This window comes from Dasypus novemcinctus, chromosome 13 (genome assembly GCF_030445035.2).
Source record: "Dasypus novemcinctus isolate mDasNov1 chromosome 13, mDasNov1.1.hap2, whole genome shotgun sequence".
Lineage (NCBI taxonomy): Eukaryota > Metazoa > Chordata > Mammalia > Cingulata > Dasypodidae > Dasypus > Dasypus novemcinctus.
Window position 1 is genome coordinate 20,563,031 of NC_080685.1, and position 144,179 is coordinate 20,707,209.

General features: G+C 43.4%; 2 long non-coding RNA genes and 6 other non-coding genes across 9 annotated transcripts; 3 read left to right on the forward strand and 5 right to left on the reverse strand.

Annotated features, from left to right (window-relative positions):
- The first annotated feature begins 33,134 nt into the window (after window positions 1-33,134).
- Window positions 33,135-39,806, forward strand: LOC131280866 (uncharacterized). Its single transcript, XR_009188516.1, has 2 exons — window positions 33,135-35,073; window positions 37,584-39,806. It is a non-coding gene; the product is annotated as an uncharacterized lncRNA (long non-coding RNA).
- Window positions 39,807-47,636: 7,830 nt separating this feature from the next.
- TRNAN-GUU (transfer RNA asparagine (anticodon GUU)) lies at window positions 47,637-47,710 on the reverse strand. Its single transcript has one exon. It is a non-coding gene; the product is annotated as a tRNA-Asn (tRNA).
- Window positions 47,711-49,814: 2,104 nt separating this feature from the next.
- LOC101436496 (uncharacterized) lies at window positions 49,815-67,849 on the reverse strand. Of its 2 annotated transcripts, XR_011645361.1 has the most exons (4): window positions 67,207-67,849; window positions 64,447-64,564; window positions 53,885-54,839; window positions 49,815-53,712 (listed from the first exon to the last, which is right to left on the reverse strand). It is a non-coding gene; the product is annotated as an uncharacterized lncRNA (long non-coding RNA). The 2 variants fall into 2 exon arrangements; XR_009188518.2 differs by lacking the exon at window positions 64,447-64,564.
- A 3,960-nt stretch (window positions 67,850-71,809) lies between these two features.
- On the forward strand, window positions 71,810-71,880 carry TRNAG-CCC (transfer RNA glycine (anticodon CCC)). Its single transcript has one exon. It is a non-coding gene; the product is annotated as a tRNA-Gly (tRNA).
- Window positions 71,881-74,000: 2,120 nt separating this feature from the next.
- Window positions 74,001-74,161, reverse strand: LOC111759208 (U1 spliceosomal RNA). Its single transcript, XR_002793284.2, has one exon. It is a non-coding gene; the product is annotated as a U1 spliceosomal RNA (small nuclear RNA).
- A 1,156-nt stretch (window positions 74,162-75,317) lies between these two features.
- TRNAE-UUC (transfer RNA glutamic acid (anticodon UUC)) lies at window positions 75,318-75,389 on the reverse strand. The gene has a single exon. It is a non-coding gene; the product is annotated as a tRNA-Glu (tRNA).
- A 12,653-nt stretch (window positions 75,390-88,042) lies between these two features.
- TRNAG-CCC (transfer RNA glycine (anticodon CCC)) lies at window positions 88,043-88,113 on the forward strand. Its single transcript has one exon. It is a non-coding gene; the product is annotated as a tRNA-Gly (tRNA).
- A 3,398-nt stretch (window positions 88,114-91,511) lies between these two features.
- On the reverse strand, window positions 91,512-91,674 carry LOC111758764 (U1 spliceosomal RNA). The gene has a single exon (XR_002792930.2). It is a non-coding gene; the product is annotated as a U1 spliceosomal RNA (small nuclear RNA).
- Window positions 91,675-144,179: the final 52,505 nt, after the last annotated feature.

A 144,179-nucleotide genomic window follows, 5' to 3' on the forward strand; every position in this document is an offset into this window, starting at 1 on the left:
GGTTTAAAAGGTTTTAATTTTGAGGAGGTCCCAATTATCTATTTTTTCTTTTGTTGCTCATGCTTTGGGTGTGATGTTCATGAAGGCATTTCCTATTACAAGGTCCTGTAGATGCTTCCCTACATTGTCTTCCAAGGTCTTTATGGTCTTGGCTCTTATATTGAGATCTTTGATCCATCTTGCATTTATTTTCATGTAAGGTTTAAGATGTTGTTCCTCTCTCATTCTTTTGGATATGGATATCCAGTTCTCCGAGCACCATTTGTTGAAGAGACCATTCTCACCCAGTTGAGTGGGCTTGGTGGCCTTGTTGAATATCAGGTGACTGTAGATAAGAGTGTCTATACTGGAACTCTTAATTTGTTTCCATTGGCCAGATTGCCTATACTTGTGTCAGTACCATGCAGTTTTGACTACTGTAGTTTTGTAGTATGTTTTAAAGTCAGGTAGTGTGATTCCTCCTATTGCATTTTTCTTTTTCAATAGGTCTTTGACTATTCAGGGCCTCTTGCCCCTCCAAATAAATTTTATACTTAGTGTATTAGTCAGCCAAAGGGGTGCTGATGCAAAATACCAGAAATTGGTTGTTTTTTATAAATTCTATTTGTTTGGGGTAGGAGCTTACAGATACCAGGCCATAAAGCATAAGCTACTTCCCTCACCAAAGTCTGTTTTCACATGTTAGAGCAAGATGGCTGCCAATATCTGTGAGAGTTCAGGCTTCCTGGATTACTGCCTTCTAGGGTCTTACTTCTCTCTGTGTTCAGAGTTCCTCTCTTTCTGGAGTTCTAGCTTAAGCCTTCATCATCAAACTCCAACATCAAAACTCCAACATCAAAAACCCTCAAAGCTGTTCTTTATCATGTCTTCTATCTGTGAGTCCCCACCCCTATGCCCTAAACATAACTCAGTCATAGCCGGGTACAGATTAGATTACAAATATAATGTAATACCTATTTTTGGATTTCATAACCATATCAAACTGCTACAGTAAGTTTTTCCAATTCAGTAAAAAATCCTGTGTTGATTTTTATTGGAGTTGGAAAAATCTTTCGATTAGTTTGGGAAGATAGACATCTTAATGATATTATTTCTTCCCATCCTTGAACAAGGAATATTCTTCCATTTATTTATGTCTTCTTTGATTTCCTTTAAAGTGTTATATAGTTATCTTTGTATAAGTCATTTACATCTTTCATTAAATTTATTTCTAGGTATTTCATTTTCTTAGTTACTTTAGTAAAAGGTATTTTTTATTGATTTCCTCATCAGATTGCATATTATTGATGTATAGAAATGCTTTTGATTTTTGCACCCTGATCTTATAACCTGCAACTTTACTGAACTCATACATAAGCTCTAGAAGCTTTGTTGTAGATTTCTCAGGGCTTTCTATGTATAGGATCACGTTGTCTTCAAATATTGAGATTTTTAGTTCTTCCTTTCCAATTTGGATGACTTTTATATCTTGTTCTTTTTGCAATGCTCAAGAAAGGACTTCTAACACAAGTTTAAACAGGAGCAGTGATAGTGGGCATCCTTGTGTTATATCCAATCTTAGAGCGAAAGCTTTTAGGATTTCACCATTGTATATGATGTTAGCTGTGTGTTTTTTGTATATACCATTTATCATGGTCAGAAAGTTTGCTAGTATTCCTATCTTCTGCAGTGTTTTCAATCAGGAAAGGGTGCTGTACAAATACAGCTTTCTGTATCTATAGAGATGATCATGTGATTCTTTTATTTTGATCAATTTATGTGCAGTATTATATTGATTGATTTTCTTATATTGAATCATTCTTGCATACCCAGAATGAAACCCACTTGGTCATGGTGTATAATTTGTTTGATGTGTTGTTGAATAAAATTTGCAAGTATTTTGCCGAGAATATTAGCATCTAGTTTCATTAGAGAGATTTTTCTGCTATTTTCCTTTATTGTGGCATTTTTGTTTGGCTTTGGTGTTTGTTTGGCAACATAGCATGAGTTTGCAATATTCCATCTACTTCTATTTTTTGGAAGAGTTTAAGCAGGACTGGTGTTAGTTCTTTCCAGAATATTTTGTAGAATTCAGATGTGAAGCCATCCCGTCCTGGGCTCCTCTTAGTTGGGAGGTTTTAGATGACTGATTCCATCTCTTTACTTGCTATTTGTTTGTTGAATTTATCAATTTCTTCTCTCCTCAATGTAGGCTGTTTGAGTGTTTGTAGGAATTTGACTATTTCCTGAAAATTATCCTTCTTGGCTTATGATTTTTCAGAGTAACCTCTTATGTACTTTTTTTTGGCTTTTCTTTGTCTTTATTTATTTTATTAATGTTCCATTAAAAAATATGAGGTCCCGATATACCCCCAGACACCTCACCCCACTCCTCCCCTCAAAACAACAACCTCCTCCATCATCATGAGACATTCACTGCACTTGGTGAATACATCTCTGAGCATCACTGCACCTCATGGTCAATGGTCCACGCCATAGCCCACACTCTCCCACAGTCCACCCAGTGGGCCATGGGAGGACATACAATGTCAAGTAACTGTTCCCACACCACCACCCGGGACAATCCCAAGTCCCAAAAATGCCCCCACATCACATCTCTTCCTCCCACTCCCTACCCCCAGCAGCCACCATGGCCACTTTCTCCACACCAATGCCACATTTTCTTCAATTACTAATCACAGTAGCTCATGAATAGAATATTAGTAAGTCCACTCTAATCCATTCTCTATTCCTCCATCCTGTGGACACTAGAATGGCCATGTCCACTCCACATCTCTATCAAGAGGGGGCTTATATTCCACATGGATTCTGGATGCAATTCTCCTGCTTTCAGTTGTAGGCACTCTTGGCTCCCTGGTGTGGTGGTTGACCTTCTTCAACTCCATGTTAGTTGAGTGGGGTAAGTCCAATAAACCAGAATGTAGGAGTTGCAAATCTGCTGAGACTCAGAGCCTGGCTATCACATGGTCAGTCCAGAGATTCAGGTCCCCTGGGTATACACTAAACCCCAGCACCAACCACAGGTCCAGTAAAAGTAACAGGAGAGGCTTGTGAACAGAGATCCCATCTGAGTCCAACTCCATCACACAGAAACACAAACTCCAAAGTAGGGCCAAATGACATGGCACTGAACTCTATCTGCCATGACCATAGAACTGTGGGTCTCTGTAACCCTCAGAAGAACCAATACCTGGGCTTGTATCTACTTTATCTATCTCTGGGACTCTGCTGAGGTGTGCATAAGGACGACCCCTCTAATAACCTCTCGGATCTTTTTGGAGACTCATAGCCATATAAACTCATTTGTCCTTTCCATTTCCCCCTTTTATTCAGGTCAAAAACATTTTTTTACTCCTGGTATTATATGTGGACTGAGATATTCTGAAGGTCTGAGTTTACCCTTTTATTCAAGGTCATTTTCTAGTTACATCACCAGCTGTTACTTGTTACTAATCCCTCAGCACCAGGGAGGCTCATCCCTGGGAGTCATGTCCCACACTGAGGGGAAGGCAGTGCATTTACATACTGAGTTTGGCTTCAAGACTGGCAACATTTGAGCAACACAGAGGCTCTCAGGAGGTAACACTTAGGACCCTGCAGCTCTAGGTTTTGTTCTTATTTCAGTTGCACAGCCCCACAAGCATAGTCATTTGTATCAAGGGCTCATTGTTGGACCTTCATTCTTTATTGGTCCTTGCCATTGCATTTGGGGGATTGTTGCTATTCCTTTCAGGACAGTGATAGAGCTCCCATACCTAGGAAATCAGCACTCCCTCAGTTGTTTTTATTTGTTTCCACTATGAAAATATCCAAACATTTTTATGTAACCTGGATATATGCCCGAGAGAACTCTCTGCCAACCATGTGTCCCCTGTCAATAACATCCCACACCAGTATTCCTCCCCTGCCATTGTTGAACCTCTCTGTGATCCAAAACTTCTTCAAAAATGAAGCCCAATATATTGCCAGGTTCCATTAATAGTAAAATGGAAAATAGTGATGAGTTTAAAGGTTAGATATAGAATACATACTAATTTAGAAAAATTAAGGTAAAAATAAATTGGGTATCAAAAAATTTAAAAATGCAAAAGCTTTGTTTTTTGATGTTTTGCCTCCAACACTGCAATAAGTGTTGCCCTGTATGCAAATTGGCAAATCATCTTCTTCCATCTTTTCCTCAGTGTCTACGTCCTTTCTTTTTTTTCCCCTAATTATTAAGCTTGTCTTCACAAAAGTTTTAGATCACAGTAATTCATATATACAATATTCAGTACTCCCAGATATCCAACATAAAACCCTTTGCCTTTCCACAGCAATAATCTTTTTACATATTCATACTATATTTATTGAAACTGATGACAGATATTGAGACAATAGCTTTCAAACAAGGTAACATTTGGGTTTACATTGCAGTTTATATTTTAGACTATACAATGTTCTAAATTTTTAGTTATCTTGTGTTTTACATTATGATTTACATTTTAGCCTATAGGTCCCTATATATTTTTGTGTAATTTAACATGTCTTATATGCATCCTGGCATAATCTTGTGGGACACTTCTATTGACCACACAGTTACATTGATTCCATCTATTTAATAGCTCTTTCCCCCTCCCCTCAGGGCCCACAGGTGACAGTCAATCTTCATTGCTTGAAGGGCCATGTTCATACATACTTGCAACAATGTTGAGGGCTTGACATGCTCCACTGCCCTAATGCATTGGAAGCCACATTTATCTTGAGAGATACAATTCCCTCTATTTGAGAACATTAGTCCTCCCCAGGATGTGGGTATACCTTCACTCTCATAATATGGGTCTCTATCCAATGATATAACCCACTATGACAAAATGAGCACTCATACACTCCCTAGAAGATGTCCTGCATCACATTATCTCTTAAAGCATCTTAAACAGGTAACTTTCCTTATTATATTTTTGAAAAGGTTTTCTCAGCATTATACTCTCAACCAAATATCTGACAATCTCCTATGTTCGTATGTAGCTCCACCCTCCTCCCTATTTTTTGGGCAATATTACCCATCCTCCCATCCCTAGCCCTCCTCAAGCCCACAAAGCCCCACCCAATGGTATCCCTATGCCCCCATTTTTGCCCTTCCTTGTACAAATACTTATCTCCAGCTTATCATATATTTCACCCATGTAGGTGTCAGCTTGCATCCTTCCTCTACCCCACAAATTCCTTTAAGCCTATCATCCAGTCTCTAGCTCTCTGAGGCAGCTTGGTACTTATTTCATATCATTGAGGTCATGTAGTATTTGTCCTCCAATGCCTGGGTTGCTTCACTCAACATAAGGTTCTCAAGATTCATCCATGTTATCACGTGTGTTTGTAGTGGATTTGTTCTTAAAGCCAAGTAGTATTCCATTGTATGTATATACCACATTTTATTTATCCATTCATGTGTTGATGGGCATTTGGGTTGATTGCAACTTTTGGCAATAGTGAACAATGCTGCTATGAACACTGGTGTGCATATATCTGTTTGTGTCCTTGTTTTCAGTTCTACTGGGTATATACCCAGCAGTGGAATTGCTGGGTCATATGGCAAATCTATGGCTAGTTTTTTGAGAAACTGCCAAACTGTCCTCCAGAATGGCTGGATCCTTCTGCATTCCCACCAGCAGTGGATGAGTGTTCCCATTCCTGCACATACAGGATTTGTAGTCTTCTGTTTTTTTCATAGCTGCCAATCTTATGGGAATAAGATAGTATCTCATTGTAGTTTTGATTTGCATTTCCTTAATAGCTAGAGATTTGGAGCATTTTTTCATGTGCTTTTTGGCAATTTGTATTTCTTCTTTGGAGAAGTGTCTGTTTAAATCTTTTTCCCATTTTTTAAATGGGTTGTTTGTATTTTTATTTTCAAGATATAAGTGTTCTTTATATATGCAGGTTATAAATGTCCTATCAGATATATGATTACTAAATATTTTCTCCCATTGTGTAGGCTCTCTTTTCACTTTCTTGACAAACTCCTTTGAGGTGCAGAAGGCTTTAATTTTGAAGAAGTCCCATTTATCTATTTGTTCTTTTGCTGCTCGTGCTTTTGGTGTGAAATTCATGAAGCCATTTCCTATTACAAGGTCCTGTAGATGCTTCCCTAAATTGCTTTCCAAAGTCTTTATGATCTTGGCTCTTTTATTTAGGTCTTTGATCCATATTGAGTTGATTTTCATATAAGGTGTGAATTAGTAAACCTCTTTCATTCTTTTACATATGGATATCCAGTTCTCCAGGCACCATTTGTTGAAGAGGCCATTCTCTCCCAGTTGAGAGGGTTTGGTGGCTTTATCAAATATTATATGACTGTATATATGAGGATCAATGTCAGAACTCTCAATTTGTGTCTCTCCTTGTGCCAATACCATGCTGTTTTCACTACTGTAGTTTGTACTATGTTTTGAAGTCAGGTAGTGTGATTCCTCCAATTTCATTTTTCTTTTTCAACATGTCTTAAGTTATTCAGTGCCTTTTCCTTTCCAAATAAATTTCATAGCTAGTTTTTCTAATTCCTTAAAGAATGCTATATTGATTTTTATTGGGATTGCATTGAATGTGTAGATCAGTTTTGGTAGGATAGACATCTTAATAATATTTAGTCTTCCTATCCATGAATAGGGAATATTCTTCCATTTATTTAGGTCTTCTTTGGTTTCCTTGAACAGTGTTGTATAGTTCTCTGTGTATAAGTTTTTTACATCTTTAGTTAAATTTATTCCTAGGTATTTGTTTTTTTTATTGACTATTGTAAATAGTATTTGTTTCTTGATTTCCTCCTGAGCTTGCTCATTATTGGTGTACAGAAATGCTACTGATTTTTGTGCATTGATCTTATAACCTGCAATTTTACTAAACTCATTTATGAGTTCTAGAACTCTAGAAGATTTGTTGTAGACCTCTCAGGATTTTCTATTTATAGGACCATGTCACCTGCAAATAATGAAATTTTGACTTCTTCCTTTCCAATTTGAATGCCTTTTATATCTGGTTCTTGCCTCAGTGCTTGAGCAAGTACTTCTAAGAAAATGTTAAATAGAAGAGGTGATAGTGGGCATCCTTGTCTTGTTCCTGATCTTAGAGGGAAGGATTGTAGGATTTCACCATTGTCAACGATGTTGGCTGTGGTTTTTTCATATATACTCTTTATCATGTTCAGAAAATTTCCTTGTATTCTGATCCTTTGCAGTGTTTTTATCAAGAACGGGTGCTGTATTTTGTCAAATGCTTTTTCTGTATCTCTAGGTATAATCGTGTGATTTCTTTCCTTCAATCTATTTATATGGTGTATTACATTGATTGATTTTCTTATGGTGAACCAACCTTGCATACCCAGAATGAACCCCACTTGGTCGTGGTGTATAATTCATTTAATGTGTTGTTGAATATGGTTAGCCAGTATTTTTTTGAGGATTTTTGTGTCTAGGTTCATTAGAGAAATTAGTCTGTAATTTACTTTCTTGTGGTGTCTTTGTTTGGTTTTGTTAACAGCGTAATTTTGGCATCATAGAATGAGTTAAGCAATGTTCCCTCTGTTTAGATTTTTTGGAAGAGTTTCAGCAAGATTGGTGTTAGTTCTTTCCAGAATGTTTTGTAGAATTCACCTGTGAAGCTGTCTGGCCCAAGGCTCTTCTTAATTGGGAGGTTTTTAATGACTGATTCTATCTCTTTACTTGTGATTGGTTTGTTGAGATCATCAATTTCTTTTTTTATCAATATGGGCTGCTTATATGTTTCTGGGAATTTGTCCATTTCCTCTGAACTGTCATTTTTGTTTGAATATAGTTTTTCAGAGTATCCTCTTATGATTGTCTTTATTTCTGTGGGGTCAGTGATGATATTGTCTTTCTCATTTCTTATTTTGTGTATTTGCATCTTCTATCTTTTTCTTTGTTAGTCTATCTAAGGGTTTGTCAATTTTATTGATCTTCTCAAAGAACCAGCTCTTGGTTTTGTATATCTTTTCAAGGACTTTGTTATTTTCTATTTCATTTAGTTCTGCTCTTATCTTTGTTCTTTTTTTCTTTCTTCCTCCTGTGGGGTTACTGTCTTGTTTTTTTACTAATTCCTTCAAATGTGCAGTTAGTTCTTCAATTTTTGCTCTTTATTCTATTTTGATGTATGAATTTATGGCTATAAATTTCCCTCTCAGTACTGCTTTTGCTGTGTCCCATAAGTTTTGGTATGTTGTGTTATCATTTTCATTAGTTTCAAGGTAGTTAGTAATTTCTTCTGAGATTTCCTCTTTTACTCACTGTTTTTCTAAGAGTGTGCTTGTTTAATTTCCATTTCTTGGTGTGGAATCTGGGCCTCTGGCCCTTGCAGATTTGCAACTTCACTCCACTGTGGTCAGAGATATTGTTTTGTAGGATTTTGATCTTTCTGAATTCATTGAGCCTTTCTTTGTGGCCTAGCATGTGGTCTGACTTGGAGAATGATCCATGTGCACTTGAGAAAAATGTATATCCTGCTGTATTCAGGTGTAATGATCTGTATATGTCTATTAGGCCCAGCTCCTCTAATATACTGTTCAAAGTTTTTGTTTCTTTATTGATTCTCTTTTGAGATGTTCTGTCCAAAGTTGATAGTGGTGTATTAAAGTCCCCCACTACAATTGTAGAGACATCTATTCTTTCACTTAGTTTTTCCTGTGTTTGCCTCACATATTTGGAGGCGCCCATGTTAGGGGCATAATTATTTATGATTGTTCATTCTTCTTGAAAGATTATCTCTTTTACTAATGTGTAGTATCCATCTTTGTCTCTCACAATTGTTTTGCACTTAAAGCCTATTTTGTCTGATATTAATATAGCTACTCCTGCCTTTTTTTGTTTATTGTTTACTTGTAAGATTGTTTTCCAGCCATTCACTGTCAACCTCCTTGAATCCCTGGGTCTAAGATGTGTTTCTTGTAGACAGCATATAGATGGGTCATATTTTCTTATCCAATCTTCCAGTCTGAATCTTTTGGCAGGTGAGCTTAATCCATTGACATTCAGTGTTATTACTTTCAAGGAATTATTTATGTTAGCCATATTTTCTTTGGACTTATTTTTGTCATATTATGTTTGTTTGCTTTTTCTTCTCTTTTTGTCTTTTTGTTGCTCTTACACTCTCCTCCAACTCTGCCTCTCCTGTTTTTTTCTTTCTTCCTGCAGAAGTCCCTTTAGTATTTCTTGAAGGGCAGGGTTCTTGTAGGCATACTCTTTTAGTTTCTGTTTATCTGTCAATATTTTGAACTCTCCATCATTTTTGAATGCTAGCTTAGCTGGGTAGAGCATTCTTTATGGAAATTTTTTTCTTTTAGTACCTTGACTATATCATACCAATGCCTTCTTGCCTCCATGGTTTCAGATGAGAAAGCAGCACTTAATCTCATGGAGTCTCCCTTGTATGTGATGGTTCTCTTTTCTCTTGATGCTTTTACAATTTTCTCTTTGTCTTGAGCATTGGATAATTTGACAAGTATATGTCTTGGTGTGGGACTGTTGGGATTTATGGTGTTTGGGGTGTGTTGTGCTTCCTGGACATGTAAATCCACCTCCCTCAGTAGATTTGGGATATTTTCAGCCATTATTTCCTGAAACACCCCATCTGTACCCTTTCCCTTCTCTTCTCCTCCTGGGATGTCTATAATGCATATGTTTGTGCATTTTGCTTTGTCATTCAGATCCCTAAGTCCCAGCTGGATTTTTTCCTGTCTTTTTACTGATCAGTTGTACTATCTGTTTGATTTCAGATGTAATGTCTTCCACATCACTAATTCTCTCCTCTGCCTCTTCTAATCTGCTGCTATTTGCTGAGAATGTATCTCTGATTTCTTGAATTGTGGTGTTCATCAGCATATCTGTTATCTTTTTGTGTATGACAGCAATTTCTCCTGCATTCTCTCCAAGTTTTTCTTCATATTGTTAATCTCTTCCTTTATTTGTTACATTGGTCTCTAATATATGTTTTGAGAACTTTAATTACTTGTCCAATGTTCTGCTCCTCTTCCTGGTTTTTAGTTTGTTCATTGGATTCAGCCATGTTTTCCTGATTATTGGTTTGGTTTGTAGTTTTTTGTTGCTGTCTTTTCCTCATTTATCTTGACAGGTTTAATTAGTTCCTTAGTTTCTTTGTCTAGTCTTGATGATTAATTAGTTGTTGTTCATGCACAAGAGTTATGTCTTTGTCACTTTGTTCTTCTTACTCTATTTTCTTGTTGCTGGCTAAGTTCACTTTGAAGGAAAATATTAGGGCCATGGAAAGCAAAATGAGTAAGAAAGATAATGTATAAAGTAGTATTGGTAATAAATGTTAACAGTAACAATGTGAGATCTAGGAGGATGAATATTAGACTCATGTAAGTTGTGAAGAGTTATAGCAGTAAGTAGAGTACCTATAATGAGACAGTCAACTGAATATGGGGAGGAATATAGTATGAATTAAAAAGCCAGTGTTTTCATAAGAGAGGGAAAGAGAAAAGAAAGACAATAATATAAAGAGTGAATAAAAGACAGAAAACAGAACAAAGGTATTAGAGATAAAAATTCAGGCAATTTGAGGGCCAAACAAAGGGAGGTGGAATGTAAGAGAAACAGTAGATGATGGAGGATAGAAAGATGTAGAGGAAAGGGGATAGTGTAGGTGGCCAAGATCAATACATACAGAAAAGAGGAAATGGAGGATGAAGAACCACAGCATGTGTGAAGCACTCCCTGCAGCACCTATTATATATAGAAAATAAAATAAAGAAGAAAAAGAGAGAAAAAAAAGAGAAGAGAAAAAGGGAGGCAAAAAAAAGGGGGGGGGGGAACAAGCAAGAAAAACAAAACTAAAGATAAGAAAAAGAACCTTGGAGGATAAAATGGGAGAAAAGATCAGGAGACAACAAAACAGTAGCAACCACGACCAAAAAAAAAAAAAAAAAGAAAAAAAAGAAAAAAAAAGAACCAAATTTTCAAGCTAGGAATCCTCTTTGTCGTTAAATAAAATGCTTAGGGATCTGACATTCCCCCTTTCTCCCATCCTCAATTCTCTCTCTCCCAGAGCAGGAGGAAAGCTGCATAAGGGGTCCAGTAGGAGATTTAAGTAGGTCCTTGTTGAACCAACTCAACACAGAAGACTATGACTCTTTATTTCCAGTGTGAGAGCACCTACACCTCACCAGCACCCCCAAATATGCTATTGAAAGCTTGGAAAGCACGTCCTACAGTCCCTCTCCCTTAGGTGTGCTAGGGGAGGTCTAGTTGATTTTCTGACTCCACCTTCTCCCAGACCAAGTTTCCTTTCCCAGGATGTTCAGGCAAATTGGGCCTTCTCAGCAGATTTGCCTCCCCTTTCTTCCCAGACTCTCCCCAAGTCAGCTGGTACATTCCTCCAAGCTCAAGGAGAAGAAAAAAACACACAAAAACAAAAAACACAGAGGGCTAGGGTAATCAAGTACCTCAGACAGACCTCAGGGCTAGGTGTATTTGGGAATGAGAAGTCTGTGATATTGCAGACTCAAGGTATGTGAGTCTCTGGATCATGGGATACCAGGGTTTAGGGGATACAGACCTTGGAAACATGCATCCAGTAAACACAGGGTTTGGGAACACTGCAACACAACAAAGTTTTCAGGGATCACCACGACCAGTCCACCAGCCCTAGGGGAGTGGTCCCACCCACAACTTCTGACTTCCATGTCAGAAATCCAAAATTCTACCTCTTGCAAGAATCTCTTCTCTTACGGTCTCACCAAATCAACGTCCAGACACTTCCTGCCCTGCAAGTCCCCAAAACAGCCTGCTCCAGCAGGACTCCAACCCTACTCAGCCACTTTTTTGCAGGAGAGATTATGAAGTGCACACACTCAGATGCCATCTTGCCCCACCTCCCTCTTATGTACTCTTTATTTCATGTGGTAGTTGTGAAATACCCTTCCTTCATTTTTTAGTCTGTGTATTTGCATCTTCTCTTTTCTTGGTTACTTCAGCTAAGGGATTTTTCTATTTTGTTGATTTTCTCCAAGAACCAGCTTTTGGTTTCATTTATTTTTTCTAGTGCTTTCTTATTTTCTATTTTATTTAGTTCTGCTCTAATCTTTGTTATTTCTTTCTTTCTACTTCCTTTAGAGTTAGTTTGTTGTATTTTTCTAATTCCTCAAGGTATGCAGTTCATTTGATTTTTTTTCTTTCTACTTTTTTTATATATGCATTTATGGCTATGAATTTTTACAGCTTTTGCTACATCCTGTAGGTTTTGATATGTTGTGATGTCAATTTCATTTGTTTGAAGGTAGTTACTGATTTCTTTTGAAATTTCCTCTTTGACCCACTCTTTGTCTAAGAGTGTGTTGTTTAACTTCCATATCTTTGTGCCTAATATAGTTCTTTGGCCCTTACTGAATTCCAGCTTCATCCCTTGTGGTCAGAGAAATTACATTGTATGATTTTAATCTTTCTGAGTTCACTGAGAATTCTTCTGTGACCTAGCATACATTCTATCTTGGAGAATGATCCATGTGCACTTGAGAAGAATGTATATCCCACTGTATTTAGGTGTAGATTCTGATATATCTATCAGGTTGAGATCCTCAAATGTATTATCCAAAGTCTTTGTTTCTTTATTGATTCTCTGTGAAGATATTCTGTCTAACGGTGATAATGGTGTATTAAAGTCCCCCACTATAACTGTAGTGGCATCTATTTCTCCACTTAAGTTTTCCAGTGTTTGCCTTATGTATGTTGAGGTGCCATGGTTAGGTGCATAAATGATTATGATTGTTATTTCATCTTGAAATATTACCCCTTTTACTAATATATGGTGTCTGTCTTTGCCTCTTACAATAGCTTTTCATTTAAAATCTATTTTGTCCAATATTAGTATAGCTACTTCCACCTTTTTTTGGTTATTATTTGCTGATAAGATTGTTTACCAGCCATTCACCTGCAGTTTATTGAATCCCTGGGTGTAAGTTGGGTTTCTTGTAGACAGCATATAGATGGGTCACATTTCCTTATCCATTATGCCAATCTGTGTCTCTTGACTGGTGAGTTTTATCCATTATCATTGAGTCTAATTACTTGCAAGGAATTACTTATATTAGCCATATTTTCTATGGGTTTATGTATGTCATATGTTGCTTTTATTTCTCTTTTTGTCTTTTAGTTTTTCTTACATTCTCCTACAGCTCTCTCTTCTGTTTTTTTCTTTCAAACTGCAGAACTCTCTTTAATATTTCTTGAAGAGCAGATTTCTTGTTGGCATACTCTCTTCATTTCTGTTTATCTGTAAATATATTGAACTCTTCATCTTTTCTGAATGCCAGATTTGCTGTATAGAGAATTCTTGGCCAGAAGTTTTTTTTTGTTTTTTGTTTTTTGTTTTTTAGTGCCTTAACTATGTCATACCACTGCCTTCTTTCCTCCAAGGTTTTAGATGAGAAATCAGCACTTCATCTTATTGAACTTCCCTTTTATGTGATGGTTTTCTTTTCTCTTGCTGCCTTCAAGTATATGTGTTAGAGTAGGCCTGTTGGGATTTGTACTGTTTGGGGTGGTTGAGCTTCCTGGACATGTATATTCATCTCCCTCCATAGGACTGGGATGTTTTCATCCATTATTTCTTCCAAGACTCCTCTGTCCCCTTTCCCTACTCTTCTCCCTCTGGGATGCCTATATTGCCTATGTTTGTGCATTTTGTGTTGTAGTTCAAATCCTCAGGACCCTCCTGGATTTTTTCTCTTTTTATGTGTCTGTTCTACTATCAGTTTGATTTCAGATGTCCTGTCTTCCACATGACTAATTCCTTCCTCTGCTGATTCAGATCTGCTGTTGTGTGCTTTCAGTGTATTTTTTATTTCTTTGATTGTGCCTGTCTTCACCATTGTATTCATCATCTTTTTATCTATGCTTACAATTTCTTAAGTATATTCTCCCAGTATCTTCTTAACATCCTTCCTCTCTTCCTTCACTTCATTAAGTTGGCCCATGATATTTGTTTGGATAGCTTTGATTAGTTGTTTGATGTTCTGCATCTCTTCCCAGTTTGTAGTTTGTTCTTTGTACTGGGCGATGTCTTCCTCTTTCTTGGTATGCCTCATAATTTTTGCTGCTGCCTGGTCATCTTTTTATCTTGATGGATTTATTCCATTGATTAGCTTATCTCTCTGCTCTGGGACTTTATTTAGTTGCTGTTTTTTTGTATATGTTAATTTTTCTCATTGACACTTCCTTCTTCTTCTGTTTTCTTGCTGATTTCTATGTTCCCTGAAATAGGGAGCTGAGATGGTGCAAGAGAATGATCACCTCTCTCCCACTCTGGAAGTCCCCAGGTTTGGGTCCCAAAGCCACTTAATGAGAATGCAAGCAGACACAGAAGAACACACAGCACATGGACACAGAGCAGATAATGGAGGGAGGATGAGAAATAAATTTAAAAAACTAATAAATTCTATGTTACCCTGAAAGAAAATGTTTAGGTGCAGAGAAAGTGAATGAGGTAAGAAAAGTAAAAGGATAATACTACTAATAATAGTAAGAGTTAGAAGAGGACCTGTATAAGACCTAGGAAAATATTTAACTCATGTAAGCAGTGTCGTGTAATAGGAATAATAAAGTGGAGTACCTACAATGAAATGGGAAACCAAACAGTGAAATATATATAGAATGAATTAAAAGGCTAGAATGATAAGGAGAGAGGGAAAGAAAAATGAATGGACAAAGGGAAAAAGTTAATAAATGAAAACAGAATAGATGAGATAGAAATAAAAACCAGAAAAATTGAGGACTAAACACAGGTGGAATGTAAAAACAATGACTAAAAGCAGGTGATAGAAAGATGAAGGAAGGAAAAAAGATAGCATTGGTAAGCAAAATTGATATACACAAAAAAGGGGAAATCTAGGAAGAGGAAACAAAACAAACAAGAAAGAAGGCAACTGCAATTAATTTTACAGAAGGGGGATCAGGAAGAGAGGAAAAAGAAACAAGAAAACAAAAACAAATTAGCAAATACACAAGCAATCAGTCAAGCAAAAGCTAAGGAAGAACAACTTTCCCTCTTAGGTCCCTGTGGAGCTTCAAAGGCTGAAGGTGTTCATCAATCATGAACCCTGCAGCCTTCCCTGTGCAGGTTTTTGAACTGTGTTTTAGAGAGTAAACTAAGTTAAATTTTTTTAAAAGTAAACTTTTTTTTTTTCAGGAAAAATAAGAGACCCAAGGGCAGTTAATACAAAACAAATAATTATGTGTTCCCTGTCCTGAAGAATCAGCTGGATGTTTGATATCCCAGTGGATCACTGCTCTAAGAGGAGCTGGAATTGACCTAGGGATCTCATGTATTCAAGGCAGACACTCCTCCATTGAGCTAGATTTGCTCTTGGGCCAGTTAGGTCTTCAGAAAGCTCTCCAGTCACTTTTCCTCTTGAGTAGGTTTGACTCTATACTTGTATGGATTCCTGCTGATTAGGAGTCTGTCCCTGCCCTGTTTCTATTCTTATTCCTCTCTCTTCTAGAGCAGCAGGATGCAATAACCTGTGTGAGGAAATCACCCCTCACCTCTGTCAGGTTGAGTTCCCATTGGATATAAAAATGGGACCCTGGTGACTGAACTCACCATTTAAAAATGGCTCATCAGTGTTCCAGACCACCACTCCTTCCAGGGGATCCCAAATAGGCTCTTTGAAGCTTATTAAGCCCTTCCTACTGCACACCTCCTTAAGGGAGTTGAAATTTTGATAGTTTTCACCACAGGACTAGACAATTGCCTTACTCTGCCCTCTTCCTGGCTAAGTTCCTCAACCCAGGTCAGCTAGGAAATCCTAATTAGCTCCAAGGGTGAAGCAGCCTAGGAATGGGGAACAGGTTATTTCAGCCTGAGAGACTGCAGGAGCCAGGTGGGAGGGGAGCAGTTGGGAAGACAGAGCATCTGGCTTTGACTCAAAATACTCAGGGTCTTGACTCAAAGTCTCTGGCACCAAATGTGTGCTCAACAGAGCACCAAAGGGGTGGGGGGAAAGTTCTCAACCATGCCATGAATAGTCAAGGTGTGTCTCTTCAGGCCATTGGCTTTGACCTCAGCTATTAACTGACAGGTTCGTGGTTGAGCCACCCAGGGCACCGGGCATGCGAGCTCTTCATAATTTATCAAAGTCTTTCATCCCTACCTAATTTACAGATAATAAAACTCACCCATTTGAAATCTACAATTCAATGATTTCTAGTACATTTATACAATTGTACAGCCATAAACATAATCCAGTTCTAGAACATGTTCTTGGGTCTTCCAAATTCCCTCTAGCCCCTTTGCAGTCAGTCTCTGCACTATCTCTCAGCCCCAAGCAACCACTAATTTGCTTTCTGATCCTATAAATGGTCTTTTCTGGACAGTTAATGCAGATGGAATCAGACCATATGTGCTCTTTTTGACTGGCTTCTTTCATCAGCATAACGCTTTTGATGTTCATCTATAGTGTGGCATTTATCAGATTCCTTTGGTTTTTTTTATTGCTTAATAGAATTCCACTCTGATGATGCCCCACATTTTGTATATCCATTCCCCAGTTGATGGGAAATTGAATTGTTTCCATCTTTTGACTATTATAACTAACAAAGTGTATCTTTTTAGACATACTTTTAAAAAGATGTGTATCTTTTTAGACATACTTTTACAATTCACTTGATCTCTAGAAGTGGACTCACTAGGTCATGTAGAAAGGTTTAGTTTAACTTTCTAAGCAATGGTCACACTAATTGCCAATCTGGCTGCACCATTTTATATTCCCACCAGCAGTACAGGAGGCTTCCAGTTTCTCCACATCTTCAGCAGCTCTCTGTATTTATCTTTTTGCACATCCCAAAGGAGTGGTGTGAAGTGGCATCTCACTATGGATTTAATATGTAATTCCCTAATAGCTAATGATACTGAGAACCTTTTCAAATGCTTAGGAATCATTTATATGTATTCTATGATAACTGTCTATTCAAGCCTATTTCTGGTTTTAAAGATTGGGGTTTTTCTTTTTAAATTAAGAGTTCTTTTTATAGTGTGAATGCAAGTCCTTTATCAGAAACATGATTTGAAAATATTATCTTCTAATTTCTGGCTTGTCTTTTCTTTTTTTTTTTTTAAAGATTTATTTATTTATTTAATATCCCCCCCTCCCCTGGTTGTCTGTTCTTGGTGTCTATTTGCTGTGTCTTGTTTCTTTGTCCGCTTCTGTTGTCGTCAGCGGCATGGGAAGTGTGGGCGGCGCCATTCCTGGGCAGGCTGCTCTTTCTTTTCACGCTGGGCGGCTTTCCTCACGGGCGCACTCCTTGCGCGTGGGGCTCCCCCACGCGGGGGACACCCTTGCGTGACACGGCACTCCTTGCGCGCATCAGCACTGCGCATGGCCAGCTCCACACGGGTCAAGGAGGTCCAGGGTTTGAACCGTGGACCTCCCATATGGTAGACGGATGCCCTAACCACTGGGCCAAAGTCCGTTTCCCCTGGCTTGTCTTTTCATTTTCATAATGGTGCCTTTTGAAACTCAAAACATTTAATTTTAATGAAGTACAATTTATTAGTTTTTTTATAGCTCATGCTTTGCGTGTGTTGTCTTAGAACTCTTGTGTAATCCAAAGTCAAAAAGATTTTATCCTATCTATGCTTCTTTAAGTTTGAAATGTTAACTCTTACATTTAGGTCTCAAGCCATTTTGAATTATTTGCTGGGTATGGTGTGGTATCAAGCAAAGTCCCTCAGGGGAGGTTCATCCTTCAGGAGAACATGGAGTATAAGTTAAGTCTAAGAGTCTTTCTGCTCCAGTCCAGGAAAAGGTGATTTCCTATGTTTGTCCCAGTTAGTGATTGTTGGGGAGTGGGGTAAATGGGGTTTAGTGGTCACACACTCCCTGGTTATTCTGGATGAGGTAGAGCAAAGGGGCTCCAGTACCCTAAAGGTAGAGCCCTCAGAAGCAAAACCCCAAACAGGGGAAGATGAGCAGAGGTTAAAAGGGCTCCCTGTTGATCTGGCTGAGCTGCTAGAGGGTCTTCTTCTGGGAGGATGGAAAGGAAGGCTTGCACACAGCCAGAACTAGGAAACCCATGACTGGGCATAGGAGCAGAGTCAGGCTATTATGTAGGTTAGTACTTATTTTTGCCAATGGAAAAACAGTGTTGTTTTGTGTTTTTACTTTGGCTATCATAAACTGTATCAGTAATCTAGAGTTACAACTACAAAGGAAATAGGGGTATTTAACTATCAAGGATCCTGCCAGATCATGAGCCAATCTGAGCTCTGAGAGGATTTCAATGATGGTTGAATGTTCCCAACCCAGAGACCCTATATTGTTAAGGTTGTTGGGTTTCCTGTGTGTGCTACAGGTAGACATGCACACTAATGATGATACTCTTAGTACACAAATAGACCAGGAAACCTACTATTACACAGATATATCACATTACTTATCACCCTCCTTGTGCAGCATCCAAAAGGGGATGGGGAAAATGTGTAATTCTGGTTTATTAGTTTAAATTATTTTGCATCCTCAGATTGAATTGAAGGCAAGTAACATAGGGACTCTACTGGAATATTCTCTAGGTTTGGGAAGTGAAAATGTGGGCAAAAAGGACAATTCAATTGTATAACCCAATATAACATAATTTCTTAGCTTTCCCACTTCACAAAAGTTTTCTTTCATTTTTTCCAATCCCATGGTCCCTGACCCAGGGCTAAACATACTTACACCAAAGAATTGGACATAATAGAAAAGGCACGATATCTATATCTATATGTTTGGCAGTGCATATTCCTCCTGGGACTTTAGTGTGGGTTATGATCTCACATCATGTAGCTAAATTAAGGGTAACATTTGACCTACCTCTTGCAGACTTCCTTAGGCTTCTCCTTAACCTCCTCTCTAGGTAAAAGGTACATCTGAGCTGGCTCAACTATTGGGGCATGATATGGGTCAATGGGGGAGAGAGAGCAGACATAAGGTGAGCTCCTTTAAAGTATACCATCCATGAGATCTGGTAGAAGCGCAGTGGAAAGCAGAGAGTGGCTGTGTTTCCAGGCCCTCCAGCAAAGACTGCAAAGGCCTTGATGGGCCTGGAGGGTGAGTAATTTTTTAAAATTCTCTCTTCTTCCTTTATGTTCTGAGGTGCCTGATTTGTTAAAAGTAGAATTAGTAAAAGAGCACATTTTCTAAATAGCTTTTTGTTAAAATTCATATGAACTACTGTGGGGTTTTTTGGATTGACTAAATCTCCTCTCTGGGTAGTACACATTTTGTGCACTGGTTTGAGGAGGAGGGGGAAGGACCTGCCAAGGGCTCTATGCTAGTGTGATTATAAGAGACAAGGTTAACCACTGTCCCTACATTCATGCATTTGGTTTTTCACTGTGCTGTGTATATAGTGCATATAATGGACAAACACATCCTAATTTACCATATCTAGTCCTCTAGATGTTAAAGAGGTGGCCAGTGTATGAAAAGTTGAGTTAGTAAAATTAGCATGTCTTTTATACTTTGTGTTGAAATTCATTGCAAAGCTTTTCTTCTGGACATGACTTTTGGGTTTGACTTTGTTCACCCACCTCTAGTCATTACACTTGCCTGCACTTGTCCCCTGAATTGGTGGTGGAGAAAAGGGAGTGAGGAGAGGATGGTTTGAGGCCAAGATGGTAATGCTTAGACAGATTATAGATTCATAATCTATGGTAGACTGATGGTCAGAGTACAACCATTGTTATGTGTGTGCGTTTTATTTAGCAATACTATTTGTGTAAAGGACAAGTAAGGTCTTTTTTGAATAACTAGTCTTTAAATATTTTAGAAGTGTTTGATTTGCATGAAAATAGAGGCAGTAGAGCACTAAATAGCCTTTAAAAGTAGGTCAGAAAAGGATGTGGATGTGGCTCAAATGTTTGGGCCCCATCTGCCATATGGGAAGTCCAGGGTTCAATTCGTGGGGCCTCCTGGTGAAGGCAAGCTGGCCTTCATGGAGAAGTGGCCCACACAGAGTGCTGACCTACATGGAATTCTGACCCGCACAGAAGTTGTGGCCAGTGTGGAGAGTTGGAGCAGGAGGATGATGCAACAAAAAGAGACACAGAGGAAAAAAATGGGAGACTTAGCAGACCAGATAGCTGATGAGGCAAAAGAGATTGAGAGCCTCTCTCTCACTCCAGAAGGTTCCAGGATCAGTTCCCAGTGCTGCCTAAGGAGAGGGCAGGTAGACATGGAAGAATGCACAGCAGGTGGACACAGAGGGAAGACAATGAGCACATAAACAAAGGGGGGGGGGGGGTGGTGGGAGAAGTAAATAAACCCTTAAAAAATTGGTAGAAAATATTGTCTTCAGAATTGGAACTGTACTCTTTTTTAGTGGTCTGAGGAAGTTGTAGGGAAGAAGGTGCAAAAGTTATTTACTAGTGTGTACTAGAGTATATCTGATCATCCATTGGTTGATGGATAATCCATTGATCATCCATTGCCCTGGTGTTATGTGCATGCAATTAAACTTTGCGGTACTGCACATATTGTGTATATACTGGGCAAATTTGTCCCAATTTTATAATATCTAGTGCCTAGATATTAGAAAGTTTGCCAATGTATGGGAAAAAGTAGGGTTATTAAAATAAGACATTTTGTACTCTTTGTGTTAAAATTCATAGAAAGGCTGTCTTCTGAAAATGGTTTTCATAAATGAGATTGTAAACCCACTTCTAGTGGCACATGTGCCTGTCACTCATCCACTGGGTTTGTGGTGGAGAGAAGGGACTGGGAGAAATGAACAACTCTAGACCAGATATTTTCTATTTAGAAGCCACTTTTAGATGTAACCATTGTTACAAATGTACAGTTTATCAATACTGCTGTGTATACAGTGGGCAAATTTAAGTCCTTATTTCAAACATATACTATTTCTAGATATTTGGAAGGGCACAAAGTATTTTAAAAGTATAGGGAGTGGGGAAGCAGATGTGGCTCAAGTGATAGGGCCTCCACCTACCATATAGGAGAACCTGGGTTTCTTTCCTGGGGCCTCCTGGTGAAGAGGAGGAAGAGAGGGACATTTGGGAGCTTCTAACAGATACACTGTAGGTGTTGATCTAGGAGGGGTTACATGTTCATTTGAAACTCTTCATATAAGCTCTACATTTGTATGCCTTTTCTACATGTTTTATTATATAGCTAAGACAAAATATCATGTCTTAAGGACCCATCTCCTAAGATCTGATATTAACTGAGTTTTCTTCATCTGCAAATTGCTTTAAATGTGTAGTTGATTAATCCCAATCTGCACATTTTCTGAGGTGTGGGTCCTACTATGTCCACAGTGAAACACTGGAAAAGGAGAGGAGGTGGCCCCTGGCCCATCCTGTCAATTGGTGGTGCCAGGTTGGGCACCAGCCTTGAGCAGCAGAATCAGAACTGACAGCCACAGACCTGAGTGAATGTCCCTACCAACAGCAGGGTCTGTGAGGGTCCTGGAACCTAGTGTTTGGTGGAAGACTTGGCCTGAGGAGTCAAGCATTGTCGGGGAGAGAGAATTATCCTAACTTGTGGGGCTTGCATGGTAAGAAATATAGTAACCATGGCAGAGAAGAATAGACTTCCCAGGACCTTGAGGTATATTTTACTCATAGCAGAAGTCATCTGGCATAAGAGTGGCAGATGCTTAAACAGCAGCCTCTGCAGGTGGCTCACCCACATAATATGTCCCATTTTGTGATCTCATTTGACTTGACCTTCCCTCCAACACATGCTCCACCTCTTCCCTGATCCTTTCTCCTCCCACTCTGCCAACTGGCCAATGGCAGGCCAGCACAGGGAGGGAGAGGTGACTTAATGAATCCCACACACACATTTTCACTGATTCCATGGCCTTGTTGCCCCTTGATGCTTCTTCATTCAGAATACAACTTAACAATATTGCTTTTGGAAATTAAAATGATAATAGCAAGAATATAAAAAACACTATGCAAGATTTGCAATATAATATTAAGGATGTCCTCTGGAAATCAGAACAAGAATTGTAAGGAAATAGAAAAGAAAGATAAGACCAGAGGGCCTGCCCACAGGTGCAGATATGTGTCTCAGGATTTCCAGGTAGAAAAGAGCTGTTTGGACATTAGGGACTCACTCTCATCAGGGAGAAGGAGTTGAGAGCAACATCCTGTAGTTACATGGGAAAAGACAGGACAGAGGGGCCAGGTGCCTCCTAGAGGAGACTGGACTGCACCTTGCACTAAGCAGTGGAATAATCTTTCTACAGGATCCAGTAAAGCATTTTAGAACATCATACATTAAAGATAGGTGGGGAAAACCTACCAATCTATATTAAGTGTCTCCTAAAGAAATGTAGCCTTTCCTTGGATACTAGGTATATAAAAATTGTGTAAATTTATAGCCAACAGAACTTCCTGATCCTTTACATATTGCTTGAATATCTAAAGGAACTCAGTGTTTAAATTGGACCACCAGAAGATTGGAGAGCACTTCAGCTTGATGGCAGAGAGAGTACGCATATGGTGCTCAGTGTGTGTCTCTGTCCAAGAAGTTGGTGGTTGGAGTTCATCTAGGCAAACTAGGTTTTGCCTAATCCAGGCCCTTGAAAGCTGTGTTTGTGTTGCACTTTCTCATTTAACCAGCCTTTCAACATTATCCTCCATCTCTCTACTTTAAATCATACTGGGAACACCCTGCCAGAACCCCAAAGGTTCATATTACTAAAATGGTTTAGCAGAAAGAATTATTTCTCACAAATAATTTGAATCAGTAGATGTGTAAAGATATAGCTCTGGCTTGCCAGATGCTAAAGCTTGTTTGCACATTGTTCTGGATTTGTGAGTGATGAGCTGACTCACAGGAGAGTCTTGAGATTGGCTTCATCTGACTTGCCTTGACTGTGATCCCAGGCTGCAGTGCATCGGTGACTCTTCCAGTCTGAGAAAAAGAACTCCTTGATGGGGATTGAGAAAAATAAAAATTTTGAAAACAGAGATGATTTTTTTCTTTGTTTTTTAAATTTATTCCCCCCACCCCTTGAGGCTTGCTTGCTGTCTGCTCTCTGTGTCCACTTGCTGCGTGTTCTTCTGTTTTTGCTTGACTCTCTTTTTTGCATCATCTTGCTGTGTCAGCTCTCCATAGTGTGCAGGCTGTCAGCTCTCTGTGGTGCACAAGCCAGCTTGCCTCCACAAGGAGGCCCTGGGATGTGAACCCACGGCTTCCAATATGGTAGACGGGAGCCCAACCAATCGAGCCACAGGTGCTTCCTGAGATGATTTGTTTCTCATTTCCATTCAGTTGGGACTTTAGATTATGGATCTTTCCTTTATTTCTAGTTATGAAAAGAGGGAAGATTGCAGATGTCAAAGTTGATCTGGAAGAAAATAATGGTCATTGTTTTATCACTCTTCTTGGATTTGTTTCATCGATGCTGGTAAGTGATACTTAGTAAAAACCCCCAAATGTGAGCTCAGGTAAACAGAGGCTAATACCAACTTGCCATAGGAAATAATGCTAGATCATGAACTCCCAGATACTGTTAAACTGACATCGAGTATTTTACCTTCTTCATTATTTCAGAATTTTGGTTCAGAACATTAAGGAGACATTCCTCAAGTAAGTGAAATGTCCCTCAGAGTATCCTTCCTACAGGAAGTAAGGACTTTGTAAGAGTTCCATGAAAGGGGGTGCAAGGTTTTCATTTGTGGTTCTCTGATTTTTTTACTCATGTTAGTTTTAGCAGACATTTATATGAAAATAAGAAATCAGAATAGCAGAATGAGGCATCAGGGTATAGGTTTCTATTTTTGTAAAACAAATTACACAGAGCTATTGAATTAGTGGTCCAGAATAACGCACACTTAATAGTTCACAGTTCACCTCATACCAGCCAAAGCAATCTCTAGAGGAGACTGGACTCCTCTAGAGATTTAAGAAGTCATGTGATTAGTCAGGCCCACCCCTATAATATTCTACTTGAAGTCAACTGTGCCATAGAAATAACATAATCACAGAATTGATGTCTCATTATACACAAAGATTCTGGGGGTCTGAGTAGGACATATTCAGGGGGCCAATTTAGAAGGTCTGCCACCAACATTGTCACCCTGGGCCTCAGAGTTTCACATTCCTCCCTCATGCAAAACATGTTCACGCCTTCCTAAGATTCCTTATGTCTCATCCTGATGCAGCATCATTTCAAATTCAATAAAATCTCATATAAAACCATTGGGTTCAAAAATCAAAAATCTCTTCTCCATCATTTACATCAGGTGTCAATGAGGTTGCTAAGGCAATTCATTTAATAAAGATCCTGATTCCATTTCTTCTCCATGAGTGGTCCTGTGAAAATAAAGAAACAATTTATCTGCTCCCAACATATACTTGCAGGACAAGTATATGATAACATTTTTTGACATTCTAGTTCAAAATGGGGATATTAACACCAAAAGATGAGGGTCCCAGCCAGAGAGGCAACTGGGCTGACTGAAAATCACAGTGACAGTAGCAATCAGTTTCTTTTCACCCAGAGTGACCTGCAATTCTAGCCTAGGCTTCAGCCCCACCTCTGGCAGTGGGGAGGCTTGTGGGCCCTGTACCAGTCTATCTGGGTAACTACAGGTACCTTTGGCTGGCACAGACAGAAAATCTGAAGTCTATCAGGGCAATTGCAGTCATTTTGGACCCACACTGCACAGATTGCTGCCCACACCTGCAGCTCCATCCCTGCCCCAGGCATGGTAGAAAGGGGCATGAAGCTTCATCAGTCTCTCTGGGCAACTGCAATCTAGACCTGCATGACTTGGATTATTCCACACAGCTGTGTCTCTGTCCCTACCTCTGGCAAAGGAGAAAGTTGGGAGATGCTTCATTGGTCCCTGAGGTAATGAGGGCAGCTTGAGCCTCCACAGCTTATAGTACCAACTACAACCTTGGCCCCTACTACACAACCTGCAAAGGCAGGGAGGGCAGGAAGCACTAAACTAAAGAGAAAAATACTGCACCCAGAATAAATACTCTACTAAGCCAGATGTCAAGACAACAACAAAAAATTACAATCCACACCAAGAAACAGGAAGCTATGACCCAGTTAAGGAATAAGATAAGCCTGCAGATGACATAAAGGAGTTCAAACAAATCTCCTTAATAAATACAATGAAATGCTAAAGAGATTAAGGGTATTAAGGAGACACTGGATGAGCATAAAGAAGAATTTGAAAGCATACATAGAAAAATAGCAGATCTTATGTGAATGAAAGGTGCAGTAAAGGAAATTTAAAAACATTGGAACCATGGGGGAAGTGACTGTGGCTCAATCATATGAACTCCCATCTACAATATGGAAGGCCCTGGGTTTGTGTCCTGGAGCCTGCTTATAAAGGCAGGCTCACCCACACACTGCAGAGGGCCACCCGGACCAAACTGCTGTGGAGCAATGCCCAGTCCACAGATGTGATGAAGCGCCACTTGGCCCACAAGCACTGTGGAGTGCCACCTGACTCACAATCGCCATGGAGAGCCAACTCAGCAAGATGACACAACAAAAAAGGAAGACTAGCAAGTACATAGAAGTACACTCAGTGAATGGACACAGAGAGCAGACAGCAAGCAAGCCACAAGGGGTGAGTGGGAATTAAAAAAAAAAACATTGGAATCATGTAATAGCAGAGTTGAGGAGGCAGAAGAAAGGACTGGTAAGCTTGAAGAAGTGGGCTCTAAAAGTGAACATACAAAAGAAGAGATGAAGAAAAAAATGGAAAAAATTGAACAAATTCTCAGGGAACTAAATGACAGCAAAATGTGTGCAAACATGCATGTCATGTGTGTCCCAGAAGAAGAGAAGGGAAAAGGGTCAGAAGGAGTATTTGAAGAAATAATGGTATAAAATTTCCCAACCCTATTGAGGGAAATGGATATCCATGTCCAAGGAGCACAACATACTCCCAACTGAAAAAATCTGAATAGACCAACTCCAAGACACATACTCATCAGGATGTCAAATGCTAAAGACAAAGATAATTGTGAGAACAACAAGAGAAAAACAAATGCATAACATATAAGGGATACCCAAAAAGATTAAGTGTTGATTTCTCACCAGTACCATGGAGGCAATAAGACAGGGGTAGGATGTATTTAAGATACTACAAGAGAAAAATTTCCAGCCAAGAATCTTATATCCAGCAAGACTGTCTTTCAAAAATGAGGGCAAGATTAGAATATTCACAGATAAACAGAAACTGAGAGAATTTCTAAGAAAGAGACCAGATTTTCAGGAAATACTAAAGGGTGTGCTAGAACCTGAAAAGAAAATCAGGAGAGAGGGCCTGGAAGAGAGTCTAGAAATGAAGATTATATCAATAAAAGTAACTAGAGAGTCGGGGCAAGATGGTGCCTGAGTGAGTGCACCTTGTAATCTCTTCTGCAAAGCAACAGCTGAGGAGGGTTGGAGTCCTGCTGGATCAGGCTGTTTTGGGTGTTCGCAGGACAGGAGGTGACTGGACATCAATTTGGTGGGACGGTGACTGAGGAGATTCCTGCAAGAGGTAGAATTTTGGGTCTCTTGCACGGAGGTCGGAGGTTGTGGGTGGGACCTTTCCCCCTGGGGCTGGTGGCTCAGCTGCAGAGATTCCTGAAGGCTTTGTTGTGCTAGGGTGTTCCCAAGACCTGAGTGGGCTGTTTCAGAGGCTTGAAGGGTGGGAGGTGTCTGGATGTCGATTTGGTGAGACAGTGACAGAGGAGATTCCTGTAAGAGGTAGATTTTTCGGTCTCTTGCACGGAGGTCAGAAGTTGTAGGCAGAACCCCTCCCCCTAGGGCTGGCAGCCCAGCCACAGTGATCCCTGAAATCTTTGTTGTGCTGTGGTGTTCCCAAACCCTGAGCTGGTTGTTTCGGGGGCTTGCAGGGCAGGAGGTGTCTGGATGTTGATTTGGTGAGACAGTGACAGAAGAGATTCTTGTGAGAGGTGGAATTCTGGGTTTCTGACACGGTGTCAGAATTGTGGGTGGGACGCCCCCCCCCCCCCCTGCCCAGGGCTGGCAGCCTGGCTGAAGCAATCCATGAAGGATTTGTTGTGCTGCGGTGTTCCCAAACCCTTTGTTAACCAGATACATGGTTCCCAGGTCTGTGTCCCCTAAATCCTGGTGGCCCACACTCCAGAGACTCACACACCTTGAGTCTGCAATATCACGGACTTCCCATCCTTGAATCCACCATGCCCTGAAGTCCATCTGAGGTCCTTGATTACCCTAGCCCTCCGTGTTTTGTCTTGTTGTTTTTCTCTCTCTCTCCTAGAACAAGCTGACTTGAGGAGAGTCTGGGAAGAAAGGAGAGGTGAATCTGCTGAGAAATCCCAATTTACCTAAATGTCCTGGGATAGGAAACTTGGCCTGGGAGAAGGTGGAGTCAGAAAATCAAGTAGACCTCTCCGAGCACACCTAAGGGGGAGGGACTGTAGGAGGTGCTACCCAAGCTTCCAATAGCATATTTGGGGTTTCTGGTGAGGTATTGGTGCTCTCACACTGGAAATAAAGAGTCATGCTCTTCTGTGTTGAGTTGGTTCAACAAGGACCTACTTGAATCTCCTACCGGACATCTCAGGCAGCTTTCGTGCTGCCCAGGGAGAGAGAGAAGAGAGGAAGGGAGAAAGGGGGAAGAAGAAATAACAAGGGAAATTAAGAAATAGGTTGAGGTAAATGAAAATGAAAACACAACATACCAAAACTTATGGAATGCAACAGAGCCCAGGCTGAGAAAGCAATCTATAATTCTATTTACATGAAAAAAGAAAGATCTCAGATCAGATAACTAATCTTGTGAATGAAGGATGTAGAAAAAGAACAAACTAAAGCCAAGATAAACAGAATGGAGGCAACAACAAATTTAGAGAGGAGATAAATGAAATAGAAAATTTACAATATAGAGAAAATTAATGGAAAAAAAGCCAGTTCTTTGAAAAGATCAATAAAATGGACAAATGTTTTGTCATTCAGACAAGGAAAAAGAGAAAGAAGATGTATATGAACTAAAATTAGAAATGACAGGTAGGCATTACTATCTACCCCACAGAAATAGAGTATTTAAAAAAACAAAAGGACAGATATTGTATGTCCTCTCTGATATGAAATAATTAAAATAAGCAACATCTCTATTGTGAGAAAAAAAGAATACAAGTGACCAGGGGCCAGGGCAAATGTAAGGAATGAGCAGTTAATGCTTAATTGGTATATAGCTTCTGTCTGGGGTCCTGGAAACTTCATAATGGATATTGGTGTTTGTAGCACAACATTACAAATGTTATTAATTTCACCAAATTATATATTTTAATGTGGTTCAAAGAGGAAATTCTAGGTTGTATATATATTACTAGAATAAAAAATTTATTAGACTGCATTAGAAACATTCAACTCTAATGTATATTCTAATGTATACTATGGATTATAATTAATAGTACAATCATAATAATATTCTTTATTTGAATAAAGACACCATATTAGTACAAAGTGTTAATAATAGCAAAAACTGTATATGTCAGCAAGGGTGTATATGGGAAAGTAGATTACTTGTTACAAAAGGACAGACGGAGGGAGAAGGAAGATTTGATGCTTGTGATATAGAGTGTTTACAAATTTTGGAATTTTTTAAAAAAATTAATGAAACAAAATAAAATTAAATAAAAAGCAATAATATTAAAATACATTAATGCAAGTGACTTATGCACCCTGGAAAGGGGATTGTCTTCCCAGATATAAAGAATATCACAGAGTTACTCAAATTTTCAACAGTGAAGTTCCTCCAAGGACTTAATGGTGCTTAATTATTTCCCTTTGCTTTCCTCTCTTCAAAGGATTGTTATTAGACACCATTGCTTCTGTTTCCATCTTAAATACATTACATAGCACAATTAGTTCATTGTGAATGTCCAGTAATTTGATGGTGTTTTTCTGTCTTATGAACGTATGCATTTTCTCAGGAAACCGATTGATATACTTTGTCTTCCTTTATAAGAAATAATCAAAATAGGTCCCTGCACCAGTTTGATATGGTTATAAATTCCAAAAATAGATATTGGATTATGTTTGTAATCTGAACTGTACCTGAGCATGATTGAGTTATGATTAGGGCATTGAGTTACCACCCCTTGGTGGGCAGGGACTCACAGATAAAAGGCATGGCAAAGAACAGAGTTGAGGGTTTCTGATGTTGGAGTCTTGATGTTGCAGTTTGATGCTGAAGACTTAAGCAGGAGCCCCAGGAAGTAACCCCACAGAGGAGAGAGAAGCCAGCCCCATGAGGAAAGGAACCTTGAACCCAGAGAAAAGCAAACCCCGGGAACGTAGGAACCCAGGAAGCCTGAACCCTTGCAGACCTCGGCAGCCATCTTGCTCCAACACGTGAAAATAGACTTTGGTGAGGGAAGTAACTTATGCTTATGGCCTGGTATCTGTAAACTCCTACCCCCAAAAAATACCCTTTATAAAAACCAACCAATTTCTGGCATTTTGCATGAGCACCCCTTTGGCTGACTAATATAGTCTCTAAAACTTTTTAAAAATTTAAGGAATTACTGCCCCAATTAGTTTATGATCAGTAATAATCATTTGTATTAATTTTAAATAAAACATTACAAATTCCTAGAGACATTTAGCTACTTGTGCTTTAAATACAATGTTTCTTTAAGGAAAATTTTTCTTGCTGAATCTGTAAGACAAAAAAGTAAAAGATTTAGCTATCGTTTAAGTTAATGGTGTTGAAAACTATGAATAAGAAAAGGAAAATATCAAGTTGATAAAAGGGAGGGAACTTTAATACTTCTAAACAATTTAAAGAATTTAATATTTGATACATAATGTCATAAAAATGCTTATGTCATGTCATATTTCTTATTGGGATGACTTCTTGGACAAGTTAGACTAGTTTAATAATTTTGTTCTAAAAGCAAGTATAGGTTTTCTGTAAGATTTTCTCATACTGTAGAAAATAATGATAGCATTATATTCTAGTTTATGCAAGTCTTGGGCTTATGTCTCTTGAAAATCCTTCTTAAATTTCCTATACTGTTTGTTTTTTTTTTTTAAATATTTTCTTTTTATTCATTTCCTTCCACCCCCATTGTCTGTTCTCTTGTGTCCATTCTTCTGTGTTTGCTTGCATCTCATCAGGTGGCACAGGAATCTGTGTCTCTTTTTTGTTGTGTCATCTTGCTGCATCAACTCTTTTCAGGAGGGTGGCTCTCCTTGTGTATGGGTCACCCCTATGCAGGGGACACTCTTGCATGGCATTGCACTTCTTGTGCATGGCAGTACTGCACATGGGCCAGCTTACCACATGAGCCAGGAGGCCCTGGGTTGGAACCCTGGACCTCCTATATGGTAGGTGGATGCTCTATCAATTGAGCCACACCCCCTTCCCTAAATTGGTTGTTCTTTTCAAAGAATCTAACATTACTTTCAATAGATTTTTTTCTTAGGTACCAGGACAGGGGAGTGAACCCTGAACTCGTGTGGGAAGCTGATGCTCAACCACTGAGCCACATCAGCTCCCCTGAGTTGGTTTTTCATTTGTTTGCTTGTTTTGTTTTTAGGAGGCATCAGGGACTGAACATGGGAACTCCCATTTGGGAAGCAGGCATCCAACCACTTGAGCCACATCTGATCCCCCAATAGATATTTAAATGTATAAAATTTTAAAATTATACATTCAAGTACATTAAACATGCTAAAAATATATTTTGAATGGAATTAATTCTTATAATTCTACATGCCATAAAACACAATTGTTATAATTTCTATGTAAATATTTTAGGTATCAGCTACTATATGACTACTGCATTCTCTATGGCAGCGTCATTTGTGATTTCAAGATGTAGAGTCAACTTTAAAACCTCTTACTAATATTAAATGAATCAGTGAATCATCTTTGAATTTTGTATTAAAGAGTGTTCTCTACGGAAACCAAACTGACAAGAGATACCTATAAATAGTTTGGGATTTTATAAAATTTTCTCACATGACCTTGAGCTTGCACAAGTCCAAATTCTGTGGGGCAGGCTGCCAGGTGGGGACCCTCATGGAGGTGCTCACTGCCCTCCCCAGGAGATGCCTCCTGTCTGCAGTAGAGATGGGAGTTCTCTCCCTGAATGTTGAAGTCACTTCTCTTTTTAAAGCTTTCAGCTGCTTGGATGACACGTCACTCATTGCTGAAAGCCACCTCCTCAGCTGATTGTAGGTGCAAGCAGACATCTGTGCAGTCAAGAAATTACAGTCCATGAGGTGCCCTTGTATTTACACTAGCCCAGTGCTTGCTTGACCAAACAACTGGGCACCATCACCTGGCCGAATTGTCAAATTAGCCTAACCATCACAATTTCCTAGAACCCGCTCCCCTTCTGGTCGCTTTTATCTCCTAATAGATTGGCCTACAACAGTAATATAAGTATGTCACTCTTCCTGGGGAAGGCTGATGTTTCCTGGCTCTCATCTAGTTCTACATTTTATGGGAGTGTGGCTGGTGCTGTGGCTATTACTCTCCTGATTCTTGGGAACTTGCTCCTCTCCCCTCTTCCTGTCTCCTGACAGCTGTTGACAAGGTTGCCTTTGCTCCAGTGCTTTTCCACTACTCCTTATTGACTCTGGGAGACAAGAACCTGCCACAAGTGTCTGCAATTCATGGTAGTCTAGTAAGTGAAGCAGACAGGACAAATGCCAGCACTTACAATGTACTGGGCTCACAGCACCCAAGAACCAAGGACATTTTCAAATAAATCCAAAAGTTAACTTTGAATTTTTAAATCTTCTCGTGATTTCAAATACCTGCCACCTTATGACTATACTGCCTTGTTTTAAAATGCCAGCTTGCCAAACTCGGGATAAGTAGAATGATGGCACAACTGTTTTATCCCCATTTCCTTTTCCTCAAAAAGATGAAATGATTGTTACTACCACTGGTAGGTTTCTTTTGGTCTTTAGTAATTATAAATTGGTTAGATGGTGTGGTAAAGGGAAGTCTATGAGTCATTAAATGAAGAGTGCCTTCTTGGTGGTGGACTTGACCCAGTGGTTAGGGCATCCGTCCACTACATGGGAGGTCTGCCGTTCAAACCCCAGTCCTCCTTGACACATGTGGAGCTGGCCCATGCGCAGTGCTGATGCGCCCAAGGAGTGCCCTGGCACACAGGGGTGTCCTCGTGTAGGGGAGCCCCACACACAAGGAGTGCGCCCCGTAAGGAGAGCCGCCCAGCACTGAAGAAAGTGCAGCCTGCCCAGGAATGTTGCCGCACACACGGAGAGCTGACACAGCAAGATGACCAAACAAAAAGAAACACAGTTTCCCGTGCCGCTGACAACAACAGAAGCGGACAAAGAAGAACATGCAGCAAATAGACACAGAGAACAGACAACTGGGGTTGGGGGGGGGGAAGGGGAGACAAATAAATAAATAAATCTTTAAAAAAAAAAGAGTGTCCTCTCTATATCATGTTGATATAATTAAATAATAGATTAATATATTTGTATATAAAACACTCAGATCAGGCTGAAATCATTTTGATCACCAATCTTCATTCGTCCTTTAATTTTTTTAAAGCATCCATTTCCCCAGGTGATTTAATATTCTTCACAAAATGAGAAACTCAGTTTGGCTCAAACCTACCTTTGAATCCCAGACCTGCCTTTACTACACGTGTGAACTCAACAAGTGGCCTGACTTCTCTTTGGGAAGTAAGGTGGGATTAACAACCTACTTCTTAGGGATGTTGAGGGGATTCAGTGAAGTAATGTGATGTGCATAGAACAGTGTCTGGCATCTGTATAAGGACCATTCCTAGATACGCTAATGTAGGATCTCCAGTTCCGTGTAAAGTGTTCCCCAATTACTTCTGAGCATCCCCAGGGATGTCTCACGTAGTATCTGGCCATGAGCCTACAGAATAGATTCTGCAAGAGTTCAGTGGGCACTTGAGACCAAAAATGAAAAGGCCACTCCCTATAGCAAACTAGCAATCTGGGAAGCCATTCCTGCACAGGTGCAGGACGTTCAGAGTAAAGGTCAGCGCTGCCCTGGAGCTTCAGTGGTTATGTCAGGTATATCCGGTAAGAAGAAGGAAAGTGCAGAGCCATGTCGGTATTTACAAGATAGTAACAATGTTTTGTGGGAAACAAAGGCATGTTGTTTCCATGGAAGCAAGTTACTTCTTTGACCACTGAGTCAAGCTGTCCCTTATGATTATCGGTGCGGAGCACAATCTTGGCTGGGTAAGCACACCTGCAGGCAGAACAACCTGAGTAACAGGATTTATGAGTATAGTTACTGATTCTTATAATAGTAGTTCCAGTAAAGTTTGTTGGGTTTTCATCAATCACTAGTTAATATAGTATGAGGTAAGGGTAATAGGTAACTTGATTTTGTGCTGAATGTCACGTAGGTTAGGGGTATATATACTAGCCCCTCAACTCAATAAACTTGTCTGATGAGCTTGAGAAATCAATGCTCTCAGATCCCCTGAACCCAATCTCTCTTTGTCTTTCATTCCCGATACCTTGGGTCACCGAACAAGTCTCTGACAGGTGGCGCCCAGACGTGGGGCCCGAGGCAGAGGATTCATCAAGACACGGCAGCGTAGGATCTTCCACCTCTGGATCGGGAATGCGGAAAGCTGAAAAGCCTTTTTTAAGGTAAGGAGCGTCAAAATTAATTAACCCGGGTAAATTGCTGCTTCATATTATTAAGTTTTGCTTTCCGTTAGCATCAGGGCATGGGTAATCAACCAGGACGCTTGGAAGAATATTCACAGGTTTTGAAAACACTGTTGCACAGTGTAGGCATCACAGTTAAGACTGCAGATTTGTTAGAATTGTTTGCTTTGGTTCAAAAGTACTGTTATTGGTTTCAACCGCAAGGAAAGAATTTGATGAATGTTAAGCAGTGGAGGCAAGTAATGAAAGAATTGAGGAGAGCATATCAGAAAGGAGTGAATATACCTGTATCAGTTTGGGCCTTAGGACAGCATATTGCTGCTGCATTAGATCCTTTGCAATCTGACGAAGAGGAAGAGATTGTTCTTTTTTCAAGGGAGGAAACGGCTATGAATGATACAGGTAAAGATAGGAATTCAGAGGAGGAATAGGAAGAAGAGGAGTTATTTGAAGTTAGAGACACAAATCCATTCTTAACTAAATCCATGTCGGAGCTAAATATTTCTAAAGTAAACATATATCCTAATTTGACTCATGAGGTTCCTTCTGCACCTCCAGAACCTGGAAAAGTACCTAGTGGACTTTTCTCTATGGACCTGCCTTATGTTCGTAACAGCTTTAAGCCAAATCCTGTGCCTGTTACTCCATTAATGAGATGTCTTTTACTGGGATCTAGTCAAGGTGAGCCTCTGGCTATGCAAGCTGTAGCAGCTTTTCCTGTCACTATTCAACAAATTCCTCCTGATGCTGGACACCCACAAGGGGGTGTCAAGTTTCATCCTGAGCCAAAAACTTTTAAACTATTGAAAGATTTAAAACAGGCAAAGATACTAAGTAATGTCCTTGTTAGTGAAATCAGGCTTGTAAGAAAGCTCTCTGTTAAAGTGTTAACTAAGATAAGGAAACTATTCTGGCAGCAACTCTGCAAGCCCCCTGCTGTCTACATGACAATGTAGCTGTGGGCTAGTGGGGCTAATAGAGTTAAGCCGCTGAAAAAAGAGAAAAACATGTCAACATTGGTGTTCTGTTTTATTTCTATGCTAATTCTAATTGGGCTTATTTAACCAAGATAATAAAATTAGTACAAAATTTTTATCAAGGTTTAAAAAGGAATTTTCAGTTTTAAATCAATAGTTTACTCCTGAACTTCAAGTCTCAGTATAGTCTTACAGAGTAATAATCCAAAAATGTGTGTTAACGGTCTGTCTAAACTGCTAAATTAGAGTTTTAACTACATTTATGCTGCTCAAGTTATCTTAACTGATTGCTGATAACTAATATAAATGTTTCCAAGCACAGGCTTGCATGTTACAGGTAACATGGATTCCAGAAAAAATCTTAAGAAGTGATATTTAAAATGTGATATAATGGAGAGCTTAAAAGCAGCTATACCAAGAAAGTAAGAATTATGAGTTAATTGTAAATTGTATATTTCTGTTACTATGTTGTGATTGTTCTGTGTTTGTTCGTTCAATGTCAGTGTATATTTTGATACCTCCAGATGGTAATATAAATTAATAAAAATTTATAAAAGAGCTCTATTCAAATGGCCAAAAATTAAATAAGTGCTTATATTAATACATAAGTTTAAATGTTAATAAGATCTCTACAATGATAAAAATTGTGAGTCTTGATTAACAAAATTACTATAAGTCTTTTTATAAAAAGTTGTTCTTGCCTAGATTGAAATGAATAGCTTATTTTTCTTCACAGGATAATATGAAGGATGTAAAACTTAAATGAATATTAAAAAGATTACAAGTTTGTGAGAATGCTAATTGAAATTTAATAAGTTTTTGCAAAAAAGTGTGTTTTGCCCTAAAGTAGGATGGCTAATTTTCATAAACTCTTGGAACTTAAATGCATGTGGCAAGTTATAGAAAGTATTATGGTTTTAATTATTATAAAAGTGTGTCACAGAAACAACCTCTTATCATAGATTAAAGTAACACTGTAGTATGCAGCAATCCCAAACACTGCTAGTTGCAAAAGTTAATGTCCAGCTGTGTTGCTATCACTTTGTTTTAAAACTTGCTAAGACTTTCTTTAGTGTCTTAGACAAATCAAGCCAGCTGCATTCCTCTATCTGTAAAAAATGCAACAATAAACTCTTGCAGTGCTTTTCAGGGCTATTGCATAGCCCAACTATCTTGTACAGTATTTACTGATAGTAATAGTAATAAAAAAGCAGCATACGTTACTTCTCAAAAAGAACAGGCTTGGCAGACTCCATTCATGTCTGCTCAGCATACTGAACTTGCTGCCATCATTAAGGTATTAACAATATTTAAGAAACCTTTGAATATTGTTTCTGATTCTGAATATGTATGTCTTACTGTTAAGAATATTGAAATGGCTCATATCTTTGTTACTGATGAATTATCTCAACTTTTTGCTGATTTGCAACATCTCATTAGATTAAGACAGCATCCTATTTACATTACACATATACGTTCTCATACATCTTTGCCTGGTCCTAGGACAGCAGGTAATGCTCGATTTGATTTATTAGTGGGGTGTTTACAAAGTGCTCGTGATTACCATGCTTTAACTCACATTAATGCTAAAGGCCTGCGAAATAAATATCAAAAGCTTACTAGACTACAAGCGCAGGAAATTATTCGTACTTGTCCCACCTGTGGACCACTGACAACAGTGCCTTTTCAGGCTGGAACTAATCCCAGAGGCCTGACTCCTAATCAATTATGGCAGATGGATGTTACTCACATTCCATCCTTTGGTAAATTACAATATGTTCATGTTTGTATTGACACTTATTCTCATTTCATGTGGGCTACTGCTCAAAGTGGGGAACGGTTTCATCATGTTCGCTCACATCTCTGGTCTGCTTTTGCTGTGATGGGATGCCCTCTAAAAATTAAAACTGATAATGGACCTTCTTACATTAGTAAATCCTTTGCTTCCTTTTGTAAAAAATATGCTATTGAACATGTTACCGGCATTCCCCATAATCCTACAGGTCAACCTATTGTTGAAAGATGCCATCATACTCTCAAGACTATGCTTTTAAAACAAAAAGGGGGAGGTAATGGTATGATATCACCTAAAGATCAATTGGCTAAAGCTTTATTTACCTTAAATTTTTTTTTAATTTATTTTTTTTATTGACTTTGTAATAATATTACATTAAAAATATATATGTGAGGTCCCATTCAACCCCACCCCCCCACCCCCCCTCTCCCCCCCCAACAACACTCGTTCCCATCATCATGACACATCCATTGGATTTGGTAAGTACATCTTTGGGCACCTCTGCACCTCATATACAATGGTCCACATCATGGCCCCCACTCTCCTCCATTCCATCCAGTGGGCCCTGTGAGGATCCACGATGTCCGGTGATTACCCCCGAGGCGCCATCCAGGGCAGCTCCACGTCCCAAATACGCCCCCACCTCTCATCTCTTCCTGCCCTTCCCCATACCCATCGTCCACCATGTCCACTTTTCCCAATCCAATGCCACCTCTTCTATGTGGACATTGGATTGGTTGTGTCCATTGCACCTCTATGTCAAGAGGAGGCTCAGATTCCACATGGATGCTGGATGCAATCCTCCCATTTTCAGTTGTAATCACTCTAGGCTCCATGGTGTGGTGATTGTCCTTCTTCAACTCCATCTTAGCTGAGTGTGGTAAGTCCAATAAATCAGATTGTAGGTGCTGGAGTCTGTTGAGGCTCAGGACCTGGCTATCACGTTATCAACCTTAAATTTTCTTAACGTTTATGATTCTATGACACCGGCTGAATGTCATTTTGGACATTCTCAAAAATCCACAGAAATTGCAGAATCTGAGAATCAACCAATATTTTGGAAAGATGTTTTAAGTAATGAATGAAAGAAAGGCAGGGTTAAAGTATGGGGGCGAGGCTATGCTCTTATCATTTCAGAAAATGGAGAAGAAATCTGGCTTCCGGCAAAAAGTATTAAACCTAGGACTGAAGAAGTGGCGTCTTCTACACATGTGGTCCTACTGATAGTGAGTGAAACCGGCAATGGTAATGGTATTTACATATATTGGGCTTATATCCCTAATCCCCCATTACTTCAAGTGTTAACCTGGAAAGATCCTTCTTTTCCTGTCTATTTAAATAAAACTCATATATTTCCTGGACCTGTGGATGATAGGTTACCACTTAAGCCATGAGAAGAAGGATAAAGGACTTATAATCTCCTTCTTCCATTTGATTTCCGACCTCTTTGCATTGGCAATCGCCCACCATGTATGGTTGTAAAAAATAGAACTGTGATCAATTTTAGCCATAATACTACTAAATCTTTGGTAACTTTATTCCCATCCTATCAATACCAAGAATATAAGTATCCAAGTTACAGTTGTCCTAAGAGGAATGCTGGTGATATGCAAAGATGGTATGAATGCCATATGGGAAGAGGCTCTGTCATTTTTAATGATTCCTATGGAATAGTTTGGGAAAGTGCCCCTATGGGGAATCCCAACAAATATAAGGGCAGATTTATTTAGTATGGTATAAATAGCATGGGACAACAAATTAGTAATATGCAGTATCCCTTTCATGAATCCCTTGATTTAGATGAAAAAATAATTTTTACCAAAAATAATAGTAATTGGAAAAATATAGGGAAATGGGTTCCTTTTCCATGGTGCAATAGCACTGGAATCCATGGTCAAAAACAAATATGGAAAGTCTTCTTAGGAGTGGCATTTACTTCTGAATGGAAAGGTAATAAAAGTATGGATGGACAATATTTACAATTAGATCAAATTCATCATTTTCAATCATGTGTCAGAGATCCATATGTGTTTGTGGTAGGGAAGGCTACCATTACTGAAAATGCTTTATTTTATAAGGATGGGGCTTTGTATACTTGCTTGTCTGAGAATATTTTACAGAATGGAGATATTATCACCATGGCTCGCCAAAGATGAGGAGTGTGGATCCCCGTGAAAATGATCCAGATGTGGCAGTCATCACCTGAAAGTCATCTTCTTTTCCACCTGGCTCAAGGACTGTTGAAACGATCTAAGAGATTTTTGGGACTTCTCATAGCTGGCATTCTTGGCTTCATTGGTGTCATCACTGCTGCTGCCACTGCTGCTATTGCATTGCATGAGACGGTGCAGACACAGCAATACGTGCATGATTGGCACAAGAATGCAAGTGACTTATGGCATAGTCAGGAGCACATTGATGAAGGACTTAATGACAGAGTTAGTGATTTGGAATCTGCTGTTTTACACTTAGGAGACCAAGTTTATAATTTGAAATGTGATTGGAATGAAAGTAATTTTTGTATTACTCCTTTGGATTATAACATGTCTATGTTTCAATGGAATAAGATCAGAAATCATTTGTTAGGACACAAAGGAAATATGTCATTAGAAATTGAGGAATTGCAGAAAAAGATTTTAGAAATGTCTCATAATCAGATATACGTAGATAACGATAAGGACATCTTTAATGATTTGACTTCACATTTAAATAAGTTTAATCCTGTTGATTGGTGGAAATCTCAACATTTCTTATCTGCCTTAGGAATAGGGATATGTGTATTAATCCTGTTGCTCATGGTTGTCGCTTGCCTGGGAAAAGGTGTTTGCCAGAGTTTGCACCATGTGGACACAATGGGACAAGCAAACAACATAGTACTTGCTAAAACTCTACAATAGTACCCCGAAGTCAGTGCACTTGGCTGGTAGTCAATGATGGGTAAGACCCCCTGGGGGGCAATCTAAGACAGGCACAGTCACCCTGACTAAAACAAAAAGGTGGAAATGTGGGAAACAAAGGCATGTTGTTTCCATGGAAGCAAGTTACTTCTTTGACCACTGAGTCAAGCTGTCCCTTATGATTATCGGTGCGGAGCACAATCTTGGCTGGGTAAGCACACCTGCAGGCAGAACAACCTGAGTAACAGGATTTATGAGTATAGTTACTGATTCTTATAATAGTAGTTCCAGTAAAGTTTGTTGGGTTTTCATCAATCACTAGTTAATATAGTATGAGGTAAGGGTAATAGGTAACTTGATTTTGTGCTGAATGTCACGTAGGTTAGGGGTATATATACTAGCCCCTCGACTCAATAAACTTGTCTGATGAGCTTGAGAAATCAATGCTCTCAGATCCCCTGAACCCAATCTCTCTTTGTCTTTCATTCCCGATACCTCGGGTCACCGAACAAGTCTCCGACAATGTTTCTTTGAAGTTATTGTTAAGTGGAGGAGTAGTTTAGTACAGATAGCTATTGTGCTTAGGAATATGCATGTGTGCTTTAGGATGACTCTATAGGGAGGGTTTTTTGCTTTATCTAGGAATTTACAACTTCTCTGGTTTGTGGCCTCACAGGTAGGATCATATATAAGGTCTGCCTAAGATAACAGGGAATTAGTCCTGTTCCTCTTAAACAGTGGAATTCCTTAACTCTAAAACAAAACAAATAAACAATTCACTGCATACCACAACAAACGAACAAAAAAACATATGCCTTGGTGTTTTGTACTGCACAATTTCTCACAGCTTCTCAGATTGCCACCGCATTTCTTGTTACATGTTGATTTCTTTACATGGTACTTGGTTATTATCATAGCAACCACCAAAATCCCAGCATTGCAAAGATATATCATTGAAAGGAATGTAATATATAGTGTTGAGGAATTTTGCTGTATGAAAATTATACCTCATTAAACCTGAACAAAAAATAAAAATAAAAAAGAAACAATCTCAAATGTTGTCAGGATGGAGAACACTGGAAACACTCAATTATTTCTGGTTGGAGTTTAAAAAGGCTCAACAACTTTGGAATATTGGTCGATAGTATCCACTAATAGTAATGCATCACATAAATATATGCCGTGACCCGGCAAGCCTACCTTCAGCTCTCTCCTCTACAGCTGATAGCTGTGCTGCTCAGTACACTGCTCAATATTAAACACTTGAAATGTTGCTAGTGTCTCATGTTGGAATGACAATATTTGACACATAAGTTTCAATAATATACACTGTTAAAATTAATTTCCCACAAAGCGGATGTGGCTCATGTGTTGGGCTCCCGTCCACCGTATGGGGGGCGCTGGGCTTGATGCCTGGGCTCCTGGTGAAGGCAAGCTGGCCCGCGCCACAGAGAGCTGACCACCAGCGCCTTGGAGAGCTGCACAGGAAGAGGACGCAGCAAAGGGAGACGCAGAGGAGGACAGCAGCCCAGGGAGCCGCGGTGACTTAAGCTATTGTGTGCCTCTCTCCCACACTGGCGGTGCCAGGCTCAGTTCTCAGTGTCTCCTAAAGATGAGAGGACAAGCAGACACAGAAGAACACACAGTGAATGACACCAAGAGCAGACAGCAAGCGCAGGTGGCAAGGGGGTGGGTGATAAATAAAAATAAATGTTAAAAAAATTAGTTTCCCATCTTTCTTTCTACTTTTTAGAATATCTGTACTACAAAATTAAAAATTGCAGATGTGGCAAGGATTTTACTGCAACTGGAATGTACTGCCCTAGAGATATGTGTCACTCTGTTCCCTGAAAAGCGTAAGAATGCGTATATTTATTCAAAACAGCCCCAAACAGGAAAAACTCAAATATACGTGTAGAAGAAATATTTTGCAATAATTCTTTAAAAAATGTACACATTGAAAGAAAGAACTACACAATATATGGGTGAATCTCATTGATATAATGTTAAGAAAAAGACATCAGACCCATGCCACTTGTCCCCCTGCAAATAGTACATACTTTGTGATTTATATATATGAAAACTGAGGGCAGGAAAAACTAACCTATGTTGACAGAAGTAGGGAAAAGGGATAGCTCTGTGGGGTCGCCATAGCCTGGGAAGAGGCATGAGAAAGCTTCCTGGAGTCTGGAAATGTTTATACATTCATCTGAGTGGTGGTTACTCAAGGGGGGTTCATATCAGAAAAAAATTTTTTAATTGTACACTTTGAGTGCTTTATATTTGTTATACCTCATAAAAATTTAAAGCCACTTGGTTCTTACTAGAGTGATGTTGATATCTATTCTCCTTGTAAGACCTAGGCTAAGATACAAAAGATGTTCAAAATATTAATTGTGTGTGGGGGCAGGTGTAGCTCAATGGTTAAGCACCTGCTTTGCTTATACGAGGTCCCACGTTTTATATATAAGCATATTTAGGAGGTACTGGGGAACGAACCCAGAACCTCACACATGTGAAGAAGGCACTCAACCACTGAGCTACATCCACTTTGTGTGCTTTAAATTTGTTGTACCTCAATAAAAATATTAAAGTCACTTGGTTATTACTAGAGTGATGATGATATCTTTTCTCCTGGGTAGGCTTAGGCTAAGATAGAAATATCTTTTTTTAATTCTGAGGTACTGGTTTGGAGATTGAAGCCCGTACCTCATATGTGGGAAGCCAGAACTCGGCCACTAAGGCACATCAGCTCCCCACATCTTTTTTCAAGGAGGTACCAGGGAATGAAGTGAGGATCTTGTACGTGGGAAGCAGGCACTCAACCGCTGAGCTCCACCCACTCCCTACACACATATGTGCATTTATTGTGCCATTTTGCTGTCCTCATACTTTTGACCTTCCTCTGCTAGCTGATATCATGTTGCCTCTATGTTCCTCACAACCACTATCTCAAGATGACACCCAACTGTTAATGCTGAGTCCAGGAGACTGAGGTGCTCATGGTCAAATTTGTTGTTTTAAGAGTAATTTCACTTTGATTTATTGGACTTACCCCACTCAGCTAACATGGAGTTGAAGAAGGTCAACCACCACACCATGGAGCCTAGAGTGCCTACAACTGAAAGCAGGAGGATTGCATCCAGTATCCATGTGGAATCTGAGCCTCCTCTTGACATAGAGGTGCAACGGACACAACCAATCCAAGGTCCACAGAGAAAATGTGGAATGGGTGTGGGAAGGGTAGCCATGGTGGCTGCTGGGTTTGGGGAATGGGAGGAAGAGATGAGATGTGGAGGCGTTTTCGGGAAGAGGAGTTGTCCTGGGTGGTGCTTCACGGACAATTACGGGACATTGTAGATCCCCCCAGGGCCCACTGGATGGAACGTGGGAGAGTGTGGGCTATGATGTGGACCATTGACTACGGGGTGCAGTGATGTTCAGAGATGTACTTACAGGGTGCAATGGATGTGTCACGATGATGGGAGAGAGTGTTGCTGTGGGGGGAGTGGGGGATGGGGGCAGTGGGGTTGATTAGGACCTCATTTTTTTTAATGTAATTTTTAAAAATAAATATATAATTTTAATTAAAAAAAAAAAAGAAAGGTCAATGTTTCCTGAACAGTAAAAAAATAAATAAATAAATAAAAAGATTGTTAAAATAATGAACTTTTCTTCACTTTAAATACTTAGCATGTAATACCAGAAACAGTTTCTTTGGAAGCAAGTTGGCAGGGGAGGCTGGCTGCCAAATAAATTTGTTATAAAATTAAAAAAAAAAAGAGTAATTTTGTTTTATATGATCTATTATCTTTAAAAAAAACAACAATGACAATTAAAGAACAGAGCAATTATGATCCAAAAGTGGGGGTTAGAATTGAGAAATACTGATGAGGAAAATGGTGCACTCCTGGCTTAACTAACATAGAGGTGACAATGAAAGGACACATTAGATATTACACAAAAAAAGCCACCAGAGCAAAACTTCCAAAAACCTCTTGAGGGATCCATAACCAGCCAAAGCTGTTTTCCTAATATGTTAGCCCACTGCACTAGATTAAACTTCCAAACTAGTTGTTTGACAACTTTCACCTCTTAAATTTTCCAAGAAAAGGGAAAAACAAAGCTCCCCATTTCCAGATGTGGGATTTTTGTTCCTCTTTTCTGCCTTTTTATTTTTAAGAGGTTTTTAAAAAATATTTATTTATTTGTTTGTATATTTATCCCCCCTCCCTCCATTGTCTGCTCTCTGTGCCCACTCGCTCTATGAGCCTATGTGTCTATTTGTCTTCTCCTTAGGCAGATCTGGGAACTGATCCTGGGACCTTCCAGACTGGGAGAGGCAATCATTCTCTTGCACCACCTTGGCTCCCTGGTCTGCTCCCTCTCTTATTATCTCTCCTCTGTATCTCTTTTTGTTGCATCATCTTGCTGTGCCAGCTCTCCATGGGGGCCAGCACTCCTGGATGGGGGCAGCAGAGGGCAGTACCCCATGCACGCCAGCTTGCCACGTGGGCCAGCTTGCCTTCACCAGGAGGCCCTGGGTATTGAACCCTGGACCTCCAATATGGTAGATGGGAGGCCAATTGCTTGAGTCACATCCATTTCCCTCTGCTTCTTTTAAAAATCCTATTTTTGTCTTTGTTTAATGACAAAATTCTAAGGAGTGTTCCCTTTTTTTTGAGAGTAACCCTGTGAAATAACTCATTGATGTCTCTTACTTACTATTATTTAAACAAAATTTTCCTATTAACCTCTATATGCAAATCATAGAAAGCTTTAAAATATATTCTGGGGTGGAGACACTCCCTGCAAAATGTAACCCTGGAATCACTGGAAGACAAAGCCATCTTCATCTTTGAATAAAACCTGTACCCAATCAGTGTATGGTCTATAAGCCCAATCTAGTACTTTCTGTGTCTAAATTCTTTGGTTCTGTATTTTGGCCCTTGGACCTTACCCCTGAGGGGCGTGGGGACCAGTTGTGTTCTGCTTGTACCAGGGTGCCCTTTCCCTGTCAGGAAGGGAAGTGGCACACATCGTTGAAGCCCCTGAGGCCCCAGAGATTCTCTGGGTGCTGCCATTTGGCTCCTGATGAAGGATGAGAGCCCTCCACCACCGTTCAAAATCTACCTCAAAATTGTTCCTCCCCAGTCCTCAAGGCCATTGTTTTTTCTGCCTTCCATTCTTATTCTGCAGTCTTGTCTATGCAACAGAGAAATCAACGTTGCAAAAGTCAGTAAACAGCACTTCTTGGCTTGGGGATCAAGCAAAATTCTGACACAATTGTCTTAAACAGATTATCTAATTCACACAAATATTGTGTAGCCCATTGTGAGCTATACCATCACCAGAGCCTGCACTTCCACTCACTTATCCCAGGTGCCTTCAAAAACAGGGCAACTCCTGCAATGTACAGCACTTCCCATTTGGACAAGAAGAGCATTACAGTGAGCTCAGTCAAACTTGGGAGGGAGAAGCCAGCACAGCTGAGGCTGCATCTAAGACAACATGACTGGTCAAGACCCCCAAGCCCTTGGTGAAGATGAGAAGATACGATGAGGAAGGAGAAACAGCAGGGGAGATGGCTACCTTGGGCTCAACTGGCATTCAGGTGGAGAAAGTCACTCAGAATTGTTATTAAATGTGGGGTCTTATTCAATCTGTTTATTGCTATATGAAAATAAAGCAGACAAATTTTTGTATAATGGTTACTCTCTAATTGGTGTTCTTCTATACTGTATCTTCAAACTACATGTGATTATTTAAATTAAAAACAATTAAACTTCAATGAATTTAAAAATTCATTTCGCCATCATATTAGTCACACTTCAAGTGCTCAATAGCCACATGTCTAGTGGCCACTGTGTTGGAAAATGCAGGTCTAGCTCACTCATTAGTGCAGTCAGTGGCACATAATAGTTTTTATTTCAAGGTCACAGTCTTGCAAAGCATTAGACTCACCCACGATCATTTACTTCATCTCCAGTACTAGCAACCCCTAGGTCTGTACTGATGTCCAGGAGATTCTTGACCTGTGGCTGAGAGGAGGAACTAAGTATTTTCTCTTGCCAATAAATTTCTATTTCCCTGGCAATTGTGGAGTAGTGGTAAACTGTGCAGAACCATCGTTTCTTACATGGATCACTCCTGCCTCAGCATTGTCGCTGTAAAGGCTGGCACTGCACAGGCCTTGAGGAATGCTGTGGAAGCTCATGAGCTCTGTTATTGCTTCCTGCCTCTGCCTCCTGGCAAAGACCCTGTATTAGTCAGGGTTCTCAAGGGAAACAGAATCAACAAGAGATATCTGTCAATAGTATGTGATTTTATAAGAAGAGTCTCTCACGTGACTGTGGGGATACACAAGTCCAGGTTCCGCAGACAGGCTGCAACCAGGAGATCTGATGAAACCCCAGTGAAGATTCTTGACCAGTTTTGGGAGATGTTCACTCTCCAAATATGAACTGGGAAATTCTCACTCAATGCTGGAATCACTCCCCCTTTCAAGGCATTCAAATGATTGGATAAGGCGTCACTCATTGCTGCTGGCAATCTCCCTGATTGATGTAATTGTAACCAGCTATCTGTGATTTACCACTCCAGTAAAGTCAATGGTGACTAAAGAGCGTAAATGCCCTTGTATTACAGTTAGCCCAGTGCTTGCTTGACCACACCGGGCACCATTATGTGGCTGAGTTGACACAGTACATAACCATCACAGACCCCAACTTGCCCTAACCAGAGACTTGAGGAAATGTTCTCTCATCTCCCTCTCCACGTGTATAAGCCCATTACATTATTCTCATTCACTCTTCCTAAACATCTCCTTTAAATTTTAAAACAAAACATTAATTTTGGGAGTCTGGCACCCAATAGACCTGGGCTTGACCTTGGCTGTTTCACATACTAGCTCTGCAAGGTCAGTCAGAATTTGAATTTTAAAGCCCCTCAGAGCACTAAATTGCCTAGTGCCACTTTGTGCCAGTTCGTTAGATGATCATTTTGTTTGAAAGACTTTAAAGTTTTTTACTATAATAATACTGACTTGTTTCCTTTGTCTTTATTTTTACAATTACATCATCTTTTATACAAAAATTCAAATGGGCATTTCACTTGCACTGATAAAAAATTAATTTTGAAGTAAATTTTCTCTATAATCAATGTAAAGAAAATATTGAACCATTTATGGTAATCTTTACCATGAAGACAGCCAAATACAAAAGTGCTATGATAATTCATGAACTTGAAGAACATGATAGGGTTCTTTTTACGGGCTACCCTCCTCTCGTTACTCCAGGAGCACTCCCTCCTGTGCAGCAGTCCCCTCCATGCCTTGACCACTAAAGGTCCTGCCGACCTTCCCTGTGAGCCCCTCCAGGGAGCTCCCTTGTCCAGTCCAGTAAGAAGAATCAAGGTCCACAAACACTTCTCTTTCAGAAAAGTGAACCCTGGAGTGTGTCTGGGGAATACTGAATATTTGTTTCCTCTTTCCCCTCTTCTTTATTTCATTATTACTTCTGAGCATTTGGTAGGGAATTTTTTTAGATACAGGAGATTGAAACTGGGCTCTCATGTGTGGAAAGCTGATGTGGCTCAGTGGTTGAGTGCTGGCTCTTGCTTATTGTTTGTTTTATCAGAGGCACTGGGAACCCAACCCAGGACCTCCCATGTGGGAGGAGGGCACTCAACCGCTTCAGCCTTATCCACTTTCCTACAGAAGATCTTATTTTTAATCATAAGCTCACAACTTCATAAGCTCACAACTTATTTAAAAAAAAAATAGGGAATGCATGTAGCTCAAGTGGTTGAGCACCTGCTTTCCACGTATGAGGTCCTGGGAAAATTAAAATATATATATATATATTTAGTTCTCCCACTCTTAAGTGCATGTCTACTGTGAAGAAAACAAAAGGAGGAAACATCTCCCAATTGAACCAAGAAGAAATGACTTCATACTTTCTGCTGAAAAAAAGAAAGGAAGAAAATAAAAGAATTAATAATGTAATCAGACTAGGGAAGTGACGGTTACTTGGTAAAACAAACAAAATAAACAAACGAAAAACAACAGCAATAAACAATGCACAGTTAGTAAGAATGGAAGGTTTCCAAGAAGACACCGTTTGTCGTCAATGGCTCCCGTGAGAGCAAGGGGAGATGCCTTGCTTACAACCCCCCCCCCTCCTGCTGAGGGTTAGACACAGAGGAGAGGGAATGGGCCTGTAGGCGTGGAGGGGATTATGCCATGGGGAATGGAGAGCAAGCACCTCACATTTTAAAATAAGCTGGCAGCTGCCGTCCCTGGGTGGGCTCGAACCACCAACCTTTCGGTTAACAGCCGAACGCGCTCACCGATTGCGCCACAGAGACGTCTACACGCCGGCTTCTTCCTCGCAATGACTCCCGAGCATTCACTAACCACCAGGCGGTGCCGCTTGTCTCCGCAGAACAAACGCACAGGCGCCAAGGCTTTGGGAATTGGACGGGTTGGGGCCACAAGTGGGACACCCGGGCGCTGGGTGGCTCCGACGCTGCGACGGCCGCCGGCCCCTCCAGTCCTCAGAAGCCAGAGCCCCCCGGGGGGGCCGGTGCCCGCGCCCCCCCAGCCCCTCCCCGAGCCCGCGGGGGCCGTAGGGAGCTGCGCGTCCCGAGGGCGCCTGCGCGGCGCTTCCCGGGCTTTGCTCTTCCAGCCAACCGCCTGCGCCGCTCGATCCCGCCAGCGGAGCCCGCAGGGGCGGTGGGCGGGGGCGGAGGAGGCGGCGGGGCCCCCACGGCCAAGGGCGAGCGAGTGGGGGAGCGAGGGGAGGCGAGGCCGGGCAGCAGCCCTGGCAGCAGGCTGTGCAGAGGCGAGGCCGCCTCCCGAGGAGGGGAGCAGTGGGGAGGGAGGGACAGAGAGGAGATGACAGAAAAGGCTGGAGACCTGTAGCTGCCCAACTGCAAAGCAGCCGAACAGTTTTAATCTATTCACCACAAAAGTAGGAAGGCAAGAAGAGTCGTTGTCACGAGCTTTGTGGCGCTGTGATCCGATGGTACTTAGCACTCTACGTTGTGGCCGCAGAAACATCGGTCCTAGTCCAAGTTCGGAGTTTTCTTCAATATTTTTAAATCAAAGTAATGCAGGCAAGTAGTTTCAAAATGGTATAGTACTAAATGGAAAACAGCAATCCCTCTCCCCAAATTCCACTCCCTGGATACAGCTACGTTCACTACGTTAGCTCTTTCCTCTGATATTCACTTCCATAATTCTAAATAAAGTCCTTATGCTACTATTATCTCATTAAAGGTTTTGAAATGTAATACATTCACATGTTTCTCAAATAAAACATACAAAAAGATATACAATAAAGAGAGTATCCTGCCAACTCTTGTCATCCATCCAGCTAGTTGCTACTCAACTCCACCTTTCTCGGGTAACCATTGTTATTAGTTTCCTGTGTATACTTATATACAAGAAAATACAACGATGTATTTACTTTTTCCTACCTTTTTTAACATGCAAAAGGTGGTATAGTAGCCTATATCTGTAATGATATCTCACAATAATAAACAATGGAAACAACTTAGTAGCTTGTTTCTCACTGGCACTGCATGTCCACCCTGGGTTGGCCAGAGATTTTGTTTCACATCTTCCTCACCCAGGGTGCCAGGCCAACAAAGTCTCTATCATCTGGAGGGCCATGCTGGGAATGGCATGGGCAGGGTACATTTTAAATCACTCTCTGGTCCCTAGACGCTTCCTCCGAGATGTGACACATATCACTTCTGCTCCCATTTCATTGACTAAATCATGTCACACAGACCTGACATTTCAAAGGGAAGAGAAAAGTACGAAATATCCTGGGCCCAGGACATGGAGAACCAGACATGCTGGGGCACAGCAAGGAAGGTCACCTCGTATACACATTGTTCTGCACTTGCTTTTGTCAGCAAAGAAAATATTGAATTAAGCATGTCATCTTAGTGAACAGAGAGAAAATCCTTATTCTTTTCTTTAAGGCTGATGGACATTTGTATTATTTCCAGTATTTCCTTTATAAAAATGCTACAGTGAATCAGCATTTACAGATGTTATTTTGCACACATGTAAATGTGTCTCTAGGATAAATTACTGTAAGTGGAATTCTGCATCAAACAGTATAAACTCTGATAATATTTATAGCTCTGGCCAAGTTACCCTCCATAGAGGTCAGGACAATTTACATCCTTGCCATCAATCTATGAGGATGTCAGGTTTACCACCACCTGCCAAGAGTGTTTCATCAAACTTAGGGTTGTTCTCCTGTCTAACAGGTGAAAATAGTCTCATTTCAGTATTTCATTTCCGTTCTTATAGATAAAGTTGAGTTTTCTGCTACTTTTTTTTTCTTTTTTTTAATTGACTTTGTAATAATATTACATTAAAAATATATATGTGAGGTCACATTCAACCCCACCCCACCACCCCACCTCTCCCCCCCCCCCCCCCCCCCCCAGCAACACTCGTTCCCATCATCATGACACATCCATTGGATTTGGTAAGTACATCTTTGGGCACCTCTGCACCTCATAGTCAATGGTCCACATCATGCCCCATACTCTCCCCCATTCCATCCAGTGGGCCCTGTGAGGATTTACAATGTCCGGTGATTGCCTCTGAAGCACCATCCAGGGTAGCTCCATGTCCCAAAGACGCCTCCACCTCTCATCTCTTCCTGCCTTTCCCCATACCCATCAGCCACCATGTCCACTTTTCCCAATCCAATGCCACCTCTTCTATGTGGACATTGGATTGGTTGTGTCCATTGCACCTCTATGTCAAGAGGAGGTTCAGATTCCACATGGATGTTGGATGCAATCCTCCCACTTTCAGTTGTAATCACTCTAGGCTCCATGGTGTGGTGGTTGTCCTTCTTCAACTCCATCTTAGCTGAGTGTGGTAAGTCCAATAAATCAGATTGTAGGTGCTGGAGTCTGTTGAGGCTCAGGACCTGGCTATCACATTGTCAGTCCAGAGATTCAAATCCCCTAAATATATCTTAAACCCCAACATTAACTGCACCTCCAGCACATTAGCATGAAAGTCTTATGAAGGGAGATCCCATCTGAGTCCAGATTCATCACACATAAACACCATTTCCAAAGAGGGGCCATCTGACCTGGTAGTTAACCCCATCGGCCATGACCATAACTCCCATGGGTCTCTTTAGCCCTCAAAGGAACCAATATCTGGGGGTTGTATCAGCTTTATCTGTCTCTCTGACTCTGCTCAGTTGTGCATAAGGGCAATCCTTCTGCCAGCCTCCAGACTCTTTTTTAGAAACTCGTAGCCATATAAACTCATTTCTCCTTCCCATTTCCCCCTTACTTTAGGTCAAACAGAATTTTAAAGTCATGTTATTTTATGTAGACAGGGATATTCTGCTGATTCGCATTGAACCTTCCGTATAAGGTCATTTTCCAGTTGCATCATCAGTTGGTAGTTGATAGTGGTCCCTCGGTGCCAGGGAGGCTCATCCCCAGGTGTCATGTCCCACGCTGGGGGGAAGGCATTGCATTTACATGCTGAGTTTGGCTTCGAGACTGGCCACATTTGAGTAACATGAAGGCTGACAGGAGGAAATTCCCAGGCACAATGTTGCTCTAGGTCTTGTTCTTATTTTAGGCTTATCAGCTCCTCTGCTACTTTTTGATTTTTATAATTCAGAGTTTGTATAAGAGTAAATGAGAATTTATTTCTCTAATACTACCCACATCCACTCAAACCTCTTACCCACATACTCTCCATTCCATACAGCTACATCTTGCTTTGGTGTTAGTTCATAATCGATTTACATAGTGCCAGATTGTTTATTGTAAGATTTCCTCTTACATACGCTTTTTTTTTAGAATTGATAATTGCCTTGATTTTTTCACTCAAATATTTTTCTTTTACTTATTCTTAGAATATTTGCATTTGTTCCGTGATCTCTAGCACACCTTTACCAGTAGTTTCCCCCAAATGATCAAATGTAGTGTATTAATTTATTCATAACATTTTTCCCCAGAGACTTCTTTGGAGAGCCATCTGATTTTTACACCATTCTGGACTATTTATTCTCTAGCCCTGCTTCTTAGATCCCATCTCATCTTTTTCTTGGATTACTTCTTAGAGTATATCATTTAATAACTTCCAGAAAATTCTAGTTTCTGGTCTTTGATGTCTTTCTTCTAATATCACTTTTGATATTCAACTAGAATGGCAATTCTAGAGTAAAAATCATTTTGCCTCCAAATTATAAAGGCATTATTCCATTGGCTACAAATATCCAGACATGCTGTGAAGAAATACAATTCCATCCTGATTTATATTTGTGAGAGAGGCTTCTATGTGTCCTCCAATATCCATTCTTCCTATTTCCACTAGGAAAATAACTCCTAACTTATAGCTCTAGCATTACAGTGGTTTATGGGCATGTGATAAGTTTGCCAAGTAGAGTGTGAGTTGAAATTATGTTTTCTACTTCCAGATTTATACCTGAAGTAAACAATGCCCTATAACCATTCTTCCTTCCCCCTTCCCTCTGGGTGAGATGCAGACCTGATGGAGGGACCTAGGCTGCCATCTTGAACTCAGAATGGAAAGCAGCATGTTGAGGATTTCAGAGCTGCCCTCCCTGTCCTGGACCTACCTCTGAACATGAATGAGGAATAAATTACTAACTTGGTTGTGCCACTCCATTTTTTTAATCTGTTAAAGCTGCATAGATTTTTCCCTGATATACTATAATTTTGTATATGGTTTCTCATCTCTCTCTCACTCTCCCTCTCAAAGCATTAGGATCTTCCTTTTATCCCCAATGTTCCAAAAAAATTTTTAATATAGCCCTGTCATGGGTCCTTCTTTTCTTCAGTGTGCACTTTTTCTCTAAATTGTTTTGTTTTTCAATTCTGTGAGATTTACTTGTATTATTTCTTCAAGAATTAGCTTCTTCCCACTTTCTTGGTAGCATTTGCCTCTGTCCCTGAAGACTTTTTCACCAAAAGCTTCTCCTGGATCCTGGTGTCCCATCATATGATGAAGCAAGATGGTGGCCATCTTTGCGGAGGTCCCTGTCTTCCCCTCAAGGCCCACCTTCTCCTGGAGCCCAGCTGTGGGTGATCAGGCATATGGCTTGTCTTCTCAGCTGCGCCATGGGCACAGCCCAGGCGGGCCTCTTTTGTGCCTCTGTGCTGTGCTGATTCCAGATTCCAGGACCTCCCACAGCCTCCTGGGGCTAACAGCTGTGGGAAAACCTGGAAAATTCTCCCTCACATGGCAGGGTAAAAAGTGGTGGTGGCCTTTCTCTGTGTCTGGATACATTTTTGACTGTCCTGAATTGGGCCAGGGGATTGGGCTGTGAGTGGGGCTTTCCACTGGCATCCAGTTGGCAGAAGCCAGGAATGTTGCTAAACATCCTGAGATGCACCAGAGAGCCCTCCAAACAAGAATTATCCAATCTGAAAACAATTGTGCCCAAGGTGAGAAGTCCAGAAAGCCTGGTGTAGATCAGTGTGCACACTTGACAGACAAGGACACATGAATTGCTGACTTATTGGACATTGAGTTGGAGGAAAACACCGGAGTCATGGAGAATGCTGTTTCATGGACTGGCCATACCAAGAATGGAGTTTACATCAGCTAAGGTGGGAAAGCAGGTTGCAGGGAGACAATCCAGAGTTAAGCTCAGGACCCAGAGGCCTTGCTAGAAGAAGTTTTCCATCCATGTGGTCTACATTTCTGCATCCTTCTAAGTTCCTTTTAGGAGGTTGAAGATGCCGAAGTCTTGGTACTTGGCCCCCTTCTCTCCCTGGTTGCTTCCCCTCCCCTCTCCTCCCTTTAACCTTGCCACCACCTCTCCACAGTTGGTAGATCTACTTAGCACCCTGACTTGCACCCTCACAGGGAGGACGCTGGTCCAGAGCACTCAGTACATCCTGTGCAAGCTGGCTTTTGGAGGAAACAAAGAAAACAACCTGTGAGGGTCCTACTGGAGGTGTGCAAGGGGCACAGCAGGGTAGGTAAATAGACATGCTTCCTTCCTTCTACTGGAAGGGAAGCGACGACAGGAGTTCAGTGTTTCCCTGGTTGTCCAGTGGCTAGGATTCAGAAAGCCTGCTACCTAGGTTCCATGCTGGGTCAGGGAACTCACTTTAGCACAATCTCTACTCACGCAGGAATCTTTTTATCTCTGGAGGTCTAGTGATCCCCAAGGAAGATGAGAATTCCCTGCACAAGGAAGATAATTCTTGCACGCTCTGTCCATACTCGGCAATCTCCCTTTCAGTCTGAAGGTCTGGTGTCCTCCAGGGCCACCCGTTGTCCTCTGTACAAGTAAAGGAAGAGGTTCTGGGTCCCACGTGCACAGCTTGCGAGCCTGGAGGAAGTGGAAAAGTGCTGTCAGTGCCAAGAGCAGAAGGCAGGTGTACAAATTAAATATTAATTTAGTAGATCCAAAACAATGCTCTGCACCAAGGCCCAACTCCACAAGCAGACAACTGGTGGTGGGTTTCTTCCCTAGAGATGGCTCCACCCCCACCACCACCCACCTAGGCACTGCACACATTTTCTCTTCTGGTTTCCATGCGCTGTCACCAAGAGGTGTGCAGATAAATATTGAGTCTGTGGAAAGCCGCTTGAGGGCAAGATCCAGGGAGGTGACGTTGACTGAGGTGCCAGAGGCAGCCTGTGCAGGGGGCAGACAAGTCATCGAGAGGCTGCTGATCTGCAGACCTGCTTGTGCTTCCAGGAGGCAGAGTTGTCCAGGCCTTGGGCTGTGCTTTGTGCCCAGGGCTGGAATAACATTTGTGGAGAGCAGCTTGGGAGGCTGGTGGCAGGCGGGTGCCGGGAAGAATGGGAACGGTGAGTGCAGAGTGAAGCGCAATGAGGCATCTGCTGCTTGCATACTTACCTGGCATGGAGACACCAGGATCTCTAAGGTGGTTTTCCCAGGGTGAGGCCGATTCACTCCCCTGGGTATTGGCTGATCCTGTGATTTGCAGATGTGACAAAATCCTACTGAGTGATTTGTGCTGGAGGTGGGCTTCAGCGAGCTATTTACTCCAATCAACTCTGTTTTACTGTCGACAGGGTTGTGATTTTTCATTAGTTCCTCTCCCATGGTTGGGAGGCAATCCAATCGTTGCCTTTGTTTCCCTTTGTGGTGGACTAGTTTTTCAGGTCATGAGCATTTGGATTTGGTGCAGTGATTCCTCCTAAAATTTCTGTGAAGGATGTGAAATAAGGGCTGCTTCTTAAACGAGTTCTCACAGCATTGCTCTGGAGAGCAAATAAGCACCTTACCCAAGGTCACATAACCATGCCAAGATTCAAACCACAGAAGGCGCTCACCCAATTGGCTAGGCTGCCATTACTAGGAGAATGAGTTCTCTTTCTGGTAATCACTGCTTGCTCTTTTCTAAACACTTCTCCCACAGAAAATGATAAACTGTGGACAATATGGATTTTTTTTCAAAGAGCAGGAAGACAGAACAACAGGCAGGCCTGTGGAAGAAAGAACAGCACTGAATGTTTTATGAATTTTTGGCTGAAGGCAAACCACAGCCTGCTCTACTTGGGATAGCTAAATTCTAATACAAGTCCAAACTGTGCTGTTGGTTTAAAGGACCAGAGGACAAAGTTTGGGCCACCACCACAGTATGAAAATCCAGGGCGGGAATCTCAGTTAAGGAAAAGGCACTGCAGTGAGGTCCAAGTTGTGGGTAAAACTGCCCAATTTCTGGCTGACTCCTGCATTATTCATGTATAGGCAGACTCCAAGTAGTCCAGCTGAAGATACATTTCACCTGCCACCCACTGGAGGGGAGATTGTGTTTGCAGCTTCATATCAACCAGGGTAACAGTTTACATTTTAAAATACCCAAAACACTTTGTAATACATAACAATCCAGAGTCCCTCTGTGTATCATTCACAATATCGAGAATACTCTCCAAAATTACCTGCATAAATTACAAAATTTCTCAACATGAAAGAAAGTGGAAGCATAACCTAGGCTCAAGATTCGGGTGTGAGGGAAGCACAGTAACTCCTGCACAAGAAAAGACACTGTTGTAGAAAAAGCACAGTCTTCCCAAACTTCACTTAACATCAAGTCCAAGGCAGGCCATGGAGAGAAACCTCAAAGCCTTTCAGCAAAGGGACACTCTCCTTCCTCTTGGAAGACCCCTTCAGGCACTGTCCTTTTTGAACCCCGTGTCCACCACGTCCTTGTTAAAATTCACTCTCCGTATCTTGTTAATCAGGAAAATTCTAAAGCAGCAAATAAATGGGGTGTCAGGAGTTGTCAAGGGTAAAGTAAAACTGCCCTGCAAATGGTATCTCAGGATCAATGGGCAAAATTAAAGCCCCAGGTGAAATCCACCTGGGCAGTTCCCAGGTCCTCCACCAGGTGGTGGCCATGATCTCTCTGGGCTTTCTACTGGGCCTCAAGGCTAGTCTTCAGAGGAATTCAACAGAGGCTGCCCAGGGAGTGGCGTGGCCGGTGTTGGGTGTTCCAGATGTTCAAACAGCCACATGCCCTAAGACATTTGTCTTTGGTATTAGTACCAGCTAAAATATAGAGTTGCAATTAAGAATTGGGCTTAAATTGAGTCAGACAGAACAAGTCGAGTAGGTGTGAGAGTTTATTCCGAGAGGACAGCAAGACCCTGCCTTAGTAACAGGATGGAAGTTGCTGAGGGTAAATGTACTGGGCAGTCAGTAGGAAAGGTAAGGGGCTTTGTTTTATTGATGGATCAAAAAACCCAGGACAAGTGCCACACTCTTGGGGAGAGGCTGTGCTTGGATCTGATCATAGTGTAATGAGATGGTCAGGCGTGTTTGAAGCTGATAGGGAACTCGCTGAGGCCTTGACCTTTAGATTCCTAACTCAGCGATGCCCATAGTGCATGGATTTGTAAGCTAGGAGTTGTGAGGTGGAAATGCAGGTGTGTACTTAACAAAGACAAGTGGGACTAGAGGTAAATCTGGTCGGGGAAAAGGGTAATTGAAGGTGAGATGGCCAGAGAAGGGAGTATGTCTTGGGTGTTGAGCAGTGGCCAGGTAGAGCCAAAGCTGTGCAGGGTCAAAACGATGGCCGAGTTCTTCCTGAGATCAAGTATATGACTGAGCCTTGACTGGTCCGGCTTCTCAGCAAGACCGGCATTACTGCTTATTTTCAATCCTATCTTTCAGAGAGTCATAATGACTCTAGTCCCAAAAGGTAGGCAGAGTATTCCAAGGTCATTTCTTCAGTTTCATTTCCCCAGAGGAAACTGGGGAAAGAAATGTCTTTATATTTCACTTTCATCCAAGGACCAATACGTTAAAATTTCAGCCATCACAGTATTTTTGAGTAGCAACCTCAAGCACTTCCCCTCCCTCCTGCAGCTCGGGAGTGCTCACGCAAGGTGTCCTCACATTTCTTGGAGTGTACTAGACCTCCAGAAATAAAATTTAAAAAAATTCCTGTGTGAGCAAGGACTGTTTAAAGACTTCCCTGACCAGGACTTGAAGCTGGGTTGCAGAGGTGAAAGCCACTAGCCACCAACGAGATGGTAAACTAATTTTTGTCTCCCTCCCTCCTGCAGTAGAAACCAGTGCACTGAGATCTGGGGAGCCCCTCCCCACTTACCTACCCTGCAGCTGCCCCGCGCCCCTTCAGGAATCCTCCTGAAAAGGCTGTTTCCTTTCTGCTTTCTCCAGAAGCCCAGCCCCAACGCGACTGACTCAGCTCTCTGCGGGGCCGGCGTCATGCGGCTCAGGGTACAAGTCGGGGTGAGAAGCAGGACTGACCTAAGATACGCCTTTGCCGGGCGCCAAGGGGGCACACATCGTGAGGGGCGCCAGGCCTGGGGACCAGGTGGAGGGGAGGCGGCTAGAAGGGGAGAGGCGCCAGGGAGACCAGGAGGCTGAGCACCCACGGGCCTGCCTCTCCCGCCTCCTAAAGGGCTCAGGTGGATGCCGTGATGGAGACAGGCTGGACGGAAACCTCCTTCCAGGAGCAAGGCCTCCGGGGTCACCTGAACTCCAGCTCTTCTGCCTACAACCTGCTGCACCTGCAGTTTTCCCAGCTTCGGTTATGGAAGCGCGGTCATAGTCTCAGTCCCAGAAACTCAGAGCTCGCTTTGCCGCGGGGGTTTTCCTCAGACACCACATTCAGTGAGTCAGCAATTCATGCTTCCTCGTGGGTCCAGTGTGGACACTGACTGACACCAGGCTTTCTCCTCCTGGGCACTAGTGATATTTACCTTGGGCAGTTCTTTGTGGAGACTCTCCTGTGTCTCTGCTGACTCAGTGGCAGTTGAACGCCCGCCACCACCACCCACAAGCGCCCACCACAGGACGACCAAAGAGGCCTCCAGACAATTCTTCTGACCTTTTCTGGAACTTCCCACCTCTTTCCATTCAGCCTATGGGGATTCTGGAGGTGCCCAGGGCACCCAGAGCAGCAGATGAGGGGGCATGAGGAACAGTGTGCTGAGCCTGCCGCTCCCGTCCTCTTCTGCCTTTCTCACTCGCCGGCCCCTGCTGCCCTCCCGGCTCCTCCAGATCCCACCTGTGCAGAGTTGGGTCCTGGGGCAGCCTCTGCTCTGGTGACACTGGGCCGGGAGGCACACGTCGGGGCAACCATCAACTCTCTGGTCCTGGCACAGAGAAACCTAAAAGCGTCTTGACGCCATCCAAGAATGGAGACTCCAGTCCTGTTTGGGAAGGGGTAATGGGAGAGAGAGCAAAAGAAATAGGAGATCCTGGGACATTCCCGCATCTAAAGTGACTGAGAATTTGCCTCTTCTGGAACCGGGTCCACCGGTGACTGAGGAAGGTGAATCCCAGACCAGGGTCCAGTCTGCCAAGTGCACAAAGCAGACAGCCATCGCCAGGCTACCAACCCCTAGGCCATCCCCAGACTTCCCAGGTGGGAGCACTTGAACTTCCTTACCCAGGATTTCTGTGGATTCCATGGACGCAAGGCAAAGATTTTTACTCAACAACAGCCTCTAATTGGAAAAAGGGATCTTATGTTAAGGAACCTGGAAAACCACCAGAGAAGGGAAAGCTGATGTTGTTGAGTCTGTAGGAAGCACGTGCCCCTCTTAATTTTCCCTGCACTTTCCCAGGGAGACCTACCCTCACACCAACATCTTGGGCTGCTTTTACTTTCAGTGCACAGCTGGAGGAACCTAACAGGACTCTGGGAGGTTCACAGCAGAAGGCTTGAAGTACAAGAGCCATCTTTATGCAAGTATGCATTCCAACACAAAGCAAAGAAACAAAACAACATATCAAGCTCACCTCGGCCCTATTTATAAAGATGGTTAAGGAGAACCATACGTAAACAGATGAAGAAGTCATAAAGGAACTCAAATATCTTCTTTTCCCACTAAAGTGCATCTCTTTTCTTTCTGCAAAATCTGACACCCACCGCCAAAAGGAAATTCGAATTCTGGGTGGAGCCGACTCTCACCCCCTCCCCATCGCTCCATTTCTCAGGCTTTCCCACATCTTCTTTCTAAAACGTCAGTTCTCCTTCAGCCTCCCTCTTGTAACCTCTCATCCGACATCCAGCTTTGAGAATTAGGGACCCTCCATAGGGCTCTATCTCCCTTGAAAGGAGAGAATATCATAAACACACGAGCCTAACTATCAGAAACACAAATCTTTGCACATTTCACAGTTAGAAATAACTGAAGAAAAAGCTGTTTCAAAGATCAAAATCCTGGAGACTGAGCTGGATACCCCCGTCGGCCCCACCCAGGAAATCCCCAGAAGCCGAGCTGAGTTTGGAAGGCACTTTGTCTCCTCATCGGCTTGGCAGACACCTGCAGATTTTTTCTCTCTGGAGGGGATGGTAGGGGACCTTCGGGCCCCGAGGGGCCACCTGTGCACGTGTGGGCACATGGCCAACTCTGAGAAGAGGCGGCTCAAGTGACAGTATATCTTGCCCTGCAGGGTGGTTACATGGGTATTTATAGATTTGAAAAATTATTGAGCCATACGAAAGAGAAGAACAAAACCAGTAGACTTGTATTACTGCCCTTTAACACGTACTATAAGCTACAATAGACCCGGGTGTGTCCTAAAGGTATTGGCCAGAAAGGTGGAGGAATGGCCTGAGCTGAGCAGCCTGAAATGGATCCACAGGTATATGGTCAAGTGGTTTTCCATAAAAGCTCGTTGAATCGGGCAAGGAAATAGTTTCAATAACTGGTGCTGAAACAAATGGCTATCGATATTGGGGGAATAGGAAACCTTTATTTCTTCCTCACACTACACACATGTTTGTTTCAGGTACACCATAGACCAAAAAACACACTCGTTAAAACCATAAAGCATTTTGAAAGTATCTTGGTGACTCAGTGGAAGGCAAGTTTTATTAAGCAGGATGCAGAAAGTGAAAGTATGAAAGAAAGAAGTAATGAATGAGTCTCAGCCACATGCAAAACCCCTTCTTAATGATTAAGCAAATGTACCGACAAGCTAGAGACAGGGAGAAAGTGCTCACCTGATGACAAGCCTGTACCTAGAATATATAATGAACTCCCCCAACCTGAGAATAAAAATATCATGGCCCCCAAATTATTTAACAGGGTCAAAGACAAAAGATACTCCTGAAGGAAAGATACACATATGGCCTATAAGAAGACACATCACAGAGTGCTCAGTATTATCAGTTGTCAGGGAAATGGGTGTTAAAACCACGTAGACTGGGAGGGGGAGGGAACAGGGCATATGGGAATCCCTTATATCTTTTATGTAACATTTATGTAACCCAAAGCTCCTTTAAAAATAAATATGAAAGTGATGTAGCAGTTTATATGGTTATGAATTCCAAAAATAGATATTGGATTATGCTTGTAATCTGATCTGTACCCAGGCATGACTGAGTTATGATTAGGGGTGGGGTCTCACAGATAAGAGGCATGGCAAAGAGCATAGTTGCGGGTTTCTGCTATTGGAGTTTTGATGTTGGAGATTGATGCTGAAGCCTGAAGCTGAAGCTCCCCGGGGAAAGAGACAGAGCTGTTCACCTGATAACCTACAGCTGACCTTGTGGAAAGAGGCAAAGCCTGGAAAGCCTCATAGTCTACAGCTGACCTTGTGGAGGAAACAGAAGAGCTTAGCCCAGAGGAACCCAGAAAGCCTGAACCCTCACAAATGTCGGCCATCTGGCTCCAACATGTGGACATAGACTTGAGGGAAGTAACGTCTGCTTTATGTCCTGGTAACTGCAAGCTCCTACCCCAAATAAATACCCTTTATAAAAACCAACCAAATTCTGGTATTTTGCATCAGCACCCTTTTTGGCAGACTAATACAAATGGTAAAACTAAAAAACAAACATAAACCAAAACAAAATAACCTCCCCCACCCCACCAAAAAAATAAAGAAAACAAGATACCATGTAGAGTTACCACCACTCCCAGTCCAGTGGTTCACATGAAGAAGACTGAGAAACCCAAGCCTGGTGAAGATGTGGAACAACGATAATCACACACGGTTCAGGGGAATGCAAATGGGTCCAGGTACCTTGAGAAAGTTTGGGCAGTTTTATGAAGTTTGGCATGTACCTCCCTTTGATCATAGGAATTGCTCACCTAGCATTTCCTCACTTCTCTGACAAATGAAAATCTCTGTCGACAAAAGTACTCTTCGAACGATTGTTGAAAGCAGCTTTAGTCACAATAGGCAAGACTGGAAACAAGCCAAATGTCCATTACCTGGAGAGTTGCCAAGCAGCTTCTGTCCACCATGCCATGGGCTAGTACTCAGTGGTCAAAAGGAAGCCAGGGACAGTGTCATCTGTCTCTGTGGTGCAATTGGTTAGCATGTTCAGCTGTTAACTGGAAAGTTGATGGTTCAGGCCCACCCAGGGATGGACACCAGCCTTTCCAGTGCTTGCGGTCTCCTACCTCACTTAGCATCCCCCACTTCCTGCCTGCTGACTTCTGCAGCTCTTCCATTAAAGACAAATCAAACTTAGGTCTCCTCCTAACACCCCTCCCCCAAGACTCCCACACCAGCTACTGACATCCTGCAAAACTGGCCATCCTTCCTACCCTCTTACATATATGGAGGCACATTTTTCTTTCACCAATGGCGTCTCTACCCTAGTTTCTTTCCACCAGTCCCTATTTGACCCTTCTCATAGTCTTCCTCTAAAAAGTAGTTTTATTGAGATAGATTCCTATGCCATACCATCTAGCCAAAGACCACAACCAGTGGCTTTTAATCTAACTACAATGTTGAGACTTCATGAACACAGAAAAACATGAGAGTTTCTCATTATTTCAAAAGACAAAATTCCACCGCCTTTAGCAGTCACCTCTCCATCCCTCAATCCTTCCCCAGCCCAACAGAACCACGAATCTAGTTCCACCTTTATAAATTCCTTTATATTGGCATTTTGAATCAATGCAGTCACACATTATGTAGTATTTTGTGAATGGTTGGTTTCTTTCATTTAGCACATTTTCATTTCATTTTTGTACCTTCTGTAAGGCAGAGGAGAACCCCAGGAAATGTGTGAGCTGGGTGGGGGGAGAGAAGTTCTGTGGCACAAATAGGAAGAGAGGGAATCGGGAATCAGAGAAGGCCAGGACAGAAGGGGAAGAGGGGGGTGACCACAAAGCCAGGAGAGGCGTCAGAGGCACATGGTAACCCAAGGAGGCAGCTTCAGGGCCCACCAGCCTCCCTGCGACCACAGGCCCCTGGCTTCCTTCTTCCTGGAGGAGGTACCTCTCCCCCTTCAGGTCCCCAGGAGGCTCTGGAAAGGTCTCTCCTCGCGTGGGAAGCTTGAATCCGAGCCCCACTCTGTGCTGAGGGTCCTCACAGGGCGGGGATATGGAAGGTGATGCGGGTGGGAGAGGCTGGTGGGGTGTTGGGTGTGGGGTGGTCGGGCTGAGCCACAGGAGTTGAACGAGCCAGTGAAGGCGGAGGCCCCAAGGCGCTGCGCTGAGGGGAAGAGATGGGGAGGGAAGAGAGGCCAAGAAGGAGCACAACCCAAGCAGCAGCTACAGTCTAGCTTTGGTAGGCAACATGAGCTTTTGGAGCAGTGGAAGGCAGCACATGCTGGAAGGGCGAGGTTCATTTTGATAGAAGAGCACAGAGGTGAAGCCCATTCCGAGCACTTCCCCGCAGAGGTGAAGGGAAAGCCAGAGCGGCAGTAGGTTTTCAAGTCTACGGGGAGACACAGGTCAGGGAAAGCGGATGCAACCCTCCAGCAACACACATTTTGCACTCAGTGTTCCCCCTGTGGGGCAATCGCAGGGCTCAGCAGATCCTCAGGGCAATGGATGAGGCTCGCCCTGGGAAAAGCCCTTAGAGACCATGGTGTCTTCCCTGCCAGGTAAGTCTCCAAGCAGCAGGGCCAGCACGCGGCAGCCTCGTGCATTTCGCTCCACACTAGGCAAGGCCACCCTGCTTCCCGCCCCCCGCCCGCTGTCAGCCCCCAGCCGCTCTCCGCTAAGTCATTCCAGCCCCGGGCGCCAAGCACAGCCCAGGGCCGGGACAACTCTGCCCCTGGAAGCACGAGCAGGTCTGGAGCCCTGCTGCCACTCGCTGGCTCGTCTGCCCCCGCGCAGGCTGCCTCTGGTGCCTCAGGCAACGTCACCTCCCTGGATCTCGCCCTCCCAGCGGCTGTCAAAGGACCCAATATTTATCTGCACACCTCTTGGTGACAGCGCATGGAAACGAGAAGAGAAGAGGTGCGCAGCGCCTGGTGGGTGGCGGCGGGGTGGCGTGTCCACGGGGGTGAACCCCCACCGGGTGTCTGCTGACTTGTGGGGGGGCGGGGCGCAGAGCGGCGTCTGGGTGTCCTGGTGTCCTTTGGACGCCGCCTCCTGCCCGTGCCCTGACGGCGCTTTTCCGTGTCTGCCCAGCTCGCGAGCTGCGCGTGTGCCCCGACCTCCTCGCTTGCGTGTATAGACGCTTCCGCGCGGAGCCTCGGGGACCCCACCCGCCGCTCACCTCCCTCGCACGTTGCGGGTGTCGCGCCGGTCACCTCCCCCAAAAGCCTAATGAACACTCGAGCAGCAGCCGGAGCCGAGGAGCAGGGGCGGCCGCCCCTTTTCCAAGCGAGTCACGACCCCCGGGCTCGGCCTCTGCCTCCCCTCAGGGACTCCAGCGCAGCCAGACCTGCTCCCGGGGCGGCCAGTGCGCCTCCTGCCACCCCACAGGGAGGAGACTCGCTGCGGGCCCGTGTGACGCGGCAAGAGGCGCAGGGACCCTCCAAAGCCCCGCGGGCCCTGGGGGTGTGGACGGAAGGGAAGACTGGCGCGGCCTGAGCAGCGCCCCAAGCCCCCCTCCTCCTCCCGCAGCTTTGGGGGGGGGGGGGCGCCCAGTCTCGCGGCCTTGGGCGCCTGGGGGCCCAGCTGCCCGCCCCCCCTTCCTCCTGGGGTTCCATGTCTGCCTCGAGGCCTGTCTGTCTCCCGAGGACCTTTGTCCAGGCCGCCGAGGGCGTGGGGACGCGCGGGAGGCTCGGGGTCGTCCCGCCCGCGGAGGTCTCTGGCTCGGCAGCGGCTAAAACCTGAAGGCGGCCAGTCTCAAGCCTGGACTTCGCTGGAGTCGCCCTGAAGGAAGGAGAACTTGGGGGGCGCCGGAGGACTTGCCTCGGCCGCGGAGGAGCCGCAGGCGAGAGGCCGAGGCGAGAGCGCTGCCCCCGAGGCGAGCGGGTCTGGCCCGTGGGCGCGTCGGGGCGAGGGCGCGGCTTCCTGGGGGGCTGGAGGCTCGGATCATCCGTCCAGAGCGCAGAGCCCTGGCCGCGGGCTCCAGAAGCCGGGAGGGCGGCGTCGGCAGCCCCGGGACGGTGGGAGCGGCCCAAAGGCGCAGGGGCCTAAGGCGCCGGCCCCCGCAGCTGCAGGGGTGGAGAGGCTGTCAAGGCCAAGGGTGTCCGTGGCTGCTACTTTTCGAAAGGAAGTGAGATGCGGGAGACGGAATCCAAAGTGTGGTACTCGGGGTCCTTGGCTGAGAGGTGGGCATGAAAGTGGGAGGCAGCGCCTGTGGGAAGCAGGAGTGTGGTTTGCGGGAAAAGCTGGCACTTTAGTTGCCGAAGCCTTTTTCCAGCACTTGGCTGCTGGCGCTGGAATTTGGAAGGGAGGTTGCACTTGGTACCTTGCCAATCCTGCCAGTTGGACGCCTCAGCAGGACAACTCTCACAGATGGACCCTGAAGAATACTTGTTTGGTTTCCGTAGTGTAGTGGTTCTCATGTTTGCCTCACAAGGAGAGATCTGCAGTTCGAAACCGGGAGGGAACAGTTGCCCTTTTCTTAGACATGGGAATTGGCGGATCCTTACCTTTGGGCCCATTGTGTCATAGGCACCCAGAGTTTCCAACCCAGCTGCTGCTCTCACCTGATTTGTCAGGCTGCCATGACTGACAGAATGAGGTAAGCTGTGCCTAAGGTCTGCTGGCACTGCTCCTAAAGAAGCAGTCAACTATGCAAGAAGTAGTCAACTTTGGGCAAAGTATAGATTTTTAAAATTATGCCAGGGTGCTGGCAGACTCAGCAACAGCAGGAGGAAAAGTACAAGGAAAAAACATTGAGATTTCCAGTCCACAAACTTTAGGCTCAAGGCCAACCTGTTGCTCTATTGGGGTCAGCTACATTATAACCAAAACCAACTGCCTTACTGGATGAAAGGACAGACCACAAAATGTGGACAGTCTCTCCAGTTGTAAAGTCAATGGGGGAAAGCTCAGAAAAAAGAGACACTGAAGCCAAGGTCCAAATCGTGGGTAAAACCCTGCCCGATTCCTGGCTGGCTCTGGAATTATGCATGTACAGGCAGACTCCAAGTAGTCCAGCCAAAGACAAAGTCCCCGAGCTGACATTTCACTGGCCATCCACTACGGGGGAGAACAAACAACAAGTCAGCAGGCTGAGCATCCACCAGGATTATAGCGTGCTCTTTAAAAACAGCCAGGACTCTTTGTGATGCCTAAGAATTCAGAGTCACACCAGGCATCTTTCAAAATATCGAGGATATGATCCAGTAGTATCTGCTTCAATTACTTGCTTTAAGAGAAATGGGAATGGTGACCCACAATCAAAATTCGGGAAGAGTGATGCAGAGATGAACCAAAGATTGGAAAGTGGAGGCAAAAAATGCCTAAGATTTACTTGTAACTGTGCTCATGCTTAAAGTGAAAATAGAACCACCCAAAAAGTAAGAGATAGTAAATGCCCTCAAGAATAGAAATAATAAAGAGAAGACAAAATTGACAATATGAAATGTGAAAGGAAAATTGTCAATTTTAAAAAAAGGAATCACTGCATAGAATTCACTACATTTGGAGGACGACAGGAAGTCAGTGAATTGGAGATGAAGAAATAGGAGCTGTCCTACCTGAAGGACAGAGCGGGGGGGGATGAAAATATGATTAAATCGTGTCCAGGTTCATAGCCACCTTATTCGTGACTGCCAAAAGTTGGAAACACCCAGGTGTCCATCAACCAGTGAATGGATGAACGACTTGGGGCGGATACAGAAGGTGAACTGTTATGTAGCAGGAAGATGAAATGAAGTCACGAAGCCAATAACAACACCGGTGAACCTGGAGGACATTATTTGAGTCAACACGCCAGACACAAAAGGACAAATACTGTATGATTGTGCTATTATGAACTGAATGTATCATGTAAACTCAGGGAGTGTTTAATTAGAAGGCAGGTCACCTGTAAATAGAAGGAGGGAAGAGGATGGAAAGACTGATCCGTGGAGAATTGGTGGGGGGAAACAGTTGTGTGTAAATTTTTGGAGGTGACTAGAAATGGCTAAAGCATATCACGGTATTTGTAAGTAGCAGTGCTATTCCATGGGTCTGAGAGTGGTTGAAAGGCCTAGTCTAAGGTCATGGATATGGCTAGCACGAAACCTAGAAACGGTAACATGGGACTGTATAAGACAGTAAAATCTCATGTTAAACATGAATATGGGGAGATTGCATATATGTATGTGACTGCTTTACATGATATAAGTGCAAACCCACTCGTGAGAAGGAAAAAGAATTGAAGCTATGTAGGGCAGGCGAGGCCCAGAGAGATTGAGAGATGATGAAATTTGTTTGTTTGGTTTCTGTTTACTATCATTATTGGAATAATGAGGGTGCTCTGGGAACGACTGGGGTGATCAATGCACAAATCCGTTATAATACCAAATACCATTGTTTTTACTCTTTGGATGAATTAATCTTTATTATTACATAACAATAAAATCGGCTTGAAAAAAATTAATTCCCTTCAAAATAACGTCAAAGAATAAAATAACATTTGAGAGCAAATTCACTAAAAGGTCTAAGCTTGTACTCAATTGGTATAGACTTTCTGTTGAAGGTGAGGAAAAGTATTTACTAATGACTTGAGATTGTAGCAAAAAAAAATTGTGAACATAATTAGTACCCCTCAGTTGGACACCTGAAATTGATTAACGCTTGCATTTATGTATATCTATATAATTGCAGCCAAAAATATTGCAAATGTGGTTAATACCCTGGATTATACATGTGAAATTAACATGAAATGACTGTTATAGTAATAGCTGTATATGTGTGAATATTTGTATGTATACACACACACACAAACATAATTAAAAGAGCCTCGGGGCCTGAAGGCAATATCAAAATTACCCACATTTATTTATTTTGATTTTAAGAAAGAGAGGAGAATGAGAATGAGTGAAGAAAAATATAGCTAATCATCCCAATTTGGTGGAAAAACTAGACATTTGCCACGCGTACCCTTTAGTTGCTGGGCAGAGCCTGTTGAAGAATGTTCCGGGGAAGGAGAGGGTCTGACTGTCAGGCCACCGCCCCACTAGCCTCCACGCGGGGCGGCCCTCGTGGGCCTCCCCCCAGCGCACCCCCGTCTCACCTCGCAGGCTTCTCTTCAAAACGTGCTGAGCAGAGCAGCCGGTCTCCAGGGGACGCACGAGGACGCGGCCTGGCTGGTGGCTGCGTGGTCCTGCATTAAGGGCCGCATGCGTTGTGTCTGCGGGACCCCGGGAAGGAGCGCAGGGCGCGGGCTGAGGCCGCAACGGGCCGCGACGCCGCGCGGGGAACTTGGGGACACGCTGCGGCCCTCGACAGCCGCCCCTGCCGCGTGAGGAGGGAGCGCAGGCAGGACCCCGGCGCCCCTGACGAGCCCCGCCCGCCTCTCCCGGCCTCGGGGCGTCGCTTCCGCCTCCCGCCCTGGCCGCGCCGGGACCTCGTGGGAGCAAAGGAAGATCCCAGCGTGAGGAGGGCGGCGCGAGGGACGGGGACGAGCGTCCGGCGCCCAGGGCGGCTGGGGAAGGACGGCCCCTCCTGCTCCTGCAGGAGCCGCGCCAGCCTGAGGGCCTGCGCCTCTGCGGGCCGAGGGGCGCTGCGGGGGTCTCTGCTGGAGAAGCGCCGCCGCCGCCAGTGCGTCCCTCCAGGGCGGGTCTCGGCGCCCGAGCGGAGGACGGTCCTGAGAAGGCGGGGACGGGGACTGCCCCGCGGCCCCCGCTCGCTCAGCTCAGGCGCCCGCCTCGCCTCAGGCCCGCCGCGGGCTGCGGGGGGCTGTCCCGCAGAAGCAGGAAGCGGCGCCTCAGGGCTGCGGGCCGGGCGTGTCGCGCGCCCTCTCGCGGCTCCTCGGGGCGGGGCAGGAGCCCGCAGGCCTTCACCCGCCCCGGCAGCTTCCCGCCCCGCGCGGCTCCCTGCGAGCTGCTGCTCCCCGCGGCGCCGCCGTCCTCCCGCGCGTGGGGAGGGGGGAGAACTGCCCCTCGTCCTGACGGTCCCGACAGGAGGGGACACTGGGGGACTCCTCTCTAGTGCCGGGGAGGCGGGCGGGAGCCACCTCAAGGGGAGGGAGGGCAAGTGCGTGTCCCTGAGGGGCGGCTCTAGCGCGGCGTCGAGTCCGCCTGGCCTTCAGCGGGGCGCTCTGTGCGGGGAAGGGAACTGGGCGGAGGCGCCACCACGTCCCTGGTTCGAGCCCGAGCGCGCGACGCGGGGCGCCGTGAGCCCGTCCCCACTGCGCGGCCGCGGGCGCCTTGCTCGGAGCGGCCGTCCTTGCACTTCGGGTGCGAGGGAAGCGCGGCGACCAGGGCACAAGAGAAGAAACTGTGGGAGGAAGAGGCACAACCCTCCCCAAACGTGGCTTCCCTTCACCTCCACAGGAGATTCAAGGAGAGAAACACACTCAAGGCTTTCCGCCAACCGCAAACTCTCTCTTCCCTTTTGGCTTTGCCTGTGTGGCCTTTCTAAAGACCTCCCCACACTGTAGGAAAACCGCCCTTACATCCTTGTGCAAATTCCCACTCCATTTCCTGCGAAACAGGACATTTTTAAAAGGGCAAATAAAAGAAGTTGCAGGAGATATAAAGGGGGAAATAAAGCTGCCCTCTCCGTAGTCTCTCAGACCCTGGGGGAAAGAGAGCAAGAGTGACAGGGGCAGGGGCTGTTCCCGGGCCCTCCAGCAGGTGGGGCGGTGAGAACTCTGCGCTTCCTCTAGGGCTCAGGCTGCTCTTCCAACAAATTCAACAGCAGTTGCCTGAGGTGTGGGGCATTCCACAGCCGCATTCCCTGAGACCTAGTCTCTGCTAGGGCACTAACTAACACGTGAAGGTGCAATTCAAGTCTTGGACTTAAGTCAAACAGAGCAAGACTAATAGGGGTGAGAGTTTATCCAGAGAGGAAAGCAAGATCCTGCTTTCGTGAGAGGATGGAGGTGCTTTGGGCCAGTGGACTAGGCATGGGGAAGAAGAGCTAAGGGGTGTTGTTTTATTGGTGGACTGAAACACTGGGGGTGCTGCCGCAGTCTTCTGGAGAGGCTGGGCTTGGATCTGATCCTGGTGTCCTGAGGTCCATCGTGGTGTGTGAAGCTGAGAGGGAAAGCACGGAGGCGTTGAGCCTTAGCGTTCTTAACTCAGAGGAGCCCGTAGTGCATGGACTTTTGCAGTTCTTCAAAGCCTTCTGCTGTGGCCTGATGGCAATGAATCTGGTTGCAAGGAAGAAACCATGGCAGTCACCCTCCTAAGAAAGATCAGAGACAGTGGTATTTTAAGGGCCTGGAATAAGCAAACAAGTGGGACAAGCTGTTAAGGTCCCTGCTACTCTATCAAATTATTAAATGTTGTTTGGTTGGGTAAGACAAAACTCTACCATCTTCTGTATTTGATAAACTACAATGTATTCTCATGTTAATAGAATTTGTAATATTGTTGGAACACTGAAAAAACTTATATCTCAGTAAGATGTGTTAATTCAGAAAGGTTCTTCATGGGAGCAGGAGGGCCTCCAGCAGGCAGCTTTTAAAAATAAAAAAAGAGGGGGAAGGTGGATATTAACTTAGCCTGTGAATTGGCTGTGGCCAGCACCAATATTGGCTCTGGGTGGGGTTTGTGGCAAAGGCAATATTCTAATTGAGTACCCGTTGGGTTTTAGTCACAATTGTGAGGAGAGGCCAAAAGTACTATATAAAAAAGCAACTGTGTGCAGCATAGGAAGCCCTGCTGCAAGTGAAAGATCTAACCCAACAGTGTCTGGTCCCTCTGAAGACTGCCATCCCTATCCAGAGGTGGACTGCAAATACTAAAAGCAAGACAGAAACAAGGGACTGTTGTGAATTACCCTCTATGGGGAAGAAATCTGTAGAAGAACATCTGGGATGCCTGCCAGCGGTGACAGGTAAATGTCAGTAATGTCCCTGGCCCCTGCTCTAACATCCCTCTCAGGACTGTTGAGGCACATGCCTCAGGAAGCTCCAGAGCCATACAAGTGACAGCTGAGAATGACGCAGAGTGGCTCCACCAGAAAAGTGAACATCGTGAATACCAGCCCTTGTGGTGCCTAGCACAGCAGTTCCCGCGGCTTGCTATTCACCAACAGCGTGTGGCCTTAATGCTCACTTCAATGACTGTGACATCAGCACCCTCCTGCTCTTGGAAGGGGCAAGATACGCTTTCACTACTACAGACACCGCAACAGGACTCCTATAAAAGGTCAGCTATTGTTTTCTGCCTGGAAAAAGAGTCCTCACAATGATGGACTAAGTTTAAATTCAACACTGAGGTATGGCTCCAAAACCAGTGAAGATGCTAAAAGAAGGACTAAGGAAGACATTGAAATTATGTGATAAACTTCCAGCTGTCCTGCAGCCCCAAATGGGGAAGTAACCATAAGTTGTCATTGCCTATGCCTCAAACTACACAAATTGGGGGAATCGAGGTCATTTTTGATTGAGCTGGCCTATATAGCCTTGCTGGTAGGAAATCTTAAGTCCATGAGAAATAAGTCATCACTAGTTGAAAGTCTGTATAATCAGCTGTAGTTATAGATTATGTATAAAATGCTGTTCTAAACTTGGAAGAAAAATTACAAAATGTAATGTGGGCTGGAATTGCCAATGGACCAGTCACTAAAACCTATGACTTGGGGAGAAAGTCGGGAAGGAGGTATTCTGGGAGAAATGTTGCTTGTTGGTCTTTGTTTCTTTTGAACTTCATCCTCAGAAGCACACAACAAGCCTTCAGGGTATGAAGCACCAAGAAACCACGGAATCTGCCTTCGTTGCTTTACAAAAACAAAAAGGGGGAAACATGGGAAACAGGCTTACCTGTTCCCTATTTGTTGCACTTGTTCCCTGTTACTGTAAACATTGCCATGCTATTGAGGAACAGCTGCTCTGGAGTTCCTAATAACTATGATGCAGAAACTAGGGTGGGGCTCTCAATTTCAGAAACTGTGAGTCCCCTGGTCCCATCTTTACCTCCTCTCCTGTGTCTTTCTCTCTGTCCCTTTATTTTGTAAAGTTCTGCATTGCCTTCCCTTCAAGGCAACCTATCACACAGCTGATTGCAGCAACTGAGTGCAGGCTTCATCTTCATGAATCTTTTTATACTAAGGATCACATCTATACACATCTATCCAAGTGCTTTGAACACCTGGCAAAGCAGATGCATACTATTGCCGTCATGGTGACAAGACCGAGTCATTCCTTTGGCACAAAAAACACCTCAAGAGATCTAATGCCACTGACCAAATTTGTTTCTCCATTATGTCTCGTGTAATCCTGGCCTTTTTCTTGGCATTCTACTTCTGTTGCTTATTTCTTCCCCGAATGAGAATTGGATTTACCAAACCTAGCAAAGGAGGGTCTCTTCTCAGACCCTCTGAGTAGCACCATGGGGTTGACAGTTGAAGGTTTTGGGTCATCAACCAGGGCCCGGGATGAATTTCTCATGTTTTTGGAAGGAGTCTGTCATGCAGGTGGAAAGGGCCTTTTTCAGACTTGCACTGACAAAAGAGGTGTTTTGATAGTTTCATTTGCCCATCGTCACTTTATCCTGTTGCCTGAGCCAATTGTACTTTGCAAGCTTTGGCTTTGGGCATTGTCGCTCAGTCTTTTGACTCTGTCCTCTGAAAGCAACACTGTGGAAAACTGCCTTGGAAAACTTGAGCATGGTAATAGCCATTCTTCATCAAGATGGTTGTTGGGAGAGCAGCATAGCAGCACTGTGGCATTGGTGGTTCAGTGGTAGAATTCTCACCTCCCACGTGAGAGATCCGGGTTCAATTCCCGGCCAATGCACCTTACCACCTGGAGGAATGTATCCTATTTCCTTTCCTGCCTCACACTTCCCTCACCCTCCTTTTCCACCATTACCCAGTGCCTGCCACATCTTTTCCGCTTCTCACTGCCAGCAGTGGGTGCCCCACAAACCCACTTTTCTCATAACACTTACAACGCAAAAGCCCAAAATGCACTAGAAAACCAGTAATTATTGACTCATGTTCTCTTCTCAGTTCATTTCTACCTTCCAAAATCCTCCATTTGTCTTCAATTACTGCTCCTACCTGCTTTTCTCCATCTTATTCCTCTTGTGCCTTTGGATTGGGAGACTTAGCTCATTCCGAGTTCCCAGGATTCTCATTCAAAGCGGTTTACCATCCTCAAGGGACTGGTTTGACTGCACCAATATGCACAGTATTTTCATCTTGGATCGGTCCAGAATATATTCTAATTTCCATTGGCATCTCTGCTTTGCTATAGGGATTCATGGAAAGGGCTCCAAAGCCATGGGATTTCCTTCTTATATTTTCAGGACTGAATTCTAGATGCCGACTGAATCTCATCAATTGCCCGAAGACGATTTTGCTTTCCTTCCTCCAGACTGTTTTGGAATTTGCCTCTACTGTCCCTTAGCAGTCAGGACCAGTCAAGAAACACCACACCAATCCCATGTCCTCACTGGAAGGGGAAAACCCATGAGAGCTCAAGCTTGTGGCCACGAATTCTTGTGAACTGTTTTTTATTTTAAAAAACAATTGCTCCTCCTGATTCAGTTTGTAAAGTCAAGGCCACCCTTTACAAAGAAATCAGAGATTTGAAGGGATAGGACTAGATCCCATCACACTTTCCCCGAGGGCCTAGGATTTGCTGCTGCAACTTCTTGGGGCCAGGACCGCCTTTAGGACTTCTCAATTTCACCTGGGAGAGAAACTTGAACTCTGTCCTCTTTGTCCTCAAGCCCACTGAACAGAATTCCTCATAAACCACGTTAGCAATCAACCTCAGGGCATAGGCAGCTTTGGGGCTCCATTTTTACTTTGTGCCCTGGCACCTGCGAAGGTTCCTGGCAGGCTGGCCATGCACCTCCAGTCTAAATGTTTTCACACTATCAAGTTTTAAAAGAGAGAAATCATCTCTAAAAGACATTGTATTCTCTTACTTAGGAAACAATTGCAGTATGATATCCTGGAGGTAAAGGATGGATTTAGAATCCCTGGACTAAGAACAGGCCGCATGAGAAAAAGGGAGAGTGGTCTGAACCTCCTGTACCACTTGCCAGAGTCTTGCTCCAACCAGCTGGTGCTCTGCTCTGTCTGCACCTCCAGCTCCATCCACTGACTGTCTCTCCACAAAAGGCCGTTTCAGCACACCTCCCCACTCCAGCCCCAGGCCTAGGTGGGAGTACAGCCAGGTTACCTTTGGCACCCACTTCGAATGCTCAGGTTGTGGAAATGGTACATGTGGGCTACAGGAAACTTGGGTTCGGCATTGTGGCATTCTGTGTAGCGTGGGTGGGTCTTCGGAGGAGAGGGGCATGGATTCCGTGTGGGCATGTCCCTCCACATTATCCTCACCCAGGGGAGAGAGCTATAGCCAGAAGATGCGCCAGGCCAGATTCCTTCTTCCCTGGCAAGAAGCCAATATCCTGTATACAAGCAAGGGTACCATGGGAGCACACACATTCCCCAAGCAACGGTGAGATCCTGATATTGTCATCACTAGCCACTTTAGCTTCGCTCATTGGGAGCACACAGAGAAAACAGGCAAGTGCAGGCAAAAGAAAGTGAGTTTCAATGAAGCCAGGATGTTGTGTCCACTGTCCACGTTCCCTAACCTTGAGGGGAAGCAGCTGTGGAGATTTGCCCTCAAGGCTGCTTGTTGGCAGCATGTGTGAAAGTTATGCATTGACTGGTTGGCGAAAGGATGGCTGAAAGAACACAAGTGCCAAGGATAGATGTCTGGGGCAGAAAGAAGACCAGAACAGAAGAGGAAGAGGAGGAGGAGGAAGCCAAGTGAGCCACCAGGAGGCCACGGATAAGCCAGCCTGAAGGCGCGGTGGAGGTGGAACCCGGAGGCTGCCAGCGTTATGACCGTGTCCTGGCTGTGCTTGCCAAGTCTGCCATGAAACACAAAACGCCACAGGAAAGCGCCATGCAGCCCCCACCAGCACAAACTGCACAGTTGAGTTTCCCCGATGCGGGGAAATGGCAGGGCTCAGCAGGTCCCCAGTGCACTGGACCAGCCTCGCCCTGGGAAAGCCACCGTCCTGACCGTTGTGTCCCCCCTGCCAGGTAAGCACGCAGGCAGCGGGCGCCCGCACGCCGCCACCGCATTCTTCCCGCCGCTGCCTCCCAAGCCGCTCTCCCCACATCATTCCAGCCCCGGGCGCCAGCCGCAGCCCACGGCTTGGGAACTCCCCTGCCCGGAGCAGGAACCGTGGCCCGGCCGCCAGGACGTGGCTCCTCTGCATCCGGCACAGCTGCCTCTGGGGCCGCAGTCAGCCTCACCTCCCTGTGTCTCCTCGGGGCTCTCAAGGGACACTGCCTGGACTCCTGTTCATCCGCTGTCTCCAGCCCCCTGGGCGACACTGCGTGGCCACGAGAAACCTGCACAGCACCGAGGTGGGCGGCGGGGGGCGGCTGGGGCAGGGGGCCGTTTACGGGATGAACCCACCCCCGCCGTCTACTTGTGGGCGGGGCCGGGGCGCAGGGCGCCTTCTGCACGTCCTGGGGTTCATTTGTGCCCCCGCCTTCTGCTCTTGGCGCTGAAGGCGCTTTCCCATTTCCTCCAGGCTCCAAGCTGCGCGCGTGGGGCCCCGAATCTCCTCACTTACGACGGGCGGCCCTCGGGGACCTCACCCACGCTCACCTCCCGCCCCCCTCAGCGGGGGTCGCGCCCCGTCACCTCCTTCACAAGCCTAATAAACACTTGACCAGCAAATGGCACCGAGGAGCCCGAGCTACGCCCCACTTGCAGGCGAGGCAGGATCGCTAAAATTCGGTGTCCCCAGGCCCTCCCGGACCCGCCCCGGACCTGCCTCGGCCTCCGCCTGGGTGATTTCCAGCTCAGGCAGTCCTGCCCCCTGTGGGGGCAGCAGCTCCAGGAGCTGCAGAGGATGGAGGCTGGAGTTTAAGGCCTTAGGGATTAGTATCGCTGCTTGCCTGGCAGGGGAAATAGGTTGAGTAACTCTCTAGATCAGCCACTTCCTCCATGAGCTGTGTGGACTGAAGGGAAGACTCGCACAGGCCTGAGAAGCGGCCCACAAGTCCTTCTTGCGCGTCCCCCCAGTTTGGGAGTGGTTGCCGAGTCTCTTGGCATTCGGGCCTTTGAGCACAGCAGCCAGGCTTGTGGGGATGCATAGCAGCCAGGCTTGTGGGGATGCATAGCAGCCAGGCTTGTGGGGATGCATTTAACCGTGATCACTGGTCTGGCAACACCACCCAAGTGCAAAAGGTTTCCCTGGCCAGGAATCGAACCCAGGCCGCGGCAGTGAAAGCGCCAAATCCTAGCCACTAGACCACCAGGGAGGTATGGACTCTATGATTGCTGCACTCCTTCCCCCATGCAAAGCCAGGACACCCAGGCACCGAAAGGGGCCCCTCCCAGAAACCTTCCCAAACTCAGGGCCTCCCTGCTTTCTCCAAAAGGCACCCTGCACGCCACGCACTGAGCACTCTGCCAGACCAGGGTCGTGCTGGCAAGACCCATCAGAACCACAAGTCAAGGAGCCAAGGGCCTCGTGCTGGCCTTTGCCAGGAGCCAAAGGTGGACACACAGTAGGGGGGCCAGGCCTGTGGACCAGGAGGCGAGAAGCGGAGAGGTGCCAGGGAGACCAGGATGCTGAGAACCATGACGGAGACAGGCTGAACAGAAACCTCCTTCCAGGAGCAAGGCCTCTGGGTCACCTGAACTCCGGCTCTTCTGCCTACAACCTGCTGCACATGCAGTTTTCCCAGCTTTGGTGGTGGACGCTCCATCATCGTCTCAGTGCCAGAAACACAGGGCTCTCTTTGGTGCAGGGATTTTCTTCAGATGCCACATCCAGTGAGTCAGCAATTCGTGCTTCCTCGTTGGTCCGGTGTGGACACTGACCAACACCAGGCTTTCTCCTCCTGGGCACTAGTGATATTTACCTTGGACAGTTCTTTGTGGAGGCTCTCCTGTGTCTCTGCTGACTCGATGTCGGTAGAATGCCCACTCACCACCACCCACAAGCACCTGCCACGGGACGACTTAAAAGGTCTCCAGACAATTCTTCTGACCTTTACTGGAACTTCCCACCTCTTTCTGTTCAGCCTGTGGAGATTCTGGAGGTGCCCAGGCCAGAGCAGCAGATGAGGGGGCACGAGGAACAGTGTGCTGAGCCTGCTGCTCCCGTCCTCTTCTGCCTTTCCCCACTCCCCAGCATATGCTGCCCTCCCGGCTCCTCCAGAACCACCCCCCCAGAGTTGGGCCCTGGGGCAGCCTCTGCTCTGGTGACACCTGGCGGGGAGGCACATGTCGGGGCAACCATCAACCCTCCGGTCCTGTCACAGAGGAACCTCAGAGGGTCCTGATGCCATCCGAGAATGGAGACTCCACTCCTGTTGGGGAAGGTGTAATAGGAGAGAGAGCAAAAGAAATAGGAGATCCTGGGACATTCCCTGATCTAAAATGACCAGGAATTTGACCTCTTCTAGAACAGGGTCCACCGGTGACTGAGGAAGGCAAGTCCCGGACCAGGGTCCAGTCTGCCAAAGTACACAAAGCAGACAGCCATTGCCCGGCTACCAGCCCCTAGGCCATCCCCAGACTTCCCAGGTGGGAGCACTTGAACTTCCTTACCCAGGATTTCTGTGGATTCCATGGAGGGAAGGCAAAGCTTTTTAGTCCACAACAGCCCCTTATTGGAAAAAGGGATTGCCTGTTAAGGAACCTGGAAAATCACCAGAGAAGGGAAAGCAGATGTCATTGAATCTATAGGAAACACGTACCCTGCTTAATTTTCCCTGCAAGTTCCCAGGATTCCTACCCTCACACCACTAGCTTGCGCTCCTTTTACTTTCAGTGCACAGCTGGTGGAACCTAACAGGAATCTCGGAGGTTCACAGCAGAAAGCTTGAAGTACAGGAGTGGTTTTTATGCAAATATGCTTTCCAAAAGAAAGCAAACAGACAAAACAACATATCAAGCTCACCTATGCCCTACATAAAAAGATGGTTAAGGAGAACCATACATAAACAGATGAAGACGTCAGAAAAGAACTTAAATATCTGCTGTTCCCACTAAAGTGCATCTCTTTTCTTTCTGCAAAATCTAACATCCACCGCCAAAAGGAAATTTGAATTCTGGATATAGCCGACTCTCACTGCCCCCACACACACTCCTGCCTGCCCCCTCCATTGCTCCATTTCTCAGGCTCTCCAGCATCTTCTTTCAAAAACTTCAGTTCTCCTTAATTCTCCCTTTTGTAGCCTCTCACCCAACAACCAGCTTCATGAATTAGGGACCCTCCCTATGACTCCATCTCCCTTGAAAGAAGAGGGTTTTTTAAACATTAGGCTAACCATCGGAAATACAAATGTTTGCACATTTCACAGTTAGTAATAACTAAAAAAAAGACTGTTCTGAGGATGAAAGTCCTGGAGAGTGAGCTGGAAACCCCTCTTGACTCCCACCCAGGAAATACCCAGAGGCAGTTCTGAGTTTGGAAGGCACTTTGTCTCCTCATCAGCTTGGCAGACACCTGCAGATTTTTCTTTCTGGAGGGTACAATAGGGGACCTTCAGGCCCCGAGGGGCCACCTGAGCACGTGTGGGCACATGTGCTACTCTGAGAAGAGGCGGCTCAAGTGACAGCGTATCTTGCTCTGCAGGGTGGTTATGTGGGTATTTATACATTTGAAAAATTATTGAGCCATACGAAAGAGAAGAAGAAAAGCGGTAGACTTGTATTACTGCACTTTAACATGCACTATAAGCTACAGTAGACCCGGGTGTGACCTGGAAGCATTGGCCAGGCAGGTCGAGAAATGGACTGAGCTGAGCAGCGTGAAATGGATCCACAGGTATAGGGTCTAGTGCTTTTCCATACAAACCCATTTAATGGTGCAAGGAAATAGTTGCAATAACTGGTGCTGAAACTAATGATTATTGATATTGGGAGAATAGTAAACCTTTATTTCTTCCTCACATTACACCCAAAAGTTTCTTTCAGGTACAGTGTAGATCAAAAAACACTCATTAAAGCCATAAAACATTTTCAAAGTATCTTGGTGACTCGGTGGAAGGCAAAGTTTATTAAACAGGATGCAGAAAGCGTAAGTATGAAAGAAAGAAGTGATGTATGAGTCTCATCAATATGAAAAACACCTTCTTATCAAAAGACCCTGTATTAGTCAGCCAAAGGGGTGCTGATGCAAAATACCAGAAATTGTTGGTTTTCATAGAAGATATTCATTTGGGGTATGAGCTTACAGATACCAGGCCATAAGGCATAAGGTTACTTCCCTCAACAAAGTTTATTTTCACATGTTGGAGCAAGATGGCTGCTGACGTCTGCGAGGGTTCAGGCTTCCTAGGTTCCTCCCTTCCAGGGTCTTGTGTCTCTCTGAGTTCAGGGTTCCTCTTTTTCCTTGGACTCCAGCTTGAGGATTCAGCATCAAACTCCAACATCAAAACCCTAACATCGAAAACCCTCAACTCTGTTCTTTGCCATGCCTTTTGTCTGTGAGTCCCCATCTACCAAGGGGTGAGGACTCCATGCCAGAATCAAACACAGTCATGCCCAGGTACACATCAGATTACAAACATAATACCATATCTATTTTTGGAATTCATAACCATATCAAACTGCTACAGACCCCATTAAGTAAATGTACTGGCAAGCCAGAGACAGGGGAAAGTGCTCTCAAAACACACCTGAAGACGAGTCTGTATCTAGAGCACATAATGAACTCCCCCAACCTGAGAAGAAAAATATCTTGGACCCTAAATTCTTTAATTTGGTCAAAGACAGGAGATACTTCTGAATGAAAGATACACACATGGCCTATATAAGAAGACACATCACAGAGTGCTCAGTATTATCAGTTGTCAGGGAAATGGGTGTTAAAACCACATGGACTGGGAGGGGAAGAAAGGGGCATATGGGAATCCCTGATATTATTTACGTAACATTTATGTAACCTAAATCTCCTCTTAGAATAATGAAAAAAAATTAATGGTAAAACCAAAAATCTAACAAACCAAAAAGAAAACAAACAAAAAAAAGAAAACAAAAGACACCACATAGAGTTACCCCCACTCCCAGTCCAGTGGTCACATGGTGAAGGCTGAGATCACCCAATCCTGGTGAAGATGTGAACAACCATAACTCTCACACAGGGTTCATGAGAATACAAACGGGTCCAACTACCCTGGGATAGTCTGGGAGCTTTTATGAAGTTAGGCATATACCTCCCTTTGATCATAGGAATTGCTCACCTAGCAATTGCTCACTTCTCCCAGACAAATGAAAATCTCTGTCAACAAAAGTGCTCATGGAATGATTGTTGAAAGTAGCTTTAGTCACAATAAGCAGGAGTGGAAACAGGCCAAATGTCCATTCCCTGGAGAGTCGCAAAGCACCTGCGGTAGGTGGTGCCTCGGGCTAGTACTCAGCAGCGAAAAGGGAATGAGCCTGGGATCATCAAAGACTGGCAGCATGACACAGCTCTGTCTGTTTCTGCAGCACAATTGGTTAGCATGTTCGGCTATTAACAGAAAGGTTGACCTAAAGTAAGGGGGAAATGGAAAGGAGAAATGAGTTTATATGGCTACGAGTTTCTAAAAAAGAGTCTGGAGGTTGGCAGAAGGTTTGCCCTCATGCACAACTGAGCAGAGTCAGAGAGACAGATAAAGCAGATACAACCCCCAGATATTGGTTCCTTTGAGGGCTAAAGAGACCCATGGGAGTTATGGTCATGGCCGATGGGGTTAACTACCAGGGCAGATGGCCCCTCTTTGGAAATGGTGTTTATGTGTGATGAATCTGGACTCAGATGGGATCTCCCTTCATAAGACTTTCATGCTAATGTGCTGGAGGTGCAGTTAATGTTGGGGTTTAAGATATATTTAGGGGATTTGAATCTCTGGACTGACAATGTGATAGCCAGATCCTGAGCCTCAACAGACTCCAGCACCTACAATCTGATTTATTGGACTTACCACACTCAGCTAAGATGGAGGTGAAGAAGGACAACCACCACACCATGGAGCCTAGAGTGATTACAACTGAAAATGGGAGGATTGCATCCAGCATCCAGGTGGAATCTGAGCCTCCTCTTGACATAAAGGTGCAATGGACACAACCAATCCAGTGTCCACATAGAAGAGGTGGCATTGGATTGGGAAAAGTGGACATAATGGACAAAGGGTATGGGGAAAGGCAGGAAGAGATGAGAGGTGGAGGCGTCTTCGGGACATGGAGCTGCCCTGGATGGTGCTTCAGAGGTAATCACCGGACATTGTAAATCCTCACAGGGCCTACATGATGGAATAGAGGAGAGTATGGGCCATGATGTGAACCAATGTATATGAGGTGCAGAGGTGCCCAAAGATGTACTTACCAAAGCCAATGGATGTGTCATGATGATGGGAACGAGTGTTGTTGGGGGGGGGGGAGAGGGGGGGTGGGGGGGTGGAGTTGAATGGGACCTCACATATATATTTTTAATGTAATATTATTACAAAGTCAATAAAAAATAAAAAAATTAAAAAAAAAAAAAAAAAAAAAACAGAAAGGTTGGAGGTTCAAACCTAGGGAGGGACGCGCACAGCCTTTTCCAATAGCAAGTGCTTGCCATCCCCTTCCGACCTCACACAACTTCTCCCCCCAGGGCATCTACCACCCCCTCCTGCTGTCCTCTGCTGCTCCTTCACCAAAGACAAACCAAACTTAGCCGCTCCAACACACCTCTCCCAAGAGTCTCACACCAGCTACTGTCATCCTGCCCACCTGCCGCGACCTTCTTTCCCTCTTACATATAGGGAGGCATATTTTTCTTTCGCCAATGGCTTTTCTACCCTAGTTTCTTTCCACCAGTCCCTGTTGGTTCCTTCCCATGGTCTTCCTCTAAAAAGCAGTTTTACTTAGATAGATTCGTATGCCATAAAACCTAGCCAAAGACCACAAACAAAGGCTTTTAGTCTATTTACAATGGTGAGCCTTCATCACCACAGAAACATTTGGTACATTCTCTTTACTCCAAAAAGCAAACCTCTACCCCTGTTAGCGGACACCTCTCCAGCCCTCTATCCTTCTCTTCCCCAGCCCTACAGTGCTGCGACCCGCCCAGTTCAGTCGCTGCCAAGCAGGTTCCGCGCTGTTCTGAGGAGGTGAAGAGAGGGCGAAGAAATGAAAGACAAAATAGTGGTGACCAGGTGGGCTTTGAGGAGACTGCAAGGGTGCGGCAGCTACATCAGGTACCCAGGTTAATCAGTCACGTTATTTTTTACCTTCAGTGACCTCATCACATCCAGCAGTTCTCAGGAGAAGCTCTTGTTTCTAGGTCAGTACAAATACAGTAGTTATTTTTATCTTCAATACCCTATGAAAACTGTTCTCCTGGAATTCTCATCCACACTTAGCATATTTTGTTCAACACATAACCTGGCCCAGGGGCTCCTCCTTTATCTACATTCTTCCTGTGGACTTTGGAGTCTGCTTTGCAGGTTTCTGGGGACCCTCTTTGCAGGGCTCCTCACACTAGAGAACCACAAGTCTAGTTCCACATTTATACATTGATTTATATTTGCACTTTGTAGAAATGCAGTCACACAAGGTAGTACTTTGTGAGTGGTTGGTTTCCTTCACTTAGCACATTTTCATTTCATTTTTGTACCTTCTGTAAGGCAGAGGGAACCCCAGGAAATGTGTGAGCTGGGGTGGGGGGAGGGAAGTTCTGTGGCACAAAAGGGAAGAGAGGGAGTAGGAATCAGAGAAGCCAGGATAGAAGGGGAAGAGGGGGACGACGGTGAAGCCAAGTGAGGCGCCAGAAGCCCGTGGATAACCGGGGAGAGGAAGCCTCTGGCAGGCGAGCCTCCTGTGAGCACAGGCCCCTGGCTTCTTTCTTCCTGGAAGAGGTACCCTCTCCCGCCTCTCCTCACGTGGGAAGCTTGAATCTGAGCTTCACTCTGTGCTGAGGGTCCTCACAGGGCGGGCGGCAGGGAACCTGATGCGGGTGGAGAGGCTGCGGCAGGTGGGGTGTTGGATGTGGGGTGGCCGGGCCGAGCCACAGGAGCTGAACGGTCAGCAAAAGCCTAGACCCCAAGGCCCTGTGCTGAGGGGAAGAGATAGGAATGGAAGAGATGCCGAGAAGGAGCGCAAGCTAAAGCACCGGCTTCGGTAGGCAACAGATGAGCTTTTGGAGCCCTGGAGAGCCCACGCGCGGGACGGGCGAGGCTCCTGCATATATGAAGAGTGGAGAAGTGAAGCCCCTTCGGGCACTTCTCCGCGCACGTGAAGGCAAAGCCAGAGCGACAGCAGGTTTTCAAGTCTGCGGGAGACACAGAAGGTCAGGGAAAGCGCGACCCCGACAGTCCACCAACACACGTTTTGCCCTTTGTTCCCCCTGTAGGGAAATCGCAGAGGTCAGCAGATCCTCAGGGCAATGGATGAGCCTCGCCCTAGGAAAGCACCCATGGGTGTCTTCCCTGCCAGGTAAGTCCCCAAGCAGCAGGGCAAGCACGCGGCAGCCTCGTGCATTTCGCTCTACACCACGCAAGGCCACCCTGCTTCCCGCCCCCCGCCCGCCGCCAGCCCCCCAGCCGCTCTCCGCCAAGTCATTCCAGCCCCGGGCGCCAAGCGCAGCCCAGGGCCGGGACAACTCTGCCCCTGGAAGCACGAGCAGGTCTGGAGCCCTGCGGCCACTCGCTGGCTCCTCTGCCCCGCGCAGGCTGCCTCTGGCGCCTCAGGCAACGTCACCTCCCTGGATCTCGCCCTCCCAGCGGCTGTCAAAGGACCCAATATTTATCGCACACCTCTTGGTGACGGCGCCTGGAAACGAGAAGAGAAGAGGTGCGCAGCGCCTGGTGGGCGGCGGCGGGGTGGGGTGTCCACGGGGGTGAACCCCCACCGGGTGCCTGCTGGCTTGTGGGGGGGCGGGGCGCAGAGCGGCGTCTGGGTGTCCTGGTGTCCTTTGGACGCCGCCTCCTGCCCGTGCCCTGACGGCGCTTTTCCGTGTCTGCCCAGCTCGCGAGCTGCGCGTGTGCCCCGACCTCCTCACCTGCGTGTATAGACGCCTCCGCGCGGAGCCTCGGGGACCCCACCCGCCGCTCACCTCCCTCGCACGTTGCGGGTGTCGCGCCGGTCACGTCCCCCAAAAGCCTAATGAACACTCGAGCAGCAGCCGGAGCCGAGGAGCAGGGGCGGCCGCCCCTTTTCCAAGCGAGTCACGACCCCCGGGCTCGGCCTCTGCCTCCCCTCAGGGACTCCAGCGCAGCCAGACCTGCTCCCTGGGCGGCCAGTGCGCCTCCTGCCACCCTACAGGGAGGAGACTCGCTGCGGGCCCGTGTGACGCGGCAAGAGGCGCAGGGACCCTCCAAAGCCCCGCGGGCCCTGGGGGTGTGGGCGGAAGGGAAGACTGGCGCGGCCTGAGCAGCGCCCCAAGCCCCCCTCCTCCCCCCGCAGCTTTGGGGGGCCGCCCAGTCTCGCGGCCTTGGGCGCCTGGGGGCCCAGCTGCCCGCCCCCCCTTCCTCCCGCGGTTCCATGTCTGCCTCGAGGCCTGTCTCCCGAGGACCTTTGTCCAGGCCGCCGAGGGCGTGGGGACGCGCGGGAGGCTCGGGGTCGTCCCGCCCGCGGAGGTCTCTGGCTCGGCAGCGGCTAAAACCTGAAGGCGGCCAGTCTCAAGCCTGGACTTCGCTGGAGTCGCCCTGAAGGAAGGAGAACTTGGGGGGCCCCGGAGGACTTGCCTCGGCCGCGGAGGAGCCGCAGCGAGAGGCCGAGGCGAGAGCGCTGCCCCCAGGCGAGCGGGTCTGGCCCGTGGGCGCGGTGGGGCGAGGGCGCGGCTTCCTGGGGGGCCTGGAGGCTCGGGTCATCCGTGCAGAGCGCAGAGCCCCGGCCGCGGGCTCCAGAAGCCGGGAGGGCGGCGTCGGCAGCCCCGGGACGGTGGGAGCGGCCCGAAGGCGCAGGGGCCTAAGGCGCGGGCTCCCGCAGCTGCAGGGGCTGGAGAGGCTGTCAAGGCCAAGGGTGTCTGTGGGCGCTTCTCTTCGAAAGGAAGTAGATACAGGGGACGCAATCCAGAGAGTGGAGCTCGGGGTCCTTGGGTGAGAGGTGGGCGTGAGAGTTTGCGGCAGGGCTAAGGGAGCAGGTGTGTGGTTGCGGGAAAGGCTGGCGCGGTGGTTGGGGAGGCCTTTTTCCTTGCACTTGGCTGCTGTCGCTTGAATTTGGAAGGGCGGTTGCACTCGGTACCTTGCCAATCCTGTCAGTTGGACGCCTCAGCGCAACAATTCTCACAGATGGATCCCTAAGAACACTTGTTGTTTAGTTTCTGTAGTGTAATGGTTATCACGTTTACCTCACACACAAAAGGTCCCCGTGTTTGAACCCGGTGGGAACAGCTACCTTTTCCTTAGGCTTGGAAATTGGGCGGATCCTAGACTTTGGGCACAATGTGTCCTAGCCGTGGAGAGTTTCCACCCAGCTGCCACTCTGGCGGAATGTCAGGCTGCCATGACTGGCAGAGTGAGGTAAGCTGCTCCAAAAAGGATGCTGGCCCTTTTCACAGCACTGCTCCTAAAGAAGCAGTCAGCTGTGTAAGAAGCCATAAATGATGGGCAAAGAATAGATTTTTAAATTATGCCAGGGTGCTGGCAGACTCAGCAAATGCAGGAGGAAAAGTGCAAGGGGAAATACACTGAGTGAGATTTCCAGTCCACAAACTTTAGGCTCAAGACCAATCTGTTGCTCTATTGGGGTCAGCTGCATTTTTAAACTGAAACCAAAACTGCCTTACTCTATTAAAGGACCAGAGCACAAAATGTGGGCAGTCACTGCAGTTGTAAATTCAACAGGGGAAAACTCAGGAAGAAGAGACGCTGAAGCCAAGTTCCAAATTGTGGGTAAAACCATGTCCTAGTTCTGGCTGGCTCCGGACTTACCCACGTACAGGCAGACTCCAAGTAGTCCAGCCAAAGACAAAATCTCTGAGCTTACATTTTGCCTTCCATCCACCCCAGAGGAGAACAATCAAGAGTCGGCAGGCTGACCATCCACCAGAATTACAGCCTGCTCTTTAAAAACAGCCAGGACTCTTTGTGATGCCTAAGAATCCAGAGTCACACTGGGCGTCTTTCAAAATATCAAGAATATGGTCCAAATGTATCTGCAACAATTACTCACTTTAAGAGAAATGGGAAAGATGACCCACGATCAAAAATCAGGTAGAGTGACGCAGAGACGACACAAATGTTGGAATGTGGAGGCAAGAAATGCCTCAGATATACTTGTAACTGTGCTCCTGGTTGAAGGGAAAATAACACCACCCAAAAAGTAAAAGTCCTCAAGAAATAGAAATAATAAATAGAAGACAAAATCAACAACATTTAATGTGAAAGAAAGGTTATTAAATTTTTAAAAAAGGAATCACTGTATAGAATTCGCTACATTTGGAGGATGACAGCAAGTCAGTGAATTTGGAGATGGAAAAATAGGAACTGTCCTACCAGAAAGTCAGAGGGGGGATGAAAATACAGTTAACACACGCCCATGTTCATAGCCGCCTCATTCGCGAGTGCCAAGAGTTGGAAAAAACCCAGGTGTCCATCACCCGGTGAATAGACGAACGACTTGTGATGTACAGAGACTGTGAACTGTGTGTAGCGGGAAGAAGAAATGACCCGTGAAGCCAGTGACAGCGGGGGTGAACCTGGAGGATGTTATGTTGAGTCAAGCACGCCAGACACAAAAGGACAAATACTGTATGATTGTGCCATCATGAACTGAATGTTTCGTGTAAACTCATGGAGTGCATAATTAGAATGCAGGTCACCCGTAAATAGCTTAATCTGTGAAGAATTCATGGGGGGAAGTGGCTGTGTGTAAATCTTTGGCGATGACTAGAAATGGTTAAAGCATGTGATGGTATTTGTCACTAGCAGTGCTATCGAATGGGTCTCACAGTGGTTGAAAGGCCTAGTTTAAGGTCATGGATACGGCTGGCAGGAAAGCTACAAACTGTACCTGGGACTGTATGAGACAGTAGACCTCATGTTAAACATGAATATGGGGGAGATTGCGTATATGTATGTGACTGCTTTACACGATATAAATGCAAACCCACTAGTGAGAAGGAAAAAGAATTGAAGCTGTGTACAGCAGGCAAGACCAAGAGAGACTGAAAGATGATGAGTTTTGTTTGTTTTGTTTATTATTATTATTATTGAAATAATGAGAGTGTCTGGAAATGATTGGGGTGATGAATGCACAAATACATGATAAGAACAAATACCATTGTTTGTAATCTGTGGATGGATTAATGCTTTATTAGTAAGGAACAATTAAATCGATGTGTTAAAAATTAATTCCATTCAAAATAACAACAAAGAATAAAATAACGCTTGAGAGCAAATTCACTAAAAGTGCTAAGCTTGTACTTAATTGGTGCAGACTTTCTGTTGGAGGTGAGGAAAAGTATTAATAATGAGTTGTGGTGACTGTAGAAAAAAAAATTGGGAACATAATTAGTACCCCTCAACTGGACACCTGAAATTGATTAAAGTGGAAATTAAGTGTTGCATTTATATATAAATATAATTGTAGCCAAAAAAATTGCGAATGTAATTAGTACCCTCGATTATACACATGAAATTAATATGAAATGTCTGTGTTGTAGTTGTATGTATAAATGTGTGTATATTTGTATGTGTACAGACACACACACTTAAAAGAGCCTTGGGACCTGAGGAACTATCAAAATTTCCCATGTTTATTTTGAGTTTAAGAAAGAGGAGAGAGAATGAGAGCAGAAAAATATATAGCTAATCAGCCCAATTTGGTGGGAAAACTAGTCATTTGCCGCGTTCGGGTGAAGGAGAGGGTCTGACCATCAGGCCACCGCTCCACTACCCTCCATGAGGCGCGGCCCTCGTGGACCTCCCCCCAGCGCACCTCCGTCTCACACTCACAGGTTTCTCTTCAAAACGTGGAACAAGCCATTTACCAGCAAGCGGGCTGAGCAGAGCAGCCCATCTCCAGGGGACGCACAAAGGACAAGACCTGGGTTGGGTGGCACCGTGTTCATGCATTTCGCGGCGGATGTGTGTGTTTGCGGTGACCAAGGTGAAGAGCACAGGGCTTGGGCGTGAAGGCGCCGCGGGCTGCTGATGCCACGGAGCTGGGGAAGCTTGGGGACTGGCTGGACGGCTCTTGACAGCCGCTCCTGCCCGAGTGTGGAGGGAGACCAGGCAGGACGGTGGTGCCCCCCTGACAAGCGGCCACGCCTATGTCTCACAGGCAACTCAGAGTCACAGAGGGTAAAACTCAATTTAGCATCCGCAACAACTAAACACTGATGGCAAGCTTCATCTTCATGAATCTTTTTATTCTAAGAATATAGATTACACGTCCATACAATTGCTCTGAACGGCTTGCAAAGCATACGCATACTATTGCCAACATGATGACAAGACCTTGTCATTCCTTTGGTACAAAAAACAGCTGGAGAGATCTAACGCCACTGACCAAATTTGTTTCTCCATTATGTCCCTTGTGATCCTGGCCTTTTCTTGGCATTCTACTTCTTTGCTTATTTCTTCCCCAGATTGGAATTGGAGTTACCAAACCTAGCAAAGGAGGGTCCCTTTGCAGATCCTCTGAGTAACACCATGAGGTTGACAGTTGAAGGTTTTGGGTCATCAACCAGGGCCCTGGATGAATTTCTCTACTTTTTGGATAGGAGTTTGTTATGCTTTTGGAAAGGGCCTTTCTCAGACTCTCACTGACAAAAGAGGGGTTTGCATAGTTTAATTTGCATGTCATTACTTTATCCTGTTGCCTGAGCCACTTGTCCCTTGCAAGCTTTTGCTTTGGGTGCTGTCACTCCGTCTTTTGGTTCTGTCCTCCATAAACAACACTGTGGAAAATTACCTTGGAAATTTTGAGGGATGTTAAAGCCATTTTTCCTGCAGACAGTTGGAGGGAAAGAGAGCCAGCAACTGTAGTGGTATTGGTGGTTCAGTGGCAGAATTCTTGCTTCCCACGCAGGAGACCCAGGTTCGATTCCTGGCCAATGCACCTAATGGCAGGCAGATTGATTTCATATATTCCTGCCCATCCTTACACCTTCATTCTTCTCATTTTCAGCCATTACCCAGTGTCTGGCAGATCGTTTTCAACCATTACCCAGTGTCTGGCAGATCATTTTCTGCTTCTCACTGCCAGCAGTGGGCATCGCCAAAACCATCCTGCCTAGCAGATTGTTTTTGATTCTCACTGCCAGCAGGAGGTGTCCCAGGAACCCAACTTTCTGCAAGCTCTCTGACAACTCAAATGCACTCAAGTCACTAGAAAACCTGTAATAACTTTGCTCATATTTGCGGCGGCTTGCTCGGTCGGTAGAGGTGGGGTCTGGCTGCGGACGAGGGGTCGGTCCAGCTCTGGACGAGGGGTCGGTCCCACCTGGGACGAGGGGTCGGTCCCACCTGGGACGAGGGGTCGGTCCCACCTGGGACGAGGGGTCGGTCCGGCAGCAGACGAGGGATCGGTCTCACAGGGGTTGCGCGGCTCGGCTGACGGGGTCGCCCGGCGAAGCCGGCGACGAAGGGGTCGCCCGGAGAAGCAGGCGACGAAGGGGTCGCCCGGAGAAGCAGGCAACGAACTGGGGACAAGGGAGGCCAGGCCCTTGCCGGGGGCTCCCAGGACTGGAGGGCGCACGGCAGAGGAACTACCGCGGAGACAAGGTAAACACGCAAGTCCACTTTATTGAGGGAGAGGCAACAGTTTTATAGGGGCTGGAGAAGGCTGATTGGTCGAAGCCACGCCCTGTTCTGATTGGTTGCCGGCGAAAGGTCAGTGGGCGGTGCTGGACGGGGGAGGGGTGGTGGTTAGGGATTGGCTGTTGCTGTTGCTGGGGGAAGGGGCAGGGTTTAGGGATTGGTGGCTGCTGTTGCTGGGGTGGAGGGCAGACTTGAGTTTCCCACCCACGCCTGGCTGTTGCTGCTGTCGGGGGAGGGGAAAAGGGCAGACTGGATTTTTCCGCCCTGCGCCTGTGCAGGGAGAAGGAAGAAGAAGGGTACTGCCCCACAGGCATCGTGTGGCGCCACCCGGGAGGAGGGGCGGCCGCGGAAGCATGGCTGCCGAGAAGGGGAGATCCGAGGGCACTCTGCGCCCATGCCGAGCTCCCTTCAGGGGTGGCGGTGAGTCCGACCAGCCACCCTATTATGGGGGCAGCGGCTTGGCCTGCCGCGGCTGCTCCCCCCCAGGCCAGCAAACCACACTTCAGCCCGAGGGGTGACCGCACATATTCTCTTCTGCATATTCATTTCTACCTTCTCAAATCCTGCTATTGTCTTGAATTTTGGCCCTTTGTATTTTCTCCATCTCATTCCTTTTTTGCCTTTGGACTTGGAGACTTTGCTCATTCAGGAGTTCCTAGGCTTCTTATTCAAAGCAGTTTACCGCCCTTGAAGGACTGGTTTGGCTGTGCTGGTATACACAGTGTTTTCATTTTGGTTCAGTCCAGAATATTTTCTAATTTCCATTGGCATCTCTGCTTTGGTACAAGGATTCATGGAAAGGGTTCCAAAGACATGGGATTGCCTTTTTATATTTTCAGGACTGAATTCTAGATGCCGACTGATTCTGATCAACTGCCTGAAGCTTTTTTTTCCTTCCTCCAGGCAGTCTTGGAATAAGCCTCTGACCATCCCTTGGCAGTCATGACCAGTCGGGGAACACCACACCAATCTCATGTACTCACGGGAAGGGGAAAACCCATGAGAAGTCAAGCTTGTGGCCACGAATTCTTGTAAACTGTTTAAAAAAAACTCCTCTTCTTGATACTGTTTGTAAAGCCAAGGCCACCCTGTGCAAAGAAACCTGGGGTTTGAAGGGGCAGGTTTAGACTTGATCATCCTTCCCCTTAGGGCATAGGATTTGCCCCTGTAGCTTCTTGGGGCAAGGACTGCCTGTAGGACTTCTCAAATTAGCCTGGGAAAGAAACTTGAACTCAGTCCTCTTTGTCCTCAAGCCCACCAAAGAGAAGTCCAAATAAACGATGTTAGCAATCAACCTCAGGGCACAGGCAGCTTTGAGAACTCTGTTTTTACTTTGTGCTCTGGCACCTGTGAAGGTTCTTGGCAGGTTTGCCATGCACCTCAGTCTAAATGTTTTCAAGCTATCTATCAAGGTTTAAAAGAAAAAAATCATCTCTAAAAGACTTTGTATCTCTTACTTTGACAACAATTGTAGGACGAGGTCTGGGAGGGTAAGGATGGATTTAAAATCCCTGGACTAAGAACAGGCCGCATGAGAAAAAGGAAGAGTGGTCCAAACCTCCTTTACCACTTGCCAGAGTCTTGCTCCAACCAGCTGGTGTTCTGCTCTGCCCGCACCTCCAGCTCCATCCACTGACTGTCTCTTCACAAAAGGCCGTCTGGCCACACCTCCCCACCCCAGCCCCAGTCCTAGGTGTGCGCAGAGCCAGGTTACCTTTGGCGCTCACTTTGACCACTCAGGTTGTGGAACCGCTACACGTGGGCAAAGGAAACTTGGGCAAGCAATTCTGGCATTCTGTGTAGCTGGGTGAGTCTTTGGAGGAGAGGGGGCATGGGTTCCATGTGGGCATGTCCCTCCACATTATCCTCGCCCAGGGGAGGGAGGGAGGCCGGAAGAGGGCATGTGAGGGGCCGTGCCAGATTCCTTCTTCCCTGGCAAGAAGCCCAATACCCTGTACAGGAGCAAGAGAACCACGGGAGCTCACACATTCCCCAGCAACGGTGAGATCCTGCTGTTGTCATCCACACCCACTTCAGCTTCAAAAGTTGGGAGCATGGAAAGAAAATTGGCAAGTGCAGGCAAAAGGAAGTGGGTTTCAAGGAAGCCGGGATGTTGTGTCCACTGTCCAGGCTCCCCAACCTGTGAGGGGAAGCAGCTGTGGAAATATGCCCTCAAGGGTCTGCTTGTTGGCAGAACGCGTAACAGTTATGCATTTACTGGTTGGAAAAGGATGACTAAAAGAACAAAAGTGCCAAGGATAGATGTCTGTGAATATTCCTTAAGCAGTTTATCATTCACCAATAAACTGATGTTTGAACATTATGAATCTATTCAGGCACAGAAAGGAATGCAATGCCAAGAAAAAGTTAGAAAATAATGACTTAGAGACTATTACTGATAACAATTATTGGATATTAATGTCACTGTTGTACCTTGTCAAGGTACCTTGGTTCCGTTATGTAAGGGGTCAGGAGAGTCGTGAAAAGGGGGTGATTCTGGGGTGGTAGGAGTGAGGTTTCCCAGGCAGAAAGAAGATCAGGACAGAAAAAGAAGCGGAAGAGAAGGAGGAAGCCACGTGAGGCATGAGGAGTCCACGGAGAAGCGGCTGGAAGGTGCGGGTGTGGTGGAACCCCGAGGCTCGCCAGGGTTGTGACCCGTCCTGACAGCTCTTCAAGTCTGCCATGAAACACAGAACGGTGGGGGAAGAGCGCACGCAGCCTCCCACCAACGCAAATGATGCAGTAGAGTTCTCCCCACGTGGGGAAATCGCAGGGGTCAGCAGGTCCCCAGTGTGGTGGAGCAGCTCGCCCTGGGGAAGCCACCCTCGTGACCGTGGCGTCTCCGCTGCCAGGGAGCTACGCAGGCAGCCGGCGCCGGCAGCCCCGTGGCGCTTCACTCTGCGCTCACGGTCACCACTCTCCTGCCACCCTGCGCCGCCAGCCACCCAATCGCTGTCTCCACGACATCATCCCAGCCCCGGGCGCCAACCCCAGGCCACGGCGTGGGAGACTCCCGCGGAAGCAGCGGCTGCGGGCGGCCGGCCACCGCACTGGCTCCCCCGCACACCGCACAGGCTGCCCTGGTGCCCCTGTCCGCCTCACCTCCCTGGGTCTCGCGCTCCGCGAGGCTCCGCACGGACACTGCACGGAATCCCGTCCATCAGTGTCTCCAGGCCGCTGGGTGGTATTGCAAGGGCACAAGAAACCTGTGCAGCACCTAGGTGGGCGGCGGGGGGCGGCTTGGGGACGGGGTGGGGGGCGCCAAGCGGGATGAACCCACCCCCGCCGTCTGCTTGTGGGTGGGGCCGGGGCGCAGAGCGCCGTCTGCATGTCCTGGTGTTCATTTGTGCCCCTGCCTTCTGCTCTTGGCGCTGAAGGCGCTTTCCCATTTCCTCCAGGCTCCAAGCTGCGCGCGTGGGGCCCCGAACCTCCTCACTTAGGACGGGCGGCCCTCGGGGACCTCACCTGCCGCTCACCTCTTGTCAACCCTCGCGGGTGTCGCGCCCGCGGGTGTCGCGGGTGCCGGTCACCCTCTCCAAAGGCCTAGTAAACCCTTCACCACCAATCGGCGCCGAGGATCCAGGGCTCCACGCCCCACTTGCAGGCGAGGCAGCTTAGCTAAGACTTGGCGCCCCCGCCCCGGCCCCGCCTCTGCCTCAGCTATTCCCAACACATACTGTCCTGCGCCCCTAGGGCTGCGGCGGCAGGGGAGGCGGAGGGCTCAGGGTTAATTGTAAGGAGTGAGGAATTACAATCGCTGCATGCCTGTTGAGACATGGGAGAGAGGCTGAGTAACTCTCTAGATCAGCCACTTCCTCCGTGAGCGGTGTGGACTGAGGGGAAGGCTTGCACAGGCCTGAGAAGCGGCCCACAAGTGAGTCCCCGCAGTTTGGGAGTGGTTGCAGAGTCTCTTGGCCTTGGGCGCTTGGAGCACAGCATCCAGCCTTGTGGGGATGCATCAAACCATGATCATTGGTCCGGCAACGCCACCCACGTGCAAATGCCTTCCCTGGCTGGGGATCGAACCCGGGCGACGGTGGTGAAAGCGCCGAATCCTAGCAACTAGACCACCAAGGAGGTATGGGCTGTTTTCGCCAGGCTCATTCCACCAGCACTGCTGGTGGAACCTAACATGAACATGAATCTACACTAGTTTTTAAAAAAAAAATTTTTACAAAGATTTATTTAACTTATTTGCACACCCCCATTCTTTGCAGTCTCTGTCTGTTTCTTGTGTGATCTTTGTGCCTACTCTTCTTTTTGGAGGCACCAGAAACCACATCTGGGACCTCCTGTGTGGTAGGCCGGTGTCTGACTGCTTAAGCCACATCCTCTTCCCTGTGGTAGGTATTTCTATTTATTTAAATATGCATCCCCCAAAACCCAAACACATAATAAGTACATCAAGCCCACCTAGCCATATTTACAGAGATGGTAAAACAGAATTCTACATAAACAAAGGAAAATGCCATAAAAGGACTTTAAATAGCTACTGTTTCCACTAAAATTCATCTCTTCTCTTTCTCCAAAATACTGCCAGACCCTGTCTTAGGTTGCCACAGGCCGACCGATTCTAAGTACCAGAAATACATTGGTTTTTACAATGGGAATTTGTTAGCGGAAACTCTTAAGAGTTTCAAGGTTGTGAAGTGTCCAAATCAGAGGACTATCAGAGATCCCTTCTCACCAAAGTCAGCTACTGGTGATCATGGTGTCCTGCCATGTGGTCAAGCAAGATGGCCACCGGTCCCTGACAATGTCCTTACCTTCCCCGCCAGAATCTATCATCTCTCAGAGCAAGCTGTGGGTGACCAGGCATAAAGTTGTCTCTTTCTGGGCCTCCTCTCTTAGTCTTGGTTGCTCTGCTCTCATCCCAAGTTCAGCTGTGGGTTATCAGACCTATGGCAGGGTTTGTCTCCATGGGCCCAGCCTCTCAGAGGCATCTTTTCTTGCCTTTAAAGGAGAAGTGATTTCAACAATCAGAGAAGTGATTTCAACAATCTCCATATCTACTTCAGATAGCCAGTAGCTCCTGGGGAGTTTAACAAAAACCTTTATCTGGGTCCCTGCGTTAAAGCCTGCCCTACAGAATTTGGATTTCTGCATCCCCATGGTTGCCCATCAACTTGATAAAATCTCATACTATTTAAAGATATCTCCTGTCTGTTCTGTTTTCCTAGAGAATCCTGACTAATGCAGTGGGTTATTGTAAACTTAATCGGGGTTGACTCCAATTGCAGCTGCAGTTTCAGATGCGTTATCATTTCTTGAGCAAATAAATACATTCCCTGGTATCTAGTATACAGCTATTAATATGAAAAATACTTTTTTCTCAATAGCCATTAGTAAGAACCATCAAAAACAGTTTGTTTTCAGCTGGCAATGCCATCAACATACCTTTACCATCCTACCTCATGGGTATATCATGTCTCCAGCCCTATGTCATACTGTCCACAGGGACTTTGATCATCTCTCCTTCCCACAAGTCAGCATATTGAGGATATCATGCTGATTGGACCTAGTGAGCAAAAAGTATCCATGACTCCAGACTTATATGCAAGGCATTTGTGTGAGAAAAGATAGGAGATAAAACCAACAAAAATACAGGGGACATCCACCTTGGTGAAATTTCTTGGTGGTGGGGGACATGTCAGGATATCCCTTCTCAAGTGAAGGATAAGCTGTTGCATCTGGCCGCTCCTACAACCAAAAAGGAGGCAGAACACTAAGTTTGGAGACAACATATTCCTCATTTGGGTGTCCTACTCCAGCCCAGTTACTGAGAGACCAGAAAAGTTGCTAGCGTTGAGTGGTGAATGGTACAAGAGGAGGCTGCTGCTCAGGCTGCACTGCCACTTGGGCCATAAGATCCAGCAGATCCAATGGTGCTGGAAGTGTCTATGGCAAAATAGAGATTCTGTCTGGAGTCTTCAGCAGGTCCCTATAGGATAATCATAATGCAGATCCTATGGGTTTTGGAGCAAAGCCCTGTCATCCTCTGCAGATAACAGCTTTTGGCCTGCTATTGGACCTTAGTAGAGACTGAACACTTAACCATGGGCCACCAAGTTACCATGAGACCTGAGATGCCCATCACGATCTAGGCATTGTCTGACCCACAAAAACATAAAGTTGGGCTTGCAGAGAAGCACTCTGTCATAAAGTGGAAGTGGCGTATGAGAGATAGGGCTTGAGGAGTCCTGAAGGCACATGTAAGTTACATGAGGATGTGGCCCAAATGCCCATGACCACCACTCCTGCCACACCACCTTCTTTTTTCCCTGAGGCCTCTTGGGGAGTTGCTTAAAATCAGTTGACCAAGGAAGAGAAAATTCAAGCCTGGTTTATAGATGGTTCTGCATCATTTGCAGGTACCCCTCAAAAATGGACAGCTATAGCACTACAGTCCCTTTTTGTGATGTCCCTAAAGGACAATGAGGGCAAATCCTCCCAGTGGGCAGAACTTCAATAAGTGCACCTGGTTGTTCATTTTGTTTGGAAGGAGAATGGCTGTAAGTATGTTTGTACATGGACTTATATGCAGTTGCCAATGGTTTGGCTGGATGGTCAGGGACTTGGAAGTAACATGATTGGAAAATAGGTGACAAAGAGGTTTGGGGAAGAGGTATATAGATAAATCTTTTTTTTTTTTCCTTCAAAAGTTTATTTAGTATCAAGCAAGAGGTGACTTTGCTTAACACTACAAAACATTTCAAGACTTGAGTTACAAAAGAATACCACATTATTTGCACTTGTATTTGGTTTCCCTTTTTACACATGAAACCTTTCTGATTAGACAAAAAAAAAAAAAAAAGAAAGAAAAGAAAGTGGCCGTGGTGGTAGGGATGGAAGTTATGTACAGGCTCAGCAAATGGTCTTCCCTTCACCAAGCCCGACTTGGCTACAGCGAAGGCTGAGTGCCCAATCTGCCAGCAGCAAAGACTCAGGTCCCAATATGGCACCATTCCCCAAGGTGATCAGCCTGCTATCTGGTGGCAAGTTGATTACATTGGACCTCTTCCATCATGGAAGTGGACAGCAATATGTTCTAACTAGAAAATGGACATACCCCAGACAAGGTTTTGCTTTCCCTGTGAACAATGCTTCTTTCAAAACTACCATCTGTGGATTTACCAAATGTCTTATCCACTGCCATGGTATTCCACACAGCATTGCTTCTGATAAAGAAACCCACTTCACAGCAAATGATGTGTGGGAACAGACTCATGGAATTCACTGGTCTTACCATGTTCCCACCATCCTGAAATAGCTGGATGGATAAAACAGTGGAAAAGCATTTTGAAGACTAATTACATTGCCAACCAGGTGGCAAGACCTGGCAGGGCTGGGGCAATGTTTTCCAGGAGGCTGTGTGCTCTAAATCAACATGCACTATATCATGCTTTTTCTGTCATACCCAGGATTCATGGGTCCAGGAATCAAGGTATGGAAATGGGAATGGCACCACTCACTATTACCCCAAGTGATCCACTGGGAACATACTTCCTTCCTGTTCCTAGAAACCTAAGTTCTGCTGGACTAAAGGTCTTAGCTCCAAAAGGAGGAGTGCTTTCACCAGGGAACACAATAATGATTCCACTGAACTGGAAGTTAAGACTGCCACCTGGTCACTTTGGACTCCTCAGGACTCTGAATCAAAGCAAAGAAGGGAATTACTGTACTGGCTGGGGTGATTGATCCTATCAAGGGAAGATAGGACCACACTTACACAATGGAGGTAAAGAAGAGTTTGCCTGGAATACCGGAGATCCCCTAGGGTGTCTGTTAGTCCTGAAGGCACATAAATGTTACATGAGGATGTGGCCCAAATGCCCATGATCACAACTCATGCCACACCACCTTCTATTTTCCCTATGGCCTCTTGGGAAGTGCCTTATGATCAGTTGACCAAGGATGAGAAAACTTGGGCCTGGTTTACAGATGGTTCTGCATGATACGCAGGTACCCATCAAAAGTGGACCATTATAGCACCACATACCATGCCTTGTGATCAAAGAAAATGGAAAATTTCAACAACCCAATCCAGGCAGGACCAACAATGGCCCAGAATCTTCAGGAATGAAAGTTTGGGTCACCCCACTAGGCAGAAAACCATGGGCAACTGTGGTGCTTGATGGGGATAAAAGGAACATGGAGTGGGTAGTGGAAGAAGGTAGTGATAAATATCTACTCCAACCATGTGAACAGTTACAGAAACAAGGATGGAATGGTCATGAATATTTCTTCCTTGTTTAGTTATGAGCGTGTTTGTATATGTACATAAAACAAATACCTTTGTTTTCTTCCCTATCATTTCTGCTTACAATATGACATAAATTGTATTAGTTTCATGTCGTAGTATTTAAGTTTAAGAATGAATATTACCCAAGGACTTACACCCTATTCATGGGTTTTAATCATCAGTGAATTGACTCCATAAATGGCTGGTTACATCTACCATCAACTGAGGAGGTTGCCTTCAGCAGTGAGTGAAATCTCATCCCATCAGTTAAAGGCCTTAAAAGAAGTTATTTCAGAATTCAGAGAGAGGATCCCATCTCTACTTTAGATAGCCAGCATCTCCTGGGGAATTAAATGGGACCTTCATCTGAGTCACTGGCTTGCCACCTGCCCTACGGAATTTGGATTTGTGCGTTCCCATTGTTGTATGAGACAATTTTATAAAATCTCGTGCTATTTACAGATATCTCCTATTTGTTCTGTTTCCCCTAGAGAACCCTGACTAATGCACCATTTGACAAGCTAAGGATTAAGTACCACTGACAACCGGCTGCAGAATGCCACAGTCTTTGAGAAGAAAGCACCTAATTTATGATGCCTTTATTTTGGCTTTCTTTTAGCCTCAAAATGTGAGCTAATAAGATCCCACTCTTTAACCCGACCCATTTCATGGTATTTGCTTGAGCAGCCAAGGAAACTAAAACAACATACTTGGTTAGATTTGTTCTTAGGTATTTTGTTTCTTGAGTTACTATTATAAATGGAATTTTTTTCTTGATTTCTTATTCAGATTTTTCACTACGTGTATAGAAACACTACTGATTTTGCACATTGTTCTTGTACCCTGCCACCCTGATGAATTTGTTTATTAGTGCCAAGGGTTTCATTGTGGATTTTTCAGGATCATAGAAACATAGGATCTTGTCATCTGAAAATGTGAGAAATTTTACTCCTGGCTTTCCACTTTGGGTGGCTTTTATTTCTTTCTCTTGCCTAACTTCCCTGTCCAGAACTCCCAGTACAGTGTTGATGCTAGTGGGGGCAATGGGCATCCTTGTCTTGCTCTGATCTTAGAGGGAAAGCTTTCAGTTTTTCACTGTTAAGTATGATGCTAGTGGTAGATTTTTTTCCCCCATATAAATCCTTTATTATGTTGGGGTGTTTCTTTCCAGTCTTAGTTTTCTAAGTGTAGGTAGTTTGTGTATCTCTAGGAATTCCCATATTTAATCCAGGTTACTAATTTGTTGGCATACAGTTTTTAAATATCCTCTTATAATCTACCTTATTTCCGTGTGGTTAGTAACAATGTCTGCCCTTTCATTTCTGATTTTAGTTATTTGTGTCCTCTCTCTCTCTTCTTTGTCAGTCTTTTGGATTTGTTGATTCTGTATAGTGGGTTTTATAAAACACTTTAAAAAAATTAAAGTGAATAGATCACAAGGAACATTACATTAAAAAACATGAGGTTCCCATATAACCCACTCCCCATCCCCCTATTGCTTTTTTTTTTTTTTAGATGTATTTTATTTATTCATTTGGTTTCAGGTGAGAAATCAGAACATAATCTTATTAGGAATCTTCTGTACATAACATGTTGCTTTTCTTTAGTATCTTTCAGACCTCTCTGCTTGTCCTCGGCATTCAACAGTTTGACTCCTATGTGTCTGGAAATGTTTGTCTTTGGGTTTATCTCCTATGATATTCTTTGAGTTTCTTGAATGTTCATATCGATGTCTTTCATTAAATTTGGGGAGTTTTCTGCCATTTTTATTTTTCTCACTAACTGTCTTAATGAGTCTCAAAATTCTATGACAGATTTTTGGTCAAGTTCTTTCCATTTTAAAAGTACTGATAACTTAAAACTGCCACACAAAAACAAGTGATCCCACAAAACATCCATTTCCTTCTGAAGGTTTTACAATACATCGCCATCATTAACCAGTCTTTTAATATTAAACATAAATGGCCAATTGAGGCAAACCATTCTGAGACTACCTTCCACCACTGATTAAGACCAGGGTGGCAGGTATTATGAATAACATTCATTTAACCTTCTGAACTCTCTGGACAGACTTGGTGGCCTTGCCAGCTCCAGCAGCCTTCCTGTCCACTGCCATGATGACATGCACAGCAAGTGTCTCATAATACAAATAGAAAACTGACCCAGAGGAGGATAGTTAAAGAAGCTCTTAATATTCATGGGCTTGCCAGGAACCATATCAATGATGGCAGTATCACAAGATTTGAGGGATTGGGGCCGTCTTCCTGCTTCTTACCAGAATGGCAATCAATCTCTTCCTTGAGCTCAGCAAGCAATGTGAGGTGACAGGTGCATAAACAGCACTGATTTGGCCTGGATGTTTTTCAAGATAATCACCTGAGCAATGAAGCCAGCTGGTAACATTCATGAGTCATTTTGCTGTGACCAGCCACATTGCCATGAACATCTTTTATAGAAACTTTCTTGACATGGAAGTCACACATTGTCCCTAGAAGCTTCATGGTGCATTTCAACAGACTTTACTTCAGTTGTAACCCTGGAGCAAAGGTGACCCCCCATGCCTGGTTTGAGAAGACCAGTCTCCAGTCAACCCACAGGGACAGTACCAATTCCACCATTTTTGTAGAGAACCTGAAGACCTAGCAAATGGGTATGAATTTGCTTTGTGTCTAAAGATTTCAGGGATTCTATCTTGTCACAGTATTCCACATGTGGCCTTTAAGAAATGGTTAAAATTTCAAATATTTTCTCCGTACCAACTTTTGTGGCTCTACCACTTTTCCCTTCCATTATCCACCAAAGCTGAAATGGTTCATGTGTATATTCCTCCTTGGAGAAATGTATCACCCTTTGGTTTGAATGACCTCAGGTCTCTCGCTGACTCCAGAAAGAGCCAAATCTGTAGATTTCTCAACTTTTTCTTGTTGAAATGGAAACAACCAACTCTTGAGGCTTTTTGCATCTTAAATAGATGTGGAAATACCCCCTTTGTTTTGGTTTTGATAACTTCTCATTTATTTCTGGGCTATACCACATAAAATCCTTTAGCTAATGACAATGTTTTATGGATAATGAGTACCTTGAAGAAGCAAGCATAGGCCTATATACCTGGCACTGAAGTGAAACCTGACTATTGATCAGAACTGAAATTTACAAGTATTATCCAGAGCTCTACCTGAGGTTTGCAATGGGGGGGTCTTCCTCCTCAATCATGTTAATAATCTTTATATAAATTGTATATTAGGGCTCAGGTTCCCCAAAGGCAGGTAAGATTGGCTGTGTTCCACTTTGTGTTCCCATGTCAATTACCAGAGTAAGGAAGACACTCAGCCCAATGATATGTAAACATAATATTACATGGACAGTATATCCAAAGTGTACAATCAACAGCTTTTGTATAAGCAAAGTGTTGTGCATTCTTCACCACAAATTTTATAGAACAATTTCACTACTTCAAAAATAAAGAATAGGTAGAATGTGAATATATTTCAATAAAACTGCTTAAAAATATTAAATGGACACACAACATCTTTTATCACACTCAGAACAGGGTTTCACTGAAAATGGGAATGAGTAATTGAAATACTTCTTAAAAAAGAAGATGATGGAAAAATTTAAAACATAAGCTTAATTGTTTATGTGATTGTGTACCCAGATTGAATTTTTGAAGAAAATTTTCAAGGTGGTAGCATACAAACAACATAAAAATTTCCCCATTTAGCCCACTCAAATATACAATTCAGTGACACTATATTCACAATGTTGTGCTACCATTATCACAACTCATTACGGAAAAAATTTTAGTGCCCCAAACAGAAGTTCTGTATCCATTAAGCAGTAATTCCTCCCCACTCTTCCCACCCCAGGTCCTGGTAATCAGTAATCTACTTTCTTGTGGGGAGCTGCCCGGAGCTACGTGCATTTGCGGTCTCCAGCAACATGGCGGTTTTCATAACTATGCCTACTCCACCCCTGTGCTTCCGTCTTCTTCTTCTCCTTTCCCCAGTTTCCCGGGCAAAAAGTGTCGCACATGCACAACCATGACCAGCATTAAAGGGTGTAACAGCATTTTATTGCTTTATATGGAAGAGCCGCTTCGTCAGCCTATCACCCCCTGCTAATACCTTCCCCTTAGTATATATTCTGATGCTCTACCCTCAATAAATGGAGACTTGATCAGAATCCTGTCTTGTCTCCATTTCTCTCGCCTCTTGTCCCCCAATTCCCACTCCCTCTTTCAGGTGCCAGTTCATTTGACCTGTGGGCCAGGTCATTTGGCGCCCGGACACAGGGACCTGAAAACGAGGGATCCAGTGAGGAACACCGACAGACAGTCCGGCCGGACCAAGTGTAACACCCAGAAATCAAGAAGGAGAATCAGAGAGTAATAAGAGGATGCCACAAGGGAACCTGCCTCCTGGTTGCGAAGCCTCGGTAAGTGATCGGCGAATATGGGACAAGCAATGAGTGAGCATGAACTTTTTATTAAGAGCCTCGGAGAGGCATTAAAGGTGAGAGGAATAAAGGTTAAATTTAAGGAGCTAATAGAATTCTTTAGATTTTTGAGGGAAGTCTGTCTGTGGCTTCCTCAGGAAGGGACCATAAATGAAAGGTGGTGGAGTAGAGTTGGGGATGCTCTACAAGACTTTTATAGAACCTTTGGCCCTGAGAGAGTTCCCGTAACCGCTTTTTTCTACTGGAATGCTATCAATGACCTTTTCGCAATCCACCACACCAACGTATTGGCTGCACAAGTAGTTGCTAAAGGCGAGGAACTCCTAGCACAGGACAGGTCTAAATTCCCCCCGGCAAAAAGTCCTGCTAAATACCACCCCCCCCCCAGACTCAGACTCGGTGTCTATTAAAATAGATAGCGATGATGAGAGTGCCCCTTCCCCTTGCAAAAATAATATCTCTAAGAGAAGAGCTGGCCCTAATCAGAGGAGAGTTATTAGTAATCCAAACCCTAATGCCCCGTGTACGGATTCCGATAACTCCAACCCTGAGGCTGAAGAACGCTCTGTTGGTTTCTGCCCACCCCCATATGCACCCCCCGCTTCCGCCCCCGCTAGCCTGGACCCCAATGCAGATCTAAAGTTATGGCTCTCTCTTTTAAAAGAGAGAAAGGGGAGGAGGCAAGATGGTCGCTGAGTGAACTTGCCTTTGTGGTCTGTCCCAGGAAGAGATGGCTGGGCGCGGCTGCAGTTTCTCCAAGGCGGGGCTTTTTCAGGATTTTTGCAGGGCAGAAGTGCCTGGATATCGATTGGGTGGAAAGGTAACGGAGAGGATTGGTCTAGAAGATATAATTTGGGTTCTATTGCCCGCAGGTGAGACCCACGCACGGGCTCCTCCCTATTGGGGGTGGGGGGAACCGCGGTCCTGCCCGGCGGCTCCGCTTTTAGATGGCTCTGAGGTACTAAGGAGTTCGCGAGTTCTGGGCGAGCTGTTGGCAGGTTGATGAGATGGGTCGCCTTTGCGGATCGATTTGGGAAGATAGACGGTGTTTTGTTGTGAAGCGGAAGAAACTTTTGATTGCGAACACAAACAATAGCGCTTCTGCCTGAAGCCCCGCCCCCAAAAGCCCGGCAGCCGATCTCCAACCCAAATAGGCTGTAGGCAATAAAGAGACATAATTGGAAAGCTGTTTTAGGCTGCGGCAAGGGAGGGGGACACGTCTGGAAGCCGATTAGGGAATATTTTCCGAAGCTTGGGAATTCCAGTTTTGGAATCTGTTTTCGGTGTCACAGGCCGGGCTTCGAATCTGTACTAGTAAAGTGGCTGCGGTATAGAGGTGCCCTCTAGTGGCAGTGGTTTGGAATCACAGGATGGGAGCTGTCCAAAAGCTGAAGTGAGATATACCCATACTAATGAGCCCAGCTAAGTAAGTGAATTGCAGGGTTCAGTCATAATATAGAGTTTGCGGATCTGACTTCCCCCATAGGGCTGGCACCCAGCTGTGGGGATCCCTGAGGGCTGTGTTACACTGTGGGGCTCCCAGGCTTCCTGTTGACCAGATTGGAGGTTGCCAGGTCTGAATTCCCTAAACTCTGGTGGCCCACACCACAGAGACTCACACCTCTTGAGTCCTCAATATCTCAGACTTTCCATCCCTGAATCCATCACGCACTGAGGTCCATCTGAGGTCCTTAAATGCCCTAGCCTTCAACATTGGTGTTTTTTCTTTATTGTTTCATTTTGTTTCATTTTTATTTTCATTTTAACTTATTCTTTACTTTTTTCCAATTTCCTGATTGCTAACACCGCATTATCCCCTAGTCTTCTCTCACAGCGTATCACCCAAAGTCTTTTTTTTAATCAGTTATTTAAGGTTTTTTTTTTTTTTTTGTGGTAGGTGCTGTGTAGTGGGTGTTTTAATTCTGGTTCATGTCTATCTGTTTTTTTTTTTCTTTCCCCTACCTGTTCCCCACCCCTTGCCCACCCCCTTTTCCTTTCTTCCTCTCATCCCTTCCCCCTCCTTTTTTTTCTTTTTTTCTGTTGTCTCTCTCCCTCTTGTCCCTCATATTCTACTTAGTTTATTTTAACTCAATTATACAATAGGTGCGGCAGGAAACACCTCACATTCGCTGGGTTTTCTCATCCTCCACTGCCTCATTTCTGTGTGAACTGATTTAGGCTACCTACACTATCCTCTTTCCCCTACATCTTGATATCCACCACCATCTACTGTCTCTCCTATATTCCACCTCCCACCTCCCTTTCTTCGATCCACGAAGGGTCTAAGTCTTAATTTCTAATACCTTTGTTTTGTTTCTGTCTGTTACCCACTCTTGAAATGATTACCTTTCTTTTCTCTTTCCCTCTCTCACGAAAACAATAGCTTGTTAGCTCATACCATATTCCTCCCATATTCAATCATCTACCTCATAATAGGTACTCTACCTACTGCTATAACTCTACACAATTTACATGAATCTAACCTCCATCCTCCCAGATCTCATATTCTTGCTTTGTTAACATATATCACCAATACTACTTTACACTTTTCCCTTGCTTACGCAATTGCCTTTCTCCAACACTAATACTTTCCTTTAAAGTGAACTTAACCAACAACAAGAAATTAGAATAAGAAGAAAAAAGTGACAAAGAGAAGATATAACACCTATGCAAAAATAACACCTAATTAACCTCCAAGAGTAGACAAAGAAGCTAAGGAACTGATTAAATCCGTCAAGATAAAGAGATGACCAGAAAGCAACAAAAATCTACAAACCAAACCAGTAATCAGGAAAACATGGCTGAATCCAATCAACAAACCAAAAATCACGAAGGGGAACAAAACTTTGCACAAGCAATGAAAGATCTCAGAACATTTATCACTGACAAATTTGACGAAGTAATGAAAGAGGTTAACAACATGAAGACATCACTTGGAAGGGAAATTGCAGACATACACAAAAACATAACAGATATGATGGGAATGAACACCACAGTTCAAGAAATCAAAAATACACTTGCAGCAAATATCAGCAGACTAGAAGAGACAGAGCAGAGAATTAGTGATGTGGAAGACAGTACATCAGAAATCAAACAGATAGTAGAAGGGGTCAATAAGAAGATAGAAAAAATCCAATTAGTACTTAGGGACCTGAATGACAATGCAAAACGCCCAAACATACGTATTGTAGGCATTCCAGAAGGTGAAGAGAAAGGAAAGGGGTCAGAAGGAGTGTTACAGGAAATAATGGCTGAAAACTTCCCAAATCTACTGAAAGAGACAGATGTACATATCCAAGAAGCACAGCGCACTCCACTAGTCATAAACCCCAACAGGCCCACCCCAAGACATATACTTGTCAAATTATCCAATGCTCAAGACAAAGAGAAAATCCTAAAAGCAGCAAGAGAAAAGAAAACCATCACATACAAGGGAAGCTCAATTAGATTAAGTGCTGATTCCTCATCTGAAACCATGGAGGCAAGAAGGCAGTGGTATGATATAGTCAAGGTACTAAAGGAAAAAAATTTCCAACCAAGAATACTCTATCCAGCTAAACTAGCATTCAAACATGATGGAGAGTTCAAAATATTCGCAGACGAACAGAAACTGAAAGAGTATACCAACAAGAAACCTCCCCTTCAAGAAATTCTAAAGGGAGTTCTGCAGGAAGAAAGGAAAAAACAGGAAAGGCAGAGTTGGAGGAGAGTATAAGAGCAAAAACAACAACAACAAAGACAAAAAAAATACAAACAAAATATAACAAACACAAATCCAATCAAAATATGGCTAACACAAATAATTCATTGAAAGTAATAACACTGAATGTCAATGGATTAAACTCACCTATCAAAAGATTGAGACTGGGACATTGGATAAGGAAATATGACCCATTCATATGCTGTCTACAAGAGACACATCTTAGACCAAGAGACGCATGGAGATTGAAAGTGAATGGCTGGAAAACAATCATACAAGCTAACAATAACCAAAAAAAGGCAGGAGTAGCTATATTAATATCAGACAAAATAGACTTTAAATGTGAAACAATTGTGAGAGACAAAGAAGGATATTACATTTTAGTGAAAGGGAAAATCTGTCAAGAAGATCGAACAATCATAAATATTTATGCCCCTAACAAGGGTGCCTCTAAATACATGAGGCAAATGCTGGAAAAACTAAGTGAAACAATAGATACATCTACAATTATAGTGGGGGATTTTAATACACCACTATCAACTCTGGACAGAACATCTCAAAAGAGAATCACCAAAGAAACAAAACATCTGAACAGTATATTAGAGGAGCTGGATCTAATAGACATATATAGATCGCTACACCCAAACACAGCAGGATATACATTTTTCTCAAGCGCACATGAATCATTCTCCAAGATAGATCATATGCTAGGCCATGAAGAAAGGCTGAATGAATTCAGAAAGATTGAAATCATACAAAACAATATCTCTGACCACAGTGGAGTCAAGCTGGAAATTTGCAAGGGACAGAGGCCCAGATTTCACACCACGATTTGGAAATTAAACAGCACACTCTTAGAAAAACAGTGGGTCAAAGAGGAAATCTCAAAAGAAATCAATGACTACCTTGAAACAAATGATAATGATAACAAAACATACCAAAATTTATGGGATGCAGCAAAAGCAGTACTGAGAGGAAAATTTATAGCCATAAATTGATATATCAAAAAAGAAGAAACAGCAAAAATTGAAGAACTAACAGCATATTTGAAGGAATTAGAAAAACAACAACCAAGTAACCCAACAGGAAGAAGAAGGAAGGAAATAACAAAGATAAGAGCAGAACTAAATGAAATAGAAAATAAGAAAGCACTTGAAAAGATAAACAAAACCAAGAGCTGGTTCTTTCAGAAGATCAACAAAATTGACAAACCTTTATTGAGACTAACAAAGAAAAAAAGAGAGAAGATGCAAATACACAAAATAAGAAATGAGAAAGGCAATATCACCACTGACCCCACAGAAATAAGGACTATCATAAGAGGATACTTTGAAAAACTATATTCCAACAAAAATGACAATCTAGAGGAAATGGACAAATTCCTAGAAACACATAAGCAGCCCATATTGACAAAAGAAGAAATTGATGATCTTAACAAACCAATCACAACCAGAGAGATAGAATCAGTTATTAAAAACCTCCCAACTAAGAAGAGCCCAGGGCCAGATGGCTTCACAGGTGAATTCTACAAAACATTCCGGAAAGAACTGACACCAATCCTGCTGAAACTATTCCAAAAAATCGAAACAGAAAGAACATTACCCAACTCCTTCTATGATGCCAACATTAGCCTAGTACCAAAGCCAAACAAAGACATCACAAAAAAGGAAAATTACAGACCAATTTCTCTAATGAACCTAGACGCAAAAATATTTAACAAAATACTTGCTAATCGTATTCAACAACACATTAAATGAATTACACACCACGACCAAGTGGGATTCATCCCAGGTATGCAAGGATGGTTCAACATAAGAAAATCAATCAACGTAATACACCATATAAACAGATTGAAGGAAAAAAATCACATGATTATATCTATTGATTCAGAAAAAGCATTTGACAAAATACAGCACCCTTTCTTGATAAAAACACTCCAAAAGATTGGAATACAAGGAAATTTTTTGAACATGATAAAGAGTATATATGAAAAACCTAAAGCCAATATTGTTTACAATGGAGGAATCCTAGACTCCTTCCCTCTAAACTCAGGAACAAGACAAGGATGCCCACTGTCTCTGCTCCTATTTAACATTGTCTTAGAAGTACTTGCTCGAGCACTGAGGCAAGAACCAGAAATAAAAGGCATTCAAATTGGAAAGGAAGAAGTCAAAATGTCATTATTTGCAGATGACATGATCCTATACATAGAAAACCCTGAGAGATCTACAACAAAGCTTCTAGAACTCATAAATGAGTTCAGCAAAGTCACAGGTTATAAGATCAATGCGCAAAAATCAGTAGCATTTCTGTACACCAATAATGAGCAAGATCAGGAGGAAATCAAGAAACAAATACGATTCACAATAGTAAATTAAAAAATCAAATACTTAGGAATAAATTTAACTAAAGAGGTAAAGAACTTATACACCGAGAAGTATACAAGATTGTTCAAGGAAATCAAAGAAGACCTAAATAAATGGAAGAATATTCCTTGTTCATGGACAGGAAGATTGAACATTAATAAGATGTCTATCCTACCAAAACTGATCTACACATTCAATGCAATCCCAATAAAAATCAACACAGCCTTCTTTAAGGAACTAGAAAAACTAACTATGAAATTTATTTGGAAAGGAAAGAGACCCCGAATAGCCAAAGACATACTGATAAAGAAAAACGAAATAGGAGGAATCACACTACCTGACTTCAAAACATACTACAAAGCTACGGTGGTGAAAACAGCATGGTATTGGCATAAGGAGAGACACATAGACCAATGGAATCGAATTGAAAGCTCTGATATAGAACCTCACATATATAGCCACATAATATTCGATAAAGCCACCAAACCCTCTCAACTGGGAGAGAGTGGCCTATTCAACAATGGTGTCTGGAGAACTGGATAGCCATATGTAGAAGAATGAAAGAGGATTACCATCTCACACCTTATACAAAGATCAACTCAAGATGGATCAAAGACCTAAATATAAGAGCCAAGACCATAAAAACCTTAGAAAGCAGCATAGGGAAACATCTACAGGACCTTGTAATAGGTAATGGATTTATGAATATCTCACCAAAAGCACGAGCAGCAAAAGAACTAATAGAGAAATGGGACTTCCTCAAAATTAAAGCCTTCTGCACCTCAAAGGAGTTTGTCAAGAAAGTAAAAAGGGAGCCCACACAGTGGGAGAAACTATTTGGCAACCATATATCTGATAAGAAACTTATAACTTGCATATAGAAAGAACTCCTATATCTTGAAAATAAAAAGATAAACAACCCATTTAAAAAATGGGAAAAAGACTTAAACAGACACTTCTCCAAAGAAGAAATACAAATGGCAAAAAAGCACATGAAAAAATATTCCAAATCTCTAGCTATCAGGGAAATGCAAATCAAAACCACAATGAGATACCATCTTACACCCATAAGATTGGCAGCTATGAAAAAAACAGAATACAAGTGCTGGAGAGTATGTGAAGAAAGGGGAACACTCATCCACTGCTGGTGGGAATGCAGAAGGATCCAACCATTCTGGAGGACAGTATGGCGGTTTCTCAAAAAACTAGCCAAAGATTTGCCATATGATCCAGCAATACCACTGCTGGGTATATACCCAGCAGAACTGAAAACAAGGACACAAACCGATATATGTACACCAATGTTCATAGCAGCATTGTTCACTATCACCAAAAGTTGGAATCAACCGAAATGTCCATCAACAGATGAGTGGATCAATAAAATGTGGTATATACACACAATGGAATACTACTCGGCTGTAAGAACAAACACACTACAAACACATGTGATAACATGGATGAATCTTGAGAACCTTATGTTGAGTGAAGCAACCCAGACATTGAAGGACAAATACTACATGACCTCAATGATATGAAATAACCAAGCTGCCCTAGATAGCAAGAGACTGAACGATAGGCTTACAGGAAATCGGAGGGTGGAGGAAGGATGTGAGCCGATGTCTGCAGGGGTGGAATTTAAGACGAGATGGTGGTAAGTATGAACACAAAGAAGAGATAAAAGGGGGGCAAGGGGTTGCCTTTGGTTGGGGCTTTGCGGGTTTGAGGGTGGCTGGGAATGGGCGGATGGGTAACATTGCCCAAAAGTGGGGGGAGGGAGGGGTAGCATACGAACACAGGAGAAGTTCAGGTGTTGGTGGAGAGTAAAATGCTGAGAAAATCATATCAAAATATAATAAAGAGGGTTACCTGTTTAGAATGCTCGGAGGGGAGGGTCTGATGCAGGACGGGCTCCTGGGGAATGTCTAAATGCTCATTCTGCCAGAGTGGGTGACACCATGGGATAGAAACCCAAGTAGTGAGAGTGGGGGTGGACCCACATCCTGGGGAGGACTAATGCCATCAAATAGAGGGAACTGTATCCCTCAAGAGAAAGGGTGGCTCCCAGGGCATTGGGGCAGTTGAGCACGTTAGGCCCTGAACACTATTCCATCTATCTTTGGAAGTGGCTCCTTGGGAAACGGAGGTCGGCTGTCACTGTGGGCACCAAGGTGGAAGGGAAAATGGACGTTAAATGTGTGGAACCAAGGTAAATGGGGGGTAAGAGAGGAGTTTCGTGGGAGTACACAAGGATGGATATAAAACATGTAATATTACACCATAACATATAGGAGATGACAGACTGATAATGTAAACCATAATGTAAAACATAGGATAACTAATAATTTTAAATCTGTGTATCCTAAAGTATGCACCACAATGTAAGCACAGATGTCACCTTGTTTGAAAGCTATTGTCTCAGACTCTGTACATCATGTTAAGTAAATATGATGTGAATAGTGTGTAAGAGTATCGCTGTGGAAGGGAAAAGGTTTTGTGATGGATGTATGGGAGTGCTGTATATTATATATATGCATTGCTGTGGTCTAGGGCTCCTGTGAAGAGAAGCTCAATAATTAGGGGGAAAAAAAAAAAGAAAAAGATAGGATGTAGAATTTTTTCCAAGTCAACACGTATTCTTTATCTAACCTTTAAACCCATCGCTATATTCCATTTCCTAGTAAGGGACCCTGACATTATATTGGGCTTCAAATTTCAGGGAGTTCTGGATCACAGAGTGGTTCAACAATGGCAATGGAGGAATACTGGTATAGGATACCATTGACAGGTGATATATGGCTGACAGGGAGCTGTACAGAACATATGTCCAGGGTGCATGGTAATGTTTGGATATACTCATAGTGGCAACAATTAAAAACCACAGCAGGGGGGGTACTGGGTTCCTGGCCAGTGGTGCTCTGTCGTGGTCCCTAGGGGAGCAGCGACAGTCTCCCAGATGCAGCGGCGGAGACCGGGAGTGAGTGAGGGTTCAACAGTGAGCCCCTGACACTAATGACTATGCTTGTGAGCTGATAAGCCTAAAATAAGAACAAGGCCTAGAGCAGCATTGTGCCCGGGAATTTCCTCCTGTCAGCCTTTATGTTACTCAGATGTGGCCAGTCTCGAAGCCAAACTCAGCATGTAAATGCAATGCCTTCCCCCCAGTGTGGGACATGACACCTGGGGATGAGCCTCCCTGGCACCAAGGGACCACTATCAACTACCAACTGATGATGCAACTGGAAAATGACATTATACAGAAGGTTCAATGCGGATCAGCAGAATATCTCTGTCTACATAAAATAACATGACTTTAAAATGCTGTTTGACCTAATGTAAGGGGGAAATGGAAAGGAGAAATGAGTTTATATGGCTACGAGTCTCTAAAAAAGAGTCTGGAGGCTGTCAGAAGGATTGCCCTTATGCACAACTGAGCAGAGTCTGAGAGACAGATAAAGCAGATACAACCCCCAGGTATTGGTTCCTTTGAGGGCTAAAGAGACCCATGGGAGTTATGGTCATGGCTGTTAGGGTTAACTACCAGGTCAGATGGCCCCTCTTTGGAACTGGTGTTTATGTGTGATGAATCTGGACTCAGATGGGATCTCTCTTCATAAGACTTTCATGCTAATGTGCTGGAGTTGCAGTTAGTGTTGGAGTTTAAGATATATTTAGGGGATTTGAATCTCTGGACTGACAATGTGATAGCCAGGTCCTGAGCCTCAACAGACTCCAGCACCTACAATCTGATTTATTGGACTCACCACACTCAGCTAAGATGGAGTTGAAGAAGGACAACCACCACACCATGGAGCCTAGAGTGATTACAACTGAAAGTGGGAGGATTGCATCCAGCATCCATGTAGAATCTGAGCCTCCTCTTGACATAGAGGTGCAATGGACACAACCAATCCAATGTCCACATAGAAAAGGTGGCATTGGATTGGGAAAAGTGGACATGGTGGCTGATGGGTATGGGGAAAGGCAGGAAGAGATGAGAGGTGGAGGCATCTTTGGGACATGGAGCTGCCCTGGATGGTGCTCCAGGGGCAATCACCGGACATTGTAAATCCTCACAGGGCCCACTGGATGGAATGGGGGAGAGTATGGGCCATGATCTGGACCATTGACCATGAGGTGCAGAGGTGCCCAAAGATGTACTTACCAAATACAATGGATGTGTCATGATGATGGGAATGAGTGTTGCTGGGTGGAGGAGAGGTGGGGTGGGGGTGGTGGGGTTGAATGGGACCTCATATATATATATATTTTAATGTAATATTATTACAAAGTCAATAAAAAATAAAAATAAAAGAGAGAAAGGATTTACAATCTCAATGCGCAACTCTGCAGCATCAGTTCAACTTAACCCCTCCTCTAAAAAATCCCCTAACTGCCAACTTCTGCAAACCACCCCTTTTTTCATTCCCTGTTATCGAGAGGCTAATGAGGCTGATGAGGGGAGCTAGGTTGCTGTTGAACCTGAGCCTGAGCGCATCTATAACCCTTTCCCTTTCAAAACCTTGAAGGAGCTTAAGTCTGCGGTCACCACCTATGGCCCTACTGCTCCATACACCCTCTCTCTGTTAGAACACATTGCTGATGGGTGGCTCACCCCCCATGACTGGCACACCCTTGCCCGCTCTGCTCTCAGTGCAGGAGATTATCTCCTCTGGAAGTCAGAATATTGTGAGTTTTGCAAGGAAACCGCACAGCAGAATCTCAGAACTGAGAATGGGTGGACCGAGGACATGCTTCTTGGCGCAGGAGATTTTAAGCAGAACTCAAATCAGTTGCATTATGATGCCGGACTTTTTGAACAAGTCCGTGCCGCAGCCCTTAAGGCCTGGAAAGGACTGCCTACCAAGGGAAAATCCCTTACCTCCTTAACTTCTATTGGTCAGGGCTCCGAGGAACTATTCTCGGACTTTGTAGGTAGACTTTGCACTGCAGCTAAGAGAATGTTTGGTGATGCAAATACTGATGCTGACTATGTAAAACAACTTGCCTTTGAAAATGCTAATGCAGCCTGCCAAGCAGCTATCAGGCCCTACAGAAAAAGGGAAAATCTCTCTGGCTACATTAAACTTTGCTCAGACATAGGCCCCACAAAGCAGCAGGGCCTGGCTATAGCTGCCGCCATAAGGGAGGCCGCCTCTGAACAGGCCCAGGCCTTTGCCGCGGCCTTGAGAGAAGTGCTTCCATCTCCGGTGCCCCGTGCACCTAGGGCCTGTTTCTCTTGTGGCAACCCTGGCCATCTAGCCAGAGATTGTAGTCGCCACCCCCCTGCTAGCCAAAAGCTACCCCCCCCTTCCCAACTCCTGCCCCCGTTGCCACAGGGGCAGACACTGGGCTAATGAATGCAAATCAAGAACCGATTCTTCAGGTTGTCCACTCCCTCCTTATCAGGGAAATGGGAAAAGGGGCCAGCCCCAGGCCCTGACAAACAATCAGACTTATGCGGCAATCAGCTTTGTTCCCGCCAGCAGCAATCCATTTATGACCTCTGTAGAGCCATCTCAGCCAGCAAGAGCGCAGGATTGGACCTCCGTACCTCCTCCCACACAGCACTAACTCCAACTATGGGAGTTCAAGCCCTGCCTACAGGCGTGTTTGGCCCCATGCCAAAAAACACCTTTGGCCTAATAATTGGATGAGGCAGTTCCCTTATCAGTGGCCTCCAGATTTCTCCAGGAGTCACTGATAATGATTTCACCAGTGAGATAAAGGTAATGGCTTCAGCCCCACAAAGTATTATCTCCTTCCCTGCAGGGCTACCAATCGCCCAGTTATTAATCCTCCCTCTAGTACAAATTGACAATACAGTAAAAGGCAGTGACCGTAGAGATAAGGGATTTGGTTCTTCTGATGTATTTTGGGCTCAAGCCATTTCACCCAGCAAACCAATGTTGTCTCTACTCTTAGACGGAAAAAATTTTACTGGACTCATAGACACAGGGGCAGATGTAACTATTATAAAAAAGAAAGACTGGCCCCAATCCTGGCCCCTTGTCCCAACGCTTACACATTTGACTGGCATAGGGCAGACTACTAACCCTGAAAGAAGTTCAAAACTGCTTACCTGGAGAGACAGCGAGGGCAACCAAGGTTCAGTGCAGCCTTACGTCATACCTCTGGGTGATGTGGGCTATGGGTGGAAGGCTCTTTGTCTTTTCAGAGATAACCTAAGCTGAAGGCTGTGGGTGTGGAATGGTAAGAGGCTGCAGTCCTGCCCTTAGGGACAATGGCAACAGGCTCCAGTCCCAGGAAACAGCTTAACAATGCAAGGGCTATAAACTTTAGGTATTTAGGGGAAATGCAAAAAGTAAATATGCTAAAAGCTTATCTAGAATATCTGGAGTCCATGCTAAAAGCTTACCTAAGATGTGGAAGATACATATGCTAATTGAAGCCTATTGAGAACTGAAACAAAGGGACCATTTGGCCTTTCCTCTCTGTATAAAAGACATTTGAAAATCTTGTTCAGGGCTCGGGATTCAAACAGAAAGCTCCCAAGTCCGGCAGGCCGTCAATAAACCATTTTTCCTTCTCAAAATCATTCCTGAGTCCTGGCCTCTCTATACTCAAATAATTGAACTTCTCTCAAATTCTACAACATTTTTGGCGACTGCGGCAGGACAACAAACGAAGGCCAGAGACGGTAGCATTTTGCTGCCCCTTCCAAATCCCCGAGGAAGCTGGGAGGACTCAGGTGAACCCCAAATCTCGGCGCCCCTGGATTAAATTTAATCCATAAAAGATATGGGCTCCACCAGAATCTTCCCGACAAAAATCGAGGGCAATGGAAGGTCTGAAGAGAAAGATTCTGGGAATGAAAAAGAACTCTGAACATGGAAGAAGGTAAGACTCCCCAGGTGAGCAGAGTCTGGAAGGCCCTAGCTTTCATTGCTAGGAAGGGGAGACTGATCACCTCCCGAGAGAACCCTAGTAGCCCCAGAAGGTTGGGGGGAAGCTGCTCTCTCTAGGCTTGGGAAAAGGAGAAAAACCAGGGAAAAGCCCTGGTGTTTTGGGTTTGTCTAACTGCATGTTAGAATCTGGTACTGGTCTTATATCCACTAAAGGAGTGGAGTCTCGATTTTAATAGGAAGGGCTATTTATAGGTTCAAGTCCTAATGTCCTGGAAATTGGTCTAGATTAAGGAAAACAAAACTTGGTTACAGGAAAATGGATCAGCTTTTCTGGTGGAGCTTGGTCTGGGTGTAAAGTTTAAACAGTGGAAAAAGTCTAGCTGAAATCTTTTGTTATGGTGCTAATTTGTGAATGAATTCGCTTTACACCAAATGTTAAGTGTTCTGAGGTTTGTGATGGCTGTGGGGGTAGCCATGGTGAAAATAAATATATAAACTTGTGGGTCAGATTAGTGACCTTTGTGTTTCTGTCTGTGTCAGCTCAATGCTAGTGTTGGAGTTGTGTCCTTATGTAAAGTAGAATTACAGCTGAGCTGGAGCCCTCCCTTGCCATTGGCAAGGGGGTGAAATGATTCTGGGGCAAAAGCTGAGGAGTCTGGATGTTTGCGGAGTCTAGATGTTTGTGCATGCTCTGCTGTCTTGTCTCTGGTCTGGCCCTTTTCCGGGGCTTGGAGGCCATCTGTGTCTGTGCCATGCACCCAAGTTTGTTGGGGATGTCCCAGTCAGGGTGGCTGGGTCCCCGGAAGAGTTGCCAAATTTGAGTAGGTTCTGTCTTCCCATTTTGGCTGAAAGCTGGAAAGGGGGGAGTGGCTTGCCCCTTTCCAGTGAGTCCACCCTTCTATTCATAAGCCGCATTCCTGTTTGTTGTGCACCCGACTGCCTGGAAGTGGGGGAAGTGAAGGGGGTGAAAAGCAGAATCAGAATAAATGCAGTAAAGTTCCCTCCTTAGGGTGTCAAAGCCAAAATACCTTTGCATTCTGCCCAGGTTCTTAGAAGGTATTGTAGTAACTTTAAGTAAGAGAATGTGTTCTGTGAAGGTAAAATTTGTCTTAAGGGTATAAAAAATTATAAAAGTTTTACAAAGCATTGTTTAAATTAAGGTATTTAAATGGCTAATTGCAGAAAGTCATTATTTAACAAAACTGAATTGATAATAATAATAATAAAAGGCAATTTTATAACAAACTTATTCGGCAGCCAATCTCCCCTGCCAACTTGCTTCCAAAAAAACTGTTTCTGGTATTACATGCTACTAAGTATTTAAAGTGAAGAAAAGTTCATTATTTTAACAAGCTTGTTTAGTATTAATAGCAATTATATGTTGTAAGAAGTTTGCCTGGTAACTTAGTATGTGGGATATATGGAGTGTGTTTTTATTGTTAAGGAAACAGAAGATGATTTTGTCCTAAGATAAAATGATTGATTATTGGAAAGAGTAGACTGTGGGACAGAACCTGAATGAATACTGAAAGTGTAGAAGGTTTGTGGAAGGAAAATTTTTATGATTAAAATTTAGTAAAATCAATATACAAAGAAAATCTTTTATCAATAGCTTCTTGTGCTTTAACCTCATCATTTCCTCAGTGTTTAAAGAAGAGTCTTACCTCTTTTAAAAGAACATTTATGTTCTAGAAATCAAATCCTGAAAAGTAGCTTTTTATTTCAAACTAACTGCAAGAGATTTATTCTTTTACTTTAAAGGAAAAATTAAAGTAATGGTTAAGTTCATTTAATATGTTATAAGTCGAATGAAAGGTATTTAAAGGTGTTATAAAATTAATAGGTTTTTTTAAAAAATTAATAAAAACTGTAACTAAGAGTTAAAATCATTTATAAATGCATTTATATTATAAAACAGTGGAAAGACAATAACTGAAATTATAGCTGGGTGAATTTAGCCTGAAACTATTATTTAAGTGTAAATTCTACACTAACCTTTCCTTTGTTTATGGTTACTTCAAGCCTAACCTCACCCTTTGCCTTTGCCTATGGTTATTTCATAATTGAGAAGAGCTGGGACATCACTGTCTCCTCTCCTGGTATTAGTAACCCTTTCTCTCATGAATTCAAGTGTAACCTAAATAAATGGCTGCCTGATGGAATAAGGTTAAATGACCACTGGAGTTTTATTATCTCCAAAATCAAAAAGGGGAGTGGAGGGGAAGAAGTCTCCTGCCTTGACAGTCAGTGTTCCTAAGAGTGGCAATTCATGAGAGAAAGCAGTCTGTCTCCCTGAGGCTTCAAATAGCCTCAGTAAATATATATAAAATTAATCTTGTTGCTTTTCCAAAATTCTGCTAATTTCAAAGTAAAATATAAAGTTCTAAAACAAAATGGTGCTAAGGCATTGAGATCATTTTGGTTATTACAGTCCATTAAGTAAGAAGGAAAATTCTTGTGGTAAACTCATGGTCATAGTGCAAATTAAGAAGAGTTTCAAGAGTCTTTGAAATGTTTGCAGTCACACTTGTTTTGTAAAGATTAGAAGGTTAAACTAATTAAAGTTATGTTTTTGTCTCAAACTATTTATATCTGCCTATTTGCTCAAATTGTTGAGGTTAAATATGCAGTTATATAAGTAATATGTATTTCTGGACCCCTAATTAATTAAGCTAAACAGTATATAAAATAATGCAAATTATAAGTAATATCAATGAGTTGTGTTTGTGTCTAACTCTTTGTGTCTGCCCATTTTAAAAAAATGCTCAATGTATGTCTTCATACATCAGGATAATATCAAATTAACAAATAAAAATTCTTAAAAGAGGTCTATTCAAATTGTTAAAAATTAAATATGCAGTTATATTTATAAATATTCTTAAAGCCCAAATTAAACTAAGCAGGATGAAAAAGTCATAGAAATCTGATTATGGAAACAATTGGGAAAGGGCCTCCTCTTTGCAAGAGCTTTTAAGGCAAGACTAGGTGTGGCAGATTAAACCTATCTACTAGGCTAGGGAATTAAGAATCAGTTTGCCTGGTAATTTCCCAGTTTAAACCTTTGTCAGCCATAAAATGCAAAAAAAAAAACCCAAAGATTAGGTTAATTTTCACATAAGAAAAATGTTGATGTAACCTGGTGACCTGCTGCCTCAGTCTCCCACTCCCGGGTTGGACAGCAGTGGAGGAGACGAGTTTAGGCCAGTCCTATGGACAGTGGAAGGATGCCTGTTGGGAGCGATAAAAAGAATGTATGCCGACCTCAGCGAGAGTCAGTAGCACGGCTGCCAGAGAAGAGCCAACCCTCTCATTTGAGCAAACTATAATTAGCTCCTCACAATATGCCAGGTCCCACAACATGGCAGAATCCAAATCTGCCCTGTCACTTCCTTATTCTTCTTCCCTTTCAGGCCTTTTGTTCTCCGTCTTCCCGCCACTGCCCAGACTGATAAGACAGTGCGCAGGCGCAAGGCGGGGAAACTGAAACCCACCCTACACGTCAGTAGCAACCATAACCAATCCCTAACTTCCACCTCCGCCTATTACCCCTCCCCTTCCCAAGAGTATATATGCTTTGTTCCCCTCAATAAAATTTGCAGCTTGATCCTCACCCTGTCTCGCTGTCATTCCTCGCATCTCCTGTCTCACCATTCTCCTCCACGCAACCACAAGCCCCCGTTCATTGCCCCACTGGCCGGGGCAATCACAGATGCCCAAGAAGGAGCTAAGTTGGTGCCATTTCAGCACTAAATTCTATTCCTTATTTGACAAAGGGGGGAGCAGGTAAAAACTAAAATGGTTGGAATGTGATAGAGGAAGCAGTTAAATCAAACTTCTGCGTGGGAAAGTTAAATCTCAGATAAGCTGTAACTTCTGAAGTATCCAATCTATGGAAAAACAGAGGAAGAGCTTGCATGCTAGGCTTAGGGGTATAAATTGTGTCATTTTTCTTTGTTCATGGCACCAGCCATATCTGGCTCTGCACCCCTTCTTGCAAGATTGAGAATAAATTATTTTCTTCTCCACAATCTGGTGAGCCTTATTTTCTTCCAGAAGATTTCTTTCCAACAAAATAAAGGTAATTAGTGGCTCTATTAACAAATTTCAGTAAGTAAAGGAAACTCCATAAAAACTATGGAGAGATCTTTCCTGGGTTATGATTTTAAAAAATTAAGTAATTGTGTAATGTGTTTTAAAACCTGGTAGTCAGTATGCTTTTAAATTAATAATTTTCATAACTTAAAGAAAAGAAGTTTCTAGCTTCCTGTAAGGGAAAAAGAGAACATTCCTTGCATAAACTATTATGGTTTCAATTTTATTTAACTTGAGAGTAATCTCCCATAGTTAATTTATAAACTAAATTAACATTATGTACGAAATCTTTAGAGTAATGAAAATTGTAAGATCACATTAGTGAAATTAGGCTAAAGGAAAAAGATTGTAGATATGCTCTCTTAAATAAAGAGTGAATTTCTTTCATTGGTAATTGTAATTTAGTAAGTTTATTTAAACATGAGGTGGCTAGTCAATGTGGTTATAGTCAATTATAAAGAGTTTGTAAAACATCTTCCAAACTGAAAATGTTTAAATAGTTCTAGTTGTAGAAGTCATTGTTAACTAAAAAAACTTAGATTGGTATTGGTAGCAGAAATAACTTCATGATAATAAACCTGTCTGAAGGCCACTGCAAAGTACACATTTAAGTAAATGGTAATAAAAAGTTGTCTTGATTCTATTGGAAATATTCTGTTTTCATTCTAACAATGAAAAATAATATTTTTCCTCTATTACTAAAGTAAAGTACCTACTGTTATCTTCATAGTAAAATTGTGTAAGTAAACAGTCATTTGATATATGTATTGCATTAAGTTGTTTAAAATATATATAAAAACAAGGAATAAACTTTAACATTGTCAAACTCTTGTGCATTCAAACCAGGCCTTGAATACATTACAGGTGGCCTCTCCATGTGAGTTATTGGCTAGGCTGGTCACTGACCCCTCAATTAAAATATGTGCTATATCAGTCTCTGGTTCTGCTCCTGAAGTCAATGGAAACTACGTTGCAGTTTCAAGCTCCTGCAGCAGCCAATAATGACTCGATACAGCCAAGTGTACAATGGATATCACCTCCAGACTGGCACTGTTCCATAGTGCCAGAGAGCACTATGCACCAGGCTAGTGGAATATTGGAAAATCTCTCTAAGATGAAGGATGCTGCAACTTGCTCACTGCATTGAAGAACATGCTAAGTGGAGCCATGATACCAGGATACTGTAAGTGAAACTTAAACACAATTGGCATTATGGCCTGCTCTCATGGAGAGATAACATGTAAGGTATTACAAACCTGAAACTCAAAACTAATAATTGCAACTCTGAATCTTTATGCATTAAGTAATACATTAGTTAATATTAAGTGCTGTACTTTTATCCTGTACTAAATATATGCCTAATAATTGTAATGTTATCTTTTCTATTTTGGATCAAGTGCAGAAGTATATTAGACATGTTAAATTCCTGGTAAAATCATGTTCTAAACAGTTAATAACATGTCTATAGAATAAGGTGGCAGTCTCAGCCAGTCTCAGTCAACTTCTATATTCTGCTGTACTCTGCTGTGTAGCAAAAGTGAGGCTTGTTTGCTGATGGTGAGTCACCTATTGAACAAGTCAAAATTGCTAGAAATTGTACAATGAAAACCAAGGTGTAAAAATCTTTATTCTGTAGTTCTGATCACTCCCACAGGTGAAAACTAAGAGTATTTCCAAATTAGTGTTCTAATCCTGAGTGAAGCCAGTTGCCCAAGGAGTGCCAGTTCACCAGGAGCATCTGACAGAGCGAATGAGTGTCAATCATTGAACAGCTTGGAATGTGTCTTCAGACAAAGCTAAGTGTCTGTTGCAATTTATCTCTAAAGATGGATAACTTAAAAAAGAATATATATGCTGTTCCTACCAGCTTTTAAGGAGTGCCATCTTTATAGGCATCTAACCTTGTCTACCTCTGTAATCCAATGTGTCCTCTTTTAAAAACAGGTATTCCAAATTTTTAATTAAGTTTGTTTCTTTCAGAGTGAACATCTTATTAACCATATGAAAACTTCATCCAACTTCATACAGAATGCCAGATCCATCTTCCTCCAGTTAGAATAAATTAAGAGTTTTACACCTTATTAGGCAATGACTACAGCCCATGGCCAGCAGGAAGCAGTTACAGAAAAGAGATCGTCTCCCTTCAGCACCCCTTTTAAATTAAAGGTGTAAACTCTTTAAGAGTAAAATAAAAGTAATAGATGGATCTGGAACCTGACTGGAAATCCACGTGAGTGCCAGTGGCAGCAGAATAACTGCAGAAGGCCCCTGCCCAAGATTCTGCTGTCCAGAATGAAAAGTTCTAAACTTGTAAAAACAGTCCTGGATGCTGTACTAAAGACTGATAAATAATCAATCAAAACAACAAACAGCCATCCACCTCATAGCTCCAACAATAATTATGCCAAAGCTTAGCAAGTTAAACTTTGGCAAAAGGGGGGGAATGATGTGGGCTATGGGTGGAAGGCTCTTTGTCTCTTCAGAGATAACCTAAGCTGAAGGCTGTGGGTGTGGAACGGTAAGAGGCTGCAGTCCTGCCCTTAGGGACAATGGCAACAGGCTCCAGTCCCAGGAAATAGCTTAACAATGCAAGGGCTATAAACTTTAAGTATTTAGGGGAAATGCAAAAAGTAAATATGCTAAAAGCTTATCTAGAATATCTGGAGTCCATGCTAAAAGCTTACCTAAGATGTGGAAGATATATATGCTAATTGAAGCCTATTGAGAACTGAAACAAAGGGACCATTTGGCCTTTCCTCTCTGTATAAAAGACATTTGAAAATCTTGTTCGGGGCTCGGGATTCCAACAGAAAGCTCCCGAGTCCAGCTGGCCATCAATAAACCATTTTTCCTTCTCAAAATCATTCCTGAGTCCTGGCCTCTCTATACTCAAATAATTGAACTTCTCTCAAATTCTACAACATGGGGACGAGACATACTTTCCCAGATGCAACTTATTATGTGCAGTCCCAACAGCATGATTACAGCTCAAATGCTCTCACAAGGCTTCAAGCCAGGTAAGGGCTTAGGAAAATTTGAATCAGGCATCCCCCAGCCTTTATCGATAAAGGGACAATGTAATAGGAGAGGCTTAGGAAATTTAGCCTAGGGGTTGTTGATCTTCCTGTACCCCATGCAGACCAAATCACCTGGCTTTCAGATGAACCTGTATGGGTTGATCAGTGGCCTTTATCCTCAGACAAGCTACAGGCCACCCAGCGGTTAGTGCAGGAACAGCTAGCAGCAGGACATATTACAGAAAGTGACTCTCCCTGGAATACTCCTATTTTTGTCATTAAAAAGAAATCTGGAAAATGGCGATTATTGCAAGACTTAAGAGCAGTAAACAAAACAATGATACCTATGGGAGCCTTGCAGCCTGGTCTTCCAACCCCTGTAGCCATCCCCTTTGGATATTATAAAATTATCATAGATCTAAAAGATTGTTTCTTTACTATCCCATTACACCTGGCCAATCAAAAACGCTTTGCATTTAGCCTCTCCTCTGTGAATTTCAAAGAACCTATGAGGAGATATCACTGGAAGGTTTTACCCCAAGTCATGACAAACAGCCCTACCTTATGTCAAAAATTTGTGGCTACCACCATAAGAGAAGTAAGGGCAATGTGGAAAGACCTTTATGTTATTCACTACATGGATGACATTTTAATGGCTGGTAAAAAGGAACAATATGTCCTAACATGTTACCATGATATGAAAACAGCCTTAAAGGCACACAGGCTTCAAATTGCCCCTGATAAAGTACAATTACAAGACCCTTATACCTACCTGGGGTTTCATATGGCAGGAAATAATATAACCCCCAAGGCCAAGGTATAGTCAAAAGAGCGCATCTGTCTCTAAAAAACATCATAGAAAAAATAAAAAAGGGGGGAGTGGTACCTCATCAAAGATCCCCCCAAAATCTATTATCCCACTCTCTCTTTATTCAAAAATTTTTAAGATTAGATCAAAAAGGACATTCTGCGGCTGACCGCTTCTGGCACCCTAATACCAGCACAAAACATGCCACCATCCTATGGAAAGACCCAATGGATAATACCTGGCATGGACCCGATCCCGTCCTAATATGGGGCAGAGGATCAGTTTGCGTCTATTCCAAAGAACTAGATGCAGCCACGTGGCTGCCGGAACAATTGGTAAAACAAATAGATAATAACAACCTATCCAGGGTAGAGAATTCTCCCTGAGATGAACTCTGTTTTCTTACAGGAGAGCAACCAATGCTAAAACCCATATGGCTCTACAGCCCCCCTGGAATCCTTCTGTCACGCTGGCACTCCGAGACTTTAGTACAACCTAAGAGTGTATCGGCCAACGCTGCACACCACATCCGCCAGCGCCAGCTGTTTGCGACTGAAGAGCCCATCCTTGCTACAGCTCCCTCATGTTTCTCTCTCCCCCTCTTGCTTTCACCTCCCCAAACCCCCATTATGAAACCGCAGTAAGAGAACACAGTGCATACTGCACCTCCCTCTGGCCTCCACACATTATAACCAAAATGGGAGCATCCTGACTGCTGGCAGCGGTTCTCAAATACATATGAACCCTGTCAGGTTCTGAGGTGATGAACTGGATAGCCAATGATGGGCAACTGGGCGTGATCGGTTCCATGGCAGAGCCACCTAAGAAAGAGACACAGCCTTTTGCCGCTGTTGCATTCTCCATGACAGGTAAGGCAATCTGCCTAACTGTTTGCATGCCCTGACCTAAGACAGGCACAGTTCCCCCCGAACTCAGGGTGCTTCATAAAATATAATAAAGAAGGGGGACCTGTGGGGAGCCGCCTGGAGCTATGTGCATTTGCAGTCTCCAGCAACATGGCAGTTTTCATAACTATGCCTACTCCACCCCTGTGCTTCCGTCGTCTTCTTCCCCTTTCCCCAGTTTCCCGGGCAAAAAGTGTCACACCTGTGCAACAAGATGTTGAAGCCATGACCAGCATTAAAGGGTGTAACAGCATTTTGTTGCCTTATATGGAAGAGCTGCTTCATCAGCCTATCACCCCCTGCTAATACCCTCTCCTTAGTATATATTCTGATGCTCTACCCTCAATAAATGGAGACTTGATCAGAATCCTGTCTTGTCTCCATTTCTCTCACCTCTTGTCCCCCAATTCCCACTCCGTCTTTCAGGTGCTGGTTCATTTGACCTGTGGGCCAGGTCACTTTCTATCCTTAAGAATTTGCATATTTTAGGTATTTTATATAAGTGGGATGTGCAAATGTCCATTTCTGTCTTGCTTATTTCACTCAACATGATGTCTTCAAAGTTCATCTATGTTGTAGCATATAAAAGAACTTCATTTCTTTTTATGGCAACCTTATTCACAGTTCCTAAAACTAGAAGTAACCCAATTGTCCATTAATTGTAGTGTGTTCACATGTTGGAATAACACTCATCAATGACTCTAAAATAAACTACTGATACACAGATAGCCTGGCTACATCTGAACAACATTATGTTACATGGAGGGAAAAAAGTATATTCATTTATGTGAATTTTGGGAGCAGTCAAAACTAGTCTATGGAAATGGAAATCAGAATGGTGACAGCCAAAGTGGAGGTGGAGTGGTAAATGACAGGAAGAGGGTCTTACCTTTCTGGGCAGAGGGAAACATTCTAATTTGATCTTGGTGTTGTTACATTTGTTAAAATTCATTGTACCTTAAGATTGTGTATTTTACTCAATGTGAATTATATTTAATAGTTTTCTGTTAGTTTAAAAATTGGGGGATGGGGTGGAGGATAACTTCGTATTTAGATTGCATTGTCTTTATTTGATTTTAGGTAAAATTAAATACTGTCATGTGAACTTTGATTTTGTCTCATTTATTGTCTTATCTGAAGTCTGCACTGATATGTGAAATATCTAAACCAAAGAATCAGGTATAAGCACATCATCTCATGCGCAGAAACTATTAACAAGGTTGAGTGAGACTTGGCATAACATCTTTGGGGATATTTCTGCAAATGTTAAACATGGAGTTAGTTCATCTTTTCCTGAATCCTGGGCCCAAGATGTGTGCAGTGGAGGTTTCTTTTCCTACTCCAGACCACCAAGATCTGGAAACTCCTTATAGTGTTGCTGGTGTGAAGAGCAAAAGGAAACTCCAAACCTGCAGTGACTTGGTCCAACCGAGGTTGCTGCAGCCACAACACAGAGCACTAACCACTACATGATCAGGGGTGCGCCATGGCCTGACCTGTAAGAACCCTGAATTCTTTCATTCTTTGATGTGTACTCAATCAATCACAATCTTTACTGCCGTCTCCTTGAAAACCCCAGGTCCTTCCACTTTTCTCTTTTTCGTGCTATTTCTCCATTCTCCCTCCTCATTCTAATACCCAATATGAACGATCCTCATCTACACAGGATCCTCCCTTCACCTCTGCAGACTTCCTCAGAGGTCTCAATGACCTCATCCCTGCCTCCCCTGCTTTCTTTTCATCCTTTGGGTTCCCATTACAGCTCTGCTCCTTTGCCGCTCCAGCTCAGGAAACCCACCAACTCCACGGTATGCAGGTGAGTGTGGGGAGCTCGTGCAGTGCAGATGTGCATGCTAGGATTTTCTGTTGTCCCACCTACCTGGCATCTGAATACTTAAATTAGTTCAATGGAATAAAGGTATTTTAAAAATAATTCCCCTTATGAAAAAAAACTTTCATTGTTTCCATTCTCAGGGTTCTTCAGAAGACCAGAAACTTAAATACAACAATGTATTAATAAATTCTAAATGAGCATCCTGATGTGTGCTCTAGTTGAGGGAGGGGAGGAACTCAAGAGAGACCATCTCAAGACCCCTGTCCCCAGGGAGCTAGACAGAGAAATCAAAAGTTAAAAGCATCACATGTACCCTGAAGGCTCCTAGGTAGAGTGGGAAAACAGTTCTTTCATGGGTTTATGCCCTTCCCACTTCCTCCACAGGAGTGGGTGTAGGTCAGTGGTTGAACACCTGCTTCTTAAGTACAAGGTCCTGGTACCTCAAAAAAAAAATTAAGTTGGTATCAAAGCAAACATGATAGTTATACATTGAGGATGTCAAATTAAAGTCCCAAGGTTACCACAAAGAAAATATCAGAAAATTACATTCAGATGTGAATGAGAAGGGACACAAAATGGTACACTATCAAAAAATCAAATAAATATCAAAGTAGGCATTAACAAAAGAGTTGAGAGTCTAAAAAGCTATAAAGAGTACAAAGAACAAATAGGAAAATGGCAGAGGAAGATAGACACTATTAGTAATTACTTTAAATGTAAATGGCCTAAATTCTCTAAACAAAAAGCAGAGATGGGCAGAATGATTTTTTTTTAAAAGGAAAAAGAAAAATATGACTAAACTCTATACTGTTTACAAGTGACTCACCTTAAATTCAAAGACACACATAGGTTGAGAGTAAAATAATGGAAAATATATATTACCATGAATCAAATATGTTGTGTAACATACTGTATGATTCAAATAAAATTTTAATAAATTTAATTGAGAAAGGGGTGTTTTTATTCAACTGTATTTTTTACTTTTTAACTGCTTATGTTTTCAATTATTAAATGTACAAAATAAAGTTAAACAGAAAACCAAACTATATATATATATATATATATACACACACACACACAATGCAATGCAAATAAAGGAGAACTGATGTAGTTGTACTTAGATAAAATGAACTTTAGGTCAAAACTGTTTTAAGGATCAATGGAAGCACTATATACCACTACAGGGGTCAATTCAACAGGAAATCTGACAATTATGAATATATATGCATCTAATGGCAAAGTCCCAAAATATACAAAGCAAACATTGACAAAATTGAAGGGACAAATAGAGGGTTCTACATTAATAATAATGGTGCACAATACACCACTTTCAAAGAAGGTTGGAACATCTAGAAAGATGATCAATATGGAAATAGAAGACTTGAACAATACTGTAAACCAACAGGCATGTAGAGAACATTTTACCCAAAAGCAACAGAATACACATTTTCCCTAATGCTTATGGGCCATTCTCCATAACAGATCACACTTTAGGTCACAGTACATTTCAATACATTTCAAAATATTGAAATTACACTTTGTATCTTCTCTGACCAAAATGGAATGAAGCCAGAAATTAATAAGAGAGGGAAAACTGGAAAACACACAAATATGTGGAAACTAAACAACTCATTCAAACAACCAATGGGTCAAAGATGCATATATATTTATAACTTCTAAAAGCAGCAAGAGAAAAGAGAACCATCACATACAAGGGAGGCTCTATAAGATTAAGTGCTGATTTCTCATCCAAAACCATGGAGGCAAGAGGCAGAGGTATGATATAGTCAAAGTACTAAAAGAAAATATTTCCAAGAAAGAATACTCTACCCAGCTAAGTGAGCATTCAAAAATGGAGAGTTCAAAATATTCACAGTTAAACAGAAGTTAAGCCAACAAGAACCCTGCCCTTCAAAAAATACTAAAGGGAGTTCTACAGGAAGAATGAAAAAAAACAGGAGTAGCAGAGTAGGAGGAGAGTGTACGGCAACAAAAAAGACAAAAAGAGAAGAAAAAAACAAACAAAATATGACAAACACAAGTCCAAAAAAATATGGCTAACATAAAAAATTCCTTGAAAGTAATAACACTGATTGTCAATGGATTAAACTCACCTGTCACAAGATTCAGCCTGGAAGATTGGATAAGGAAATATGACCCATCTATATGCTGTCTACAAGAAACACATCTTAGACCCATGGATTCAAGGAGGTTGAAAGTGAGTGGCTGGGAAAAAATCTTACAAGCAAACAAAAACCAAAAAAAAAAAAAAAAGGCAGTAGTAGCTATATTAATATCAGACAAAGTAGACTTTAACTGCAAAACAATTGTGAGAGACAAAGATGGAAACTACATATTAGTGAAAGGGATAATCTTTCAAGAAGAATGAACAATCCTAAATATTTATGCTCCTAACAAGCATGCCTCCAAATACGTGAGGCAAACACTGGAAAAACTAAGAGAAAGAACAGATGCCTCTACAATTATAGTGGGGGATTTTAATACACCACTATCAACTCTGGACAGAACATCTCAAAAGAGAATCAATAAAGAAACAAAAACTTTGAACAGCATATTAGAGGAACTGGGTCTAATAGACATATACAGATCATTACACCCGAATACAGCAGGATATACATTTTTCTCAAGTGCACATGGACCATTCTCCAAGATAGACCATATGCTAGGCCACAAAGAAAGGCTCAATGAATTCAGAAAGATCAAAATCCTACAAAATAATATCTCTGACCACAGTGGAGTGAAGCTGGAAATCTGCAAGGGCCAGAGGCCCAGATTCCACACCAAGATATGGAAATTAAACAAGCACACTCTTAGAAAAACAGGGGATCAAAGAGGAAATCTCAAAAGAAATTAATAACTACCTTGAAGCTAATGAAAATGATAACACAGCATACCAAAACTTATGGGACACAGCAAAAGCAGTACTGAGAGGGAAATTTATAGCCATAAATTCATACACCAAAATAGAAGAAAGAGCAAAAATCGAAGAACTAACTGCACATTTGGAGGAATTAGTAAAAAAACAACAAAGTAACCCCACAGGAGGAAGGAAGAAAGAAAGAACAAAGATAAGAGCAGAACTAAATGAAATAGAAAATAAGAAAGCCCTTAAAAGATAAACAAAACCAAGAGCTGGTTCTTTCAGAAGATCAATAAAATTTACAAACCCTTAGGTAGACTAATGAAGAAAAAAAGATAGAAGATGCAAATACACAAAATAAGAAATGAGAAAGGAGATATCACCACTGACCCTACAGAAATAAAGACTATCATAATAGGATACTTTGAAAAACTATATTCCAACAAAAATGACAATTCAGAGGAAATGGACAAATTCCTAGAAACATATAAGCAGCCCATATTGATGAAAGAAGAAATTGATGATCTCAACAAACCAGTCACAAGTAAAGAGATAGTGTCAGTCATTAAAAACCTCCCAACTAAGAAAAGCCCAGGGCCAGATGGCTTCACAGGTGAATTCTACAAAACATTCCGGAAAGACTCCCTGAGGGCCAGTAGGAGATTTTTCTCTATCATATGTGTACTCATGGGTCTGATCGAGAAGAGAGAGGACTTCCAGTTTATTATACATGAGGGCCAGTTTACTGGGAGCTTCCTGGGAGCTAAGCAGTTCATGGCAACAGGAAGGAGTCAAAAAGCTTTGCTACATATTGGATAGGATCTGTGATCATTTTTGGGGAAGGGGAGAAGGTCCATTTCCAATGCTGGCCTTCAGGGGAAGCTCCTGATACAGGCCATGAGCACGGGATTTACCTTCTGACAATGCTTAGTAAGGATTGACTGGGGCACAGTACCTAGGAATTATGTAAACATCTCGTAAATTAAAGTCAAGAATGTCAACCTCCTTGCACAGCTATAGGTACTCCAGACACTGTTCCTAGATGATTATTAGCAACAACATTTCTGGAGAGACATGATGACCCTATTAAAAGGGAGCTCATTCCTATACAGACAGTGCACGATGTAAGTCAATGGTGTATGAGAGTTGGTCTTGGATCCCTCACTGTTTTCCTCAGGGCTACCTTGGGAATGCCAGCCACCATTGGCCAGCAAAGGCTAGGTGAATTTGAATCAGGAAGAGTGCAAAAATGCCTGACACAGTTGAGCCCTGTGCTTAAGATTTGTTCCTCGACACACTTTATTTATTTTGAGATATTTTGTAATTATTTTTTTAATATTACATTCCAAAAATATGAGGTCCTCATATACCCCCCACCCCCCTCACCCCACTCCTCCCCCCATAACAACAACCTCCTCCATCATCATGAGACATTCATTGCATATGCTGAATAAATCTCTGAGCACCATTGCACCTCATGGTCAATGGTCTACATCATAGCCCACACTCTCCCACATTCCACCAGGTGGGCCATGGGGGGACATAAAATGTCTGGTAACTGTCCCTGCACCACCACCCAGGACAACTCCAAGTCCTCAAAATGTCCCCACATCTCATCTATTCCTCCCACTCCCCACCCCCAGCAGGCACCATGGCCACTTTCTCCACACCACTGCCACATTTTCTTCAATTACTAATCACAATTGTTCATGAATAGAATATCAGTAAGTCCACTCTAATCCATACTCTATTCCTCCATCCTGTGGACCTTGGAATGGTTGTGTCCACTCCGCATCTATGTCAAGAGTGGGCTTAGATTTCACATGGATGCTGGATGCAATCCTGATTTCAGTTGTAGGCACTCTTGGCTCCCTTGTGTGGTGATTGACCTTCTTCACCTCCATGTTAGCTGAGTGGGGTAAGTCCAATAAACCAGAGTGTAGGATCTGAAGTCTGTTGAGGCTCAGGGCCTGTCTATCACATGGTCAGTCCAGAGATTCAGGTCCCCTGGGTATACATCAAACCCCAGCACCAACTACAGTTCTGGTAAAAGTAACAGGAGAGTCTTGTGAACAAAGATCACATCTAAGTCCAGGTCCATCACACAGAAACACAAACTCCAAAGTAGGGCCAACTGACATGGCACTGAACTCCATCTGCCATGACCATAGAACCTGTGGGTCTCTGTAGCCCTCAGAAGAACCAATTCCCGGGGTTGTATCTACTTTATCTGTCTCTGGGACTCTGCTCAGGTGTGCATAAGGACAACCCCTCTGATAACCTCCTGGCTCTTTTTGGAGACTCATAGCTATATAAACTCATTTGACCTTTCCATTTCCCCCTTTTATTCAGGTCAGAAAGCACTTTTAACTCCTGGTATTATATGTAGATTGAGATATTCTGCTGGTCCGAGTTGACCCTTTTATTCAAGGTCATTTTCTAGTTACATCATCAGCTGGTACTTGGTAGTAATCCCTTGGCACCAGGGAGGCTCATTCCTGGGAGTCATATCCCACCCTGGGGGGAAGGCAATGCATTTACATGCTGAATTTGGCTTTGAGACTGGCCACACTTGAGCAACACAGAGGCTCTCAGGAGGTAACTCTTAGGCACCCTACAGCTCTAGGCTTTGTTCTTATTTCAGGTGCACAGGTTCACAAGCATAGTCATTAGTACCAAGGGCTCATTGTTGGACCTTCCTTCTCTTTTGGTCTTTGCAGTTGCACTTGGGGGATTGTTGCTGTTCCTTTAGGGACTGTGATAGAGCTCTCCTGGCTAGGAACTGAGCACTCCCTCAGCTGTTGTTTCTAATTGTATCCACTATGAAAATATCCAAACATTTTTATGTACCCTGGATATATGCCCTGTAAAACTCCCTGCCAACCATGTGTCCCCTGTCAATAACATCCCACACCAGTTTTCCTCCCCTGCCATTGTTGAACCTCTCTGTGACCCAAAACTTCTTCAAAAGTGAAGCCCAATATATTGCCAGGCTCCATTAATAGTAAAATGGAATATAGTGATACTTTTAAAGGTTAGATATAGAATACATATTAATTTAGAAAAATTAAGGTAAAAATAAATTGGGGTATCAAAATTTTAAAAATGCAAAAGCTTTGTTTCTGATGTTTTGCCTTCCATCACTGCAATAAGTGTGGCCCTGTATGCAAATTGGCAAGGCAACTACTTCCGTCTTTTCCTCAGTGTCTATGTCCTATCTTTTTGTTTTCTTTTTTCTAATTATTAAGCTTATCTTCACAAATGTTTTAGATCACAGTAATTTATACAATATACAGTACTCCCACATATCCAACATAAAACCTTTTCCCTTCCACAGCAATAATCTTTTTACATATTGATACTATATTTACTGAAACTGATGTACAGATATTGAGACAATAGCTTTCAAAGAAGGTAACATTTGTGTTTACATTGTGGTTTATATTTTAGACCATAAAATTTGCTAAATTTTTAGTTATCTTATATTTTACATTATGATTTACATTTTATCCTATCAGCCCCTATATATTTTTGGTGTAATTTAACATGTCTTATATCCATCCTTGCATACTCTTGTGGAACACTTCTATTGCCCACACAGTTACATTGGTTCCATCTATTTAACACCTCTTTCCCCCTCCCCTTAAGGCCCACAGTGACAGTCAATCTTCATTGTTTAAAGGGCCATGTTCAGAGATACATGCAACAGTGTTGAGGGCTTGACATACTCAACTGCCCTAATGCACTGGGAGCCACCATTTCTCTTGAGAGATACAACTTCCTCTCTTTGAGGGCATCAGTCCTCCCCAGGGTGTGGGTATACCTTCACACTCATTATATGGGTCTCTATCCAATGATATAACCCACTATGGCAAAATGAGCATTCACATATTCCCTAGGAGCCTGTCCTGCATCAGATTATCCCCTTCAAGCATCTTAAACAGGTAACCTTTCTTATTATATTTTTGAAAAAGTTTTCTCAGCATTATACTCTCAACAAAATACCTGACAATCTCCTATGTTCATATGTTGCCCCACCTTCCCCCCAATTTCTTGGGCAATATTACCTATCCTCCCATCCCTAGTCCCCCTCAAGCCTGCAAAGCCCCACCAAAAGGTAACCCTATGCTCCCATTTTGTCACTTCCTTGTACAAATATTTACCTCCAGCTTATCATAGATGTCACCCATGTAGGTATCAGCTTGCATCCTTCTTCTAGCCCACAAATTCCTTTAAGCCTATCATCCAGGCTCTAGCTCTGTGAGGCAGCTTTGTTTACTTCTTTCTTATCATTGAAGTCATGTAGTATTTGTCCTCCAATGTCTGGGTTGCTTCACTCAACATAAGGTTCTCAAGATTCATCCATGTTATCACATGTGTTTGTAGTGTATTTGTTCTTAAAGCTGAGTAGTATTCCATTGTATGTATATACCACATTTTATTTATCCATTCATCTGTTGATGGGCATTTGGGTTGATTCCAACTTTTGGCGATAGTGAACAATGCTGCTATGAACACTGGTGTGCATATATCAGTTTGTGTCCTTGTTTTCAGTTCTACTGGGTATATACCCAGCAGTGGAATTGCTGGGTCATATGGCAAATCTATGGCTAGTTTTTTGAGAAATCGCCAAACTGTCCTCCAGAATGGCTGGATCCTTCTGCATTCCCACCAGCAGTGGATGAGTGTTCCCATTTCTCCACATCCTCTCCAGGATTTGTAGTCTTCTGTTTTTTTCATAGCTGCCAATCTTATGGGAGTAAGATGGTATCTAATTGTGATTTTCATTTGCATTTCCCTGAAAGCTAGAGATTTGGAGCATTTTTTTCATGTGCTTTTTAGCCATTTGTATTTCTTCTTTAGAGAAGTGTCTGTTTAAATCTTTTTCTCATTTTTAAAATATGTTGTTTGTCTTTTTATTTTCAACATATAGGAGTTCTTTATATATGCAGGTTATAAGTGTCCTATCAGATATATGTTTACCGAATATTTTCTCCCATTGTGTAGGCTCTCTTTTCACCTTCTTGACAAACTCCTTTGAGGTGCAGAAGGCTTTAATTTTGAGGAAGCCCCATTTATATATTTGTTATTTTGCTGCTCCTGTTTTTGGTGTGAAGTTCATGAAGCATTTCCTATTACAAGGTTTTGTATATGTTTCCCTACACTGCTTTCCAAAGTCTTTATGGTCTTGGCTCTTATATTTAGGTCTTTGATCCATCTTGAGTTGATTTTTGTATAAAGTGTGAGATGGTAATCCTCTTTTATTCTTTTACATATGGATATCCAGTTCTCCAGGCACCATTTGCTGAATAGGTCAACCTCTCCCAGTTGAGAGGGTTTGGTGGCTTTATCGAATATTATATTACTATATATATGAGGATCTATATCAGAACGCTCAATTCAGTTCCATTGGTCTGTGTGTCTCTCCTTGTGCCAATACCATGCTGTTTTCAATAGTATAGCTTTGCAGTATGCTTTGAAGTCAGGTACTGTGATTCCTTCAATTTCGTTCTTCTTTTTCAATATGTCTGGCTATTCAGGGTCTCTTTCCTTTCCAAATAAATTTCATACATAGTTTTTCTAGTTCCTTAAAGAATTGTGTGTTGATTTTTATTGGGATTGCATTGAATGTATAGATCAGTTTTGGTAGGATAGACATCTTAATAATATTTAGTCTTCCTATCCATGAACAGGAATATTCTTCCATTTATTTAGGTCTTCTTTGATTTCCTTTAACAGTGTTGTGTAGTTCTCTGTGTATAAGTTTTATACATCTTTAGTTAAATTTATTCCTAGGTATTTGATTTTTTTATTGACTATTGTAAATGGTATTTGTTTCTTGATTTCCTCCTGAGCTTGCTCATTATTGGTGTACAGAAATGCTACTGATTTTTGCACATTGATCTTATAACCTGCAACTTTACTAAACTCATTTATGAGTTCTAGAAGCTTTGTTGTAGACCTCTCAGGGTTTTCTATGTATAGGATCATGTCATCTGCAAATAATGAAATTTTGACTTCTTCCTTTCCAATTTGAATGCCTTTTATATCTGGTTCTTGCCTCAGTGCTCGAGCAAGTACTTCAAAGGCAATGTTAAATAGAAGAGGTGATAGTGGGTATCCTTGTCTTGTTCCTGATCTTAGAGGGATAGATTTTAGGATTTCATCATTGAAAATGATATTGGCTGTGGGTTTTTCATATATACTCTTTATCATGTTCAGAATTTTTCCTTTTATTCTGATCTTTTGCAGTGTTTTTATCAAGAAAGGGTGCTGTATTTTGTCAAATGCTTTTTCTGCATCTATAATCATGTAATTTTTTTCCTTCAATCTGTTTATATGGTGTATTACATTCATTGATTTTCTTATGTTGAACCATCCTTCCAAAACTGAAATGAATGCCACTTCATTATGGTGTATAATTCGTTTAATGTGTTGTTGACTATGGTTAGCAAGTATTTTGTTGAGGATTTTTGCATCAAGGTTCATTAGAAAAATTGGTCTGTAATTTTCCTTTCTTGTGGTGTCTTTGTTTGGCTTTATATTACTAGGGTAATGTTCGCATCACAGAATGAGTTGGCAATGTTCCTTTTGTTTCAATTGTTTGGAAGATGTTCAGCAAGATTGGCATTAATTCTTTCTGGAATGTTTTGTAGAATTCCCCTGTGAAGCCATCTGGCCCAGGGCTCTTCTTAGTTGGGAGGTTTTTAATGACTGCTTCTTTCTCTTTACTTGTGACTGGTTTGTTGAGATCGTCAATTTCTTCTTTCATCAATATGGGCTGCTTATGTGTTTCTGGGAATTTGTCCATTTCTTCTGAATTCTCATTTTGGTTGGAATATAGTTTTTCAAGGTATCCTCTTATGATCATCTTTATTTCTGTGGGATCAGTGCTGATATCTCCTTTCTCATTTCTTATTTTGTGTATTTGCATCTTCTCTCTTTTTTTCTTCGTAAGTCTACCTAAGGGTTTGTCAATTTTATTGATCTTCTCAAAGAACCAGCTCTTTGTTTTTATCTTTTCAATGGCTTCCTTATTTTCTATTTCATTTAGTTCTGCTCTTATCTTTTTCTTTCTTTCTTTCTTCTTCCTGTGGGGTTACTTTGTTGTTGTTTTTTAGTAATTCCTCCAAATGTGCAGTTAGTTCTTCAATTTTTGCTCTTTCTTCTTTTTCGATGTATGAATTTATGGCTATAAATTTCCCTCTCAGTACTACTTTGGCTGCATCCCACAAGTTTTGGTATGTTGTGTTATCATTTTCATTAGTTTCAAGGTAGTTATAAATTTCTTTTTGAGATTCCCTCCTTGCCTCACTATTTTTCTAAGAGTGTGCTGTTTAATTTCCATATCTTGGTGTGGAATCTGGGCCTCTGGCCCTTGCAGATTTCCAGCTTCACTCCACTGTGGTCAGAGAAATTGTTTTGTATGATTTAAATCTTTCTGAATTCAGTGATCCTTTCTTTGTGTCCTAGCATATGGTCTATCTTGGAGAATGGTCCATGTACACTTGAGAAAAATGTATATCCCACTCTATTCAGGTGTAATGATCTGTATATGTCTATCAGGTCAAGCTCCTCTAATATACTGTTCAAAGTTTTTGTTTCTTTATTGATTCTCTTTTGAGATGTTCTGTCCAAAGTTGATAGTGGTGTATTAAAGTCTCCCACTATAATTGTAGAGGCATCTATTCTTTCACTTAGCTTTTCCTGTGTTTGCCTCACATATTTGGAGGCACCCTTGTTAGGAGCATAAATATTTATGATTGTTCATTCTTCTTGAAAGATTATCCCTTTCACTAATATGTAGTGTCCATCTTTGTCTCTCATAATTGTTTTGCATTTAAAGTCTATTTTGTCTGATATTAATATAGCTATTCCTGCCTTTGGTTTTTGTTTGCTTGTAAGATTGTTTTCTAGCCATTCATTTTCAACCTCCTTGAATCCCTGGGTCTAAGATGTGTTTCTTGTAGACAGCATATAGATGGGTCATATTTCTGTATCCAATCTTCCAGTCTGAATCTTTTGACAGGCAGTTTTAATCATTGACAATCTGTGTTATTACTTTCAAGGAATTATTTATGTTAGCCATATTTTCTTTGTACTTGTGTTTGCCATATTTTGTTTGTTTTTCTACTCTTTTTGTCTTTTTTTGTTGCTTTTACACTCTCTTCCAACTCTGCCTCTCTTGTTTTATTCTTTCTTCCTGAAGAACTTCCTTTAGTATTTCTTGAAGGGCAGGGTTCTTGTTGGCATACTCTATTAGTTTCTTTTTATCTGTGAATATTTTGAACTCTCCAGCATTTTTGAATGCTAGCTTAGCTGGGTAGAGTATTCTTGATTTGAAAGTTTTATCTTTTAGTAACTTAACTATAGCATACCACTGCCTCTTGCCTGCATGGTTTCAGATGAGAAATCAGCACTTAATCTTATGGAGCCTCCCTTGTATGTGATGGTTCTCTTTTCTCTTGCTGCTTTTAGAAGTTTCTGTTTGTCTTGAGCATTGGATAATTTGACAGGTATATATCTTGGGGTGGGCCTGTTGGGATTTATGGTGTTTGGGGTGCACTGTGCTTCCCAGACATGTACATCCATCTCCCACAGTAGTTTTGGGAGTTTTTCAGCCATTATTTCCTCCAGCACCCTTCTGTCCCCTTTCCCTTCTCTTCTCCTTCTGGGATGCCCATAATGCATATGTTTGTGCATTTTGCATTGTCATTCTGGTCCCTAAGTCCCAGCTGGATTTTTTCTATCTTTTTATTGATCAGTTCTACTATCTGTTTGATTTTAGATGTACTGTCTTTCACATCACTAATTCTCTCCTCTGCCTCTTCTAATCTGCTGTTATTTGCAGAGAGTATATTTTTGGTGTCTTGAATTGTAGTGTTCATTCCCCTCATATCCATTATCTTTCTGTGTATGACTGCAATTCTTCTGTATTCTCCAAGTGTTTTCTTCATATTGTTAATCTCTTCCTTTACTTCTTTAATTTGGTTGCTAATATATGTTTTGAGAGCTTTATTTTCTTGTCTGATGTTCTGCTCCTCTTCCTGGTTTTTAGTTTGTTCATTGGATTCATCCATGTTTTCCTCATTATTGGTTTGGTTTGTAGTTTTTTGTTGCTGTCTGATCATCATTTTATCTTGATGGGTTTAATCAATTCCTTAGCTTCTTTGTCTAGTCTTGGGGTTTAATTAGTTGTTGTTTTTGCATAAATGTTATGTCTTCTCTTTTTTGCTTTGTTCTTCATATCCTATTTTATTGTTGCTTGCTAAATTCACTTTGAAGGAAAATATTAGAGCCAGGGAAAGCAAAATGAGTAGGAAAACAAAATGTATAAAGTAGTATTGATAATAAATGTTAACAGAGCAACAATGTGAGATCTACGAGAATGGATATTAGACTCATGTAGTTTTGTGGAGTTATAGCAGTAAGTAGAGTACCTATAATGAGACAGTCAACTGAATATGGGGAGGAATATAGTATGAAATAAAAAGCCAGTGATTTCACGAGAGAGGGAAAGAGAAAAGAAAGACAATAATATAAAGAGTGAATAAAAGACAGAAAACAGAACAAAGGTATTAGAAATAAAAAGTCAGACTATTTTGGGGCCAAATAAAGGGAGATGGAATGTAAGAGAAACAGTAGATGATGGAGGATAGAAAGATGTAGAGGAAAGGGATAATGTAGGTGGTCAAAATCAATACATGCAGAAAAGAGGAAAAGGAGGATGAGGAAACACAGCAAATATGAAGCGCTCCCTGTAGTACCTATTTTATAAAGAAAATAAAATAAAAAAGAAGAAAAAGAGAAAAAAGAGAGAGAAAATGGAGGGCAAAGAAAAGGGGAGGTAGTAAGCAAGGAAAAGAAAGAAAGAAAAAAACTAAAGAAAAGAAAAAGGGCCTTGGGGATAAAATGGGATTAAAAACCAGGAGACAATGTAACTATTGTGACCATGACAAAAAAAAAAAGAACCAAAGCTTCAAGCTAGGAATCCTCTTTGCAGTTAAATAATACACTTAGGGATCTGACCTTCCCCCTTTCTCCCTTCCTCACTTCTCTCTCTCCCAGGGCAGTAGGAAAGGTGCATGAGGGGTCCAGTAGGAGTTTCAAGTGGGTCCTTTCTGAACCAACTCAACACAGAAGAGTATGACTCTTTATTTCCAGAGTGAGAGCACCTACACCTCACCAGAAACCCCAAATATGCTATTGGAAACTTGGGTAGCACCTCCTACAGTCCGTCTCCCTTAGGTGTGCTAGGGGAGGTCTACTTGATTTTTTGACTCCACCTTCTCCCAGGCCAAGTTTCTTATCCCAGGACATTTAGGTAAATTGGGCTTTCTCAGCAGATTCACCTCTCCTTTCTTCACAGACTCTCCCCAAGTCTGCTGGTACACTCCTCCAAGCTCAAGAAGAAGGAAAAGAAAACAAAAAACAAAAATTGTGGAGGGCTATGTTTATCATGGATCTCAAACAGATCTCAGGGCAAAGTGGATTTGGGAATGGGAAGTCCAGGATATTGCAGACTCAAGATCTGTGAGTCTCTGGAGCATGGGCTACCAGAGTTTAGGGGATATGGACCGTGGAATCATGCACCCAGTAAACACAGGGTTTGGAAACACTGCAACACATCAAAGTTTTCAGGGATTTCTGCAGCCAGGCCACCAGCCCTAAGGGGAAAAGTCCTGCCCACAACTTCTGACCTCCATGTCAGAAACCCAAAATTCCACCTCTTGCAAGAATCTCTTCTGTCACTGTCTCACCAAATTCCTGTCCAGACACCTCCTGCTCTGCAAGTCCCTGAAACAGCCCTCTCCAGCAGGACTCCAATCCTACTCATCCACTTCTTTGCAGGAGAGATTATGAGGTGCGCTCACTCATGCCATCTTGTCCACCCTCCTCTTTAAAGAGGTTTTAGATTAACAGAAAAGTTACATGAAAAGCTCATTAAAAATGCCCATTTTAACACTCATCCATTGCTGGTGGGAATGCAGAAGGATCCAACCATTCTGGAGGACAGTTTGGCAGTTTCTCAAAAAATTATCCATAGATTTGCCATATGACCCAGCAATACCACTGCTGGGTATATACCCATCAGATCTGAAAACAAGGACACAAACCGATATATGTACACCAATGTTCATAGCAGCATTGTTCACCATCGCCAAAAGTTGGAATCAATCCAAAAGTCCATCAACAGATGAGTGGATCAATAAAATGTGGTATATACACACAATGGAATACTACTCAGCTGTAAGAACCAATACACTACAATCGCACGTGATAACATGGATGAACCTTGAGAATCTTATGTTAAGTGAAGCAACCCAGGCATTGAAGGGCAAATACTATATGACCTCAATGATATGAAATAAGTTAACTGCCTCAGAGAGCTAGAGTCTGGAAAAGTGGCTTACTGGAAATCGGGGGGTGGAGGAAGGATGTGAGTTAATGTCTGTAGGGGTGGAATCTGTGATGAGCTGGGGGTAAGTATGAGCACAAAGAAGGGACAAAATGGGGGCAAGGGGTTACCTTCGGGTGGGGTTTTCTGGGTTTGAGGGGGGCTGGGGATGGGAAGAGGGGTAATATGGTCCAAGAAATAGGTGGGAGGGAGGGGCAACATACAAACATGGGAGAGTGCCAGAAGTTCGTTGAGAACTAAATGTTGAGTAAAACGTATCAAAGTATAAGTAGGAGGGTTACCTGGTTAGGACGCTCAGGGGGTATGGTCTGATGCGGGACGGACTCCGGAGGGAATAGCTGAAGGCTCATTTTGCCAAGGTGGGTTCTACCATTGGGTGGGGTGGACCCATATCCTGGGGAAGACTAATGCCGTCGAATAGAGAGAACTGTATCTCTCGTGAGAAAGGACGGCTCCCAGGGCATTAGATTGGCAGGCGTTGTGGGCCCTAAGGGGAGGGGAAAATGGACGTGCAATGGATGGAACAAAGGTAAATAAGGGGGCAAAAGAGGAGTTATGTGAGAGTACACGAGGATGAATATAAAACAGCTAATATTACACCAAAAACATATAGGGGACGACAGACTAATAATGAAAACCATAAGACAAAACATAGGATAACTAAAAAATTTAGAAAACTGTACAACCTAAAGTATGGACCACATAGTAAGCACAAATGTTACCTTGTTTGAAAACTATAGTTTCGGAATCTGTACATCAGTTTCAGGAAATATGATATGAATAAGTTAAAAGATTATTGCTGTGGAAGGCAAAAGGTTTTATGGTGGATCTGGGGAAATACTGTATATTGTATATATGAATTTTGGTGATCTAAGACACTTCTGAAGCTGACATTATGTTGGGATTCACTTTACGGGAAGTTTTGGATCACAGAATGATTCAACAATGGCAGCGGAGGAATACTGATATGGGATATTAATGACAGGATATATATGGTTGACAGGGCATATGCCCAGGGTATATGGTAATGTCTATATATACTCATAGTGGAAACAATTAAAAACAACAGCTGGGGGGGTACTGGGCTCCTGGCCGGGGGGTCACTGTTGTGGGCCCTGGGAGAGCAGCGGCAATCCTCCAGGTGCAACGGCAAGAACCAGGAAGGAAGGAGGGCCCAACAGTGGGCTCTTGATACTAATGGCTATACTTTTGAGCCTTTGCACCTGCAATAAGAACAAGGCCTAGAGTAGCATTGTGCCTGGGGGTTTCCTCCTGACAGCCTTCATGTTACTCAAATGTGGCCACTCTCACAGCCAAACTCAGCGTGTAGATGTGATGCATTCCCCCCAGCGTGGGACACGACACCCGGGGATGAGCCTCCCTGGCACCGAGGGATCACTACCACATACCAGCTGAAGAAGCAACTAGAAAATGACCTTGAATTAAAGATTCAATGCGGAACAGCAGAATATACCTGTCTACATATAATAACATGACTTCGGGAAGCGGTTTGACCTAATGTAAGGGGGAAATGGAAAGGAGAAATGAGATTATAAGGCTGTGAGTCTCTAAAAAAGAGTCTGGAGGTTGTCAGAAGGAATAGCCCTATGTACAACTGAACAGAGTCTAAGAGACAGATAAGGTAGATACAACCCCAGGTATTGGTTCTTTTGAGGGATAAAGAGACCCACGGGTTCTACGGTCATGGCAGAAGGGGTTCACTGCCATGACAGATGGCCCTTCTTTGGAGCTGGTGTTTCTGCGTGATGGAAATGGACTCAGAGGGGATCTCTTTTCACAAGACTTGCATGCTACTTTATTGGAATTGTAGTTGGTGCTGGGTTTAAGATATATGTAGGGGATTTGAATCTCTGGACTGATAATATGACACCCAGGCCCAAAGCCTCAACAGACTTCAGCTCCTACACTTTGACTTATTGGACTTACTCCACTCAGCTAACATGGAGTTGAAGAAGGTCAACCACCACAACATGGAGCCTAGAGTGTCTACAACTAGAAGCGGGAAGAGTGCATCCAGTACCCATGTGGAATCTAAGCCCTCACTTGACATAGGTGTGCAATGGACACAACCAATCCAATGTCCACAGAGAAAATGTGGAATGGGTGTGGGAACGGTAGCCATGGGGTCTGCTGGGTGTGGGGAACGGGAGGAAGAGATGAGATGTGGAGGCATTTTTGGGACGTGGAGTTGTCCTGGATAGTGCTTCACGGACAATTACGGGACACTGTAGATCCCCCCAGGGCCCACTGGATGGAACGTGAGAGAGTCTGGGCTATGATGTGGACCATTGACTATGGGGTGCAGTGATGCTCAGAGATGAACTTACCAGGTGCAATGGATGTATCACAATGATGGGAGAGAGTGTTGCTGTGGGGGGAGTGGGGGGCGGGGGCGGTGGGGTTGAATGGGACCTCATATTTTTTTTTATAATAATATAATAATAAATAAATATTTAAAAAAATGCCCATTTGTGGTAAGGACTAACCTACATAGAGTAATAATCTAAAAAATAAAACCATCATTATGACAGTTATCAGTACTTCACACATCTGACAAATACTGGAGGAGGCTACTACCATTGATATAACATCTTTATAGCCAAAAACTTAACCACAAATCAAAATTAAGAGAAACTTCAGAATATTCACATTTGCATGTCTTTATGGATGAATGTTGAAAGATTCCACAAAGAACAAAACCACAACTTTGAAAATGAATATAAAATACATTTAAGCTTTGTGACAAACTTATTCTACAGAAGCCAGGGACAGAGAGTGCATAGTAACAGCCATATATTTCTAGGAGAGAAAGCAATCACTCATTTCCTGTATCATAAAGCAAAAGTCAATGACTCAATATTTTATAACACTGACCTAGTTATTTACTATTCAAGAATTTGCTTTTCAAGTTGCATTTTAAAAAGTATCCATCCATATATTTGGATTAAATTCATACATCAAAAACATTTTTCTGAGAATTCTAATCTTAAGTATAAGCTATTACTTAACAAAGAATTGTCCAAATATTGTACAATAATGCTACCATTTAGATTTATATGCTTCACCTGGAAAACTTATCTAACAAACATGACTTTTGCCCTGTTTCTCCAGAATAAATGCCCCTGTGTCTAAAACGTTAAATGATAATCATAAAAGACAGATTCAAATAATTCATGCTATGCACTTTCCTTCATCAAGATTTGATGAAAACAGAACCATCTGGTGTTGGAGCACCATCTTCCTTCTCAGTTACACTCTCTACAGTCCCAGAAGCAGACACAATAACAATTCTTTTACTTGTCGAAGCCGTCTTCGGTTTCTCAGCAATAGATGCACAAACAGCAACAATTTCATAACTTTCAAAGTCATATTCAGGAATTGACTTTGGTGAGAAATCTTACTTCTGCTGCTGTTTCACTCTGTTTAATCCTCTCTGCCACTTTCTGCTACTCCTGGAGTGTTCTTTCATATTTCAGGGTTCATTGGCTAGATGTGAAGGGCTACTTGAAAACTTTGAATTGCTTTTTTTATTTTTTGTCCTTCACCTTTCTCTTGTTGTATTTTTCTATTTTTGTCTTCTTACCCTTTGGTTTACCCTTCCTAAGAGTCTTTATTTCTAAATTCTTCTCCAAATTTCTTATCCTAGTTTTTTTCCTATAGGCTGCAGCACCCCTTTTAGTAACCTTTGCAAATCTTTCCCTTGATAACATGTTCTGTCAGGTTTTGTTTGTCTGTGAAGACTTTAATCTCATCCTCATATTTGAAGGATATTTTTGCTGGATAAAGAATGTTTGGCTGGTGGTTTTTCTCTTTCAGGACCTTAAATACATCCAACCACTTTCATTTCTCCTCCATGTTTTCTGATGAGAGGTCAGTTTTCCCTTGTGCCAGATGCTTTGCTTTTGTCTTGTCCTTTCAGGATCCTCTCTTTATCTAATATTAGTCATTCTGAACAGTAATTGGCTTGGGGCAGACCTATAAGGATTTATTCTTTTTGGGGTGCATTGTCCTTCTTGGATGTTGATTTTTATATCTTTCATAAGAGTTGGGATGTACTCAGTTATTATTTTCTAAAATGATCTTACTTCCCTTTTGGCAGTCTCTTCTTCTGGGACATCAATAATGTGAATGTTTGTGCATTTTGCTTTGTCATTCAATTCCCTGAGACTCCATTCCATTTTTTCTATTCTCTTTGATTCTCCATTCTTTTACATTTGAGATCTTGTCTTTGAAAACATTAATTGTGTCCTCAAGCAATTCAAATCTGTCTTACATGCCTCTAATGCATGTTTAATCTCATCCATTGTGTCTTTCATTTCCATAAGGCATGTTACTTTTCCTTGCAGGCTTTCAAATTGCTCTTTTTCTCTCCCAGTGTCATCTTAGTATCCTTGTTTCTTTTATCCTGTTTTCCTTTAATTTTTTGAAATGATTTACAAGAGTTGTGTGATTATCACTGATTAACTGTCTTAAATCCTCTATACCTTTAGATATTTGTTTTCTTCTTTTGGCTGGGCCATTCTTCCTGTTTCTAGTATGGCTTATAATTTTTGCAGATATCTAGGCATCTGAGTATAGTGTTGTGTTTAATCTGATGGCTAATTTCTTTCTCTTGCCTATTTTTTCCACAGTTCATTTGGGTCTTTGGTTCGATTTATTCTCAGTCTTTAAAAATTGCCCATCATAAGTTTTCAAAATTGGGTCAGGGACTCACATTTGGGGTGCAGATTTTCTCCCAGGGGGATGGGTACAGAGAGCA